Source organism: Condylostylus longicornis, unplaced genomic scaffold (assembly GCF_029603195.1).
Source record: "Condylostylus longicornis isolate FDR11 unplaced genomic scaffold, ASM2960319v2 ptg000026l, whole genome shotgun sequence".
In the NCBI taxonomy this organism is placed as follows: Eukaryota; Metazoa; Arthropoda; class Insecta; order Diptera; family Dolichopodidae; genus Condylostylus; species Condylostylus longicornis.
Window position 1 is genome coordinate 1,563,181 of NW_026577995.1, and position 144,179 is coordinate 1,707,359.

Here is a 144,179-nt window from a genome sequence, read left to right on the forward strand (position 1 = left end):
GTTTTATATTCTAATTTTCGGAAAAAAAAAAGTTCAACAAGAAAACGAAAATAAAAAAAAATCCTAAACCAAATGCTTTCATTGGTCCATTCAGTGGTTTTAGCTACTAAAATATTCATTAATATTTTTTACATGTTTGAAAATTCTTAATGGCAAAAAAAAAAAAAACGAGAACACAACCTCATCACCATAAGACACACACAATTTATGTATGTACTCTCGAATTCTCAACAAAACATAAGTATAACGTATATTAATCAAATATATGTATAAATTGTTATTGTTATTATAATTATAATGTTCACAATATAGACCTACTCTTATACATACATTTTATAATAATTATTTGTAAATATATTTCATGAAAATTAACCATAAATAAAAGACTTACATTAAAATCTCATTATAAGTTGTGTATATTTTTTTTTGTTGTGTTTTCTAAACACATCAACACACAATTCATATATACATATTAAATATATATATATATAAGTTTTTCTCATCTATATTCTTACATATTTGCATATATAATGTGTATATGCATCATAATATAGATTTAAAATCCATAATATTTTAATTTATAAAATGCTGTTATGAGCAAACATATACAGAAAACATATGCACATGCATACTCAAAAAAAAAAAAATGTATGTACATATAGATTGCTTTGATGTACGGACTACATTGTTTTTAGGAAATTGAAAATCTACTTATGCAAATCAGTTTATAATTTTTTGTATTCTTTTTTTTTTTTTTTTGTTATTACGTAAAGGAAACAAAAACAAAATCTATGAGCACAAAATCTTTAGTCACCAACCAATACCAACGTTATTTAATTTTTTTTTTTTGCAATTTTTACTAAACACTTGGAACAATGTATAACAACAACAAGAAGAGCAACAAAAAACAAGAAGTTGAGAAAAACATCATGCAACAAAATTTGAAAAAGAAGCAACAAAAAAAAAAAGCAAATTTGCAAGAAATTCTGTGAACAGTTTTTCCTTTTTACTATAAAAAAAAAAAATAATAATAATTTTGCAATTTTTACTTGAAGGAGGGGTTTGTAAAAAAATATAATAAAAACTCCGCCTTAATTTCATATTTTTTTTGCAGTATTGCTGTTGTACTTTCTATTTTATTGCACGAAAAAAAACCACACAGCCTGAGTTGTTTTTTTATTTCTATACCATTTGGTTAAAATTTTTTACTTCCCTATACTTTTTGAACATATGCAGCATTCTCATTTGTAGGATACTTAAAAAAAAAAAAAAAAACAAAAATCCCTAAACATAAAAAATAAATTTTTTTTTTTTATTAGAAAAATTGCATATAAGAATAATGTAGAAAGGGAAAAAAATCAGGTAACGGTACCAACTAACGGTATATGTACACTTACAATTTGTTGGATTTCTTGTTTTTTTTTTGTGTTTTTGTTCTTTTTCCATTTTTTTTCTATTTAAAATTAGTTTCAATACGTTATTTTCTATAATATTTTTTATGTATACCTACTTGTAAATAAAATGAATATAAAATTTCATATATGTACGTATGTATGAATGAATATACAATGTTAGAATATGGTTTATACATTTACATACAGAAATTAGGTTCCTACCTATAATAAAATATTCTATCTAAATAAAAACTTTTATTTTGTAGAAAAATGCAACACATTCTGAGCTTATAAATTCGTATATATGCATAATATATCCTTGTATGTATAGATGTATATATAGGGTACTAATAATTTAAAAAATATGATATTATATCCTTCAGATCAGGGATGTATGTATCACCATCTCTTGATCACCAGGCCGTCATTCAACTTACGATTGCTGGTGGCAATTCGACTCTCTTGAGGAATCTATCCTAATTCCCAATCCACCTTCTTGTTCTTTTCCCAGCGGGTGCGACACGTCCTATTGAAGGACAATCCATGTTGTATTGAAGGACACGTTGTTGACATTGGTCCCCCAAGATATGGCTAGGAGCTGATCCGATTTCGTAAGGTCGACTATATTTTTCTTGCCACCTCACATGTAAACAGAATTTTTTATTTACGGTCGGCGCATCATAGATGTCTATATACACACATTTATTTTCAATTGGAGCCATTGGTGAATGAAACCACCTGAAAATCACTGAAAGAAAACCACTGACATTGGCCGTTCCATATAGCATAAATTTAGTTAAGAACAATTTAATAAATTAAGGAGATCTAATAAAGTGCACAGTAAAAACTAGTACGGTTATAAAATATAACTTAAAAACATGATTTATAAATCTCTATTAATAATTTTGGAAACTCTAAAAGGGAAAAAGGAAAACTTTTGAAAATGTAATTCTTAAGGTTAGAGCTGCTAAGTATTTAAAACTAAATGTATAAAATGGACAGCTTAACGTAACAGTCACAACCTTTAAAACTGCATTTCTAAAAATAAAAAATATCTAACACCAGTAACATATTGAATTGCAAAAAAATTGTGTCAATCAAGTAAATTTTGGCAATGAAAGCATTAACTTAGTCAAAAAATAAAAAGAATCTTAAATTCATTTATATAAGTGATGAATTTACTATAGGATGAGATGAATTACCGGGAAATCTCCTAATAAAAAATTGTTTATACAAAAAATTAAAACAAATTCTGGACTAAAAAAAATTTTTTCTATACAAAATGTAAGTTTATTGAGTTTTCTTAAATTTCGCTAAAAAAATTATTCAAATATTATTGCTGTATGACATTGAAATTTAATAATTTATCCCAAAAGTATGCAAATAATTTTGTACATATTATTTTATCATTACAAAATTCTCAATAAAAATTTTTACTATTTACTCTTCCTTCATAGTTGAAGAGCCAACTCTGATTAAAACTAAGTCTGCATATACTCACGTACCAGCATGCATGAAATTCTAAATACCGATTTGCCATATTATGCATAAAATATTCACATACTTGTACATTCATCTATATGTATATGCTTATACATATTTACAATCATATACATATGCATGTGCATCACACGTACATTGTACATAAAGCACCTATTTTTTTATTTTTTATATTTATAACTGTGCATCTATATGTAAATAAGTATATGTAGAAAAAAAAAAAAATTTTATGAATGTGTGTTTCAAAGAATTTTTAATTAATTAATTTTTTTTTAATATTTGATTTTTTTACACAATTTCAGTGTACCAACATATACGTATGTCTGTATATCATTACATAAAATATGCTTCTGATAGGTCGTTATTGAATAGGAAAAAATCCTATGCTTTTCTTTTTTTTTAAATTAAAATCAAATATAATTTTTTTCCAGGTGTGCATAACCTCTAAAAGAAAAATCGCAGATAATCATAACAATTTTTTATTTACAAAATTTGTAAAAAATTACTTCTATTTTGCCGAAATTTATATTTTCAAATTCTAGCTTAGAGATCCGCAACTTTAATTTCGAAACCCTCTTAAATTTCAATTCGAAACTTACTAAATAAGAAATTTCATAATTCCGTTTAGTTATAGGATCCCCTTGTAAAGATTTCAACTTGAATCAAAATAAAACTTAAATTTTTGACCTTCCGAACTATTTAAAGTCAGAACTTATTGGCGACACGAAATTTTCCGTAAATTTAAGCTGAATTTATGAATTCTATTAGAAGCGTCACATTTGTCACTATCACATTTTTTTGTCACATTGCATTTTGTTTTTTTGGTATTCTTACTAGACACAAAATGTGAAAAAGGTTAGAAAATTGTTTTTAAATGAACTGGTGACAAAGTATAAATGGTAAATTAAAGAAAGAAAGAATTTTTCGAACTTTTTTTGGTTTTTGGCAGAAGCAGATATAAAAATGATGAAGAAAATTAATAAAATTATTGTTTTTAAACTTCTTCATAAAATTTTGTTTTTCAACAACTTTTATATCTCTGTCGACAACAAAATATATGCGACTAAATGTGACAAAAAAAAAAATGTGACAATTTTCAAAAATACGTGTAGCCCAACGGCCAGTCTCCCCGTGTAAATATTGGCCCTCCAAGATATGGCTAGGAGCCAATCCAATTTCCTAATGAGTGAGACTCCGCTAACACATTTTTGCATGCGACGCGTCTAGTATAAATAAGGCTGAATATACAATAATGTTAAGTGCAGCGTTTTCTCTTGCACTGGAAAAGCTCGAATTGAATTTTTATTAGTACGAATCTATTTCGAATCGTACTGAGCACATCATGTAATTTTGAATTTAATAATTTCGTAAGTTAATTTTACTAATTAATTTTCCGCATTCGTCCATTTTAGTAAAAAATAATTGCAGCCATTTTAAAATTAGCTTGTTTTAATTATTCCATAATGCCATAGTCAAATAAAACCAAAACAGTATTATTCTACCAAGTTCTACTACTCTAAGTCTAGAAAAAATATAATTTAATCAAATATTACAAACATATTATCGATTTTACTAAAAAAAAAAAATTTTTTATTATTTTACATTTTTATTTTTAATTTCTCGCATCATTCGCCATTACGAGCTTTTAATATTCATTGATGCTTTTTTTTTGTTTCATACACCGTTATTATCTTGCGTTTTTTTTTAATTTTTTTTTAATTTTAATAATTTTTTTTTATATTTTTTATTGATGCGTAATTGAATTAAAAAAAAAAACGCTACCATAACAATGGTAGCGTTTCAATAATTTCGCTCGTTCGAATTGTAGTCAAGGTTGGATCAAATAAAAATTGCAAGGCGAAAAATAAATAAAAAGAATTTAAACAAAAAATCTAAAAAAAGACTTAAAAAAATTAATTTCAAAAGGTAAAAAATCTTTTAATTAGAATTTTAGTTTTTCTTTCTTTCTCTCTTTTTTTTTATAATTTAATTCAATTAGATTTGGTATTATAATTGAATTAGAATGTATAATAGATTTTAATACAATATTAAATTGAGGTTATGTATTTTAAAAATAAACAAAATGAATTTATTTATTAAAAAATAAAATTATTTATAGAATTAAAAATAAAAATGAAAATCCTAACAAAAAAAAATTTTAGATATTTTTAACTATTATACAATAATTTTCATAACTTTAAGTTTTATTGAAGAATATTTTATGTGAGTAGGAGTTATTTTATAGGAAAGAATGTCAACATAATTATTCTTTTTCTTGAAATATTTTTCTGACAGTCTGACTATTTCATTATGCGTTCAAACTTAAATATTACGATTTAGGAACAAAAATAGTTCAAATCAAAAAGATAAGGCAAAAGAATTAAATAAATATTTAATTACATATCGCTTCCATAATAGAAACGGACGCGCAGTGCTTACATATCAAATCAATGATCTTCCGCTTTCCCTGCCCTCTATACATATATTACTAAAACTAGAGAAATAAGACGCTCGTCATCTACTAGGTAAAATTAGTTTTTTAATTGTATTTCGTTTTTTTTCTTTTTTGCTATATTAAGATTATTGTTCCTCTTTCAGTTCATCGATATAGAAATTTTTGATATATAATCGATATATCAGCTGAGTGATATAAGCAATTTGAGTCTAAATAAGAAACTACATTATAATGATTCCGAGAGATATTTTACAAATATTTTCTTAAAAGACTTACAGGTTTATAGAGGTCATATATGTAGAGTATATCTACATATCAATGTAGAGTATATCTATATATCTTTGATATATAGAGTATATCTATATATCAAAGACTGAAATTTCTGTTCCAAAATATCTGCTTATCGAAATTTTATTTTAAATAAATTTTTAAAAATTCCAACTTAATTTACGGAAAAAAATAGCAAAATTTTATAGACAATCAGAAAATAAACAAAACATTTTATGATATAACAGCCCCTTAATGTATGCAATATTCTAATTATCAATTTAATAAAATACATATTTAAAAAAAATATGAGCAGCCTCCTTTTTCATTGTACATTATTATAAAACTCAAATAGTTTCGTTCAAATTAGATTTCGGAAAACTCAAAATGGAGAAAATACAAATGAGTTCGAACTAAAAAAAAATTTAAAATGAAAAAGGTTCGAGCAAAAAGAGTTAGCCTGTGTTGCATTATTATAACAAAAAATTTATTGAAAAATAAAATAAATACAACAAAGATTTATGAAATATTTTATATACAACATTATACAATAATCAGAATTCATTCTATGCAATATAAACATAAATACAATTTTCATCAAAATCACTAATATTATTGAGAGGTTAAGTGAAATGTATACACTCATGTAAAGTGAATTTGAAAATTACATTTGCAAAAATCCACATAATTTTTAAGAAATAATTTTATTTTATATAGTTTAATAATTTTAATTAGCCGCCGTAATTATTAAAAATAATATTATCATGAATACTTGAGGGTATTCTTGAAAACCTTAAAAATATTCTCAAATTGTAATGTGCTTGTCAATATTTTATTAAGTATAAAATTCATGAAAAAAATATAAAAGATGAAATAACAATTATTAACCTAAATTTTAGAGTAAATTACGAGTGCTTTAGGATCAATTTTATGTTAAAATTATTACCATTAAAATTTTGGGAAAGAAAAATATTTCTTATAATTTAAAAAATTATAAATTACAATAAAAATACCTTCGTTCTCTTGAATACTTTAAAACTACATCCATAATTAAAATAATTAATTTATTTTAATTACAATTTTTGATGAGGAAAGGAGTAAAGCCGCAAATAGCCTTACGAAAAATTGTTAAAAAAAAAAATTTTTAAAATTAAAAATAATAAAATTTCGAAATTAAAATAAAATTTTATTTTGTATTTAAATTTTTTAGCATCCAAAAACTTTGACAAATTTATTGCTGGTATTGTTCGAACCAATTTAGATTTTTTTATTGCTCATACATCGAATTTTGAATTCTAAAATAATTATACATTAATCATTAAGAGCCAGGGTTTTAAATTTATATAGATAGAAATGATTATTATAGCAGAATTACGTTTAAATAAAAAGGATAACAAAAACTTTTAATAACATTCGTTTGGTCCTTCAGATATGACTATAGCAAATAACTTGATAATAACAAACAATAATTATAGAAAATATGAATAAAATCAATTGTAATTTTAACAATTTTTTTTTTTTTTTGAAGTTTATTCATGCAAATTCTACTTTATAAATTGTAAAAATAAAATATTAATTTGTTAATATTAAGGACGAGTTCTTACTCAAAATGTAATTGTAATCAATTATTGATTCATTTTTTTCCTTTTACAAACGACTAATGGTACTCATATTTTAATTTGAGCATTTCGAATTCATTATAATCATGCACGTCATATGCAAACCAATATTGTACTATAACAATTCATTATTACAAAATTTAATAAAGGTGTAAAATAATTATAATGTAGTTGCGTAGCTGCATTTAATTAAGTAAATTTAAAATGTACATTTACTTCTGATCAATATTATTATATAAGATCTAGAGACTAAAACTAACTTTGGTCATTAATAAATTAAAATTTCTTACAGAAAATATGGATTGGAAGGAATTCCCAATCTGGATACGCGAGCTCATCATAATCCAGCTCAATAAGGACCAAGATATTTCCACTGCTTTTAAAGTTATGTCACATCGTTCATCTATCACAAATATCGTTCTGCCAGCTTATATGTAAAATAATTCTTATAAATACTAAAATACTTATTCACTCATCAACGTCATTTACCCTAATACAACCATAAACATTGTGATCATATTGCTAGAAATGCAATTAATGAAAACGAAAAAATTGCTTTAATTTAAAAGAATTATCGCCTGAAAATTCAGGAAAACCCGAAAACTTTTAGTGCCCCACAATTCCGATATTTCGGCTTATTTTGAATCTGTTAATTCTAATTTATTCAATTTCAAAGAGGACATTGTTGATAACAATTAAAATTTATTCACATACAACTGAAATTTGATTAAAAATTAATATTGATTAGAGTTTATAGAAATAATAGTGTTAAAAATCATCGATAGACAAAGATAGACAAACCAAAACTATCATCGAACCTATGAATAGTGGGGGATTTTAACCCAACCTAAAACGCCTGAATGGATTACGCGCATACCAGGAAGAATCCACCACAGTACAAAGGACCTTGTTCTGGAAAGCTTGTATTTGTTTAATGTGTGTTTGCTTGGTGCAACCTTATAGCTGCAAACTATACATCTATATAGGCTTCATTATTTGGTTATATATCAACACCTTATTGTATGCTGACAATTCAGACCTACGACCTAGACCTACGAGTTTTCTCCATATTTCTTTTTTAATTCTATTCATTTCTTCTTTACATGTTCCTTCCATCTGAGCTTGACATCCAAAGCCATACCTAGGTATTTCACTGTGTTTTGGATGGATTGTTTAACACCATTTAACCTTAATTGTGGCGGGTTTATTAAATTTTTGTTTGTGAAATTTACATGTACAGTTTTACTTTTATTTAGCTTTATTTTCCATGCATCTTTCCATTTACTTACATTGTTACTTACTCAATGTAATTTTTCGTCGATTCTTCAACATTAGATCCCACTGATGCATTCTATAACGTTCAATTCAACATTATAGTTTCGCAGATTATACTAAAATTTTGCAAAGCTATACCCATAGATTGTAGACTGGCATTATAATTAACACAATTTATTATATAATTAAGTGTGTTAGTTTATGTATATATACATGCATGTACATGTTATAAGCGAAAATTCAATAGTATTATCTTAAGAATTAGTTGTTCTTTTTGTCTACATCATGCAAAAGTTTTTCGACAATAAATTCGCTATTCACCAAACCATAAATGTGATACAAAACTTTTCTCAATATTATATAGAATACGGTTGAAATCATTAATTAAAAGGAGCTTAGGTGAAAACTTATATGTAACTTTACTTTTGTTTTGATTTCTAGGACGAAATTTCTTATTGAACTTAGAGAAAAAGAGTTGTTCTTTTTGTTGGTAAAATTAATTGTACCATATATAAAAAATTTATATAAAAAAGTTTAATTGTAAATTTCATCGCTAAATAATCTTAAGAAATAGATAATTTGCGAATATAGAGTATATACATATATCGGAAATAATTAATTGAATTCCCAAACTTTCATGGTCTATTTTTCAAATACATAAAGTACTTAATTAGTTTTCAGTTAATTTATAGAGAGAAGTTATACGCATTGAAGAAGAATTTATAGAAAAAGAAAGTTTTAATTATTCTGTAAAAATTTAAAGAGTTATGCTGTGCATTATGCACAACTGTGATGCGGAGTTAGTACATAATATACAATTATTTCACTATGTCTAGAATAGAAGTGCTTGATTTCATGAAAACTATAATGAGTGACCTAATATAATATTAAACATTTACATTGCTTTACTGAAGTTTGTTTGAAATTAACGAAAATAAGTTTTGAAAATTTTGAAATTGAGACATCTTTGGGGTACATCTGTAGGGTACCAGGAATAGAAGCGGGTTCGATTGACTTCAAAATATTGTGATACAATGCACTTTTATCACATGTAGCGTTATGTTAGCCGAATATAATATAAACGCAGCTGATCATACATTTAAAGGACAACTAAAATTAAATTCAATAATAAAAATATATTTGATATTTTAAATGTAACACTTGTCAAAAAACCAATTTATAAAAATCTAAAAATATCTTGTCAGTCTGTATGGTGTTGTAAATCTAATAATCCAATTACAATTTTATATTACAGTTTGGAAATTTTGTAAAAAATTTCAAATGTAAAATTTTTCCAAAAAAAATTCATTTTCGTTTCGGACTTGTTTAAAAAAACCATTTCTGAAATGAATGATTGACGGTCTTGAATTGGTTGCAATCTACCACACTACCACATTTTTTTTAACATTTTTTTTTTATTAATATTTTTACAATCCTTTTTTTTTGGTAATTTACGTGTCTGTTAATTTTTATGTTTTTTGTTAATGTTACTGAGAATCTATAAAAATTTTGTTTCGGGTTGGAATTGAAATCTTGAAAGTCAATTGCCTATTTGCAATAAATACTTTATGACTATTTTGATTTTTTTGAGAAATCTTGAAATTCTTGATAACATATAGATCTATATGAAGGGGATTTTGCATTTTAACGGCGGCACTTTTTAACCCTCACAATATTTAGCTTATAAAACCCAACATAAAAAATTAGAAGGCTAAATTTAAGTCGCTAAATTTGAGCACATTGTTGTATATTAACTTTATTAGTCGCTAACCGCAAATTCTTTAACGTCAAAATTTTGTTTTCAGTTTGCAAACTGTCTGACGTATAAAACTTTTACTGACAGAAATATAGTAAACTTTTTACCCGTAATTGACTTTAAATTTTGATCATCCGTAAACGTCAAAACAAAAAAAAAATTTTTTTTTAGATTTAAAATAATTTTATACTTACATATTAAAAATTAACAAAAAAAAATATTTTTTATATTATTTTTAACGTAATGATAGTCACTCAATACATCAAATTTATTTACTGAATTACTACGTCAGACTGTCCGCATGTAAAAAAAAAAATCTACAATTTTAACGATTAATCGACTTTTTTTTAAACGTTTAAGAATTTAAACTTTGACTGAAAGTAAAAACGCAGTAGAGTATTCGTGAACTCAGACAACTCAGATTTTGTAAAATTTGACATTTAAGAATTTACCATAAGTTTATGTCACTTATGTCAAACTTAAAATATTTTCAAGAAAGCTTAAATAATGCTCAAGTAATTTTTGAAATGTAAACTAAATAAAACCATGTAAACTAAATAAAATTATTATGAAAACATTTACACTCTCTATTGCAAAATTTTGAAAATGAGAAGAAAATTTGAAACGTCCTTGTTTTCTAAATGCAGTAAACTTTTGAATTACTTCAACATCAACTTTATAAATAGGGTAATGCGAATTTATTAATTAAATGATCGTAGATATCGCACTTTACTCTTTTTTTGCAAAATACAATTTTTTATATTTTGTGATACGTTTCACAAACGTGTTATTCAAATTTCTCGAAATTACTTAAAATTTTTAATTTTTATGTCCTAAATTTCCAATATCGTTCAAAAGATATGTGCTATCCTTGGGACCGTAAGTTTAAATCTAACTTGTCATTTATTACCTTAATTATAACATAGCAATTTCATTACTATATAACGGTACCAGTAAACAAAAAAAAATTTGTAACAATTCAATTTTTAAAAATTTTAAATTGTTCAAACATGAAAAATATTTAAAAATTTTCCCTTATTTTTTACATCCTTTGCTACTAAGCTTTAAACTTGTAATAAGAATTCCAATTTTTGTTTTTGGGGTCCGTGGAAAACAAAATTAATAGGATTATAAAAATTGTAAAGTTGTAGCCTGTTTTCATTGCATAAAATTTGAAAAATAAAAATAAAAGAATTTTATGTTTTCGTGATATTTTCATCGTTTATTTTACTAAGTGTAATCATTTTATGGAGACTCTACTTTCAGAAAAACCCATTAAAATTGAAAATATAATAAAGCTGTGGTGAATAATATTCAAAATGTGGAATACAATATCATACAAATGGCCTCCACGATATCATATAATGCCACAGCCCGAGGTGCACCTTGATCTGTTGTACAGTACACAATCCTCCAAAGATTTGTCTGTCGGCTGCACAGAGTCTCTAGTTGGTAACGCCAACTTTTCTCAAGTCCTATTCTATATTATCGTTCCATCTGAACTTAGGCCTGCCTCTGTTGCGCGTACGAGTATTCATTGGTGTAGACCTCATTATTAATTAGATTTTGGCAGAATTTCTTCTGGCATTCTATAAACATTCCCGTCCTACGTGATTCTTTGACTTTTGACAAAGCGTACAATATCGTCACTCCTAATTTTCAGATTAAGTAGTTCTGCGTTTGGCCTTAGAAGTTTCCATCATCATCCTGTTTGAATGAATTTTCCTTAGAATTTTTCAACACCATAGGTTGCGACCGGCCTAATCAACGTTTTAGATCTTTGGAATTTGCAGATTCTGGTAAGTAGCTAACTAAAAAAACTTAGTGTCGTTAAATAACAGCTTTTTATAGTGACCAACTGCAAGGTGAATTTACTGGTGAATTCACAAAAATTTGCACTCAATATAGTGATTAATTGAATAAGTGTATGGCGCACTCATCTTGTTATAACCAAATATTGATTAAGTGTATACGATTTAAGTGTATAATAACGGTTGGTATAGACCTACAACGCTTTACAATACCTTTTATAAAATATAATGTTTACGATCATTTTAAATAAGAAAAAATAAAGAATTTGTTCTTGTAAACCTACCCACTAAATTGCTATTAAAATTTGTTCTTGGTATATAAATAGAGATTAACATCCTAATCGTTGCAAATTTTGTTTATGGTACATATAACAAATGAGAGGTATTCAGTCGAATTAAGTCCATAGTTTGTGGGTCAGAAGAAAGCCTGATAACTAAAATTTATTTGAAATCTCTTGACAATCAATTTTTAAACTAAAAAACTTCTTGAAATAATCAATAAATTATCAACAATGAACAGATGGGGAGAACAAAATTTTATCAGGACACTATACGTAAAAATATGAAGCGGAACAACTATTTACTTATTAATTTACTCCTTACAATTATTTTAGCTGATTATTTGCTACCTCAAACTTTATTGTTGTAGATTTTTCATCTTCTTGTTTCTTAAGCTATTCAAACTCGGTCATTGCTATTTCTTTATTGTTTTTTTCATTTAATATTTTTTATAATATTTTTTTTACATAAGTTGCGACCAAATTACCTTTATCTTTCTTGAAAAGACAAAGAATTTTCTTTCTAATAACATCAATTGTTTTATTCCTTTACCGTTCCTTAAAACTTATGGTTCGTTACTTTTTCTTGTGTTCATTATAAAAACAAAAAATTATTAGAAAAAAAATAAAAAGAAACTTTTAACGCAATCTGTTGACTTCGCAGATAAAATATAAAATTTACAAAGGAGGTGTTCAAAATCATGTATCCTTAAAAAAGTGAAAATAGTAATTATTATTGTGAATAGCAGGTAATCCTTACAATGGTATTTCATTTTGAAAATTGTCGTAGGAAGTTAAATTTCCGGCTATAATACGAAAAATGTCATACAAAGAAGGAAAAATGTTATATGCAAATATTTAAGAAAGGAAGGAAGTACAAGGAAGATAATAATATAAAATATTTACTGAAATCTGCAAATTGTGAAAATTTGAAACTCCCTGAAGCTGTCCGAAAGGAGAAAAGTAAAACTCTAAAAATTTAATCAAAACTGGTTTAGTATAACAGTTAATTTATTTTAGCCAATGGTTAATATTGTAAATGGGAAAAATAAATCGTCTCCTTTCTGTGTTTGTTGGGTTTCAGATTTGACGACGGGCACAGTAACAAAACGAGTAATTCTGAAATTTCTGAATCGAATAATTTTTGCTCTAAAACACGGAGTATGAAAATTAGCGGATCACAACTTGTTTATGCGACATATTCACAATCGAAATGCTATAAAAAAAATGACCTCTCTAGATCCGTAGCAAAGGATGAGTTTCATTTAGATAAAAACCGAAGCTTTCATTAAAGATCCATGCGTTAGACTACCTTCTCTTGTAGTAATAGAATGCTTTAAAAACATTTCAACATTTCTTTGGGTAGCATTAAAAAAAAAAATTCCCCGTAGATTCACAGTTAAGATAGATTTCAAGTATGGAATACAATACTTTATATTTTCAGAAAAAGTTTATAATAAAATAATACAAGAAAATTAAACTTTAAAATTTCCACAAAAAAAAATTTTTTTTCTATGTTACTTTGTTTGTATAAGAGCGTGTACAATTAAGAAATTGTAAAATCTGTTTTTCTTCTCTTACTTGCTAACGTTTTATTTTCTTGTTAACTATTCAACTTTTGGTCGCGGTTCCTTTCTTTTTGATGTCTCCATAAACTGTATGAAAACTTTTAATTGGCCAAGGTGAAAGGATGGTACATATCCTTGTTAATAATTAAACTGGAACTTTATAAAACTCTCTATACGAGTATAAACGGAAACGGAACTAGAAGTTGTTAATTTAAGAAAACAATTTTATAGTTAAAACTTTATTATGCTCCTATGTACAAGAACAATGCATAGTAGAACTAAAATAAATCCTTTCCTCTTTTACACTTTTTGCCAGGGTTCATATACATTCACACTTTATATTTTATAATGAGGTAGAATTATACACAAGAAATGCATTATCCGCAATGTACACCAAAGTTTATTATAGTGCGAAGAAAAAAATTTTTTTTCAATTTTTTTATTTGAACCTATAAGTACCTTGTTCTACTATCAAAGTGAAGCAAATGCGTACATAAAACACGAAATCAATTTGTCACAATATCTTTTCTGCAAAGCACGCTAGAAAAATATACGCCAGTGATAAAAATGATTACGGTCATTAATATCATAACTACACATAAATTTTTGCGTTATTTTGAAAAATATTTAAGCATTAATAATTTTTGAAGAATTTTATTGTAAACCACAATGCTTCCGTCAGCGGTGGTTGGGCGGTGTTGGACGCACTGAGAGCATTTTGCGACATGTTCAGGGTGGCCGTTTGCTAAGAGAAAATGAGGTGATGGGTGCTTTGCAAAGGCTAGATCATTTGGGGGTGGTGATCTAGTGGATGGATTGGTGCGTCTGCCGTTGAAGGAATTCATTAGCATCATTGACAAGAAAACTATAAGGACGGGCGAGGTCTTGAGGGTGGGGGGCTCACACGTGCAAGGCGGCCAGAAAACTGTCGTGTAGTAAAGATGAGAAGAAGATGAAAGCGTTGTTGAGATACGGTAGCGCTGTTCTCAGTGGGGTAGGTAACGGGTATTGCTTCTCGGGGAAAATGTCGGAGAGGCTTGAAGTCGCTACGATTCGTGTCTGTTAGTAATGTCAGATTATTGCGAAGGTGCAGGATGTGGAATGTGTTCTTTATGCCTGTCCGTCTCTGATATGGAAAAGGAAGCGCATCCATGGGGCTTCCTCGTGTTCGCCTAGTGCATAAACTTCACGTGGCCAGGCGAGGTTTCCCTTTCTTGCTACTATTTACTTTAAAAATTTACATATGTTATATACTATTAATTTATTTCGGGAAATCAGATTTTAGCATACAAAGTTAAACCATCAATTAGCATAATTATCACTGATAATTAAATATAAAAATTAAAAGAAGTTACATTTTTTTTTTCATAAAGGAAAACAAACAGCAATCTCATGATTCTAAAATGCAATCATATATAGGTAGGTAATCAGTATTTACGCATAACAATATTTAACGAACAGTATGTGTATGAAATCTAAAATGTATTTTCATCTCTGTAAAATTATTCGGGTACCAAAAATTAGGCAGTAATTAGTACAGAAAACCATAAACTAAGTAACTATTTAAGTTAGTGTATGCAATACTTCTCATTTTAGTAATATAGAAATGAAATTTCCGTTCTTAAAAAGTAAAGGCAATATTTCAAGTTATTTATTGACACAATTTATTAATATTGACCTGGTAAGTAACATTCGGACTATTGAAATGATAAAATAAATTCCAAATATAAAAAAAATACGAAACGAATGAATACAAGTAAAAGAATTTGTTCTCAATTCTGAATGCATATATATGAGTTTCTAATGCCTATTGATTTAGAATTCAAATATATAATTACATTAAGTATAGGGTATATTTATAGTATTTTGGATTCAAAAGAAGGTCAACAATCTGAGAACAACATAATCATATTTAATATGTTTTGGGTTTTCCAATTTCAGTTTTTAAATAAAGGAACTGAAATGTGATTAGAAAAGCTAAAATACTTTTTAATTTTTTAAATCATTTTAAAAGAACATGTTCTAAAAGAAAAGTTAAAATTAATCATTAAATAATTTTTGCGTGTAAGTGCTCAACATTAATTTTGTTCTAAACCTAATACACACACATGATAACATACAGCAACCTTTCAATATAATTTATAAAAATCTTTTTTTCTAAAATTTTTTTAATTTCTGATTATTTTCTTTTTAAACTGGACAAAACCTCATACAGCTATATTGTACCAATAAACACCAATAAACACACTTTTCATTCTTTGTTCTTTTGTTGATCCTTTATAGTACTAAGCAAAAACAATATTAAATTTCATAGGAAACATGAAATTTCCTATATTTTATAGTGACGGATTTCTCTTTATAAAGTTTAATGGTTGGTTAATTTTTAAATTCTAATATAGATGAAAAATCTATATAGAGAAAGAGAATGTTTTTTTTTTCCTTATTCCTTGTTTTTAGCCTTACTCTTATTAAGTATGTATATATAGAAGACTGTAAATTGTTAATTCATCCGTATAAAAATTTCCTGATGATTTTGCTAAAAAATATACAAGAAAACAAAGAAGAAAAAAAAGGAGGAAAATATGGGAAAAGAATATTGCATTGGACTCTTTTTTTTTTTTAAAAAATAAAATAAAATAAAAATAAGGCAAATTCGAATAGGAAAATAAACTTTTATAGATCGTTTATTAAAAGTCACATATGTACAATGTATTTACATACATACATAAGTCACAAAACCGCATATTGAAAGTATGTACTCGGAACAGAAGGATAAAAAGAAGATTTAAGAGTTCAAAAGTTTAAAATAGAAAAAGAAAAAGCAAAATAATGAAAGAAAGGTAATTTTTTTTTTGTTTCTATACTGAACGCTTAAACAAATTTCACATATTGTCAATCTCACGAAATATTGCAAACGTTTTAAGAATTATAGATGCTCATTTGGTCAAAGTAAAGTTGAAAACAAAAAAAAAAAAGAATAAAACAAAAAAATTAATTTTCAATTTAGCCCTTGTCAACCATTCCTGTACAGTATATACAATAAAGTTGAAGTTTTTCTCTTTAAGTCAGCAAAACTCTAATAACTTTTCAGAAAAAAAATTCTTTTTCATATATGAAACATTTTATAGTTTAGGAAGGACATTAATATTAGAAAAGTTATTTAATTTTATAATAAGACTAATTTGTAAAAGTTTTCAAATATATTACTCGTATGTACCTACACAGCATTAACAAGCAATTTTATGATTTTAAATATTTCAGATAACACTATGCGTCTGTGCGAAAATCTTCAGTAAAATACTTTGAATGCAACAACACTTTTGAAGATGATAGAACTGAAGCAGTTCGGGAGAAAATTACTAGAACTTGGTGCACCACCATTGTTAGAATTTGATGCTCCACGATTGTTACAGTTTGATTTACATTAAAACTGCAGTATCCATTGCTTCTGTATAGGGTCTATACAAGTAGGCAGGTAAAAACCCATATTTTTTAGAATATTCATAAAAGATACAAATGGTAAATGTATACTAAGTAATAAAATAAATAAACCAAACATGCACACGCAAACCGGTCACTTTGTGATGGTTTAACCTTTGGCATAAGCGTTGTGTTGACACCTGATTTTTTCTGTAAAAAGTTGGATGATTTGTTGTATTGACGGTTAAAGCCTATAAATAATAAGATTATATTATCATCTTATTATTTTATTTAAAATAGTCAAAAACGTAGAAACAGCCAGTTATAAAGATTTATATTGAAGAGACTTAAAATATCCCTGAAAAAGCTGATCAAACTTCCTCAACCTCAAAGTAAACTCAGATATAAATTTTTGTGAGAATCAGTTTAGCCGAACTTGATATACTGATTTGCACACACAGGCTGGGGAAATCCTTACTTAAGCTTCACTGTCATAAAGCGTACTCGGCAATGCCGAGTCGGCATGTAAAATTTAGTGTCATCACATAAAATCCCCTATTGTTTACAATGTGATCGCTAAAAACAGAACTGGGGTTTATTGTATAAAGAAAATAATTAAATTATTTACATATGTACATATGTATGTATATAGTACAGGAATATAAGGTAATTAAAATTTTCAAGTTTCACTTACCAAAAAAATTCTTTCTTCCAAATGATCCGATCATCATCCATTCTCAATGTTGTATTAATCAGATTGGGAGATACCAACACAAATTATTTTATTACAATTTCATAATTCTTATAAAATATGTACGCTTTATAAGTTTTTTTTTCCAATTTTAACTTGTAATTCAAAATAAACTGAATTAAATTTTAAAATCTTCCAAAAATTCATATGAAAACTTTTCTAATATAAAAGCAAATTTTTAACACCCTTATAATTTAATTTGAAAATTTTATTTTTATCTCTCAACTTTTATTAATATTAATTTTTCTTTCCTCATTTTTTTTTCACTTTTCCTTTCTATTTGAAATTTTTAAATAGCTACTAGCTAGCAAAAACTATATTTAACACTTATTCCAATGTTTACTTTGAAATTTTGAATTTATAAAAAGAAAAAATACTTTGGAGAACTATTTGAACAAATTTTGAAATTTACTGCAAGAAGATAACAATGCTTGAAAGTTAACGACAATAGTTATAAAATACTCTAATCCATTTACATAATATAAAATAAAAGCATTCAAAAATTGTTAGGCAAGATTTATTTTACTTTTGTTTTCTCATCAAAAACGATAATTTATTTTAAAACTTACTCCAACGCAAGATGTTGATGATGAAACTTAGTTCGACGCAAAACTGATGATAATGAAACTTAGTTCTTAGTTGTTGGCGTCCTGAAAGTAATATAGTTTAGCGTTCCTTTTCAAAATGGAAGCTAAGAAATAAGCGTCATTATGTAATCATAACCGTTGCATTCTTCGTATAAAAATTGAAAGCTTGTCAAATACTTTATTTCAAACTTGTTGAAATCTTGAACTTTCGAAAACTTTCGAAAACTAATAAATTAAAATATAATTTGTACCAGATTATTTGAATTGAATAATTAATCGTTTCATAAATATCACAAATAGCAATTTATGTATGTATGTACATATGTATATTACAGTTACTAATCAAAGCAAATTAGATTAGCAAAAATATTACAAATTAGAAGAAGATGGTACATAATATGGTACAAATATGCCAAACCTAAATATTCAGCTTCTGCAAATTTGTAACAAGTATGTGTGAAAAGGTTTTTAAGATTTGATTTAGAACTTTCAGTACATGTCTGACTTATCGAAAATCGTTAAACTTACAGAAAAACAATTTGACCAAAACATTTTATTAGAAAACCAAAGATTCGAAATTTTGTTTTTAGTTTTAATTTTCAAATATCTTTGAAAATACAGAAAGATTTGTCGAAATTTTTTTTAGTATATTAAGATTTTTCATGTAAAAATTAATAAAATTTAATATTTGAGAAATTTTTTAAAATACATACATACATACATATCTAATTTATAGCAGTCTTATTTAAAACTAATTAAAAATAGTTTAATTGAAGTATACATATTTACGAGTATGTATAATTAAATTAGTAGGATGAAAAATTAAATTCGAGATAATAAGCGAAAAATTATTGCAAATTAGACCTTTTGAGAGAAATATTTAAAAGAAATTCAAAGAATGCTATTTTTTACAAAAATTTAAAAGATTTTTATGAAGTTGATTTGACATTTACTTTCGAATATTAATTAAATGACAGGATTTGCAGAAAATGAACATTGGACATTAGCAAACTAATTATAAAAACATAACCAAGGCGGTAAATGGTAACTGCGGACATTTTTCGTTGTTAACCTAGAACAACAATGGAACGGCAAAATTAACTATACAAAAAGGTAATGTCAAAAAAAAACTACGCTAGACAAAATATGGAATTATAAATTTAGGATATTTAATAGTCGGCGACTAAATTCGCGGTAGTAATTTCACTTGATTCTGGACAGCGAATTTAAATTTCTTCATTCTATATCCCCAACACAATTTTGCTGAAAAAAACTCACATTTTCTTGTACACAAACTCAATTTTTCCTAAAAAGTTTCTACGCAGAAACTTTTCCGCAATCAAAGCAATATCGTTCATGCTTCCACTTCTTTTCTTCAAGGTCAGGTTCTTAAACGTTTTCTTTGATCTTTTATTTACTTTCATTTATTTACTTAAAATTTTTTAAATTAAGTTTTATTTTAAACATTAAGCTTGATTTATTTATTTAAAAATTAAAATAAATTTTTCGAAATTCATTGCCATTCTACCATAAAACATTTTGAGTACGAGCCTGTAAGCGATCTCAAAACTTACAAATATTTTATTATGTTAAAAATCTATTGACAAAACCTCATTTATATAACCAAATAATATAAACTGGATAAATAAATATAAAAAATATATATGTAATTCTATAATATAATTTAACATAATTTAAAAATTATTCTTTATATCGTTTTAATCCTTTTCATAACGAATACAAAATTCTTAGTAACTTAATATAAGAAAATATAAATAAAAGTCTGCACTAGCACACTCTACATTTTGTTTAAAGAATCTTTTCATTTGCACTGCATTATCTTGGAAAATTCAATTTAACTAATTTTATTAACATTGGCAGCATTGTTTTTGTCTTTTTTAAAATTGACATTTCTGACATTTAAATGTCAATGTCACTTCCTGGTTTGTCGAGTGTAAAAAAAAACCGTACAGTGATTTTTGTATTTTCGGGGTGATTTGTTGAATTTAAAGTAAAAAAAATAATATTAAAAGTAATCAATTAAATTATTTGAAGTCATTTTGCAATTAAATTATTTATTACGTATAAATAAATCAATAAATTTCGCAAATAATTAAATTGCAAATAAGTTAAAAACTCTTTCGAAATTCGTCATCATCAACCAATTTCAGCAATTAAACTTTCAAGTTCATTAAATTGGAAAATTAGGAAAAGCAAAGAAAAAAAAATTAGTAATTTTAGATATTAAGAAAAGTATACAATAGAGAAACTTTAAAAAAGAAAAAAATTTGCAAGAGAAAACAAGACAATTTGTATTTCATAATCAGAAGAAACCTTACCCTTACTGGATAAAAAAATTTTAATTGATTTTGAAGGAGCTATTGGATTTTTCATTTTTCTTGTAACATTTTCCTTTTTTTTTTGGTTTTATTATTTTCGGTGACAGAAGATTTACAATTATTACACTTGGAAAATATTGTTCAAGAAAATAAAGGATAGTCTTAAAAACAGGTTTGTATTTTTTTTTTACTTATTTCAAAAATTTAATCTGTATAATATAATAATCAAATGTATGTACATATATTACACACATACATATATACATATATACTTTTAATTTAAATATACATACTAATTAATATTGCAATTTATTTTTGAAAAATCTATAAAATGTGAAAACCGACAAAAACAGCACAAATATTAAAAAACAAAATAAAATGAAATAAGCATAAAGTTATGTAATTTGAGGTTAATTTCATTTTACTAGATACTGGCCAATAAATTACAGCAGCATAGTAGGTCCTACTTATGTATGTATGTATGAAGGTATACCTATGTATCTATCTATTTAAAATCGGCAAAAAGAAAATTACAATTCACTTTTTGACTTATTTTCTGTTTTTGTTTTTTTGTTTCTTTTATTATTATTATTTTTATCTAACAATCTTTACATAAAATTTTCTATTATTTTAGAACAATATACTACTAAACCTAAAAAAAAATGAGCTATAAATAATTAAAGGCGGAAGAAGTAAAGAGGTGTAAATATTGCAAAAAAAAAAAAAAATTAGAAGAATTGAATGAAGAAAAGAAACTGACGTTTTCTATTTTTCTTTTTGTTTTTTTATTTTTATTTTAATATTTAATCAAGATTAAAATAGGAAAAATATATCTATGTTAAAAGTATACTAGTATAGGTATATATCTATACCTAGATATTTAGTAGATAGTTTTTCTTGTTTGTTTGTTTGCGCTATAGAAAAATTGTACTTACCAACATATACTTGTATCTATACTTATGTATATACATATATATTTACATTCACAACATACAAAAAAGAGAAAAGCTTGCACATTTTAGCTATACATATTATAGGTATAAGTAGTCTAAATTTTGTTGCACCGTCTCACATCATTGTTTTTTTTTTGTTCATTTTTTTTTTACATAGAATAAAGAACAAAAAAAATAATAACTAAAATAGATAGAGGAGAAAAATACAAAAAAAAAGTCAATTGGAAGACGACCGTTTTCTTAAACTAAAATATAAATAGTAAATAAAAAGAACATGATGAAAAATGAAAATTAAAAATACAGAAATTTAAATACATAGTCTTATAGTTGGATGATTATTAGTGCATTTTTTAATTTTCTCATCTTTTCAAAGAACATTTTAATACAAAATAATAGTAGTAATAAAAAATTGCCAATAATTTATTGTCGCTCCTTTTGATTTTAATTATACGAGTAGGAGAAGATTTTATTACAAATTTTGAATTTTACATTATTGAAAGGTAAGATTTGCTTCTTTTTTAACTAGTTGTATTTATTTACCTATTGTTTCTCTATTGATATTCCTCCTTATGTAAGTTGTAATTTTGAGAAAAATCAATAAAATATTAAAATAAGAAGTCAAATAAGAATTCGATTGTAATAGTCTATTAAAATATATTTCATTTTCAAAAGTTTTGTTCAATTTTCTGAAAAACAAAATATATAATTAATTACCGGTGATGTAAGCAAGCAATAATTTCATGTTTTTATAAATATTTTGTTAGTAGATATTACGTAAATAAAATTAGATAAATAGGTACTTACCACTTACCTTATTAGGGTTTGCATATTGTAATAATTAAGTAACCTAGGTAGTATTCAATATTTTCCAATAATTAATTAGATATAGTAAAAAAGGCTTATTTCAAAATTGATAATTAAGATGAATGAACCTTTTTATTTCATTAATAATTTTATATTCAGTTATTCAACAAAAAAAAAAAAATCAGAAAAGAATTTTTCACAAATAAAAGAATAAAATTAATAAATTTCTATATTTTTATATTTAAGGAAGAATACTTTTTTAAAATCCTTTATTTAAATACTTTTATCTTTCCATCTATACTTACTTGTTTTGTAATTTTAATGTGAAAAAAAAAGGAAAAAATAAATAAATTTCGCCCATTTAATTTTCTTGATATATGCACATTTTTTTTATTGTTATTGTTATTAAAAACAAGACCTTTTGTTTCGTGATTAATGGTGCATGCACGTACCTATTTATTGACTTCTCAAGTTTATTTCATATTATAATTTGTAAGAATAATAATTGTAACTATAATAATCTGAAGATATAACAATTTGTTATAGACACTTTTGTATATAAGTTTTTATTTTATATAATACAGAGATAGGTATGTAGGTATAAAAATTTGTGCATAACAAACATATTTACATATTTTGTTGAACTATAATATATGTATATATAGATAGTATACACACAAATTATTGCATCTATAAATTGTTATACATAAATATTTTTTATTTAATTTTTTCAGTTGCGCATAGAGTTGGATTTTTTTTTTCTTGTAATTTGTTCGTTATCTATTATTTTTAGCATTGATCATGATTTTCATTTTATATGACTATATTTGTATCGAAATAGTTGGGAAGTACAATTTATTCAGAAATTCTATTGTGTAAACATAAAATCTTAATCCTTATGATATACTTAAAATATAATTTATTATCATTACTTTTGTAATAAAAAATATAAATTAATTAGGTAGAAAAGAAAAGTGAAACTCTATTTTAAGTTTATTTTTTCGGCTGCATTATCCATGCTTTCTTGATTACGTTACGCAATAGTTAAGTTATATACTTATATTCCGCCATACTTAGTACGTTAAAGATATATTTTAGTTTGACATAAATTTTACTATTCAATGAAATTCTATGTAATTACTACTTTATTATATTTATTTCAAAATAATTAAATATTTTGTAAGTTCAATCCAATATGGGTTATTTTTATAAATTTTGTCTATATGGAATTGTGTCTGTAAACTCATGCACATTATACAATGATTTTATATCTACAAATTTGAGTACTTAATGATTTTTCTACAAAATATTATTAACAAGAAATTAATTAAATGTTTGTTGTATAACAATATTAATATTCGATTGTATTCGAAATTTCAAATATGAAAAAGCCAACATAAAGCATATAAAGAAACGTCATCTCTTTACTGCATTATAAAATTTTTAAAATTAAAAATTACTACCATAAAGTAATTTCTGTTAAAAATAAAAATATAATTTGGCTCTATCCTGTACAATACTTTAACTGAAATCAATAAATTTGTCTGATTTTTTTTAAATAAGTAATGAGCTTATGTCCGAATGCGAATCATTTAGGCATAAGAAAGTAAAAAAAAATATAAAAGAAAACTTACTTAAAATTTTCAGAATGCAGATATTTTTTTTTTATTTTTTTACGTTTGAATGCTTATTTTGCATTCTGGTAGATATTATGTAAGTAATTACTAGTTGTTCACGTTCTTTTTTTTTTTTTTTGTAAATCGATATACCCTATTTATAAATTAATATACCCTACACTATTTTGTTTTTACTCACTGTTGTTGCCGACAGTCAGTTTAAAAATTGATGTTTGCAAAAAAACACCAAAAAACAATTTTATTTAATTTTTTTCCTATTTTATATTGAAATTATGTCGGGTATAAGTTGCGATAATGTAAAAAGGAATAATGTAAACTGCTAAAGTACAATTCGACATTGATTAGGTCGTGTTCTAATTAGAAAGTTATACTAGTAGGAGCTAAAAATTAATATACTTAAACTTTTCCAAATAGGATCTCATGAGAATTCAGTAAAATTACATTCGATTGTCGATTAGTTGTCATAATAAGTTTCCATTAAAAAATATACTTTCATATTGAAACGTGTTAAAAAATCAAAAATTCCAAAACTGAAAGAAAAATTAATAGAAAAAGCAAATAAATCAACATTACTTTCCGGTTTTACTATTGATAGATGCATGTTTTACTTAATATACTTATGTTACATCACAAACAACTTATTCGCGTTCATAGTGTATTTTAAGAAATATACTTAAAATCTAAAACGTTTTTTTTTATTATAACATAATGTGAATAAGTATTAATTTGCGTTAGACCGCAAAAATATTTATCAAATCAGTTTAACGAAAAAATGTGCAAGAAGCAAGAATGCATGTGTATTTATAAAGATGTATACATGTACATATGCATATATGTAGAAACATATACCTAAGTATGGCTACGCAGGGCGTATAATGTTTATTTTATTCGCAATTTTTCTGCTATTTCATATTTTCTTCATGCATTCATTAAAATCCTAATAAACATAACTACATACACATAAGTATAATGTACGTATATAATAAAAAACAGAAAATATAAGGATAGTTGGATGCCCTATATGAGTGTTTGTACCCCCGCGTACATCATTATTATATGGACAAAATCAATGTGACTTGTTGAATTAAAATGTTTGTAACAAAATGGTAAAAGAAAAATCGAAAAAAATAACTTTTTCTTTTACTTTTTCTTTATTTTAATATTTTTGCGTTAAACCATTTCAATTTCTGTTCACTTATTTTATTTTTCATTTCAAATACTTAATTTGATGAATTTTTTTTTTATTATTTTTATGAAATGTTAAAAATACACATGTGCACGTACATATGTGTAAACCTGCAGTTTTGCGATATAAATTTTTTCTTTTTCCCCGGTAAATTAACAGAAAATGCGAAAAAATGGAAAAAAAAATAAATTTGAGTTCAGTGCCCTTTTATTTTGGTCATTTTTTTATAATATGCATGCGTACCTTTTATTTGAGTATACCATATGCAGAGTAAACATAATTTTTTATTTTATAAGTAAGTAAATTTTTTGTCTTGTTTTTGATGTCAGAGTCGAATGGTAAAGGAAGGTGTAAATACATTGAGTATAGCAGGTATTTTGTTCGGTATGCACGTATGTGTATAACGTACATATGTACGAGCTCTGCTTTAGGAATTTTATTTTGTTAAATAAATAAAGAATTTAAGTACTTAGTTAATTTAGAATAAAATATATTCAATGCTACAACAAATTACTGTTGCAACAGTAACTTATAATATGTTATAATTGTCTAGTCAAAGTTATTATGCCAATGTATTTCAATACTATTGATTGCCCGTAATTGGAAACATTATTATTGACAATCAACTAAAAATTCGTATGTTAGTTGCATTTAATATTATGCCGCATTTATAACAAACTTACTTACGACATTTCCGATTACGGGCATTTAGTTCACCTTCAGCTCCAATAATGGTTTTAATCCCATATGGTCAATTTAAATTTAATGTACTTTTAAATACAGTTGACAATAAATAAATTTTAAATTTGTAACTAATTTTATTAAAATTTTTAATTTTCAATTTGAAATAAATTTTCTCATATAAAAATAAGTAGTATACAAACTATATGAACGCAAGGTTCGCGTGTACATAGAAGTTTGTATTACTCAATTTAATTTTTGTATGTTTATCATCACAATGACCTTATAAAATTTTATTTTAGTTTTATGGTAGTTTGTTCAAGTTTTTTCGTCTCAAATCCATTTTGACTGTTTTTTGAACTACGGTTCAATATTTTGTTGTTCAATTGTTTGGTAATTTTTTGTCCATATGGAATTTTTTTATGTTTTAAACATAGTTGTTTGGCTTAAATGGTTAAATATTTAAAATTATAGGTACATAATTAGATTTTGAGTAATAAACCCAGTTTTACCATCTTTTTGAATATTACCATAAGATTCTTTATACACTTGTTGCATAATGGCTATTATAGCAATCAAGTAAAACTCGTTATATGTTAAATTGCAATTAACATTACCACAAATCATTTAAGACTCACTAATTATAAAAATATCTATTTGTATTTAAACAATATACAATGTTTCATACAATTAAATTATTACATTGTATTTAAAAATTACATCTGCAACAATTTAATCAATATTAAATTTCTACAAGATTTTATATAAGCTAGGAAAACAAAATTTGAGAACTAAGTTATTACGATATTCTAATACACATATGAATGTATATTGTGTGCGTTATTCAATTTATTGCAAAAATCATATTAAATTTCATATACTTACATATATAAATTTTTATTGCAAATTGAATTCCTCTTACTTAATGTACATAACATGTAAATATAAGTATGTATTCACATTATGTGCCTCGATACATAATATGCTTTAATGTGTTTGTACATATGAGCAGTTTTTGTACTTTTTGCTTATTTCTTTTAATTTTTTCATTAAATTTGTGGTCTATAGGAGATTTATGAAATCCTTAATCAATAAATTATAAATATAAGCATAAATGTTTGTTCATATATGTGAGTATTTTTTAAGATGTTTTCGCACTTATATTTTATTTCATGTTTTTTGAACACAAGGTGTTGTGTTGATCTATGTTTCTAGTTAATTTTTACCGACCGTATTGTGTAAACAATAGGTAGGTTATGTGATGGCAACAAATTTTGCATATCGAGTTTTCGGTGGGAACGTAGTTCTCCATAGTAGGGAAGTGTAAATAAAGTAGTCGGTCTGTCGGTCTGTCGGTCTGTCGGTCTGTCGGTCTGTCGGTCTGTCCGTCTGTCGGTCTGTCGGTCTGTCGGTCTGTGTGTGCACGCGTGTATCTCAAGTTCTGCTGAACCGATTTTGATGAAATTTTATATGTAAGTTTGTTTCCACCATGGCACGGATCGATCAACTTTTGGTATATATCAGGCCTCGGGAACTGCACTTTTTAGCGGACCTGTTTTACATTTTTGAACATTTTGAAGAAAATATTCAACCGATTTACTTGAAATTTTATATATAAGCTCAGCTCGACCGTCCGCAAAAATTCGTATGTTTTGGAAGAAATCAGGCATCGGCAACTAGAGGTTTACTACGGGCCAAATATACATTTTTGTGTATATAAAGAGAAATAATCAACCGATTTCATTGAAATTTAATATATGAACTCCCCGTATTAAAACAATGAACATATAAATTTTTTGGAAAGATCAGGGCTCGAAAACGGATTTGCGGGCCGATTTTACATTTTTCTCCATTTTGAAGAAAGTATTCAACCGATTTATTTGAAATTTCATATATAAGCTGTACTCGATCATACGCAAAAATTCCTAACTTTTTTAAGAAGTCAGGCTTCAGCAACTGGGCGTTTACTACGGGCCAAATATACATTTTTGTGTATATAAAGAGAAATAATCAACCGATTTCATTGAAATTTACTATATGAATTCCTCATATTAAAGCAATGAACATATAACTTTTTTGGAAAGATCAGGGCTCGAGAACTAATTTGCGGGCCGATTTTACATTTTTCACCATATCCACAGAACAAATTGATGGAATTTCTTGAAATTTGATATTTGAGTTCTGGTTGTTACCGAAACTAACTGGCGAGCATTTCAGGGAATTCGGGTAGCACAAAGCGAAACTCTACTAAGAATCAAATTTACATTTTTCTAAGTATGTTAACTATAAGCTTACTAATGTCCTAAAAATTGGAAAGAAGTATTTAACAGACATTTTTATAATATTCTGTAACACTTTCATTTAACTAGACAATACACAATGCGGTCGGTTATGTGCTGACCACATCAGATTTTTTTTTTTGTTAAATTTTTAATTAAGGGCGATAAAATTTATAAAAAATTAATTTGAATTGTTTAAAAATATTGTCAATAATTCTTAAATCGCATTAATTTTGAATAATCATAAAAAAATTAATTAAAAATTAAAATTTATTTTGAAAAAAAAAATTTGAATTTTATTATGGGAAAATTTTAGATTTCATGTGTACTATGGGATATTTTCTTGTCGAATTTATTCAGAATTCAATTCTATATAGTTTTAAGAAAAAAATGTACTTGTTCCTAGGAGAATCAAAGTTAAAAATGAAAAATTAGTTTTTAACAAAAAATAAACATTGTTATGCAATTGTGGATAACTTTGATTTGCTTAGTTTTAGTGTGTATGATAAGTTAATTAAGTTTTCAGTTTAAAGATGAATTCAATTTTAAAATAATTACTGAAAAAAGCGTTATACTCGTACATGGCTTATTAAATTGGTACTGATATTGAGATTTTAGTTTTAAAAAACGTTTGTAAACTTTGCCTATATAATTTCGGAACTGTGTTTGAACTCAGAATAAAATTGGGAATCACCAAATTCACTTATCCCGAATATTGTATTCTGAGATTCCTTCAATTATTAGATCTACTGAGAATATTAAATTTACATTAGAAATGTTCGTTTATATTACGTAAATTCTCAACCTTAAAGTAAAATTATCTGAAATCAGAAAATTATTCATACTAAAACGTAAAGAAATTAAATTTAATTGGAGACTGCTAGGAGCTCTTGTGGTATACTAATAAAAAATTTAAATTATTTAAGTGTACGTTTCATTACGTTACCTATGTAAACTAATATTTAAACGAATTTATGAAATGTTTTAATACGTAGAACAATTTTCGGCAATAGGATCAAAAGATCCGTTGCTCTTATTTGTAAGTATACTTTTGCTGAGATACCTTATAAAAACTTTAATATGAATTGTGTACATAATATTGATTTCGCACTTGTGTATCAAAATGTAAATGCAAATATACAGCGTACTGTAAGAGGTATGTATGTACATATATCTAAGTACAATGTTACAATAAATATAAATAAACATTTTTTTTTTGTTGGTTTTCATTTTCTTATCGTTTCTATATAATATTATAAAGAAAGCGACAAGAATAGTCAACAGCAGAAAAGTGATAATTTGGTTTTTCGTTTTCTGCTTTCAATTTAATAAGAAATCCATTGCGAAAAAAATAAAAATAAAAATTAAAAATTAAAAAACAATACAAGACCACAGTTCGCTTGCAATCCAACTGAGATAACAAAAATATACAAAAACAACATAATAATACAAATAAAAGAGAGAAGCAAATATACTGCCGGTGTCGTTGACATTTTACGTTACATAGTGACGGTCGGCGGACAATTTACGTTACGCTATACATTTAATGGTGTTACATTAAAATTACATGACTGTCTGTTAAAAATAAATTAAATAAAAAAAAATTGTTTTTTTTTTTTTCTTTTGTTTGTAGTATAGGTAAGTATCTCTGTTGCCTACCTTATTTAAAAAGAGAAAACGTCTGAGAAGGTGGTATAAAACACACGTTTTCAAACTCTTTAAAGAAAGATATTCAAAAAAAAAAAAGTAAACGAAAAGAGCAAGTAAAAATAACTCAAGAATGTCGACTAAAAAGCATTGAAAATAAACGAGACGTGATAGAAATAATTTCAAAGGAAAATTATTTTAAAATTTTGCATAAATTTTTTTCATTTTTGTTTCTTTACTTGATTTTCTGATGCCTTTCAATTATTTGTAGTGTTCGGTACAAATCGACTACTGTAAAATATAATGAATGTAGTTAGTATTGTGGTAGCATTATAGCAAAATTAAAAGTTTCCTTTTAAAACTGAAATTATTTCTTTTGGATTTTATGGAATCTCTATAAACCTTTTGCTAGTAGATACAATAAGTACTAAAAATTTTTGTTAAAAATTAAATGTTAGGGCATCGTTAGCGTTTAAAGCAGGCAACAGACGATGTTTCAACTATTTCACATACCTACTATGTACAATACAAGTTCGCCATAACAAATTGCCAATCGGCATACCAACGTATAATGAAAATATATATCTATAAGTATTGCGAATAACTTGCTTGGTATCGGCAGTAGCATTTTAAGTAGCACTGGCACTGGTTTCGGTTTTAACTCTATGTTATGACGTACATTTGTGTCCGTATGAGGAACAATATACTTATATGATATTTTGGATGTATTTTCGTGTAAATTTCATTATCTAGAAGCTTTATTATTTTAATATTAACATTAAAATTTGTCAACTTTTTAAAAATTATGCTACTAATTTGCAGTAGAATGGAATTTTTTTTTAAATATCGCACCATAACTGTGAAAATCGATTACCCCTCTACCGGCTTTTATAATGTTCATACAAAGCACAAGAGGAATGAATTTTTTAAAAATATTTTTTTATTAAATTTGAATTTGCTTTGAAATTTTTGAAAATGATTAAAGCATTAAAAATGTTAAAATTATGTCAAAATTTATTTATATGTAAAAAAATAAAGAATAAAAAAAAATTTTTTTAATAGCAAGTAAATTCTTATGATAATGATGACTTTGACGTTAAATGGTGATGATTATCATAATGGAATAGTCATAATATTGTGGGAGTTTTATTCATTTTTTTTTCTTCTTTATTCCCCAATAATTTTATTTATTTTTAAATAGATTTTTTAATATACGCGTATAAAAAATGTATTTTTAGTACAAAAAATAATTGATAAAGTATAGGTACTTTTTTGTCAGAATGTTATAATTTTTGAGTCGACTTTCTTAGACGTAAGCATTAGTATGTACATATGTATGTATGTATGAGTTAATCGAACATAGAAAAATTTTAATATCAACAACACTGGTTGGTGGCAGTTAACAATAATAATTTATTAAAAATAGATTTAATTAGTAATAATTTTTTTTTTTTATTTATGCAAAAAAATTTCAAAAATTTAAATATTAAAAAGAAAGTTCATGCATGTTAAAAATTAATATATATATTATGTATGTATGTATGTAGAATTGATGAATTTTCGAAATTAGGTATGACAATGAGTAATTTCAATATTTAGTAATTATTTAAGCGTACCATCTTCTTTCTTTATTTATTAGCGATCTTTAATTTATTATGTAATGTTAATTTAGATATTTTAATTAGGCATTTTAAAAATATGCAAGTTGTGCTGAGACAGACAATTTAGAAATTTTATAAATGTTTCTCATCGGGTATTCATATGCGCATGCATCAGTTTTTGTTTTTCAACAATTTCTAAAAATCAATGGTAATGTTGAAATATTTAGCCTTATCGACAATTGAACAATTTATTTTTCTTTCTCATTTATTTATTAATTTGCAATTTTACTGCCCAAGTTAAAGAAAAACTATCCAATTTCAGGAAACGTCCTTCAAGAGTTAATTAAATTCAAAATAAAAATTAACTTTTTTACTTCAATTATAAAGAATTTGTTCAATGGAATGGTAACAAGTGAGACACATAAATTTGAAGCCAATTCCGAACACTGTTCAACTTAACTTAACCAATTGAATTTCGAAGTTATTATTTTAACCATAAATAAAATAAAACAAAATAAATTTTTGAATTAAATTTTTGTTAACCTCATAACATTCTTTTTAACTTTAAGATTACGTGACACAAACTAAGAAAAATGTGTCAAATTAGGTCAAACTTTGAAGAACTTAAATTTTTAATGAGGCAGTAATTATTTGTTATCACAATACCTTTTATTATTATTCAAAGATTTTAATTATCAGACATAGAAATGTAATTGAATTTACGGTAGACTCGTCAACTAGCCTACTAGTAAAGTCAATGACTTAAGAAACTGAATCATGGTTATCTACAATATATCATGTACCAGCCCTATGACCCTCTTTGGAGCGAAGTAGGATAAAAAAAATTTAATTGAGTTAACCTTTAAGATTTTTAAAATTTTAAGAAATTTTATTTTACTTCTAATAAAAACAGAATTAAGTTTAAAGTGTTTATAGCAAAATTCATTGGAAATTTATTTAATACAACGTCTGCTGTAGGTACATACATATGTAGCATGCGTTTTAATATTTGTGAACAAACACTTGTCTTTCTAGAATTTAAATGAATAATTTTTTTATATTGAAAGCAATTCAAGAAGCTTGTACATCAAGTAAATTCCATTAGATATGGAAATTATTAAGATATTGATTAAGAGGTTCAAAGAAGTTCTTTTTAATTCTTAGATTTTCTTTATTGAATTTATTTTTTTTTTAAATTAATTAAAAAATTTCGATAATAATTTATAATTAAAAATTTATTTTTTTTTTTATATTTTCTCTTTTCATTGTTTATTATTTGATAATTTTTTCTAAAAAAAAATTTAATCGAAAAACAAAAACAGAAACAAAAGAAATCGTTGAAATGTCAATAAGTTTAATATTGTGAATTGCTAATCTTGAAATATAAAGGTTTTGTCCTTGACCTTCTCTTTTATAAAAATTACACACATACACACATAATGTAAACATAATATTCAAAAATTTCGATTTTACGGAAATTAGGTTTATTGAACTTTTGACTTTTATATTAATAGAGAATGGTATTTTGTGATAATCTATCTCTTTTTTTTGTTCTTAATTTAAATTTAGAATATTAAATAAAAATATTAAAATTAGTGTATGTATATATGTGTAGGTACCTAAATTATATATTTAGAAAAATGAGAACAAAGAAATTTGAACCTCGAATGCAATTTTGTTATAGGGTTATCAATGTTCCCATATAATATTAAACGTATTAAATAATGTGATAAAGTAAAATGAATTTTTTTGAAAGTGAATCGGAAATATTCGTTAATATTCGTTACTTTCATATGTATCGGTTTTAATATAATTTTCAAATATTTAATTTCAAAATTTGTTTGAAATTATAATTAGTAAATTTGATTTCAAATTTATATAATTTTGACTTGTAAAATTCGAAACTGCATAATATATTTAATATAGAATACAAATACGATAAAATTTAAGATTAAATCTATGTTAAAGTCTGATGATTATTTATAAATATCACACTAAAATTGGATTTTATAACTCGGATTTTATATCAAAAATTGTAACCAAAAAATCAGTTGATCGTTGTTGAAAAGTCTCACAAAAAATCAATTGTCTTCATTTTAATTTTAAAACTCTGGCAATAGATCTGATAAGAATGGAGTAATTTATATTATTTGCCGTTTGTCAATAAACATAAACATACAAATTTAACAGGTTCAAATTAAATCTTATATCACATATGTTAACATAGTAATATTTTGCCCAATATTATGTAAACTGTAACTTACATTCACATTTGATGACACATTTTTTGAATAGAATGTTAAAAGAGAGAACTTAATACTAAATGAATTATATTCATATGGTAGTATGAGGTAGCATTCATACATTCATAAGATAAATCTCAACATTACATATGTGTAATTGCTATACTGCTGGCAGTTCTCAACATAATAATAGAAGTAACAAGTATTTACCCCTTCTGCAATTAGCATAATATTTATTAAATTCATTTCTTACTTTATACTCGTAGGACATACAAAATATTATTTCCATTAGGAATCCTGAGAGTTAAAATTATCAAATGAGAGTCAATATTTGCAAACTTAATTATGACCTAAAAATAATATTTATAGATTTCAATAATTTACACATTGCTCCCAATTTTATACGTTTTAGGTGAAAGAATAAAATATTTTTTTTTGTTTTTTGGAATTCCATTGATGACGTTTCTATTTTTTTTTTGCGTTAATAATTTTACTAACAATAATTTCTAAATTTAAAACAGCATATAGCAGACAAGATAAAGATCTTTAATTTACGTCAATATAATTCAAAATGTATAGACATAAAGCTTTAGTTATGAATATTTAATTTAATTAGCATAAAAATCAATTAATACGTGACGGAAAGCGTTTTAGAAACACAATAATTTTGTGTGCTTTATACCTATAGCAAGCGAAGAGTAACAAGAAGCAAAAAGTAGAATATTTATCGAGCTTTCTAATATCGATAGCAACTTTAATGAAATTATAAATTCTAGAATCTTTTTACAGGGATATTTTAAAAATAATTGTTTTTTTTTTTTTTTTTGCCAATAAATTATTAAATTTGAAAATATAATGAAGATAAATGACTGAAAATGACTCATTAGCATTATGAAATAATTCAAAGTTTAATTAGTAATTAAATTGCTAATTAAACAGTCGAAATTTATAATTAAAAAAAAAACCACATGGGTCAAAATAAGTGAGTACTTAAAAAAATCACGGTTGTAATGTTAAAATTTTCCACTTTTTTTTTTTTTGAGTAAATAAAATTATAAAGCATTAAATTAATTTTTTTTTTGTTTTCGTTGTTTACAAAGTTAATTAACGTGAAAAAACAATAGTACAGTTTAACTAGCAAGGAAAATTTTAAAATCAATGATTGTACACGTAACATATGTATGTATGTGCGTTTACATGTATCATACCATAACTCTGTTTTAAATAATAGTTGAGATGAAAATTTTAGTCAAAACAACTGACTGATGAAATTTCCTAATTCAGAATTTTTAAAATTGTTTTGATTTTCACCTTCATTGGTGAAAATGTAAACAAAAATACCTTGCATACTTTTGTTTTTATTTGTATGTTTTGTTTTTTTTTTTTTGCTCATGTTTTTATTTTGCAATCCAACCATAATTCGTAATATTTGCTTTAACAAAAAGTATTCATCAGGTTTAACAAATTTCCTGTGTCGTGAAATTTTATACAGTTACTGTTGCATTATGTCAATCGGAAAGATTAAACAGCAGTTACTATGCATGGAAAACTGTCACTCCTTAGCAAGTGTAGGGTAAGGACTGTCAAAATTTTCTACATAAATTGTCAAAAGAGAAAATTTAAACTCTTTGAAAGGTTTTAAATGTTTTGAGTTAGGCAAACTTAAAGACAGTTATTCTATTAACAGCAGATTTGACACTTCATTCGCAAATTTCAGTTCTTTATCGCGCAAGTTAAAATTGCTTTTTTTTTTAGGTTTTAGAACAAATTCTTGAATATTTTTGGAACTGATGTACAATTAAATGGAAACACTCATTAATTATTTCAATTTTGACATTATTTGACATTCCTTCCTTTTTGGAATTTTAGTACAATCTGCAAAAAGTATACTTGATTTTAGTATTGCTTGCAGAAATGTCAAATTAATAATAAATGAAAGGTCATAATTACTGAAATTGTTGGCTTGTTTACAAAACCCAAAGCAAAAAAAGGTTGAAAATCTCTGTTCATAAAAACAAATTTGAAATATAAAATAATTATGAAGATAAAAAAAAATTGAAATTATATTTAGTTATTTTTATTTAGTTTTTTATTGCTTTCAATAGAAAACGTGGTTGAATGAAAAGAAAATTCGCGAAATAATAACATAAAAACAAAAAACAAGCAAACTAAAAAACTAAAATGAGTCAAATTTTAAAGGTCATTAGTGTAAAAGTTAGAATTACTCATTTGATTTTAACACTTTTCTGAAAGAGGTTATGGTCTTTCAAGCATTTTTTATAGTTTAAAATTATTAATTTCGTGTTTTTTTTTCAATTATTTATTTGTAATATTTTTTAATTAAAATAAATATTAGATAAGTTATAAGAGAAAATATACTTAGAGTGTAATGTAATAAGGCCAAATGACATAACATCGAAACAATTTTGCAATATGATCTAAAATCGATTTTGTTAGAAATTTATTTTCTCATAATAAAAGTTAATAATTATTTAACAAAATAATAAAAGAATCTTTATAGACTATTTAGAATTTGAATTTCTTTATATTATTAAAATTATTTTTAGAATTTATTAATAAAAAATAACAATTTTTAATAAAAATTGGAATTATTCAACCGTATTTTATGAATTTATTTTAAGTGTCTATTCATTTAAAAAAAAAGAAAAGAAAATTCTTTTCAAAAATTAAGTGTTTATTTGACAAATGGAGAAAGACAATGAAGAGTTAAGAAAGCTCGTGCCACAAATTAACTGCAAATTTCTTTCAAATTTATAATTTTGGAAATTTATAATATTTTTTTTTTTTATTTCTCATAAATTTATTTTTATAGGTTTTTAAAATTTTATATCTCAAATAAAAATTTATTTTTTTTTTCTAAAATAAAAATTTATCGGTTGTTTGATTTTAAAGAGAAAAATTTTAATCCAACTAAATAAAAAATCAGTCGATCGAATCTATTAGTTTGTAAAACAGTACATTTTTCTTTATCAATTTGCTTCTACTAAAATAGCTAATAATAAGATAACACTGACTTTTTGGTTGGACCATTGAGCTGATACTCTTGTAATCATTTAGTGAATTTAATTATTTAAATTAATACTATTATATTATTCTCCCTTTCGTTAAGAAGTTTCATAGAGATTGTGGTTTATAGTATAGGAAATTGGGGATAGTGTTGTAGAAGTTTTTTTAAACAAATCAGCAGACGACCTCACGGACATTCAGAGCGAAATTAATAAGATCTTTTTTTTAGCAATTTTATTGAATTTGTGCTAAAAAGGGTAACTTTTAATTGTACAAACATACAACTATACATACATTTTTGCATGTGTATATACGCATGTATATAAAAAATTTTTCAAGGTTCATAGTTTCTTTGAAAATTTCAATTAGCCATTAAATAAAAAATTAAACGCATTTTAAATATTTGTGATTTTTTGTTGATTTTTTATGTCATTTTTTCTTATTTTTATAATTATATGTACATACATACATACACACATATAATTTTTCTTATTTATTGATTTTCTGAAAATAACTTTATTTTTTTAATAATTTTTGACTTTTTTTTCTATTATCATTAATAATTTCCAATTCTTTTATTCTCGTTTTTTAGCACTTTTCCAAAAAATTTTTTGAAAAAAGTGCTTATTAGTTTCACTCTGTCCGTCCGTCCGTCCGTCCGTCCGTCCGTCCGTGGACACTTTTTTTGTTTACAAAACTTCTACGCCCTTTAAGATAGAAAGCTGAAATTTCATACGTACATAGATCTTCACTAGAAACTTATTTCCGTAGAACAAAATTTTTACCTATCTCCCCCCCTCTAGAAGTTATACCTCCCCAAAACCCTAAAAATGGCCTTTTTTAAATATTTGTTGCAATGAAACCATAAGCATTTTTGAAATTTTGCAAACGCAGAAAGGCAGTGTCTTGCTTCCCCTAGCGCGATATACTATAGTTAAACTTTAGAAAAACAAAATGGCCGTTCAAATTTACCGTTATCTAAATTCCTTTTTTTCCAAATTTTTGATGTCATTTTTCTTCTAGACCCCAGCCTGTAGAAGCTTGAAATTTTAGGAGCTTTTAGACATTAACAAATAGTTTATTTCGTTAGAAGAAAATTTTTTTCCATCTCCACCCCCTCTCAAGTTATCACCTCTTGAAATTTGTAAAATTTGAATTTTTGACACCTTATATTTCCGAAACCGCAAGCTTTTCCAAATTTTTATAAACGCAAAAAGCTAACGGTAAATTCCATGAAATTAAAAACTATAATTATTTTTCTTAACTCACACAATTAACCCTTAGAATCGAGCATTATGTTAACCCCTTTTTATATTAATTTTTGCTTTATTTCAAAGACTCCATATATGCGTCATCCTAAATATATGCAATTCTGGAAATAGTTTTGTATATGAATGAAAATAATTTTAATAGAGTGATAGGTATACATAGACTGTATTTAAAAGCAAAATTTTCACTTGTTGAAGGGAAAAGTGCTACAATACAAACCATTGGTTTGACCCAACTTTATTTATAACAATTCCGCAACACATTTCATTTGTTCATTTTCAAATATTTTTTTTGTTTATTTTAAATGAAATTTATATAATTATATGTATATATGTGTAAATGTATATGTATACTTACATATAAAATTATTTTATCTTAATATTTATTAAATTCTTTTAAATATTTAAAATAGGTATAATATTCTTGCGATAAATAATTATGATTTTTAAAAAATTAATGGTTACACATACATATATGTACATACAAACAAAACAAAATTTAATTAAAACAATTTAAATATACAATTATACAAATATAACAATTATCTTGAATTATACAAGTTCAAATGCTTATTTTTTTTTTAAAACTAATATTTTTTTTTAATTAAAGACGTAACATATGTATTCTAATGGTTAATACCTATCGTACATGCACATATACCTTAGGTGGCATTGGTATTAGTAACGTTCACTTGTTTATCGACATTAATTAACGATACATTTTGTGAGAAGTATCGATAAAATAAATTGACCCATTCGATACAGCCTACCAGTCCTTTCTTATCACCAACATGTATTCAAATAGATTTTTTTTTTGTTGTGGAAGAAATGTTCCAAGAAACTTCTTCATGTTTTGCACATTTATAAGAATTAAAGAAATATAATGTAATAAATATATTACAGTGAAACTCCTATAACATGAACTGGCGTAAGACACGATAACTAATTTTGTTAGGTACATGTATGGCGTTTCAAATGTATACACTTTCATATTATTATTGTATGCTATTATCCACTATTGATTTTAATTTAACGAGATATCGATATTCAATTTATCGACACTTTTTATCGTCATACATAATATCGATATGTGTGAACACACATACAATACATACGTACCTCTCGATATAAATTTATATTAAATCGATGCTTTGACAGTAACAGTTGTATTCCTTCAATGTAACGCAATTGTATTCCTTCAATGTAACAGTTGTATTCCTTCAATGTAACGCAATATGCTTTTACGTTTTGTATGCTACATACATATGTACCTACATACACATGTACATTCAACATTCAAAATGCTAAAAAACTAAGAAATTGAATATAAAAGAAAATATTAATTTTTGAAAATTATTACAACATTTTAAGCGCCGCGTGATTAATTTTATTATAAGAAAGAAAAAAATCAATAATTAATCATACAAAAAAAAATTTATGGTTTTTATAACTTTTACTTTAATTCGTTATTATTTGTGAACATGTTTATTATTATTTTTCTTTCTCTTCTTGCTTTCTGCTTTCTTTTTTATTGATTTTTATTAAAAAATTCTTTGGTTATCAACATCATAAGTTCATTAAATTACAAGAAATTCATAAATCATAATATGAAAAATGAAATTGAAAGTTATTGAACCTATATTTTTGATTTTCTTTTGTTTTTTAGTGAAAATTCAAAAATTACTTTCAAAATTTACTCAAAATTATACAAATGTAATAGATATTTACATAATGTATGTATGTATGTATGTATGAATGCGTGTATTTCTATAAAATACCTTGTGTAATAAGCCGCAGATAGGTGAACATGCTTATACCTACTTACATACATACATTGTGTAGTAACCCATCTACATACATAAATTATACCACCTATAATCATTATCATCGTAGCCACATATCATCATCATTATCATCGTCATCATGCTGAAAAATCCATAAATCAATATTACATCATTTTCATTGAAGCGCCAAAAATACAATACATACGTTTTTTTTTCTTTACTTTTTCTTTTATGTTATTTCCTTTATTTTTTTTTTTTTCGTATTCGACCCAATTTCATGACATAAGTTGAATGAACTTATATTAGCAAAAAAAAAAAAAAACTAAAAGAGAAAATAACAAAAGGAATAATAACAACAATAACAAAAACAAAAAACCAAAACTCAAATCTCCAACACCTAAAATCCTAATTTTCTAATTTTAGCGGAAAAAAAGTAAAAATATGAAAGTATTTTTACAAAATACAAAAACCAAAATGAAAAAAACAAAACTGATTGGATACAAAATGAGTTCACATGTACCTACTTACCCACACTTCATTCAAAATTTTCTTCAATATTGATTTATTCTTTCTATTTTACAACACGCAAGCTACAAGTAAGGGTGATTGTGAATTTGTGACATGAATGACAACAAATACAACAATAACAATTAAAAAGTCTTTTACTTTACATTATTCAAAAAACTTTGTACGTCTATGAATGTGTGGAAAACACAGAAAAATATTAAATACAGGAATTTTTACCGAACCCCAACCCAACCCAATTATTACAATGTCTAATTTACCTTCTTTCTCTCTAAAACTTTATTTATTTTTCAATCGGTATTTTATTGTGTACGTACAATAATTATTGTTTTATTATTAATTTGACATAATATTTTATGTTTTTTTGTGTGTGGATTTACATGCGTACCTACACATTCACACACGCATCATACATACTTGTGTACCTATGTATGGATGGATGTATTTTACACTTTTAATTCTGTTTTAACGTTCATGTTTGCCAACAAAATTACTTTACTAGGTGACTAAGTACATATATGTATGTAACGCATGTATGAATATGTAGGTGAAATTTTCGAATTTTAGGAAAAATTTTTATTAAAAACACGAGTAAGTTTTTAGAATATTCTCGTTGTAATAAAAAGCAAAAATCATTTAATATACATACATACATATGTACATATGTATGTATGTTATTTAATTTTTAATTAAGTAGAAATAAATTGAAATTATTTTATAAAAAACTATTTATGTATGCATGTATATCGGCACTTACTACCGTTTATACGCATATACATACGTACATATAATATAGTTGAGAATCATTATACATACTTGCATACAAAAAAATGCTAGTAAATTATAATAAACTTATTGTTGTATAATTATAAAAAAAAAAAAACTTAAACTATGTTTAGACGTAGACATTACACATGTCATTTTTGTCAGTATTTTTGAATTTTTTATTTTTGTTTTTCTTCCATTTTTTTTTCTATATACATACATACATACATACCTATGTATAATATTTTTTAATTTGACCTCGGAAGTAACATTAAAATAAAAAAAAAACTTAATATAATGAGGTATAAAAGTCATTATATTTTATTATATTTGTTTTTATTTGTATGTATGTGTGTATATTCTGCATGTGTTTGTACTTAATGTCAATTTTTAGGGTGTTTAGTATTCATAATATCGCTATGTAGTTATTAGAATTTCCGTTTAATATTGATAATTTTGTAGTAGATTAGATTAGATTTTCAAGGGAACCGAGTGGTGCAGGCGCCGGACAGTCGCAAAGGATGTGCACGGCGGTCTCGTCACCACCCCCACAAAATCTTTGTTGAAATAGTTTTGTAGTTCAATCTTATTATTTTTAAACCACATTCATTACAGTTTTGAAATTCTTGTACGATTTATAACATAACCCATATGTGAGAAATTTGTGAGATAAAATTGATGGTGTAGTAAAATAAAGTTGCGTATATTTGAAAAGTCTAAACATTTAACAGCAAAGAGAAGAGAAATAGATTACTAGCATTAAGAACCTTAATTATTTTAATTAATTTGCGTTCTTATATTAGACTCTTATAGTTTAGATGAAATATTCCTCCTACAGTCCTATGAATTAGTTAATTAAGCAACTATTAACCCTTGAAAATTAAATCAAAATTTAATGAATAATTTTCAAAACTTGCCTAAAGTAAAATGACTCCGAATAAAATCATTCAGCCAACTTTGCCCATATAAACATATGTACATACAATGTGTATAGCGTCATGGATTATCTATTGCAATAAAAATCAAAAAGCTTAAAAAAATATTTCGGTCGGTAAATTCGCGAATTTTCAATTTTTTTTTTTTTTTGAACATTTCGTGTTTTTTCTTTTAATTTTTTATTTTATTTTTTTTAACCGTGAAATATTTGGGAGGTAGAAGAGCTTTTTTTTTTTTATTAAAATTTAAAAAAAATTTCGCGTTTTCTGCTTTTAATTTTATAATTTTTGGATTCTATATATAGAATTATATAGTTCTATGTATAAAGCCGAGCAAATATACACACATGTGTATATATGCATATGTATGTATGCTATACATATGTAAATAAAAATACTACATGTTTTTTTGGTGAAATATTTCTTAGAAAAACAAGTATTGTTCGAGATTTCTGCAAAATATCCAAACTCACCCAGCACATGCTTTTATTGTACAACACACAAATACATACATACATATATAAATATATTAAATCTAGTTTTCCAAATATTATGAAATAAGTTCCAAGTAAATTAAATTTTACCTGGTTTTTTTTTTTCAATGGAAAGGATAAAAAAAAGTTTTTTGACCTGATTTGACTTTTAAGGTAGATTCTAAGAGGCGAACATTTTTTTTTTAGATTTTAATTGTGAAATATTTTTAAACATTGTCAATTAGTAATATTAACACGGCATATGCGTATATGCTATATTGAGGCGTACACAAAATCTGTTTTAATAATGTATACATACATATTTTGAAAACAGTACATTTACGTTTGTTTAGTACATTTGCACCAGAAGTTTTATAATACATTTACGCTCGAAGGTACGTCACAAGAAATGAAACAACAATTTGAAATATTGTGTATGAAAAAATTAGGAAACAGATCGAAAAAAATTTTCCATTTTTAAAATATTAGCACAATTAGAATTGGTTAGAACGATTATTAGAAATTCTTGTTTAAGTTTGGTTGATCATTGACGAGATAATGTTATAATTGACTGAAATTATACTATTTTTAGGTGGCGAATGCTAATCTTGTTATTTTATTAATCTATCTAAGAAAAATATTTGAGTATGTATAAGTGGTGGTAAATTTTGGAATATTTTAAATTTAGAAATTTAGTTTTGGTAAGTAATGAAATTTAAAAAAAGAAAATTAAAGGTTATTACTAATAGTTAAAGTTCGGTGTTACCGTCTTGGAACAAACTACTTTAAAAATTAGCAGCAAATTGATTCAGATCGAATAATTCCTTTATGGAAATGTGCTTAAAATCGATCAAAAAGCTGAAAAGCTCATATTATACTGGTGACCTTATAACCTTAAAATTTTTAAATAAGTACACAGATTAGATTTCCATTGACTGCTATTATTAAACAGGTGAATGTCATTTTGCCTTTATGAAAGTAAATATGCAAAATTCTTTTGAAAAATGAATCAATTTTGAAAATATGTAATTTTTTTTTTTTTGGTTTGTCATGATATTTTATTTAATTGTGAAATACATACGATTGACACGGTTAATGTGTAATAAGAAACCATAATGCAATAAAGATTTGGTACAAGGTTTTTATTGTTAATTGTTAGAAATTTAATGCTTTTGTAAAAATTTTTGAAATTTATTTTTTTATTTTTTTTTAATTAAATAATAAATAGAATTTTGTTACCCACAGTAAAAGGAAATGTGTAAATTGAAAATTTTGTTTTTAAAATTTTTGTCTTTTGGGGTTGAGTGAGATCAGACCCCATCCGTGGATCAGACCATAGATGATCACTGATTATCTGATTACTCTTTTATACCCATAGATTGAATCGGTGGGCCTCCTTTTTTTATTCGGCGACTTACACTGTTATTTATTATTTCACGCATTTCTTTGTTCTAGTGATATTAAATTCTAATTTGACGTTTTGTTGAATATTTGCGAATTTGAATCCCTATGAATAGTATACTATTTCTCACTTACCAGGGCGCCTTAACTATGTAACGTAAGACCTTGTTTTGAATGATTTGTATAGATTGGTAATATGTTTCGCACAACCTGAGAGCTGTATTCCGTAAGTCCAGATCGGTTTTATAATTTGTTTATAAATCAGTAATTTGCTGTGAACATTTATTTCCGAATATCTTCTTATTAGTCAATTTCGATTTTTAATTGTATTGTTAAGCTGTTCCTTTTTTCTTTTTTCTTTGATGTGCTGTTTTCCAGTGTCCAAGCCATTGAATTGTCATTGAAGCTTTGCGTACAAAGTCAAATGAATTTTTATACAATTAGTTTGAATATAATGTACTCGTAATCCCACAATTGAAATGACCCCATTTCCATAACTAAAGTTGCAAATGTACCCCGATTTTAAATAAACGTGTGTCGACTAAACTTTGAATATGCAAGTTATGTGCAATTTTAATTGAACGTTCTTTTAAATGAGGTTTTCGAATAGTGGCTTAAATAAAAATAAAATGAAATTCTATGTAATTAATAAATAAAATTTTAGTATAAGCTTCAGCAATTCATAATAATGACGCTTAATTTTAAAAATTACAATATTATTTTTGAAAAAAACATAATTTAAATTAATAATGCCCATAATATTTGAAATTTCTCAAGTCGATCTAGGTATATGCGTTTTTAATTTCATTATATTTAAAAAATTACTATCATTTAAAAATATAATTTTTATACAAACGTAATTAATAATTATGCATATGTGTAATATGTAGATGTATAAACATAATAATATACATAAGTATGTACGCTTGACCTTAGAGTTTTTATGCAAAATAATTAAAAAAAAAACAAAATGAGCAAATAAACCAAAATAGGTTTTTGCTTCTTTAATCTCAGTGTATAAAATATTAATAAACTTATGTATGTACAAATGTATTGTACATGAAGTATTTAAAAAATGTAAACGATGCAAAATAAGTGTTGGCATTCATTATTCTTCCTATTTTTATAAATGTAAATTTTTTTTTTTGTTTTACAAAATATTTTTAATTCATTGTCAAAAAAAAAAAACGAACAAAAGAAAACTGACAGACAAGTGCAAAAATTGCGAAAATAAAAATTACAAATAAAAAATAAAATTTTTTTTTTTAATTTTTGCCAGCTTTGTCAAGCGCCATTAAAACGTTTTTGTTTTATTATCATTAATATTATTTTCAGAACTCTTATTTTACTGAGTTGTGCGAAATTATTAAATTTATAAAAATGATTTTACATATTGAATACTAAATTCGATCAGTTGAAAGTTTTAATAAGTAATTATAGAGCAAGCGAATTATGAGTCACATTAGGTCATAAGTGGAATTTCAATAAATAATTGATTTAAAATTAACTTATAAGATTAGCTTATTTCATACAATTTTTCGAAATTCCTGAACGTCTGTTTTTTAAATAATTAAAATTTTCTATAAAAATCCAATTGAAAAATATATTCTATTTCGAAATTTCTAATATCGAATCAATCACAATAAGAATTAAAACTTTTTGCCCAAACTACGTCCATGTTATACGAAATTTACTTCCCAAATAGCAAAATGGGGAAAATTTAATTTTTGGCGGCGAACTAGCCAGAAAAGGAAAGAAATTCTTTAATTAATTTTTTGCATTGTAAAAATAAATGTTAATACGAGTATGTGTTCGAATATTGAAAGGAACCGTTTCTAGTTACAAAGATAATCTGTTACGGAGACTTGTACATGACGAATTACAACAAAAGAAAAATTTTTTTCCGAGTGGGTTAACCACTGTGGTTTTGAGTCCTTCATATGTATTTGCATGCCGCACTATATTTTTTGTATTACAATAATTTTATTTTGCTTTCCAGAAATACTGACATTAGCACCATTTTCGGAAATCACATTACCCTTTCATCTCGAAACCTATTTTGATTAAAATCATATTCCGCCAAATTTGACTGTATATGGGAAAATTTTGAAAGTATTTTGAAAATTGGATATTTTTACATATCGGTTCAAACTAAACTCACACCCCTCGTCAAAATTTCGATACAAGCTTGAAAAAGTTACAATTTGTTATTTCGTTTTAAATATCTGGTTATTAATTAAACTCTGGAATTTTTGTTTCGGAAACATTTGCAACATCTATCTTAGAAATGCTCATATTTCACCAACTTCTCACTTGTTTTCAAGAATCGCAGTAGTTTTTTCGTCTTTGCTGATAAAATCTTAAAAATTTGTACACTACCTACGTAATACGAGTACTTATACTTTCTTTTCTCTTTCTAATTTAATTGGTATCAATTGCTGCGCCATTAGAAATTTTATTTTATAAAATTCTCATATATTATAATCAATAAATTATTGTATGTTTTATCATTTTCTATTAATAGAAAAATACTATACACAACTTAAAAATGTACATCTAATTTAATTTAATTTGTTCCTATATAATTTCAAATGTTATTTCAATTTGTACAATATTATAATTATATATGTACATATGTATGTATACAGTATTATCTATTATAAAATATGCATATGCATATTTTTAGTTTATGTGTATGGAACATATGCATTTAATTACATATATAGTAAATTTTTGTTTGTATATTGTTTAATTACTTAAGAAAAATACTTAAGTAAGTAGATTACTTTACAAAAATGATAATTAAAATTCGAAAAATTTATTTGCCTTAAGTAATTTTTTATTTTCTGTTTGTTTTTTTTTCTCTCCTACTGTTGTCATATTAACACATTTTTAAATAATTATAAAGTAAGAAGAGAAAATTATAATATAATTATGTAAATTTCTAAAATGAGTACGTTTTGGGTAAATAATAGCTCTGGTCATTATAAGGCGCTTAATTTGAACTTCGTATAAGTGAAAATGTAATGCCGCATTTTTTATGATTCAATGCAAAAACCAGTGATGTAAACATTTTAATACTATTCGGAACCTGATTACGTACTTTAATCTTTCAATTACTTCGGTTCGAATACAAATAACTAAGCACCATGCACTCGTATAATTTCGAATGATGGAAGGTCCTATTTTTTTAAAAACGAATTCATATTCTCACCATCATTTAATTTAACACCAAACTCATCTACTATTTTTTTACAGTTGAATACGTTTCACTCGATAATATCTCTTTGACTCGATGACTCGATTTTGTTGTTTGAGAATTTCAAAAAGGATTTTGTTTCTTTCATTCTGCTGTAACTGCTGTGATATTTTAATATATTCATCTTTCCGGATTGTGTTTTCCTCTACTAGTGAATCTAATACTTCCTTAACTTCACTTATCTTCCTTATAATTTCATTTAACGTACAAATGCTCATGTGAAGCCTAGCGATGATTAACGCTAGCACTCAATAATTTTCTTTTGCTTCGCTTTTTTTTGCACACTGTGCAGACCATGAAATCTCAGGATTCCTGCGGAGATTTTCTAATTCTTTATCATCAACTTCGGAATAGAAGGAATAAAACTATTTTTTGCATTCTCCATCATTTATATTACATTTAGAGCAAATATTTTGTGTAGTCCATTTATCATTTATGAGAGCAATGATTTTACTTGAATGCTAATATCGAAAAATTAATTCTATAAATTTTGTTGCATATTTTCTTTTCTTCAAATAAATAATATTATGAACTTAAGATAATATTCATAATGGTAACTTTTGAATTATTTACATACCTACATACTTTAAATTTAAATCATCTATGAACACATGCAATGTTTGAAATGAAACAATGGAGAATATTAATATTGTATACTTGTATGCGTTTGTTGAATATTTTTATAGCATATACATATACATACATGTATACATATTATATAATATTGTTGTTACTTATGGAAAAGCTCATGTGATCTTAAATATTCTCAGCTAAGAGGTATCATTTCAATTAAAATTTATTTTTCTATTGGCACTCTTTAACACATACAAGTGTATTATAATAATATAAGTATTGTGTATATAAATATTTTATGAATGAAAATTTTTTCCATATGCGAACACACATGTAATATGCACTTCTCTAGAGGGGCAATTAAAACAAATAAAAAACAAAAACTATAAATAGTAAAATTGTGAGGTGTTAATTAAGTAGTTGATTGATATTGTATTTATAGATTATGCAACATTATTGTATAATTAAAAATAGAATTTTAAATATTTATTCAGGTCATTGTAATATATTGCATTTGTTTTTTTTTCTGCATTAATATAATTAAGTAAATATAATTTTAAAGCACCTATTAATTATTTCTAGAAATTGAAATTATTGCGAAGTTGTTTGTTTGTTTGTTTAATTTTTTCCAAATATAGCCATTTATTTACAAAGTAAATTGAATTTAGAATTGTGTTGAAAAAATCGGGAAATGTAATTGAACTAAGGGTTGTTTATGTAAAATTATATTATTAAGAGGAAACATTTTTGATGCAAAGCTTTTCTTTTTTAACTATTCCATGCCATAAGAAAGACGTACGTTCTTTAACCCTTTAAGAATTGACAATTATAAACAAAAAATTCTTCATACATTTACAAATCTTCAAGATAAAAAGCTAAAATTTCATATGGTATAAATAGACATCATTTAAATAGTTATTTCACTACAACAAACCTGTCAGCTATATCACTGCCCTCCTAAACTTGTACTGAGAACTGACTCTGCTCTAAAAAGTTCTCAGAACTGACAGTTTATCCCACTGAAACTATAATCAATTATTGAATTCTTCAAACGCATAGAATTTGGAAGTCACCTCTTTTATCTGAAAAATTTATTATGAAATATTAAGATGATAAAATAAATTTAAAATTAACCATTTTGTTTTAAAACGGGTTTTTGAATTTCGAATTATGTACTTAGTTTACGCTATCATATGGTTTCCTTGAGAGAAATTTATGAGAATTACATTTTAGTAGAACAGAATTTTTTTCATCTCTCTTTACTTTTCTTAACAATTATATTGAGTATTGGCCTGTGCATATTATTGGTGTTGGCGTTTATTAGAATCTTGAGTTCGTCTCAAGTTACTTTTCTAGCTCAATTTATAAAAAATTAAGTTCGCTATTTTACAAACCATTAACTTAAATGATTTTGTTTTTATATTTTATAATTGCACATAAAAATTTATTGTATAATAATTACAGTAATTATTATTATTCAATAATATTTTCCAAAAAATAATTATTTTTTATTAATTTTATCTATTAACTTTGAAAAAATCGTTTACTTAAATTATAATTTTTATTATTTAATAAATTTCATTTTTAAAATCATTGCTTCCATTTGAGAAAACAACTACCATGCATACTTATATACATGCTCATGTATATAAAGAGAAAAAGTTTTAAATTTAAATATTAATAATACTCGTATGCCACTGAATCACGATTTTATTATTATTTCACCAGCTTAGCACTTTCATAACAATTTTTTATAACAGTTGGAGATCGTGCAACAAGTGATAAATTATAAAAACACAAAATAAAATCTTATATTATACACATTCATGTACTTGTACTCACTTATTTGAAAAGAAACATACGAAAAAATTAATGTAAAGTAGGAAAAAAAAAACCAGAAAAATAACAAAATTTTCAAAAATTTTTCTTTCCTTTTCTACACATTCCATTATTATCAAGTTCTCTTTGAAAATACATCGGACTTAGTATTTTATTTTTCACGAATCAATACAATATATTATAAAAAACGCATATTGATTGTGGGCAGAGTTTTAAATAAAAAATTAAATACGTTTTTTCTTTTATTATTAAAGATTTTTCTCAATATGTATAAAATAATTTTAAGAAAAGCAGGACTGCAATCTCTCGGAAATTAAACGAAACTTTGATTTTGTACATTTGCTCCCTCTTTAAACCAATCAGGCAAAATTCTGAACAATCCATATTAAATAGTTTCGAGTTAATGAAGATTTACAATCATTTGAAGTGAAATTTGAGAGAAATTTGAGAAACTCAAATTGAAGTCGGTGTTTTGCTGAATTTATATTAAAATATTTGCAAATTTAAATGTGTATTAGTTTTGATTCTAAAAAAATAGTTTGGGAGAGCCAAATTTTTTGAAAACTTCTTCTAAATTACTGTGAATTTTCCGAATTAAATCAAATTTGAGCGATAACAGAATTGAGTACGCAAACTTTAAATTATGTACCTATACTACAATCACGATTTTGTTCTCTGTCCAATTTAACAGTTTTAAGGTTATTGGACAAAACATGCCCATATTAATTTTGTTAATATGTTAATTTTTACATTAATAAATTCGGAAAGACTAGCAATAATTTTCCAGTTTTTGCATTTTGCTTGAATCAATTATTTTTCCTTTCATTTTCTTATTTGGACTTTTTAATAAAGTGAAAATCATTTATCATTAATCGGGATGGTTATTTTTAGATTTTTCTTTCTTTAATTTTTTTTTGTTCATTCGCGTTTATTTGCTTTAATATTTAAGTCCAGACCCCCAGACAGATATGACTGCATTGCTATTTATTTTGTAAGGAAATTAAAATAAAAAGAAGAAATGAGAAAAATATAAGAAATGATTAAGAGAGAAAATAAAATAAAAAAAAAACTTGAAATGTAAAAATATTTTCCGTTATAAATGTAGTTTTTGCTTTTTAGTCATAAAAAAAAAAAATTAAAAAAAACAAAAAATTTATGTAAATTATTTTTTGTCTCTGCTTTTTTTTTTTGTAAATTGTCATTTTCTTATTTTTTAATCTTAAATTAAAAAGTAATTCCTCTTTATTTTTTATGGTTAATAAACGCAACTTTAATGTTTTTACTTTTTTTCTTACTTTACTAATTTAAATTAAGTGATTCTGTCAAATGCATTGTTGCATGCCATGCATGCATTTTTGTTTTTTTGCCACTAGACTGCATTTTTATAATTTTTATTTATTTATAGATAATTTGTTGTTTTGCAATATTATTTATTTAAATAAAATAATGGTAAATAATTTATGCAATCATATGCTGATGTGTGCAGCATATTTAGCAACAAACACATTTATGCATTAATGTACATATACTTATGCGTTTCATTTGCTCATTAAATTAAATACATTCATACATATGGAAGTGTGAGATTTAATTTTTTTTTGTGATGGAAAAGGTCAGTTAAGTTTAATGTGTTGAATATTTTTTTTCTTTTTGTACATACATAATTTACAATGAAAATTTGTATAGTAAGAAAGGCATAATTTTCGATAATTTATAGAAAGAAAACATTATGCACTTAGGAAACAGTCAGAGCAATCGAATGTAATTATGAATCAGATATGTAAGTTATAAATTTTTTTTTTGGAAAATTAATTATTAATTTAATAATTAAGTTAAAAATATTGGAAATTTTTAAATTTAATGTTTTAATGTAAATTTTTCCTCACTTTCTCCGATCGTCTTGCCGATCATTACTTTCAATATTATTCAAAATTAGTTAAGTAATCTATTACGCTTCAAAACTCAATAGAAATTATACTATATTATATTTTCGCAAATAAATATAAAAATAGTGTATACTATCTGTATAGTGTATAGGAATTAATCAAATATTCATAAGTTGTTATAGAAAAAAATTGGAGCATGCAAATGAGAAAAAATCCAAGAAATATTGTAATACTAGTTGTATATCAGTATTAGAACTTTAAGGCTGTTTAAGCATTAAATAGTTAAAATATAATTATTGTAAGGTAAATTTAATTTCGATTTGGGTATTGATTAAATCTAAGATTAATTAATTCAATTATATAACTAAAATGGTTGCAAACAATCTACAAACTCTTGTTATAGTCTAATACAGGAATTTTTTCTACTTCAAAGGTTCTTAATAAGGTAATTCTCTAAACCAAGAATAAAAAATGACTCAATTTACTATACCTGCTTGTGCCCTTTTGTTTGTTCTGTAAGTGTTTCCATTTAAAACACTTCCATTGTTAAAATTCGGTTGATATGGTTGGGCCATTTGTTATTTAAGCACTTGCTATAAACTTTCAACAATATTTTAAATATTCCTAAAATATAAAAATTTTCAAAAAAATCTAAAAAAAGATTTCCATTTACTGATTTCTATATTTATTTTCATTATATAAAAATATTAATATTTATATGTACGACCTCGAGTATATACTTGCAAAGAAAAATTGGCGATGATTTTATAGATCAACTTAAAAAAAAATACATTAATTTAAACAATTTAAAGATCGAACATATAAATAATTATTTCGGAAAGAAAAACTCATAAATCATTTCGATTGCAATTTTAATTGGTGATTAATTTTAATTTTTGGCTTTCATATGGTTAATATTTTAAAATGTTTTTTCTTTTTTCCCAATCTATGATGACGTACATATAACATTTATATTTATAAATGTTTAAAGAAATCAATCTTAAAAAATAAAAATTAAAAAAAAATTAATTTGGAAAGCATTTTGTATAATAAATTTGTTTCCTAATTGATAAGGAAAAGTTTGAATTGTACATCGACGTCTGTAAAATTTAAATTAAAAATTTTGATTTGATAGCTGTAAAGAATGCGAATTAAATGCATGTAATATTAAAAATATAAGGTAATATTTCGGTAATATTAGGCTCTTTGCCCTATCATTGCATGCCCGATATTGAAATACGAATGGGTTTCTAATGGGTTTTAAAAGCTCGGTGTTAGTGCTTACTTAATTACACAGTAAATAATAGATTTAACAATATCTAAGCTAAATTTGAATCCTTCTGACTAAGTCATCAATATTTGCCACACATGTTCTCACTAGCTACAAATTGTAACAGTCTAATGCGTGGCGCAAACTTAATCATCGCTTATCCACTTAATACCAAACACTTAGTTTTACGCTTTTATCAAATTTGAATGTAAACTTTGTTTTGAATGTAAAATTATGATTTGAATATAAAATTTGTTTTTAGAGACAAAATAAGAAAGATATTAGTTATAAACTCGAAAAGAGTTTGTAGAAAGTAGTGTTGAACAGTAAAAAATGGCAGAATAAAGAAGATTTTCTAGTAAAATTTTTTCCTAGAATATAAAAGCCATTATTTATTAAATCATAGATCGGTTAAACCGAATCATATTAAAAAAGTAAAATTATAGCTGTAAAACCTGATTCCGTTCAAAATAAAAAAACTTTAATTTTCTTTAATTACGCTTAAAAGTCTACAATTTAAAAGAAAAATTCTTCAATGAAACTTAATAATTTTTCTAAAATAAAAATTTTTTTTAGGCGTATGAAAAGAAAATTCTCTTTTATTTGAAATAAAATTCTTTTTATTTTTGCTAATATATTTCGTGCGCTATATACACGCTATATCAAAAGCTGATTTCCTTCTAATTAAGACAACAAACCATAAAATTAAAATCTATTAAAATTGGAAATATTTTACCTGACTTAATCTAAAATTTAATTTTTCTTTATTTTTTTTGTTTTATTATTAATTACAAACTAAAATTATACCTGTTTTAATCCTTAAAACTGGTCAAATAATTAATTTAAAGAGTTAAGTAACCGCGTTACCTTTGTCCGCCACGTTCAATAGGCAGTCTTTGTTTGATTTGTTTATCTGCATGTTTTCATGAACTTTTCTTCTGTGTTTGCTTTTCACTTCTTTTTATACCTACAATTCTTAATTTAAATCCAGCAATGTTCGTACAGACAATTTTGGCATTTTCATCATTCATAAATTTCATATTACAATAATTTTCAATGTAAATTTTTAGCTTTCTTTTGATTTTTAGCTCTTTTTCATTTATATTGGCAAAAGTGGCAATACTATAACTTAATTGTAATTGTAAATAAATAAAAAACATTTCTGTCATCATTATTTTAAGTCAAATTAATCTTATAAGATGTTATTAACGTCAAACGATGACAAAAAATAAATTCGAAAAAAAAAGCAAAAAAAAATTAAATGAAGGTGACAGAAACGGAAAATGTTAAAATGTTTTCTTTTTCTTTTGTTATTGTTGTGTTCTTCTTATGATGTTCTTAGAACAGGTGGAATAAAAGGCGCCATTTTTATCATTACGATTTCTTTACAATTTTTCAAAATTTCAAAAATATTTTTGTATATACAAAAATATCTTAATTGGTTTTTTTCTCTCTTTTTAAATTAATAAAATTTCAAAAATGAAAATTTTTAAAATTGAAGTAGACAACAGAAAAAAAAAAATTAAAATATAAAATCAAATAATGGAATTTTATTTATTTTTTTTTGTTTTTTTTTAAATCACAATTTATATTTTTAGAGTCAATAAAATTGATTTATAACATTTTGCGTCTAACAAAGTATTAAATTTTTTTTTCTAAATATTTCTAGAGAAATTGGATTTTCTATTCTTTAAAATGAAATTCTAACGATTTTATTAAAATTTATGAATACTTTCTTAATATGACGTCACAATAAATTTATTTTATTTTTTGACATTTTTTTTTATAAAAACAAAAAAAAATACAATTAATAAAATTTGAATTTATTTTAAAATATTCGAGAATGAAATTTTTTTCTTTTTCAGTCTGTTTGATCTCGCTGTATTCATTATGTGACAAATGACATTTTAAATGTCAAATTAATTTGTTTTCTTTATGATTTTGTTTATTATTATTAATTTTTAGTTAGTTATTATGTTATCAAAAATTTTTGATTGAAATTTCCATAATAATATTTTTATTATTATTTATTGCAACATCCGATAAAGTTAAATTTTTTTTTAGAAAATATAAAAAATGTTGTATTGTGATTGTGTGTGACAGGCAGACGTCCGTGTGCCCTAAAATTTTTAATGGTGTTTCGAAAGTTTTCTTTACAGTTTTGTTATAAATGACTGTCATACTTTGAAATTTGATCTATGGTGCTCAAATATTTTTGAAATTTTAATTGAAAATAATATAGAAATTAATAAATTGAAATTTAATACTAACAAAAACAAATCAATTTTCTTATTTTTTTTTATTAAAATTGACATTTTTAATTATCACTTTTTATTTATTATATAAGAATTTATGGTGCAATATTTATGTAGTTAATTTAAATTTATCTTGGATCAGAACCATGCTATGAGAGAAAGTGTTTCTTTTTTTCAGTTATAACATTTTATTATTATTATTGCTACTAATGTAAAAAGAAGTTGGGATCAGAGTTTTTATTTTTAGAATTTTCTTGATTTAAACCGTACAATTTAATAATGTAAATTTAAACCGGTGATTTTTTTATAAGAAAATTGTTTTAAAACTCGATTTTTAAGCATATGGAATAAAAATTTTAAAATTAATAATTAACTTTTAATAATTTCACATCATTCTCCTGAAATATTTGCAAAATACGACTTTGATAGAATAGCTCTTATGTAAGGAGATGTCATTATAGTATTCAAAAATGTTGGAAGCTCTTTATTCACTTTCGATCCTGTCATAGCTACCGCCGCCTCATTAATCAAATTAAATCAATAAAATTTTCTATATATGAATATGTTTAATATAAAATGAAGATGACCATTAGATTTTTTTAATTTATGAATATTCAAATTATTGTTCAAAAGAATTTTATGAAAATTTGAATAGAATTTTTTAAAATTACCACCAACACTTTATTTTACTATTATAATTCGATTTGAAAAATAAACAAGAGGTAAATATCCGTTCTTAAAATCTAAAATTAAATAATTTTATTTATTATTTTAATTTTTTTTGCAATAGTTACCTTGAAAATTTACTTCAAAGCAAATAAACGGTGCCTAATTGTTTATCTTTAATTTAAGCGTGTATATGTATGTGTTTGCCAAGCAAATAATATACATACATACGTACGTGTATATGATTACATATAAATATATTTTTACATACATTTTTACCGTATTTTTTTGAGTAAATATTTACATAAAAAAAACTATTATAAAAAATATAGTAAATTTGTCTATGTATAAAATGTACGAGTACAAGGACAAAATATCTTTTTCTCTAAATTATTATTATTATTTTTTTTTCCAAAAAAAAAAAAAAATTAATAGACAAACTATTTATGTATACACACTTGTATTCTAAATTTAATTTTTTTTTTTTGAAAATTAAAATTTTTTAACTTAAATTCCGTAATATTATTAAAGAATATTGCGTCGAATTTGAATAGACTAGACCACCAAAATATTTTTTTAATTCGCCTAATTATAATAACAATATTTTTAATAATTTTATATAGTTATAATAATTTTTAATACGCGCATTTTAAATAAAAAATTGTGAATAATTATAAAGTGAAGCTAATAGTTTTGCAAACTTATATATAAACATTCACAGTGTACATATATTTCCAGTAATATTAAAGTTATGTTCCAAAAATTAGTCATGTTTCATTGAACAAAATCAAAAACAGTAAAATGTTGCAAAACATGTACTTATTCTATTATGAGGCGCTCAGTGCATTAGTGGCCTATACAATATTTTTGCAAAAATGAGTTATTATGTTCAATAAAGCTGTAATGGGCCTAAAGAATTGTTCAATATTTTCAAAATACTTAGTTTACTTCTCTCTTCACTGCATTTTGACATAAGTAGTTTTTACCTCGATATGTAATTTTTGTAAGTAGACCACTAATACGCTGAGCGCCTCCATTTTTGTATGTAGATTTTTATTAAATATTGAATATTTCAATGGCATAAATTCTTTAGCATCATGATTTAAACATGAGATTCGGATTTTTAACAGATATTCAAACAGAATTTGCAAATAAAACACAAGTAATTGTAAACTTTGTGATGGGGGTATGAAAAGCATCACCTATGTTTTGTGGATTACCTTGTATTCGATACTGTCATACAGGCACATTGAACGCCTTGGTGAACGTTAATGTCTTGAATAACGTTGAATGAATTGTTGAACGTTAATGTTTTTCAAAGAATTCGATTTTGTGTACTAGCAATTAAACACAGAGTTACTGGTAGATTTATTGAATAGAGTTGAATTAAAAATAAAAAAAAAAACGCTTACATAACTTAAAATCTTAAGGGCTTTTTTTAGTTTTTGAAAGATTTTAATTAAACAAATATAAACAGTGTTTTTTTACTAGTTTGATCGATTCTGATTTTTAATTCTTTCTTAGTCACAGTTCCGCCATATATATATTCGCCCCTTCACAAGTTTATCACAAATTTAAAAAATTACGTCAAATTAATTTTGCATTTTATTAAAAAGACAAATTTTCTTTAACAACCTGATCGTGTATCTCGCCTTTTTTACTCACTTTTTATTTACTTTCAATTCGGAATTCTCAGTATTTTCTAATGGATATTTCCAATGGGATTGTTCATTTTTCCAATTTGTTTTTTGTATTTTTTCTCGAATTATCGACTGAACGCCTCAATTAAAAAAAAAAGTGTAATATGATAGTTTATATATCTCACTTTCTTCTCACTTTTCGAGTGAAATTGCGAGACGATCATGTCCTAAATTTTTTTTTTCAAATAAAATTTTCAAATAATTTTTATTTATTTGAAAATCTTTTTGTTTTATTTCTGGCACATAACACGATAAAATTATTAAAAAATTTTTATTTAATTAATTTTTATTATCTATGACAAGAATATTAATTTTTTAATCTAAAATACTTGCAATTATAATAAAATAAGATTTTGAAACGGCAATATTTTTGTATTATTTTGTGTATAATACTTAGTGAGCACCAGATAAATATAATTTTTATATTTTTCTTTATGTCACTTTATGATTAAATTAATAAAATCATAGTTTTATCAGATTTTATAAATAGAAACATAAAAATTTGTGTTTTCATTAATGAAATTCTCAAGTTCTAACACGTAATTTTAGCAAGTTAATTATTCAGTTTTCAAAAATATTAATTTTAGACCAATATAGTATTAAATTTATTGTATCTGAAATAGCGTATAAGTTTCTTAAATATTTAATTTCTGTTAATATTAGAAAATCACATTCTAAAATCTTATAGGTTAATTTTGGCGGTAAATATATTTTATCTTTAAGAGCTTCCATTTGTATTTCCAAAAATTAATTTATTCCAAAAATATACACTATCTCGTCATACCCAAAAATTTTTTCAAATAGAAAACAATTTTAATATTTATTTTATTATTTTTTAATTTGACATCAAATATTCGATGGATTTTTAATTAATTTCATTTTGAATACATACATTCGTACATATGTTCAAAGAATATTCGAAATATTACTAGTCAATATATGAAATTCTTTCATTTCATTAATAAATTAATTCAATAAATTTTTTTATTCAAAAAAATTAATATTAATAACGCCTTTGAAAAATTTTAATTTGTTTAACATATAATTTAATTAAATTATAAGCTTTTTACAAGCTAATTATAGAATCCTTACGTAAAACAAAAATTATCGATTATTAACAAAGATTTACCGGCACAATAACAACAATACATACATAACACATTATAGGAGTAATGAACAAAGATACGAGTATAAAAACTAAGGTGAATAGATCAGGTGGAAGCATGGGAAAAACGAAAACAAATTATGTTTTATAAATTTTTTTTAAAGTTTTTATTCTATAGCTTTATTTTTATTATTTTTTTTTTTTGTTATTCTCTAGATTCTATCTGCACGGTCATGTGGATGAAATCACGCGTTTCTATAATAAACAATATTCAAGAATAAATAGACAATCTTCTGTTACCATACAATGAAAATGCCGGAAAAAAATATTTATAATGCCAGTTTTTTTTTTATTCAATATTCACTCTTCGCGGTTGCCATCTGTTTTCTCATCTAAGGTAAATGTTAAAAAGTGAGCAAGAAAAAAATTAAAGAGCAAACCTGATTGAGAAAATATCATTTTTTAATAAATTCAATTCTAAGTTATAGTGAGTTATGTTGAAATTAAACACTGAAATATGATTCATCATCACTGATACTAACAAATTGTATATATTTATAATTTGTTTTTGTTATATACAGTGTCCGGTCGATTTGTTGAAAGTACATTATTTTAAAAAAACTTTCGTACATATGCTGAATCAAATTCTTATTAGAATATATTTTGGCGGGATCACCAATTGTCATTCTTGATCGATACCGAATGATCGATATAAACAAACATTTATATTACTCCTAATACATAACATAGACAGAGCCGACAAACTGCATAAAGTCAGTGGGTAACTGACAATTCCACAATAGAAACTCTAATTGCTAACTGAACGCATTCTTAATTTAACATATCATAATATATATTAATATTTTTGAAATGTTGCTCAGGCGCCAGTTTTTTCATATTGAGATGGTGAACTAAACGAAGTCGAATTGGAATGGTGAAAACTTTTGTTATAACATAACTTGTTAAAAAAATAGCATGTTTTTGTAAATTTGGTAAGATACTGTGCACTTGGTCATATCTATTCAAATGGTTTTTTAAATTTAATTCAACTTAAAAAAAAAGCTCCCGTGGTGTTTGAAGATTAGTTTTATTTTTTTATTTTTTTATCAAGTTTTAGTTTTAATGTTATACAATATGAATATAAATATAGCGTACATATAATATGTCTGATGTCTGTATTAACCACAAAATGACATACATTTACATGCATGTCATATAAAGATTATTATTGTCTGTGAGATATGGTTTTTAAAATTTTTTTTTCTTTGCTGTTCAATATGAATTTAGTTTTAAAGTGAACCAGTCTACAAGCTTTGAATATATAATATTGAAGTTCATTTAACTTGTTTATTTAAACCAATATTGTAATTAGATTAAAGATCAAGGACTAACTTTTCATAATGATATAATAACTAACCTGTATCAATCTAGATTAAAGTAGAAAAATTTAACGGAACGAAATTTTTACTAGAGGGCACAAGTATTTAAATAAGCAACTTCATTTTTTGAAATGTATTTAACGAATCAAATTAATCGGGGCTTATGTTCTGATCAGATATTGATGTGATCCTACTCTGATTTAAGTGATCCTATTGTATGTATTTTGGTTCTATTACAAAAATTTCTAATAAGCTCTACCTTGGTATCTAACAAAGTATTTTGGCATACAAAATAGGAAGAATATTAAATATTTAGAATTTTTCTGACCAAGTTTGTATGTACAATATACGAAATAATAAAGAAACAAAGATTCAATTAATTTTTTCTCTGTTCCGTTGCTTGTGTGCGTATGTATACGTATGTGTATGTATTTCCGTTTTAAATGTAAATATTTAATTGTCTTAATTGCACGTATAAGGAACACATTTTTCATATTGTGTATAACTACTTACACAATATAATCTGTTTACAAAATTTTAAATTTAATTTTGACCTTATCATTTATAAATTATTACGATATGTATGTATGGCTGTGTGTACTCAAATATACAAAGCAAACAAAATGTTTGTATTATTGTTCTCGAAATAACTGATATATTGTATAACTAACTGATATATTGTAATACATTTTATTTACCAAAAAGTTCAAGATAAAAATTCTATTTTTAGACACAAATAAAAGTTGTTTTTAATGTAATTATATATAGTTTACATTTTAGTGTTGAATTTACTTGAATATCTAAATTTAGAACTAGTAATAAAGTCTGATAATCATATCTTAAGTATGTTATTTTAAATGTGGTCACACAAGAAAACCAATAGAAATCAATGGAACTTATGTATGTATGCGGTTACAACATAAATTAAAAAAAAAATTATAGAAGTGCATATAGGCGAACATATAAATACACACAGTGCATGTGAAAATAATTATAAGGAATTCGAGTTTTCTAATTTTAGAAAAATTTTATATACTTTCTATTTCTATTTAAAATATCTTGTGAATTATAAAGCATGAATTATTTATTGAAGCATACCATCCAAAAATAATTTCAAAAATTCGATATTTTTTATGCTTTTATGCACGTTAGGCAGTGAAGCAACGCTTATATCATTTATATGATTTTTGATTGATCGTGAAATTGTAAAATTTCATTTTTAAAAAATCAGTACATTTTTCTTTTTATTCTGAAAATTTTTATTATTTTTCAATTTATTCAAAATAAATTTGATTATAGAAATTTAAAAATTATTTTAAATATTTAGTAGGTCTTTTGCTATTAAATCACGTTATAGGGTATGTTTGAGCACATTTATTAGTATATAGGACAATAGTAATTAGAAATGTTATTAATTTATTTTTAAGATAATCAGTATTTTTTTTATTTTAAATAAAGCCCTGAAGCTCTTTCTCTCACTCAAGAGTTTTGTGAATTATTTTCTTATAGAGTACTTATTAGATAATTTTCTTTTTTCCATAATTTTGTTTATACTTTTTCACAAAAATTAATAATAGCTCATTGTGGGATTAGTTTCAAATACGATTATGATTTCATTAAAATTTATTTAATTTGCAATATTAAGATGGTCATAAAAGAAATTTCTTTATTTGTTTATTAATTTTTTAATTATCCAAATTGTTATAATTTTATCGTACTAGTAAAAAGAATGGATTGAAATCTTTATATAAAATATAAATTAAATTAAAATTAAATTTTAATGATGTTCTGAATCATTTTCAAAAAAATCAATTTCAAAATATGAATCGTTCATACAACGCTCTTATAACCGTAAAAAGATGCTGAAAATTAGAAATCTGAAAGCGCAAATAGGAATCGCTCGTATTTTTGTTATTTTGTTAATTCTGTTTTTTGTAAATAGGAATCGCTCCTACTACCGCAATATCATTTTATTTTAGAAAAATTTTAAGTCCGGACGCGAATACAACCAAACTTTTTTCCATAATGTATGTAAGCAACAAAATTATATTTTCGAAAGATTTTGAGTCAAACCCTGTGATAAACACCATTTACACAATGTATGTATGTGCAAAAGTCTTATGGGAGCGGCTAGGTTACGCGAGAGTCATGTGTTTTTAAGTGATTCCGACCGTTTATTATATTTTATACCGTTAACGTTTTATGTTTTTCGTCGAAAAACTTATTCTTTGAATTTAACGAACCCTGTACTTAATATCTATATACTGATCGAGATGATCTTTGATAAAATTGAAACCTAATTAATTTGGAAAAGAATAACTTATTCAAATACAATAACGTAAATAACATAACATAACAAAACAACATGAAAATAACATAACATAACGTAACAGAAATAATATGAAAATGTAAAATAAATAGAAATAAGTAAAAAATAATAAAAATTAAAGCTTTTTCTATTATCAATACAAAAATAAGAAAATAACCAAAAAAAAAAAATGACGATATACACGTGAATTATATCACTAAATTTATCGCTCCACAACAAAAGAATAGCAAAAATAAAAATAAAAAAAAATTCCGAGTTTTTGCCCGACTTTTATTTTTTTTTTATTTTGTACTTTTGCTGTTTTTTTTTTTTTACTACATACGTACATTAACATATTTTATTTTTTATATTTATGGTTTATAAGTATATAAAAATGTATGTATAGTATATACATATAATCGCGTAATATTTTCTTGTTTTTTTTTTCTTTCTTATTTGCTTATTATTTTTATTTTTAAAGAGATAAACTTTAAGGCAGTCGTCGACAAGCAATTGAATTCAGTCAATTTGTTCAATTCGTTGTAGTAAGAGTAAAATATCGGCGCAAAATAATTAAAAAAAAAAAAAATTAAAATTTTAATATACTATTTTAATTTATTTATTTTGTAAAATAAAAAATATATTTTTGCAATATTTCTAATTTATTTAAAAAACAAAAAACGCATAAAAAATTATAAAATCAAAAAATTAATTTATTTTTATTTTTAAATTAAAAAAAAAACTTTAAATTTATTTTGACACATCAATTTTATTATTTATATACAATTATAATATTAATATCTATTTTGGTTACGTATACCGAAAATAATAAGTTCATACAAGAAATAATAAGTTCATGTAAAATTGTAAACAATTTGTAAACAATTATTTGTTAAAAAATTTTCTTGTGTAAACGCGGTGAATATATAACGACGGCGACGACGACTACTACTACGACAATAATTTACGGCGGAGCGGCGTGTGCAGTCGTAATAATTAAAAAAAATAAATAAATATAAAAATAACAAAAAATAAGTAAAAAAATAAAATAAATATAACCGTGCGCAAAGTTGATTTAGCGCCAGTCATTAAATTATAAATATACATATATAGTACAAAAACACATACATATATATACAGTATAATTATATATATTTATTACATTATGAATATTAGTCGCCGAATGTGTTGTTATTTAAGTGCTGCCACCTATTATATATTTTATAATATAGACAGAATATAATTATTTTATTTTCTTCATTTTCTCTCAATATAATTTTTACAATTTATTTATAACAAAAAAAAAAAATAATCAAAACAAAACAAATTTTTGTGATTTATTTTTAATATAATTTTATTTTTGTGGTATAATTTTGGGGTTAATTCTAAAAAACAAAGAAAAAGAAAAACGGAAACAAAAAAAAAACAATTGTGCAATTTTCTATTTTACCCCCCCACCCCTGTCATTTAGAAAATGAATACATACATAAATAATTATTTCTTATAATAAATACAAAAATTAAAAATAATTACAGAAACAAAAAGAAGAAAGAATTTAATTGTTATACTTACATACAAACATATTGTGTCATAATAATATTTATAAATTAAATAAAATAGAGTGAACTCTGTTAGCAGCTAACTGTAAAAACGAGTCACGTGATTAGTGCTTTATTGACTTGACATTTACAAAACAACAACAAAAAAAAAAAACGAAAGTAAATAAAAGAGGAAATTTAATAAATATACACAGAAAATTATAAAAGGATTTATTTTTGAAATAAACACAGAACGTGTTTTTTGTTTACGAAAAGGTGAATATAATTTTAATTTAGAAAAATGTTTATTGAACACCACACTTAAAAATTTTAATAATTTACTTACAAAATATTAAATAACTATTTACAATACTCGTAGTATATTTATGTATAAACAGAAAATAATATTAAGAGTTGAAAGAAATGAGTAAAATTTATTTTATAAGTTGTGGAGAACCACTGTGTGGTATTACGGATATATGTATGTACATAAATTTGTATTTGTTTATTGTAAAAATTCGTGAAATTCAAATCATAATAAAAAAAAAGCATTTCATTAATTTCATATTTCTGACTAAATAATCAATGAATGTAAAATATTTGTATCACATATCAGGGATCATGTATCCCTGACTTCAATCGTGCAGATATTTCGCAGTACATACTACAAAGTCTAGAGTTCAATATTTAATATGAACAAAAATTCACAGGTTCAAAGGTCAATGTAATTCGTTTTGCGCATAAAATGTACAGATAATAAATATTTCGAGCATAGGAAATTTTATACATGCTCAATTTTTGCTTTGTCACAGCTGATGCTTAACTTCTGCATTGTCACAGCTGATGTCACACTAGTGTAAATAGGTACCTATACGAAAATAAAAAAAAATCCGTGCAAAATATAATTTTTATTGATCATTTTGTTGTTGTGTCCATACTTCAGGAACTTTATCTGCAATGACAATAAATGCAGTACATATTGCAGTGTTAAATCTAGATTGTAGTTTTAAATCTAGATTGTGCATAAATCTGCACAATTGAAATTGAGGTTTATTTGCTGAATTTAAGTAGGCTAGAATCCTTTGACAAATCTGATGGAAGAATTTACAGAATTTGTAATACAAAAGTGTGATAGACTTTTAAAGTTAAAAAATAGATAGCATCTTCTAAAAGGGCATTCGGAATACAAGCAACCACAAAAAACATGATTTCGTATTCAAAATAATTTTATTGAAAATTAAAAGAATTTTTTTTTGTTTTTTCGTAGTTTAAAATTATCAGTCTAAATGTGTTATGAAGATTAGAGTACCTACGTATAGAAGAAATTTCGAAATTATTTCTAAAATCTTAAAATATTTTACTTACGCGTGGACGCAATAAAATTTTTTCAGTAAACACAACAAAAAAAAAAATATTTGATCAAATTTCTTTCGGACAGCATTCTTGTGGTAGAAACAAATTCTTTTTTTTTTTGTTTTTTAAGTTCCACACACTTTATTGAAACTTGATTATAAAGTTTTGATTTCATTATGTTGCCGATTTATTAAAATTAATAAAGAACACGAGCTCTTTTCTTGCTGATTATCTAATAATAATAATTTTGTTTTTTTGCTCATATTTTGCTAATTTTACTAATAAACATTTTCTAAAGACAATTATGAGTGTGTCTTTTGAAAAAAAAAACATTGTGTAAACATTTTAAATTTACGTGAATATGCAAAAAAAAAAAACAATAAGAAAAGATTTCTAAAATCAAGTTTGGAGAGCAACAAAAACAAGTACATATGTATGTAATATGAAAATTATAAAAAAAAAATGTGAAATGTGACAAGACACGTGCAAATTAACACCAAGCAATATTTTATTTACGCTTATTTTACTTATTAGAATTCCAATATAATAAGTACCTACATATATTGGTTTTTACCCGAAATAGCTACGTAATGTTCAAAAATTTACGTACATATATTCGATTTGTTATCAACATTCAAAAGTTTACATTTGTATTTAATACAAATTTTACTCACGTACATAACTTTATATTCGTACATAACATAATAATTCAACAATTTAAATAAAATTCACAGCTTACTTTGCCTTTATTAATCGAAAAAATTATTTGGATTCAAGAACATTTTAGCAATACGAAAAAAATAAAACAGAAAAATTTTGAGCCGCAGTTCTCGAAATAGTTTTAGTACTACTTATAATTCTTGCAATCCTTGTAGAAAACTTTGAAATTTGGGTCATCAATTAGTGATTGTGTGCTTAGTGTACATATATCTATCCCTTGTGATCAATCGTAATAGTACTGGTGGAGTAGATTGTATTGTTTGTCAACTCTGTTCTAGAGAATTTGAGACGGTTTTTTCAAACACCGTGAGTTTCAGACGGTTAAAGTATGTTAAACGTCTGAAACTCACGATTGTGAGTTTTGTTTTATACGATTGTTTTAAAGCTTGTGTTATACGATTGTTTTAGTGTTTTCTGTACATTGATCTTTTATTATAATTTTTATAACTTATAATTAAATATAAATTTCCATTACTCAATAATTTTATGTTACTTAGTTGACATAAAACCATAATAATTAATTATGTCAATATAATTTTAAACAATTTTAATTCATAATTTATTATGAGTCATTTTTTTTTAATTACAATTTAACTTTTCTTATTATTGCATACTTAAATGGAATTTTAAAGTCACTGTATGTAAGTATGTATATTTAAGTACTTTGTACAAGTACTTTTGCAAACATACTTAAGTACTTTGAACTCAAAAATTTTACTTTAATATCTTAACACGTCAAGTCTTAGAAAATCATCACCATAGATTAAAAATTCTAGTGCATATTCTTAGAATATTATTTCCGCGATATAAAAATGAATCAGTCGTCTTACAGTAAATATATGTACTTATATAGTATGTAAAATAAAATTATTTGATAATAAATTATTACAATTTACGTTCAAGTGTTAATATGAGGTTTCTGTTTCTTTGATTATCATTAATTCTTAATCTAGAAGAGAGTGAATTTCTAGAAATACACTTGAAATTCCAAACAGTTAGTAAACTTAATCGAATATGTACATTATTAATATTTAATTTCATTATCTTTTTCATTGGTTTTAAATCCTCTTTATATTTGTTATCAATCCGGGATACGTCATTTCGTAAGAATAAATTTTGTTCATTCATACATACATACGATAAAACATACTTATAGTTAAGAATAAAAGTATATTCATAGAAATGTGTAATGATGATCTTTGCAAAATCTACGATATAATGCAGTACAATTGAATATATTGCTGAATAAAAGTGATATTCAGTAGTATAAAGTAGATAAATTAGATGGGGTCCATAAGACGATTTGACAATTTAAAGCTTCGGCGATATTTTGCTATTACAATATATTTTACTTATGTACTTAAATATTATATTTCTGAATTTTGACGCATTGTAGAATTTATCTTATGTCAAAAATGTCAATTTTTTGACAAATGACAGTTAAAAAACTCAGTTAATTAAATTGGTTTTTCCTAAGGTTGGGATTGTGAATCAGTCCCAATCAAATAGTTCATATTCTACTAAATAAATAAAGTACTTGGATTTTAAAAATGCAGTAATTCAGCAATTCACGCCTATAGACCATATTACAGCATTTTGGAAGTCATGGGTATTTAATACATTTATGTATATTTCTAAGTAGTTTCGCTCAAAACTTTTTCATTGACTGCTCTGTACAAATTTATGTTTAGTTTTTTTATGATTTTTGTGTAATTTTTTTTTAGTACCCATTTTGAAACCATGGTCGATAACGGGTTAATTATTAACTTTATCATAGAATTAAAACGGTCAATCTTTTATTCCTATATCGTAAAATCTTATCTAACTCTTTAAATATTAGAAAAAATAAAAATATTCTTAAATGACCTAGTCACTGAGAAAAAAAATTATTTTTTTTTTTATTGATAAAATTCTAAATTTGTAGTGAAAGTTAAATATAGGTTGATAGGTTGATAACATATAATAATAAAGATATTGGCCACACTCACACATGCATAAACTCCAGAATATTTTACTCGCTGAAAAAAATTTAGAAAATTTATGATTAAGTTCAAAGTGAAACAAAAATATTTTAAAACGGAAAATAAATTTTTTTTAACTATTATTTTTTTTTTCATAGATAATTTACATGCTATGTGTTTGTGTATATGTGTTTATAAATACAACCATTTGCATAAAAATCACACAATATTTTAAGAGACAAAGTCGCAATATGCGATTCACAATATACAAAATTATTGGCAAAAAAACGAAAAAAATAAACTGTGGAATGGGCAAATGAAAGAAAAGTTTGCAAAATTTTCAAAAATCGTTTAGTAGAACGATGAACTCTTGTGTACCCTCATTATTTTATCTAAAAAAAAAAAAAAACTTTTATTCTTTTGTTTTTTTTTTTCGCCTTTTTCTTCGTTTTGAATGAAATCCAATATGGAAACGCAAAATAATTTTGGTGATATTCGTTTCTTTGAAATTTGCTCATTTTCGAGAAAGATTAAAATTTCGCAAATTTATTCGATAAAAATATTTTCACGATAATTAAAAAATTTTTGGTTTTAATTATAAAGACAGGGTGGTGCCGTTATGTTTTCTTGAAATAAAAATTTCTATTAATGTGAATAAGTATGTGTTTTTTGAATGAGTAAGTGGATAATTAGATTTTGTGCTATATTTCGATTTTTCATTCTCTTAATTTTAAATTTCAATGCTCACAATCTCTTTCTCTCTCTGAATGTTCTCATACCCGCATATTTTAAATCAAGTGAACTAAATGAGTTACGTGCCTATACAACGTATTGGAATTTTTGATTTTGACAACGCGTGGATACATGTTTTTTTTTTGTGTTTTCTTCTAATAACAAATTGAAAATAAAAAAATGTTACACTACGCAATGTGTTCAAAGCGGTTACCTTATGCGAATTCGCGTATCTACTTTATACTATGTATCCATTTAGGTCAATCCCTAATACTCACATTAATTGAAGTTATCTTATACTGTGAAAAAATTATAATAAAATTATACGAAAGTTCAAGTTAACTAACATACGAGAATAAATATTATATAAGGTAAGTGTAGCTAATACTGACAGTGGCGGTAATACTGACATACATGAGGTTTTTTATAATTATTAAGAGATTTTCTCTATACAACATATATATATTTTTTTATTTCTAGATTAATTCAAATTATCGCAATACTTCCTTTTATTTAGTTTTGAAATAACTCCAAAATATTGAACATAAATCAGTTTTGTTTCCATAGACATAGCAAAAGTGGGTTGCATTGGAGAATTTCTTATACTTTTTGCTTAATTTTTCCGATTTTGTTTTTATTGTTTTTTGACTTATTTGACGGTTAAAAATATATGTATTTATATTAAATTAAATATTTTGATTATTCTTTATCTTATTTTATAAGTTATTCGGAGTAAAAACGTTAAATAAATAAGAATTTTAAAAAATAATTCCTATCAGTATTAGGAACATCTAAAATTCGACCCTGCTTCTATTACTGACATATGTGTCAGTAATACGTCAAAAATCCGTATTTTTACAAATGTCGTCATTTTTAGAATATTTAAATTTTTATTTTCGTATTTATTTAATTAAAATCGAATTTGAATTTTCTTTCTAATGTCCGAATTCTGACACTAAGAATTTACTACAGGTTCGGAGTATTTTAGCTTTAAAAACGGGTGTCGGTAATACGATCTAAAGAGGGTCAATATTATGTACAAAATTATGTCAGTATAAAGTTTTAATTTTGATATTCATTTTAATTAATAAAAATAATTTCTTTATACTTTAAAATTGTTTAAACTATTTCTGTCGAATGAAAATCGATTACATTTGTGAAAACTTATATCTGACTGCGACCTTTTTACCTTTTTAATAGTGATATTCGTCTAACAAATTGTGTGTCAATATTGTATACAATACTGTCAATAAAACAGTACAATTCGCTTTCTAAAAAAATGCTTTGAAATTACTGTAAACGTTAACGTCATAACAAATATCACAACGGAAATGGTTCTTTTTAAATAAGAAAAGGAGTCCTTTTTAATAACCCGAAATGTTGTTCCAAAAATTAAGAATGGGTTGCTCTCGTTACGTACTTAATACATAAATAGTCTTTGTTAAAGCAAAAAGCAGCTTTAGAATAGGCTTATTAGCAGCTTTAGAATATATTGATATGATTTCTTATAATTTCGTGTGATCGGTACATCATATTTTAGGTATTATTTATAAGAATACATCTGTAGCAAATATTACTTATAATACTTTATAAAAAATTATATAATTTCGAATTAGATTTTCATAAATATCTTTTAAAAATTTTTATTTATTCATTGTTGCATATTAAGACTACTAGCAAAAGTACATTCTACAGTAATAATAAATTCAAATCAGCTGAATTTCACATATTTTTACCTTTAATTCAATAAAAAATATTTTTTTTATTTTTGTTTGAATTATAATATGATAAATTTTTAATTTTTTTTTTAAATAAAATGAAATATCCGTAGAAATCCAAATTATTATTCCATTTTTATTGAATATTATCATTTTAACCATTTTAAACCATTATTCATATATAGAATATGGATTACAGCATATAAAATTACATTGTCAGTATTAGGAACACAAACTGTCAGTAATAGACACAAACATTTGCGGTTATGTCAATATTAGGAACATTTTTTCTCTTCGTCTTTAATCGAAAAATTATGAATTAAAAAATATTTTGATTAAATAATTTTATAAAAAACATTATTCCCAATTATCCAAATTATTCAAAAAAATCGGAAATACGATCATTTATTGTGTCCCACATATAAAATATCTCACGCCAAAGTTGAATTTGTTGCGAAATATGTCAGTAATAGGGACACTTACCTTACATAAGTTATTAGAAGAGTACATGTAAAACAATTAAAAATTTTTAAGAACTGCCTACACAGAAGGCTCGTAAAATCAAATATTATTTCTGTTATATAGGCACTCTTTCAATACAAAGTTGCCATAATTTCAAATTCACTTCTTAATTTTCTTTGATTTATAAATTCATCTGTAACAAGCATTTAAGTATTTAAAATTAACATTCTAAATAATATTCTAACAGACTAAACTTGGAAACCAAATTAATTCAAAATTTAAATTAAAATTTATTCAAATTATTTTCTTATGAACAATTTCATTTAATATATTATTTATTGTTTCTATATAAAATTCATAAAATTCCTCAGAAATTCTACCGAATCTTATCTTTTGTGATATTTTCTTTTATATTTCTAGCTTGTATTTGTTCTATTATAATAAGTAATCATTCTGTAGAATTTAAAGCGGAATTAACGAGATATTCCTAGTTCCATATAATATATATATGATTAGCATAATTATTATAACAATTATAATTTTAATAATATAATAATTTACATAACATGAATTTTTAGTTTTTGATCAATGGATTGTTTTATACTTATATGTATAACAATTGATTATGCATAAGTTTTATAAGCTTTTGTGTTTGAAAATTCATTCATTAACATTTACCTCATGCTTTTACGTATTTTCTTTGGATTTGAAATTCATACGATCATCTAAATAATTTACTATTTACGTGATATAGGATATAAGTAATATAATTAAATTTTTTAATTTTTATTGAATGAATTCTTTTTTTTTTTTAAATATCATAATTAAGTAAATGAATTTAATTTTGATTTTGATTTACATACATTATTTCATTGATATTGTGTAATTTGTAGCTAAATTATTTAAATATAAATTATAAGTAACCGTGACGTCGGAATTACTTTAACAATGTACAGCTATATAAATCAGCTTTAAAATATTTGTTGCTGAATTATGTTGTAATGCTGTATTGTCGTCATTTGAATGACTAGTATAATCTTAAGTTCACGTAGTTGCGCACTCTAGGAGGAAGGGTTGGGTCCAATAAACCCAGTTGCACAAATTTACAAATCATCTTAAGTTCGTTTTGAAGCAAGAATTTTTAATATATTACATTTATTAACATTCTTCTATCATTATTAAGGATATTCGAAAAAATATATATTTTTTTTAATTTACGTCAAGTGTTTATCTTTAACAAACACCTAAACCTCATTAAATAAACACATAAAACAAAAACATAACAAAATAAAATGAATAAATAAACAATCGTTAAGTGTGTGGTTTTAAGATGACGGCAGCACTTTTTGCTTTTATTTAATTATACTAAACGTATTTTCCAATAATAAAATGTTCTAATTACGCCTTTTAATATTAAATCCATTTTTATTTTCAAGAAATAATACATTAAAAATTAAACATTATTAATAATATAATTTAATTTTCAAATAATTGGACAAATGAAGTACTTTTAGGAAAAATTTTAATGCATTTGAGAATTTTTTTTGAAATTTTCTGGAATTCAGCTTATTTTAATATAATTCAGCTTATAAATTGTTAAAAATTCCAATAATACAGTAATATTTTGTCAATTTTGAAGTGGAGGGTTTATTAAAAACTATGGGCTTAAACTAACCTTAATGTAAACTTATCTTTTGTGTGACTTACCGCGTTTATGAAAATTCACTTCTAGTAGTAAATACTTACATACAGTGTAAGTATTTACTACTATAGAAGTATTTTCGAAATTTAAGTAGTGACTTAGCAGCATTTTTAAAAAATACGGCGAAATAAACAAAATTGCCAATTGTTTTTTCTTTGCTACCAAGTATGGTTATTTTAAATAAACTTTTTTCTTAGAACTTTTCTAATTTTAAGACTGCACTTACTACTATTTAAGATTTTTCCTCAGTACTTGACGTAGAAAATTCTTCGTTTTTTTCTTAGAATTGTCAGTATTGAATTTTCAAAAACACCTTTATTTAGCAATAAAATTTGAATCGCTATCATATGTGAATTTTGTTTTAATAATTTAATCAGTGGCAACCTGAACAAAAACCCTATAGTTATTGACTTAATTTAAATTCTCGCCTTAATTGAATTATTTAATGTTAAATAACTATATATAAGTACTATCGAATTGATTTGGTTTGTTGAATTGTACAATAAAGTTTAAACTCTTGAGAGTATATCGGTTTGATGAATTTGTGGAGCTCTCAGGGGCACCCGTTAGTGATCTGCTGAAGTTTTTCAAGCGATTTGAATGAGTTTAGCTGGTAGAGTTGTGTTGTTGAGTGATACCGATGGGTCTTCTACTGATCTAGAACGTAAATATTGTTTTTTTTCAGTCTGTTGACGTTTTTATTACAGATCACTGTATCTACTTTTAAATGTTATACATATGCATACTCTATTATCATAATCAAGTTCATTATAACAGTTGTCACTTTATTGTTTTCTTTTTTTCACCGAAAACACATTCACACATGTAAATTTAAGTATAAATGTCATATTTAAATTGTCACTTTGTTTTTTTTTTATATTTTAATAAGAAAATAAATAATATTTATTTTTTTTTTTTGGTTGCTTTTATCATTTAATTAACTTATGTATAAAGTTTATACAAAATTTTGATATTTGATGAAAAATTCTTGTTCATTTTTTTCTGCGAAAAGTTCAATAAACACCTGTTTTTTGTACCTTATATTTGTTCGTATGTCGTATAGTTTACATATTTATATTTATAATATACGATTCTTTAGTATGAAAGTAGGTGTAAATAAATAACAAGTACAAGTCATCGCAGCTGTTATCATATTGTTGATAATATTTTTTGTGCAAATTTGCCGTTTACTTTTTAATGGCACGAAAGTGCAAATTTTTCTTAATTTCTTTGTTGTCGCAAGAATTGAAAATTTGAAATAAAAAAGCTTGGCCTTATAAAAACAAAAATCGAAAAGTATAATATGTATCTGATTTCGAAAAAATATTGTTAATTTAAGTTCAATACAATGAAGAATTTAGGTTCAATACAACACATAGATAACATATGTGTACAATATACTGTTATATATATTGTTACTAATTAAATCTGATTGACAGTTGCACAAGTATTAAATTAGTATATTGTTGTTGATTGTCATTTGATTTTAGCTAAAAACTAATGTCAAATGACAAAAAATCTAAAACTGATCTTAAAAAAGGAGTTACCGATTTTGATAATCATTGGCAATTATTGGTGATTGCGAACGATTAACGTGTGTCAGTTGCAACGCTGAAGACTTGATAACTGTCAAATGATAATCATTTCGACCATTATCCCCTCAAAGCAGGCATTTAATTCCAGTGATTGCCCCAATGATTAAAATATAATACTTTTTTAAAACACAAAGAATAAAACAAACTTTTCCATATTTTCCTCAGGTCATAATGAATTTAGATCAAATTGGTAGATGCTTTTATTTTTCATCCTAAGTATCAAACACATAAACATTTGAAAATTATTAGTGTGACAAAATTTCTTTTTCTATTATGATTCTCTTATATTTTTATTCTATGGTAATTAAACATAAAATGAATTGCTTCCTAATTAAAAATAATTGTTACTTATTTAAAATTTATTATCTCTATTATAATATCTATTGGAAAATTATTAAATGATGCTCGCTTAAAACATAGTAATTAACACTATAACACGTTTTAAATAATATTACATGATCACACTAAAATATATGTATGTACGTATAGTTAACATATAAAGGCAGTAGTGTAAGATCAAAATATAATTACAGTATTACTGTATCTATAAATTATATAGTAGGTTATGTTTGTTGAAGTAAATGATTTCCTGTTCCTATTAAGTATGTTATATCGAATCAAATTATATGTAATTAGGGAAAATGATTGTGTTTGGTGCAACATACTTTTCATATTAATGTGAGTTAGGTTTTGTTATTTTTAAAAACGGATTATTATTTCAATATTTTATTAGAAATAATTTCATTTTCAATTACGAATTGAAGAATTTTTATTTCTTACTTTATAATTATCGACCGCATTGCATACTATAAAGGAGACGATATTATGATAGCAGCAAATTTTTGATATCGAATTTTCGGTGGAAACACACTTATGCATAATAGGAAAGTATAAATGAAGTTTTTTAGATCTACTTAAAAAGATCGTTTTTTAAGATCGGCTGAACCGATTTTAAATATGAAATTTTAATTTATTTCGGCTATATCACGAATTGATCAACTTTTGGGATGTGGCAGGCCTCGGGAACTGAAACTTTTTGCGTGCCGATTTCAAATTTTTTGCGCATATAAAGGGATTATTTCCCTTAACAATAAATATTTAAATTTGGGTTGTTAAAACAATGAATCTATAAACTTTTTTTGAAAAGATCAGGACTCGGAAACCGAACTTGGCGCCGATTTTACATTTTTTATCATATCTACGGAACTGATTGATGAAATTTCTTGAAATTTAATATTTGAGTTCTAATTGTTTCCAACTGGCGAATTAACTGGAAAAACTTTTCAGCCAATTCAGATGGCACAAAACGAAACTCTACGAAGAGCTAAATTTACATTTTTCTAGATATGATAACTAAAAGCTTACTAATATCCTTAAAATAGATAATGTGTATTATATTGCAGCCGGCCATGTACTGGCACATCAGATTTTTCTTATAATGCCTGCACAATTCAGAGATTATAGTCTGCTAGTATTACCAGAGATCATGGATTACAACAATTTTTAAGTCATATAATTGATTTGTGTTGATAAAGTTCAATAAAAAAATTTATAATTTATAACAACTAGGTATTTTATGGAATTATCCTTGAAAACTTTATAAATGATTAATTACTTTTTTTTTATGAAACCATTCTTTTAGTAATATTTGTTAATCGATGATTTAATTTAATAAACAAGAAAAACCTATATACATATTTATCCACTCCAATTAACTTTTGACTACATGAATATTCCAATCAAATAATAGCGCACTTCAATTAATTTCTTTTGTATATATAAAGGGGGAAAAATGAAAGCTACCTAAAAATTTTATATTAAATTTTATCGATTTTAAATTGAATGAATTATTAAAATTAATACACACACACACATATATATATATATATATATAGAAATCATAAAGAAATATAATATATTTAAGTATTTCAAATCACTTAATATTTATTGATTTGCTTAATATATTGTTAGAATCAATATTGTATAGGGGAAAACAAAAGTTCCATAAAAATCTTATAGTAAAGTCCCTAATAAATTTCATTGGAAATTAAAATATAAATAGAAAGTATATATATCAAATGAATTTGATTTTATCACTTTATGAAAACATCCATACAATCACTAAGCACTTTAAAACAAAAAAGTCATTTTCGTTTTAAAATGTTTAAATAGAACGAACGAACGAACCAATGAACATCATTAAACTACTTTGATTGGCAACAAAACACTTTCTATTTTTTTTTTATGTTTTCTGTTTGTTATTTTTTCTTTATCAATATTTCCAATTAAATCACCAACGTGTGTATGATCAAATCACTTTAAATTTTTTATTTTTTCATTATTTCAATTGTTCATAAAGAATATAGTAAGATAACTTGCGTAGTATAATGTTATTGGTATGGGTATTGATCAACATTCTAAACGTATAAGAACTATACGAACTACACTAGCCTATTTAGATGAGAGAATTAATTACGTATATTTAATCCGATAGATGTCTATTTAATTATATAATGGGAGTAGGCGTCAAATAATTAACTTTTGTGGATAGAATCTTAATATCTCTTAGAAGCTAATTTGTTTTAATTAGTTATTACAATTTATCTTAATTAGTGTACTCCTGAATAAATAAAGTTGTGGCAAAATCTGAATTTAGGTATTCACCCTGTATGAGCTATGTAACAAGGTTTCAAAATGTTGCTTTCCATAAATGTGTTTACAAACTACTCTGGAGTAGTTGGTAATGTTACATAGCTTCAAATGGAACGTCGACAATTAGTACAATTGTGTAGGTCTCAAGAGAAATAAGTTTTAATGAAATAATAATGGATTATTATTATTTCTGATAGCAAAATTCTTTATCAATGAAAAAATTTTTTGCAAACTAATGAATTTTTTATTTTTCTTAAAATTAAGAATTTAAGTTTTCTTTTGCAAACATTATTTAAACAAAAGATCAAATTATCTAAAGTATTTCATTTAAGATTTATAGCAAGACTGGCTATCTTTGTATATTAAATACAATTTGAAAATAAAATAGATAACCAGAAATGAATCGTAATATGGTTACTTGTCTACCTTAAGTTACTTAATTTATAGTCTCTTAAACTTACCACTAAAAACTTCAATTCAATAGGTTTTCCAAGTATATTGTAGTTGACTATTATAAAAATCATGTACTTAACATAAATTTTGTGGATAACAATATTGTTTTTATGTCTTATAGATTATCATTTGGAGAGCTATTTTTCATAATTTACATATGAATGTATAAGTATTTCTGAGAGTTATATTAGAGATTACAAATACAATAAGAATAATAAACTAAATTACGTCTTACTTAATTCAGAATATTTTTAAAAATTTTCATTGTTACATTACAATGTTCGAATTTTCTAAAGTTTAATTTTCTAAGAAAGCAAAATACTCAATTCAAATAGTAATAATTTTAAAACTGAACGTGCCCAACAAATTGTTCATTTATTTGAAATCGGCAAAGTTTTGTGGGTTATGGGCAAAATATGTACTAAATGAGTAATGAGTATGGGCCACTTCTTATCCATTACCTACTTAAATGAACAAATTACTTTTTCTACAAAATTGATTAAACAATTTTTTTGAGGAAAGTGAACAATGAAGCAGTTTATGTGCATTCTCCTTATCCATAATTTTAATAAACAATGTTTTAATTATAATAATCTAGAATTATAACAGAAAATGCATTATGCCATTGTGTAAGCAAATATAATATGTAAGACCAAGAAAATATTATAAAATTTCTGAATGATTTTCAATTTTAAACACAATTAATAATTTACTATTAAATTTCCAGACATTTTTTTTTCTTTTCTTGTTTTAAATTAATGGCGACAATATCGGTTAATATCAATAAAAACTGAACACTTAGCTGTTAATTGTGAACCTAAGTTACTCAAATTTAATTCATTTAAAAAAATTTTTATATTGTTGTTGATAGGTTTTTCGAAATCAAATAAGGAAATATATTTTTTTAAATATAAGAAAGATTGAACGTATTTGCTATGCTCAAATTATTTTTTATTTTTATAGATAAAATAATAAGAAAAAAATTTTAAGATAAAAATCTTAAGTAATAAATCAAAATTGAGAAAAATTGAAATTTCTATTTTTTTATTATTTTAATAAATAACACCCATCAAATATATAAAATTAATTGGAAAAAATGTTATTTAACGTGTGCAGTGCGAACTCTCAAATTCTTTGCCTATTTTTTTACTATTTTTTTATAATATAAGTTATTCTTAATTCGAATTCAATAAAATGTTGGATTGAATAACTTCTCTTTTACTGTACATATCCTTAACATTTAGGATTAACATGTGTTCTATCTATAAATTTGCATTCTACGGAATTTTAAGAATGTTTAATTTCAACATTTCAGTAACACTATTAAAACAATTTTAAATAATATTGCAAAATTGTGTGTTACTGCAAGTTTAAAGTCAAAAATATTTGTAGCTTTTAATAAGAAATAAAGCAGATAATAAGAAATTTAGACTTGGAATTAAGAGAAATCTTTTAGGTATAACCGTATAACAGATATGAATATTATAAATTTACACGAATATAATTATTGCATATGTACAAAAACAAAATTCGCGCTACAAAAAATTTCTGCGACTTCGAAATAGCAATAATGCAGAATTTATAATTTCCAAATTTTAATTTTAATTCATAAATTCACAAATTAAAAATAATAAGCGAATTTCTCTTTAGTAAGATTTTCATATAAATTTAATAAACATTAGAAAAATAGCGTATTCTCCTAGATATATGCAAAATATTTTTAATAATGCATAACTAAAACGAAAAATTAAATGCATAAGCAAACTTTGTTTAATTTTAATAAATTGGCTGTATAACAGTTTTTTTTCTTCTTTGATCGTATTTTTTAAGCAGTTTACATGCATGAATCATGCATTTATTGTGCACAATGTTAAATAAATTTTAATTTTTATTTAAAAATAAATTAAATTCCGTATTTCTTTAGTAAAATTATTTTAATTTTAAAATTCAATTAAATTAATATTGAAAAAATAAAATTATAATAAAGAACGTATAAATCAAATTCACATGATTATTAACTATCATAAAAAGCATGTTTTGCCACATTATTAAATAAAAATTTATTTAAAAACTATATTTAATTCGGAACGGCTATAAAAACTGAATTTAAAGAACATTTTTTTAATTTTAAGATTTTTTATAATATGAAATTGTGGAGTGTTCTTTAGTTTTATATTTTTTTTTATACTAATATTTTACTCATTTCTTCAACTTTTATAATTTTAATTTATATTTGTATTTTTTCTTTGTTTTTCATTTCTTTGATTCTTATATTTAAAAAAAAACAATATTACTATAAACTACATTAAGATAATTTCGACTTAAAGAGGATTCTTCTCTAAAAATTCGTTTCAGAAAACCAAAATTTTTTAATCGGCAACTAAACAATCAACATCAAATAAATGTCACATCATCACATAAGAAAGACTGGTTTAAAATTTCGTAAGCTTTGAAGATTTTATCCTGGAATTGATTTGGAAACAATATACAATTGAAATCTAGATCTAAATAATAAAAAGAAAAAGCAAAAAAATAGAAAATATCTCAGAAAATAGTCCTTTTTTGCAATTTGATTTTATACAAGTAATCACTGCAGCACTCGAATAAATTTATTATTTTCCTACTTTTCACAATTCACAATTCAAATTTCAAATTGAATATAAAAATAAAAAAAATAAACGAAAAATTTTAAAAACAAATGAACAACAAAATGACAACGAATAATGCAACCACTTTATCATCACATTCATCTACTGGAGAATTAAAAACATCATGGCCAAATAAAAAGGATGATTATGAATTGCGTGATGTTATTGGAGTTGGTGCAACTGCTGTTGTTCATGCAGCTTTATGTATTCCAAGAAATGAAAAATGTGCCATTAAACGTATTAATCTTGAAAAATGGAATACATCAATGGATGAATTATTAAAAGAAATTCAAGCAATGTCAAGTTGTAATCATGAAAATGTTGTAACTTATCATACTAGTTTCGTTGTACGAGAAGAATTATGGTTAGTTTTACGTTTACTTGAAGGTGGAAGTTTATTGGATATTATAAAGCATAAAATGCGTACAACAAATTGTAAACATGGTGTTTTTGATGAACCAACAATTGCTACCGTTTTAAAAGAAGTGCTAAAAGGATTAGAGTATTTTCATAGTAATGGACAAATTCATAGAGATATTAAAGCTGGTAACATATTATTAGGTAATGATGGTACTGTTCAAATAGCTGATTTTGGTGTTAGTGCTTGGTTAGCAACTGGTAGAGATTTATCAAGACAAAAAGTACGTCATACTTTTGTTGGTACACCATGTTGGATGGCACCTGAAGTTATGGAACAGGATCATGGTTATGATTTTAAAGCTGATATATGGTCATTTGGTATAACAGCTATTGAAATGGCAACTGGAACGGCACCATATCATAAATATCCGCCAATGAAAGTTTTAATGTTAACTTTACAAAATGATCCACCTACATTAGATACGGGTGCTGAAGAAAAAGATCAATATAAGGCATATGGTAAAACGTTCCGCAAAATGATTGTCGAATGTTTACAAAAAGAACCAACAAAGCGTCCATCGGCAAGTGAATTATTAAAACATCAATTCTTTAAAAAAGCTAAAGATAGAAAATATTTAGCTTCAACTTTATTAACTACTGGTCCATCAATGGAAACCCGAGTACATAAAGCTGCACGACGACAACCAGGTGCATCGGGTCGATTACATCGTACCGTTACCGGTGAATGGGTTTGGTCTAGTGAAGAAGAAGATAAACGTTCATCGGATTCAGAAACAGATGAACGACCAATGAATAGATTAGAACGTACTGAATCATCTGATAGTGATCGTGAATATCCATCTGAGGTATCAGAACGTACATTTACTGGAACAGCAGAATCAGCAACAGCCCCAATAACAGATGGTCAAAAAATAATAACAGGTGGATCTGGTCAAGTTATTTCAACACCTGCTACTGCTATGGTTACTGCAGGCATAAATTCTAATATTATACCTAATACAAGTGGTTCATTAATTACTGCTTCTCCTTTAACTCAAGCTATGGGTAATGTTATTCCTTCAAATTCAACAGATGAATTGCCACCAGTTAATCTAGTCTTAAGAATGCGTAATGGAAGACGTGAACTTCATGATATACGATTTGAATTTGCTGTTGGTAAAGATTCAGCTGATGGTATATCAGGTGAATTAGTTGAAGCTGGTTTGGTTGATCCATTAGATACCTTACCAATGACAGCTAATTTACAAAAATTAATTCAAAATCGAATGCAAATGAAATCAATAACGTTCCAATTAAATTCTGGCTGTCAACCTGGTGAAGTGCCCGATGATAAATCACTGATCGGTTTTGCGCAAATATCAATAACAGATTAATAATATTTAATTAGAATTCTTATTATTATTATTATTAATTTTTAATTATTTAATAGATTTTTTTTTTTCTGTTCTTGTTTTTTTTTTTTTTGTAATAGAAAGCTGTAAGATTTATTAACTTCAATATTAAATAATAGTTCACATTAGAAAATAGGGAAAGTTTTTTTTTGTTTTGACTAGTTTTTCGATGCAAATGACTTATGCTAAGTTAACGTTCCGACTATTATTATTAAAAAATATATATATATATAAAAAGAAATAAAAATTAATATTATTAATTATTATAATTATTCTTATTTCTAATAAACTTATATTAAATATTAACATAATTAAATTTTAAGTACTTGGACATTAATTTATTATTAACACATAAAGAAAAGAGAAAATAAAAATTAAAAAAAAAAAAAAAAGAGTAATAAAATCATATTATAAAAATTTATCAATTATCTACTATTTAAAATCCGAAAATTTCTATTTATATCATAAAATTAATAAAATTAAACTTATACTTACGTTTTTATAAAAAAAAAAAAAGAAAATATATTAAAAAATTATGTAAAATATTTTAAAAAGTTTTATAAATAAATTTTTATTTAAAAATATTTTTGGGCAAAATTACCAAAATGTTAAAATCGCTTAAAAAAAAAAAAAAGATAAGTAGAAGATTTCAAATTTTCCCAATATTTATGTAGATATAAAGATGAAAAAACAAAAAAAAAATTTCGGACCTGCAGTAAGCTTGCAAAAAAGCCGGAAATGTGCCATTAAAATTAAGGGAATATTTTTTTTTTGTAATTATTGATAAATGCTTATATAAAGAAATTTTTAAAATTTTATACATTTTAAAATTTATAAAAATTCTAAAAAAAAAAAAAACAATTTGTAAAATAAATGTAAAATTTGAAATATTTTTATTTTCTAAATTTATAGAATGTGCTCAAATTCATAGAATCGGTTTTGAAAACAAAAAGTATATTTATTATGTATAACTATAATTGTACCATTTTTTTTTTTTCAAATAAGAATAATGTAAATTTAAATTATTCTTAACTATAATCACTTATTGTAAACCTTATAAACACATTACATATGTATTTAAAGCGGGAAGATAATAATAAGAATGTTAATTTTTTTTTAAATCTTATAATTAGTAGATGCACACGTTCTATTTTCTCCCATAATAAATTTTTTCCCCATATTGTAACTTTTAAACTCTAAACTATTGTTATCCGCCATACGATTGCAGAAAGCTCAGACAATATGTTCTTTTTTTTATTACTGATAACCGGTTGAGTTCTTTAAATAATTGTATGCCAAAGTGGCACACACAATCGCAAATTTAGAGTTTTCAATTCTCATGTTGGAGGAATTGATTCCTCCCGGAAATGCAAAAAAAAAAAGAACATATCTAGCAACAACGATTTTCTGTAATCATTATTATTTTGCCAATTAATATAAATAAGTGGCGTTATACTGCGGCTAACATTTTAATAGAAAATATTTTTAAAAATTTTACAATTTAAAATTTAATCGAAAAGGAAATTCAAAAAAAAAAATATTTAATTAATAAAATCAATTCAAATCAATTAAAATCTGTTTGGAATTTTAAAAATTTTTATAATATATATATATAACTTTACATGGACTCAGGATATTTTAATGTATCTGTTGAGATTTCTATCCTCTAATTTTTTTTTTTTTTTATCTCACTCATTGACGACTAATTTAAATACATATTATAAATTTTTTTTTTTGATTTCCTAAATTTTCTTAAATTAATTTTTTAATAAATGATATTTAATTTTCATAGATTCATACAAAATTAGAAAATTATTATTATAAAATTACATTAGTAAAAAATATTAAATTTTAAAATTTAAGTAATTTTTTATATTATATATGTATAGAGAATATATTATAAAATTTCAATTGGATTTTTGTGATAAATAGGCGCCCGCCACATTTAATAATTTTTTTTTTTTTTTTTACTATTTCATACTATTATTGAAATCTTACAAAAATTATCAGAAATTAAAACATATTCTATACAAGAATTAATTAAAAAAAAAATTATTCTTTTTTTTTTATAAAATTTTATTGTATGTATATGTGTAGGTACTATTTTACGAATTAATGCCAAACAAAAAATTATATCCTTAATATCCTTAAATTTTAACAGTTCAAATAATAATTTATTATATTGCATTATAAGCTGCCTACGACTTTAAAATTGCAATAATACAGTATTAATATTATTAATATTCAATACATTATTTTTTTAGCATATGAAATGCAATTGCTAAATTGCATTTGCATTCTATAATTATTGCAATTTTAAAGTGATTAGGATACATTCACTTTTTATTTTCTTTTTCGGAAAGTTTTTTAATTAAAGTTGAATTTGTGTGCATAAGTTTCTTGTATTTAGCTTGTTCTAAAATTTAATTTTAAAAATTTTGTAAATTTGAAAATTAGTTTTTGTATTTTATTTTTTGTCTATTATTTTCCATATTTATGCTCAATACTTATTATAATATTATGTATATTTTTATAAAAAAAAATTAAAATGCTTTAAATATGTAAAATGAATGTCATCAAATCAATTTTAATATGTAAAAAAAAAAAATTTTTTTTAGAAAGACAACTATAGTAGTATGTTCACTATAATCTGATCATTTTAAATAAATCTTTGTAAAATTTTATATTATATATTTTTCTTTAAATTAAATTTTTTTCTTTTTTAATATTATTTAAATTTTATTAATCTAAGAGACCAAATATCGATCATATTGATATATAATTTTTTTTTTTTTTTGTATATTTAAGAATTAATTATTATTATTATTATTATTTTTTCCTTTTTGAATGTTGATAATATCAAATTTTCATATTATTACTTATAAAATTATTATAAAATTGAAAGAAAAGAAGAGAAGAATAAAGAAAAAGAATTATATAGCTTTAAAATATGAAATAAGATATTAAATTAATTTTATATATAATAAATATAGAATAAATATGAAAAATAAATTTAAAATAATAAAGAAATATATAAATATATATATATAAATACATATATTATATAAAATAAAATGCAATAATCAAATAATTTTTAAGTATCTACATAATAATATACAATATTTTAATTTAAAAATTAAATAATTATATTAAAATTTTTAATTTACATCACTTTTTTTTTTTTTGTTTATTTTTTTTTTATCTAAACTATCAGAAGAGAAGTACATATTAAGTACATATAAGTTAATGTAAAGAAAAAAAGAAAACAATTAAGAAAATATTAAAAATAAAATGCAAGAAAATTCCTAGACCTGTACATAAAAAGAAGATGAAAAAAAGAAAAGTTTTCAGTTAAAAAAAAATTAAATTAAAAGAAGAAAAAAAAAAAAAGAAATGAAAAACTAAATAAAAGAAAAAAATTTATAATGCACTAAAATTTTGCGTAAAATTTTTACTTTTTTTTTTCTTTTATGTTAATATAAAATTTTTAATAAAATTAAAATAATCTTGACCATAATGTTGTAGAAAAAAAAGAAATTTTTTTTTTTGTTTTTGAAAACTCCTTTCGTTTACATTTAAATAGGGGATTTTCGATAATTCAGTTCTCAAAATTAGGGCTCAGATAGACATGCAATTTTTGGTTGGGCAACTGTTTGATTGCTTATTTGTATACCATAGGCTTAAATTCAAGTGGACACACATTCAACTGTATGGTCGTATGCAATTAAGCAATAAAGTAGATTGTATTTTTTTATAAAACTTATTACAATTTCTTTTTAAATGCATTCGATTTGTACTGACACCAGTAGTTTAATTGGTTAGATGTACGCGTAACGATTCTACAATCAGACAGCAATTACAAAACTAAAAATTGCATGTCTATCTGAAACCTTAAAATCTTAATATAAAAGCACGTTCAATATATTCAAACTGCAAATCTCCAAAAATAGTATGTTCGAAAGTAGCAGTTGTGCTTTAAGTTCTAAAAGAATTTTAATTTTTTTCGAAACTACTGTTTTAAAAATATTATACATTAGAAGGAGAGCTAGAAAAATGGTGGATATTGAAGAATAGGTGGTGGATATTGAATGTTTTTGAAAATGCAGTTTCCGCTTGGATTTCTAACTTGAAACTTAAGTAATTTTAACTGCTATAAGAAAAAGAATTGAAGCTGCAACGTTGTTACTTGCAGGAAAGGAAACTTCTGTAGTTGTTGAAAAACAATCAGTGTCAAATGTTTTTTATTCAATTCAAAAAATGGAAACCAAAACCAACAATTTAAAAAAGAAATTGTCTCTGGAAAATATAATTTTTCTAAATCTCTTAATATTTTATTTTTTTTACTTGCAGTAGTAAATTTTTTAAGATTTTAGTTTGCAGTGTTGTAAACAGTTTCAAAAAATACTGACAAAAAATTGCTGCATCTTTAAAAATACTTCTTTAAAAGCTCCTACTTCAAATTTAGCATTTGAAAAGAACTAAATTATCAAAAATATTCAATTACTCGAGTATGTTACAAATCTGCAAGAATAAAATATTTATTAATTTTCTGCAGATTTGTAAGTTTATGTGAAAAAACTTTCAAGACTTAATTTAGAACTTCCAATGCATGTGCGAATTATTGAAAATCTCCATACTTTAATATTTATTAAATTGATTTTAATTAACAATTCGAATTTTGCATTTGCTTCAAAGACAAATCCAAAATTTTATATATAGATTGAAAAAAAAATATACAAAACATAATCTTTATAATGACCTACTCGTCTACAAAGTTTTCATATTTAATGCTAAAAAACAAAAGCATTTCTATATACGCATGTACGACATTTTTTCATTAGATCTACAAAATATTCATTTATTTGAAAGACATACGCCTATTTAATAAATTAATTAAAAATTATCTATTTAATTCAAATTGTTTTTCAAAACTTTTCTATATTACAGGTTATTCTTTTTCAATTATACATATATATTTCAATTATATACATTTCAATTTCTTATTTTTCTAATTTCAAAATCTGGAGGCTCTGAGTTTCCAAGACCCTTAATGTAAAATTGTATTACAATTAGATAGAAGATATGAAAACGATATGATTATGAAAAATTATACTCGTAATTGCAATTTATGCAAATTTACGTATCACTAGATATAAATGTTTTAACTGAGGATGGTAATTTTAAATTTTCCTTAACACTAGAATATTTTCTAGTGTTCTAGTGTTAAGTTTAAAATAAGGAAATTTTATTAACGATACTAATTATGATATTGATTATGTATTGAAAAATTTTACGATAAATCTCAAAATTTCAAAGAACAATTAAGTGATACACTTTTAGTTTAAAGTAAGTATCAAAATCATAGGTTGTCTACCAAAATGCAGATCTAATGTCTGAAGTTGATTTTTTCAGGAGCCTCTGTACTTTACTTATTCAGAAGCCTTATTATGTAATTTGATTATCGTATTTGCGGAGATGGAAAAGTGGTACTTAACAAATTGATTGATGCTACTTTATCATTTTCCCGAACCCGAAAATCAAATGATTTTAAATACATCATATTCACCTTAGATCTGGACTTTGGTAAATGCCTTCACATATTTGATTTGATTTTGATTTAATTCAACATTAAATTACGATAAAAAACCAAAAAGGTGTGATACATTAAATATTCTAATCAAGAATTTTATACAAATAATTTTTAGTCAACAATTTTTCTAACAAGTATCTGAGAGAATAATGTGATTAATATTTTAATAAAATTAGAATTTTCATTTAATAAAATGAATTTATTTCGTAGATATTCTACAAAAAAAAAAATTCAATAAATCCAAAAAAAAAACTTGCTCAAATTCATGAATTTATGAATTTTTTAATAAGTTTAGACTGACTTATTCGGTAATAAAATCTGTATTACTGCACATAAGTCAAAATGACGTTAGATCTGCATTTTGACAGACACCCATAGACATTTTATTTAATTTAAAATAAACTATCCAAAATATCGATTAATTAATGTAATTAATTAAATTCCAGTTCTAAAAAAAATAACATTTAATTAAAATATTTTAAAAGCCCCTATAACGTAGGAGAGAAATTCACGATTATAAAAATTTTAAAAGACGATCAAAAATTATCATAAATTTGAACGAATCCTGTGATATGAATTTGAGAAATTAAGTAATATTTAAATTAAAACAAGGTAAAAAATATTTTTTTATAAGAATTGTAAAAGTGAGTATTGTGTTAAAATAAAAAAAAATTTAAACAATTTTACGATATGAACTATATATTGCATATAATATGAAAATTTATATCAAAAACGTATGTGGTAAGATAAGCAATCAAAATGTAATAAGAGAATTAAAAACGATAAAAGTTAAATTGATTTTCATCAAGAATGTATAAAAGGTATTTGAGTCTTCTGAGAAACATAATATTTTTAGGTACATTCACAATTCAATTTTCAGAGAATATGGCTGAAAGTAAGCTGCTCAATTAATATATAAATTTTGCATTATTAAATTTTAAATCAAAGCGTTTTGAAAAACTAAAAAATTTTACATTGTATGTGCGCTTATTCATAAAGTATTAAGTAGCATAATGCGTACAGGAAATATTTTAATTAATCGCATACAAAAACTTTGACATTATGTAGGTACATATTTTTGAATAAAAATTCAAAATGGAAATGAAAAATAATGTTGAACAATACAATGAAATAATGATAAAATTGAATTTTTTTTAATTTACAATGCGAAAGAGATGATATTTATTAAAATTAATAATTGAAATAATCTTATACCATCATTCAAACTGATGTTTTGTTGACATTCTATAAAAATAAAAAAATTCTATAAAAATTACATTCTATAAAAATTATGTGACTTTTTGACATTTCTCTTCAAGTGACATTCATAAATTTTCAAAAATACAATCGCTAACTAATTTCATCGTAAAAAGTCACTAATTATTAATTAATATAGTGACACAACATCTTGTCACCGCTCAAGTATGTATGTATATATATTTCACTTGTCATTAAGAAGACAATTTTTGTGTTTCATTATATTGGAATAGAGAGACTATATAAACATATTTTTCAATTGTATTAATTGGTAATGGTTTTTGATAAAGGAATAATTAATGAAAATTCATTCTAATATCTTGCCAAATGATTAAATATAAAAGAAAACAGCGACAACACAATTCAGACTTTCAATTTTAAACGTATGTTTATTTAATGTTTTTTAAATTGTAATGTCGTTATATAATCTGATTTCTTCATTCGTCCTGGTCCTATACTTTTCATTCTATTAACAAGCTGCTGTTTAATACAACATAATGACAACAATAGTATTTGTCACCGTATAAATAATTATTGTATATGTCATTTATTTTTCATAATGTCAAAATTCAATTCAAATTTGACATTACGATATCTATGGTACGTTCAACATTCTTTTCATTTTGTTTTCTATTATAGCTATTCTTGCAGATAAATCAATATAAATTCAGCCCTGAAAAAATTTTAAAAAGAAAATAAAAATAAAATACTGTACATTTGAAATAATTATTTTGATAATTTTGTCACAAAAATCAGAATAAAACAACTGAAATTTTAATAATAAAAAATTAGAAAAAAAAAATTACGGAACGTTAACAGTTTATAAATGATATTTAGATATTATACATATAAAGGATTTGTGCTTTACAAAAAAAAAAAAAATTAGTAAAATACAAAAATACAAAAAGGTCTAATGTAATAATTAAAGAAAAAAACAGAAAAAATAAATAACATTCTGCAATAAAAAAAATTAAATTTAGAAAATTTCTTTAATATTTTTTTTTTATTCTGACAATTTTTTCTAAAATAGTTTGCAATGATAAACGTAAGTCAATTAAAATTTAATTTACAATAAACACTTGGAAGCAACAACCAAAAAACAAAAATAGGAAAAGAAAAGTAATGATGAATAATTTTGACATAAATTTGACATTTAAATATTTAACATTTTTCTTGTTTGTGTTTCTGAAATAACTCTGTTAATTGCATTTATTTTTTTTTTTTGTTCTTTTTTTCATTTTTGTTTATATTAAATCAATTTACTGTTTAAGAATTCAATAATAATAGATGTTTTCATAAACGCAATATACTGCAAAATGCGCAAAATTTTAAAAATATGTAACATAATGAATGTACAATATATGGCCATTTTCCAGAATGTCAAAGATTTGATGATTATAAATTAATCACGTCATTCGCTTGATTTTGCAAATGAAAATCATTTGCAAATGATTAATTGATAATTAAGCAATTTTTGGAATTGAAATTTTCAAAAATTATTTCAATAAAGTGAAAAATTTAAAATTTCGAAAAAAAAATATGTTTTCTTCATGATTCGTTTTGTCATTTCATACAGGGAAACGGCCCATTTTTTTAACTATTCCATAAAATCAAAACAATTTGCTAAAAGTTAACGATGTTTATAGAAAAATTATGTGTTAGCAGCATATGCTTATGAATATATATATAGCGGATTTTTCACTATACTGCGTTTTCCGCAGTATAATTTTATTTAAATGTTAAGAAACACATGTATATTTTTGATTTGGCAAATAATATTGTTAACTTCAATATAATTTTAATATTTAAATTATTTAATTTTATTAGTTAAAATGTTTTTCTAACAATTTCAACAACAGTATGTAAATTGAATGAAAAAATAAAAATTATAATATCGTATTCTAATATAATGTTATAATAATTATATAATGTATAGAGTATTATAAAAATAAAATAGATGTAATTGAAATTAAAAAACCAAAATTATTGTAATTATTAATATCTCAAGTGCTTTTTTTTGTATAACGAAAATATCAAATATTATGCTTTATTTTATTATGTGGCTGCACACTTTTAATTTTTCAAGGATAATATGCAAGTAATATAAGTAAAATAAGTAAATTACCTAAATATATATATATACATATATGTATATATAGATATATATCTATATATATATTATGTATGTAGATATGAAGCGTTATTTTATTGATTGACTATATATGAATATAGTAAAAGATGAATAAAAATTGAATTCCGTTCTTAGTTCTGAAATTCGGAAAATTACGATTGAAATATATTCAGCTTTATCACGAATTCCGTTCGTAGCTCTGATATTCGGAAAATTACGAATGTCATATTGTATTACCGAATGTCAGTTCCGAATTACTAAAAATCTGCTCCGAATATTCGTAATAGAGTAATCATAAATTATGTTCGTAGTCAAAAGTCGTAATTTTTAGAATTCTATACGAATGGAATTTATGATATGACTGTTATATATTTGATGAAAATACAAAAATAAATTATATACAAAAATAAATAATGTGATTTTTATTCTCTATACTAATATTAATTTTGAGTTCTTAAACATTTTGTAGTAATAGACATATACTATATGGGCACTTATTTTACTATTGAAAAAAAAAAATAAAGTAACTTTTATGCTATAAGACATTTAATTTTTTGTTTTTATTAATTAGAATTGTTAAATTAACTATATTATATATAAAATAATAATCCATTAAAACAAATATTATATCTAAATATACTTAGAGTATTAATTTAAATATACATTATAGTAAGACCTTATTTGTATAACTAAATTATACATTTAATTATTATTAAATAATCTTAGAATATGTAAAAGAAAAATTAAAAATTAGATGATCCCTTTTAGAGCTTATATTTTATTTGTAATCCAATCCAGACTGTAAATTTTTATAATGATTATAAAATGAAAACGAGAATGATAACGAAAATGAAAAATGTGGTAGAATACAATTTTTTTGAGAAAAACAAAAAAAAAAAACCGAAAAAAAGAAGTTAATTGAAAAATATAAACATCAAAAACCTTAAAGAATAAAGAGTTTTTTGATTTACTTTTTGTTTTGTTAATTTTTTAAGTTTTCTTAAAACTTTTCAGGATATATAAGTCTTCTTTCAGATATTTTGAGCAATAAACTGTCCTTGACTTCCAAAATACAGTAATCCGGGATTAATATACAATTCAGCAATTCACACTCATAAGCTGAATTGCGTTTTAATATCATATTATTACACTTTAAGAAATTAATGTATATAAGATCTGAAATTTGCACCTGTTTAGACGTTTTAAATATTCTTTTATACATATTAAGCATTGAAATTACTCTTGACTTCAAAAATTCAGTATAAGACGATATTAATACACAATTCAGCAATTCACACTTATAAGCTGAATTGTGTTTTAACACTATATTATTGCATTTTGGAAGCTAGGTATATGATAGGTATATGGAAGCTATATTATATATTGGAAGCTAGGTAAAACTTAGACCAGTTTGGGCGTTTTGGGTTAGTACATTATAACCCCAACATATAAATGTTGGAACTTTTAAAATAAGGTAACTCATTTGCAGGACTTTAGAAAGATATTGAAAATCATTTATAATATCGAAAAAAGAGTTTAAAAAGACAATTTACATAACCTATAATTTAAACTTTTACTACTAGTCAATTCAGCAATTACAATATACAAGCTGATTTGTGTATTACACGCCACAATTAACCTATTGCGACATATTCTATAAATCTATTATTTGACTAAATCAATGAATGCGAAGCAAAGTGATGCGTTGGTTCATAAAATATCATCATAGATTATGTTAAACCATTGTTTAACATTAACTCATTTGCTCAAGAATTTGTAAATAATCAAAAGAGAATTATTCCTGGAGTCTAAATCGCGCCATCAATATATTATGAAATACAAAAAATATAAAAAATAGGTACACTTTCATTAAACACTTGATTTGCATATTTTATATTTTAAAATTATGTATATATACATACATATATATTTTAGTATACCAAATTAATTAAAGTATTTGTTTGGAAAATTTCAGTTGTACCCTTTAGACAATCTTAAATATGTCAGATTATTTTGAAGAATTGGGACATCAACCAACTGGACCAAATGGCCCTGAAGAGTATGTATATAATTTTATAATTGTATATACATTTATTTATTTATTTATAAATTTTTCCTATTAAAATTTACATAACTCGTACTCTCACACAGTTTTGATAAACATTTTAAAAGACTTCAAGTATTAGCTATAATGAATGGAATTGATATTGAAATAGAAGTACCAGAAGCATCAAAAAAAGCTATAGCAAAACTTCCAGTACATAATATAACAAAGGAAGAAGAATCACAAGAATTAGAATGTGCTGTATGTAAAATGCCAGGTGAAGAAGGTGATGTTTATAAAATTTTACCATGCAAACATGAGTTTCATAACGAATGCATACTTTTATGGCTTAAAAAGGTTGGTAAAGCAAAGGTTTTTTGGCGTGAACAAATATTTATAAAATTTTTATATTGGTTTTTGTTTTTACTTCTTTCTTTTAAATTGTATAGGCTAACAGTTGTCCTTTGTGCCGTCATGAACTCGAAACAGATGATCCAGATTATGAAGAATTAAGAAAATATCGACAACAGGAACCTGAAAGACGAGAACGTTTAAATGATTTAATGGATTCAATGTTTTCGTAAAATATTTATAGAAAAATTTTAAGGATTTTATTTTAATTGCAATTAGGGTCTCTGTTTCTCTCCCTTTCCGGTATGACTGAAAAATTTCCCGTATACGTTCATGGTTTTTTTTGGATTAATAACGTAGATTATAAATTATTTTCTTTCAATAAATTTTACTAACAAGAAATTTTTATTAATGGTTCGGCATAAGAAATAAAATTTTATGTATCAATTTTAAGCATAACTAATGTTGTTATTTATTGAGTAACTTATTTAATTTATTAAATTTTAACTATTTATAAAAATGAAATAGGAATGGAAAATTATTAAATGCAAAGGAGAAAAACGTAGAAATCACAAAAGATGATTTTTGAAAGTAAGTTATCTTCATTTAGCTTATCCTGAAAGTATGCAAAATTAATTGGTAAAAATCAGTTGACTTGTTTTTACTAAATATAAAAAAGTGTTGCCAGATTTTCAGAATTTTAAAATTGTTGAAAAATACGGCCTAATCAACCTCAAAATGTGGCTCGGATCGTTTTGCAAGAGAAAAAAATTTTTGATTACGACTATTAAAATTTCTCAAAAAAAATTAAGAATTCAATCATAGATAATTAGATATATGTAGGTACATAAGATTTCATACAAATTTCTGATTTGTCAAAACAAGATAATCCATAAAGTCAATTGGAAATGTCATTTCTTCTTGTAAGTAGGTAATGTAAGAAAGTTGAGTGGCCCATAGTCATACTCAAATAGTCACATATCCCACACTAACCTCACATATTTACTCAAACTTTTTTTATTTACATGAATTTTATTATTCAATTGATTAATTGTCAAAATTACAAAACATTTATGTTGTACGTAGGTCATTTTAAGTTCAAATGTTTATAGTAAATTTTTCCATTGCTACTGAAATTTTCATTATCTTATAATTTCCTATAAAATATAGAATATGAAATTAGTGTCGGTACGTAACAGTAAAAGAATTGTCATTTTATACGAGTTGTTTTTGCTTACGAAATTTTTTTGTAAATCTTCGTAAGAACAAGACTCAAGAAATTCATATTTTGTCAAAGAGGCATTGACAGTAAAATTACTGTTTTATTTCTCTCACTCTCTCTTATTTAAATTTTCATTTCTCTTTGGAATTTTTGCGAGAAAAGTAAACAAACAGATCAGACCTGTTAATCAAAATAATTAAAATCTCGTTTTTTTTTGTTGATCCTCTGATTCGACATCGCAAAATAACCTTTTAATTGGTGACGTAAGTACATTATTAAAAATATATATATTTTTTTTAAGAAATAATAAATTGAATAATAAATATTGGAAATAACTAATGGAAATTATAACCATTTGAATAAACTTTGAATTTTTTTGTTTGAATTGAATAATAAAAGAAAAAAAAAATACAATGTGAAAAATAAATTATATTTTTTTTTAAAAATGTGTACCTGTGTAGATATGTAAATGTGTAAGTATACTAGAATTTTTTAACCTTTAAGCACTTTTAATATTAAAACTAAATTCTTATACGTATATGGAAACAAGGGATCGATGTACGCCTATAATGTAAGTATAACTCTTTCCGACTTTATAATAAAAATTATGTAAAATTATGCCAAAATAAATAAAAAAAAAATTTAAACTTAAATATTATATATAAATAGAAAACGAATTATTTTATTGCCTTAATTTATATTTAGTATTGCCATGTATGTATTAAATTCATTAGGTTTTCAATTTTAATAATTTGAAAAAATATAATTGAATACGTTTAAAAAAAATTATCATCATCGAAAGTAAGCTTTGTTACTATAAAGCTAATTGTTTCAGGATGTTCCACTACATGCCATTGCTCGTGTTCCAATTTATTATTATAATTAACTTCTACTCTATAATTAAGTGGTTCCCCTTGGACAGCAAATATCTAAAATCAAAAATTATTTCGTAAAATTAAGAAACTTTAGTGATTTCAGTATATAAAATTCTATATTAGAAAATGTAAAGCTAATTGTATAGTAGCTGATACGCTTATATTTTTATAAATACAAATACATATAATAATGAATAAATTTCAAACCAGATGGCGTATATTTAAACTTTGAAATGTCAAATCTATAATGTAATATCAATTTGTGATAATTCATACATTTAAGTAGATATTAAAAGCTATTCTAAATAAAATTGCGCACAAAATAACTATTAAAATTTTAGGTTCATTACGTTATTAACACTTATTCACTCCCATTTGAAATTAGGCTGCTTTTTGCAATTGACTTCCAAATGGAAAACCTTATTACAATAAACAGGCACCTTTTAATACAAAAAATTAAAATTTATATCGAATTATTAAGTAAGTAAGTACAACTTATTCGCTACATATAATTTTTTTTAACTGTATTATTTGTTCGAAAGAAGTTACGAAGAGCAGTCGTGACTATGAAAATATTTTGAAATTTAAATTTAAGTTAACGTGACTATTATAAAAATTGTGTTAAGTTAGACGAAGTGTCACTATCCATATAGTTTATGTGAAAATTTCAGCTAACCATTTGAAGGCGTAGAAAAAAGATAAGAGCACGTCAAAAAAATTGAATTTGAAATTGGTTCCAAAATGTCAACATAATTCTCGTAAACATAACATAATCCAAAATTCAATGAAAGTTTCCCTACAATTTAACTGCAGTAGTGAAACTTGTAAAACGACTGCATTGTAGTCTCGATTTTTTCATTACGCTCTTTGCTTACTCTATAGCTTAAACAAAATTTTAGCATTAATAATGTATAAATTTAGTATAAATTTTTTATTCTACAATATGAATCACAGATAAAATATAGTACTACATAAAAATACTGCATTTTGGATGTCAGGGTTACTATAAATTTTTCTATCAAACGCCCGTTTAATTTTTACATTAAAATCTTTTCATCTCTTCAATTCTTAATAAGTTTTTGCACATTTCTTGCTGACATTTTTTTTCAAAAAATTTCATGGTTCAATTTTGAACATTCACTATTTTTCACATATCTTGACACATTCAATTCAAATTTTGTAATGACCACTTTTATGTTTTTACAAAATTAAATTTTCTATACCATTTAATATAAGAGTCAAATGTAAATTATTTATGTGTGTCAACTTACAACGAAACACGTTAATAGAATTGCTATAATAATAGCTTTCATCTCGACAAGCTTAGCACAAAAACACTTCTAGTAGGATAACAAAATTTTTTTTTCTTTTTAAAAAATTCTTATTTTTTAATAAATATTTTATTGGTTTCACAAATGAAAAATTTAAAAGAAATTAAAAAAAAACAAAAAAGAACAGCCGTTTTTATTAAATTAAATAACATTTGTTTAAATAAAAATCAAGTAACAATATAATAATAATAAAAATAATAATGACAACACTTTGATGACAAAAGTTCAAATGACAAAAAAAATATTTTGATATTGTGCTATGAAAACAACAAAATATTTTTTTACCCAATTAGAAAATTATAAAATTAAAAATATGAAAGATGGAACTACACAATAGTTTACTTAATTTTATTATTTATGAGGTCAAAAAAATACTTACCACTTAAAGCACGGGACACACTTTATTAATATTCATTAGTTTTCACCCACACAACATAAAGATGTCAAAATCTAATATGTACTTCACTTATTCACCCTAAATATGCTATTCCATTAACAGAAAACCGTATATTGTAACTGAGTTTACATTTAAAATATATTCCTTTGATTTTAGTGGTATAAATATTCAATTCAGCAATTTCGATTTATAAGCTGAATTCGAATTTATAAGTTAGTGTATATGTTATATACTGCAATATTAAAGTCAATAATTCAAATAACTAGATTTAAAGTTACATTTGATACGATCTTAACCTGAGCTGTAGAAGAAGGAAACAAATCAAATCTTATGAAATTCATAATTTAATTAGTGCAATAGGCACAATCCTATAAATATATATGTTCTTGTTATTGTGTGTTTCAATAGTAGATTGTAGTTAGCAATCAATGTAAACAAAACAAATACTTAGTAATCATGTGAATTACAGTATAAGCAATGTAGAGAACATTTCGTCGGCAATTTCTTCATGCCTCTGTAGCTCAGTTGGTAGAGCGTCCGCCTAGAAAGCGGTAGGTCACTGGTTCGAGTCCAGTTCGAGGAGAAAAATTTTTTTTAATTAATTTTTCTGCCTTTAACTCGTTCCTTTGATTACGTCATCCATCTGTTCTGCAGTTGCATGAAGAAATTTCCATTAAGATAAATCAAATCTTCTTTTTCTAGGACTACCATATTTTATCAAATATAGTCAAATTTCTAGGACTACTATATTTTAAAACTCAATTCAGCTTATAAAAGTAAATTGCTGAATTGTACAGTGATTAATTGAGATTTTATCAAAATGTATTAATGCTGTATTACCATGGTTTAGCCATGGTATATTATTTATAACAACTTCAAATATGATTAATTTGTGAAATTTGTTTGTAGGAATCTTGCTCATGTTAAGTAATACAATAGTGATCTAACTTAAATAGATATATACCATTTAAACATTAGAAATTGTTTATAGCTACTAATATTTCTAATATTACGGCAAAAAATTTATAAAGAAAATGTTTGTGTTTTTTTTAAATTTTTTTAACACGAGGAAAATACTTTACAAAAGCCTTTATTTACACAATTGGGATTTTAAAATCAAAAAAAAAAAATCGGGACACCAAATCTTAATTGAAAATATTTATGAATGCTGAAATTATTTTATTTTGTGCTTTAATAACCATCAGCATGGTGTGCAAATTAAGCTCTTTTTTTAATTAATTTCTTTTTTCTTCTTGTGACTTAATTACTTTCTTATATGTTTATTTATTAAGTAATGATTAAATGATAGTCTACGTTGACAAGAATGGTATAAAACACATTACATTTTAATAATTCTCTACTATTTTCAAATATGAGACATATACGAATTCGATTTTTACAATCTATATTATAATACCGGATTGTGTACTAATAGAGCCACTTACATAATATAAATGTTATAAAAGAATGTATCTATCTTTAAAATTTTAATAAAACTGTAATTTTACACAATTCAGCAATAACAATTCATACGCTGAATCGATTACTAATACCCTATTGCTGGAATTTTGTAATATTCTAATGTAATTTTAAGGTTAGAAGGAACTCCGATGCAAATAAATGAACATATTCTTTAGTTAAAAAAGTTAAAAGTTTTGTTTTGCCACATTAAAAATAAATCACAGTCATTTTACGAAATTTTAAATAAAATGTTCATTTGACTAATGTTAATTGCTGAATACCGAGCCAATATTTTTTTAATCGAAATTTTGAATATGACGTCAATTTAACTTATTCAGCAATATAATATTAATTTCTGAATAACGCACCAACATTCCTTTTATTGAAATTCAGGTGTAATATCAAATTGTTTTATTCAGCAAATAATATTTTAGTTGCTGAATAAAATAAATAACAAGTAAGTTTGCATTGAGGTGAAAATAGATTCGAGAAATTGAGATTTTCCAATTATAAATATTTAAATTCAGAAATATTACGTTTATAGCAGACATTTAATTATTATTTTTTAGAATAATTGAATTTGGGTTACCTCAAATTGCAGTAATATGGTATTAATTCATAATTCAGCAATTAAAAATCATAAGCTGAATTCTGTATAAAATACCTTATTACTGTTAGTTGAAAGACTCTTTACAATTTATTTTTACTAAACGTATGCATTAATTATATTTTCTTCAGTACAAGAACCAAGACTTCATATGTTCTCTCCAATAAATATGCAATTTTTTCTTTGTTCCTAAAGCAAAAAAAAACAGTATGACATGTCTGCTGCGTGACTATTAATTACTTTAATAACATTTAGCAAATTTTGTTATTGCAAAAATTTTATTCTAATTAATCAAATATGAGATATATTTGGTATACGAAATTAAGTTTTAACAGTATTTTTCCTTTAAAGCCAAAAAGCGATATAATTTTTGACAATGAATATAAGTAATCCGCCATGATTGTAAGCCATTCCCTATATGATTAATTAAAGTAAAAATAGAATATAGACAAAACTGTATAGTATATACAGGGTGTTTCGTATCAAAATGCACTGCTATATGCCATTGTATAGGCATTAATGAGTAGACAAAACTTTTACATGCAGACTATGTTCGCAGCTTAATGTTTTACAGGAGCTTAAAGTCGAAAAATTATTGAAATCAAAGTTGACTTACAGAGCTGTATCAACGAGAGACCCAATATGTTCTGTAACTTCGACCCTGTTAAGCTATGAAGATGTTCTTTATACGAAACTTTTGTCTACTCATGAGGTAGACAAAGTAAGGTACTAAGAGGATGAGGTACTAAGTAATACAAGAACAGGTTCTACATATTTTAAATAACTACACTGTCAATTTCAAACAACTTCTTAATTGTGTTAATAATTAGTATATAGGCAATAATAACTTATAAATTATTTTTTAGGACGGGCGGAACAATATTCCCCCAAAATTTGACAACAATCTTATTCCAATTATTATTTAATTTTTATCAAAATTTTTTCACTATAACTGACCTCTACATCTTACATTTTCCACCATCATCAAATTTAAAAATTTATAGTCGTAGACTGAATGCCAGAATTGTCAGAAATCAATAAAAATGCTAATTTAAAAGATTCAAAGCAGCTGTTTACATAAGAGCCACACATTTTTCTAAAATCCACTCAAAAAAAAAATTTGGATCAGCACAATTTTAATTATTTGCAAGATTATTGTACTCTTTAAAATTATTATGTGTCGTAAAACGAGTTTATGGTTTCATTCTTAAATGAAAATTTTAGTTATTATTTTTATTTTAATTTAGACAAATAAATAATACGTCGTGTTTTTATTTAAGAAATAAATATTTATATTAAACGATTATTTCCATTAATTGAATAGAAAACCTACAAATGTCTACATAATATTTCGATACGATGTCATACTATATATAAATATGTTTTATAATTTAACTAATTTACACCTACAATAGACACATATCGTAATTATGTTTCTTCAACGGACAATGTTTGATTTCAGTGTCTAAACTTATAAATACTGGTCATATGGTAGTTAACACATAATTCAGCAATTCATACTTATAAGCTGAATTTTGCATTAATGCCATATTTAAGTAGATTTCAGAAGTCAAGGAATATTTACGATTTCTAAATGTCGCAAACATAGGAGTATATTAAAATATTACTTTAACTTCTTGGTCCACTGGTTTAGTTATGTTAGTTGGCTAGTATTTCAACATTTCAGTTAAGTAATATGACAAATTTTCCTTGTACCTTGCTGTTGCTTAATGTCTTACTGTAATAGAGAGATTAATAAGCATTTACTACCAAATCCGAAATCAAAACTCATTAGACTATTCTAATTTATCATATAATTTACATTGCTATATGGTGCGGCTCAATATAAAAGTTAAAGTAAAATTGTAAAATTTTTATTATTTTATTTAACACATACAATCAATATAAACTTATTTAAATATACATGTATTTATACATAGAATCTACATAGAATCTACAATCTACCCTAAATCACGTAATTCAATATATGTATACATAAACAACAATATTATATACGCATATAAAACAAGAGAGAAACTTAATAGAACAATTTTAAAGCAATTTTATTTTTGCATTTAAAAATTTATTTGAAATTTTATTTATTGTCCATAAATTATAAAGAAATTATCATATTTTTATTTTATGGAAAAGTGGTAGGTTCCGGTGGTGGAGGTGGATAATAAACATAAGCATCACTATCTGGAAAATTAAGTCCACAAGTATCACATTGAACTTGATTTACGATAAATGAAAATATATCAGGATTTGGAACTGGATTCGCCCCTACAGCAAATATCTTAAAAAGAAAAAAAAATTTATTAATTAATATTATATTTCCATATATATATATATATATACATATATGTATATACATATATATATATATATATATATTAGTGGTTTAATAAATTTGTATAACACTTACGATTGTAAAAACTACAAATATTATTAATGATAATTTCATTTTGAATTTTTTTTTTATCTTTTTTTAATTTCGAAGTTCAATTAACGTTTCTATTGAACAACTAAAGTGTTTCCAAAAAAATTTTTTAATTTATATATTATGCTTTACATTATTTTATCCAAAAAATATTAAATATATTAACAGAAAATTATATTTAAACAGCTGAAATTAAATATTAAATGTTGGAGCTAAAAGAAATGATTTTTGATAAGAAGACTTTGCAATTCAAAAATTTTGTTATACTATGAAGTTGAACTAAGTTAGTAAGTTGAAATTTAACCCTATCGCTACGGCTGGTACAAATGGGTATCACAACCTTTTGAAATTTATGTTAAATCAAATATTGTGTTGCAAAAAAGCTTCAAAATGTAGGAAACCGTGTATTTTCTGTATATGACTATTAAAAAATAAAGGTAATTCCCCATTTAGCAAAGGAGAAGTGTCTTGCCTCGTATAAGTTGTAGTGCAAATCTTGAACGTCTCTCATTTCAAAATAATTTGTGAACGTGGTTTCATTAGTGGTTAATTTTTTTTGTATATTCTATTCAGATAGTAATTATAAAAATTAAAGAGGGGCTGCATTTCTTCCAAATTCCAAATTGTACATACTAAACTAAAATGCAAGTTTTTTGAACACATTTAGCTCATTTTACTTACAAAAGTATAAGAGATAGAGGAAATTATTATATGGATTAACTTTTAGAACTCATTGTAGCGCATCGAAAAAAACAAAAAAAAAAAATAATAAAAAAAGTTTTTAAGAAATTTTGAGTTTTGTAAAAAGAATTTCAAAACTAAATATTCTGATTTTAACAAGCTGCATCCCGAAAATTATGGCTCAAATCAAATTAATTGTCAGACTTATATTATTCGAAAATTATAAGCATTTATTTATATGCTGGAAAAGTCCGGTACCTTTTTTTGTTCAACAGGCTGTAGCTCGAAAATGAGTATATCTGCACCATCCCCCCTCAATCGTACCATTTTTTGCTGGAAATTGATCAAAGAATCATCTATATAGGTAGCATTAGGTTTATTAGGTTTATAATTTCATATATATTTCTTTATATAAAAATTCTTGTATTAAAAATGTGAACGAATTGAGAGATTTGTATGAGCCGCCGAAACTTACTGATGAGTAATTAATTATTAGGAAAATAATAAAGACTTTCTTTGATTTTTTTGTTCAATAGGGAATTTGTTGCACAATTAATTTTCAATTTCGATAAGCACTGCAATGGGGTACACATGTACCATATAAAATCCACATAATATAAGTATCAGGGTCCCAACCCTATAATTCCTTATTTCAGAGCTGAAATATCTTACCATTATTTTGTTTTATCTTGTATCCCTTTAAATAAATCAGTTCAAATTTGAATCAGAAATCACCTATTAGAAAGCAGTATCGAAAGGGTTAATTAGTTCAAATAAATTTCTCTGGTAAGTCGAAACGTTTCTATTTTAAACTTTTGAAAGTAGTCCGAAAAATTGCTCAAAATACTAACACTAACTGTTAATGCTCGAAATACTAAAATAATTGAAAATTGCTCGAAAAACTAACTATGCGACTAACAGTTAGTCTTGTAACAGACTGTCAATATATGGTAGAGAACCAGGCTGCGGTTTTTTAATTCAAAGATCATCTAAATTATTCTTTGAAACTGCTGTACAAGTTTATAGCGAAATAACTCGCTTGTGATGTTACTATAAAATGCTTCGCTTTGAAATTTCATGATGCATTAACGTGTAAGGAACTCTTGCACCACTCAGATGTAGATTCTTATGTCAAATTTAATATTAAAGTTATAATATTACACAAAACGATTTCGAATTTTATTTGAACATAAAATGTATGGTAATTGATCCAACACTTATAAATTATAACAATGTTTAAAAATATTAAACAGACTAACCAAATATTAAATACACCCTATACATAATGAATATATGTATGTATATATTATATATATTTCAAATTCAATTACAAATCATAATTTACAAACCAATTTTTGTGGAATATTGGAAAATTCGATTTTTAAAATATGAAGATCTTATAATTTTTAATAATGTGATGATATTGGGGCATTATTGCAAGTGTGGCCCTATTTGCATCTTAAATACGTCATTGTCGTTATGTGGATTCCCAAAAAAGTTAAAGACATCCGGTTGAGGAACTGGTAATGTCACAATAGTATTTACCTATAAAAATAAAAATATTTTTAATTGATTTTTCACAAATTAGAAAATAAATGATCGAATTGCTTACAATAACAAAAAGTATAAAGAAAAATATTAAAAAATTCATTTTTAAGATCTAGATCTTCTTTGAGTTTAATCAATTTTCGCAATCACTCGAGAATGGTTTTCGTTTTTATATAATTAAGAATGTTAGGTTTATTAATTATTATTTTTAATATATGAAAATCAATCTAAACATATCTATACCATAATTGAATACGAAAATTTGAACAGGTGAAATTGAAATTGAATTGTTAATGAAAATTTTAATTTTTCTATTCTCTAGGATGTTTTCTATATGATATATGGGACCAAAAACAGTTTGTTTATAGATAGGAACTAAAAACAATTGCGTGTATGTTCTACTTGTATGAATGTTCTATTTTGAAATCTAATCCTTATATCGCAATGTCTCAGTAGCCCGAATTAACAGAGTTGCGGTAATACTGTTTTGCAACAATAGTTTCTGTTTCCAGACAGTAAGTGTGTGTGTGTTTAACCTGATTTACCCGTACGTTATTTGTCCGCACGTTCTTTATTTATTTTTAAAGAATTATTTTAGAATTTCGTGTTGATTTGATTCTGAAAAAAAAATCATCTAGAATCCCATCCAAAATTAAAACTTGGAAATTTGAAATTCTAAGTTGAAAACCAAAATGGTTTCTTAATTATATTCCATCACGTTCAAAAATTTTTCACGTTTTATTCTCCAATATGAAAATATGTGCTCCGAAATTTTTTTGATTTTGAGTGTATGTTGATAAAACTCTCTTTGAAGCAAAAATACATTTAAAACTGATTTATAGTGGAAATGAGGCTCAATAACAAAATCATTAAAATTAATGTCATGAGTGCTTTAAAGAATCCAGGCAAGTATTTCCATCTAATGAAAGAGTTAAATGTCAGTTACGTAATCTCGTTGAGATTAAGTAACTGTCGTAAACTGTCGTAAACGAGTCGTAATCTCAATGAGATTTATAAAATATTTTGTATTATGCACATATTTTTCTCCATAATTATGCCATGAAAAAAAAATTGTGATTTAAATCAGAGGAGGCCACGGACGTAAATTTATTTTTTTTTGAAGTGTCACGAGTAAAAAATGTTCAGAACCCCTAATCCTTAATAACCCACTATTTAATTTTGTTCTAAATCTAAAATAATTATTAAAATCATTTACTGTTAAAGAAAAATATCATATTAGTTTCGCCTTGCTTTATGCAATCGATTTGAAGCTTCTTCTTGTACTAAAATTTAAATTTTTGGAACAAAAATATTTTCAACTCCTAAAACTATGTGTAACGGGATAAGATATTACAGTAATAGCAATAACTACAAAAATATTCAAAGCCTTGATATTTATTAAGTAGAAGAATTTTTCTTGAGCTGGAATTAAAGAAAGTTGTCTATTATAAATTTTAAGATTTTCGTCCAAATTGTTAAATTTGTTGATTTGCATTTTTAGAAGGTTCTTTATGAACCAGATTCAATTAATTTTTAGAATTTTAACAGCTGAGAAAGTTTAAGCAATTTGCCTACAAATTAAGACTTTGTTTTTGTCTACTCATAAACAATAGTCTCTTCAAAGTTGTTAATGAGAAAATTCAGAAATTCGAGTTAACAATATACAGGAACCTGTAACAATATGACAATTATTTTTTGCTCTGTCAAAATGTGGAACTTAACGTCTACCAAAATATAAATCTAGCGCAAGCTTAAAATGTTGACGTTAGATTTGCATATTTGATTACCAATTAAATTACATTGATGTTTGATTTAGTTTAAGTTTTTGCGGTGTGTGGCACACTCCTTTTGCAAAATGAAAATTTTACGGCGACTTGATTTATTTAGCAATGTAATTATAATTGCTGAATAAATTGAGCTCCGCTGAATAAAAAAGTTTGCATTTAGATAAATAGCAAGTAGGAGACTTCGATTTAAATTTTACATAATCCACATTTGCTCGAGATATACAAGCTCCATTTCCTGTAGAACATGTAGATAAATTTCCTAAATTTAATCAGATGTTTTTCTATAAAACAATATTTTATACTCGTATTGTTGTTTCTTTGATACTTTTGTTTATATTTTATTTATATAAAAAAATAAAGAAAAAATAAATTTATAAAAAAAATATAAAAACAATTGGCACACTTTTTTATTAATGTTTTTTTTTTTTTGTGTAATTCTTTATAAAATACAGCACAATTGAAATTCACAGCATCGTTTCTTTACACTTGTTTCAGATCCCACTTATTCGGCATTTATAACAAAATTTTTTTATTTTTGACTCCAGAAATAATATCGTGGATATTAGAAATAAATTGCGCAGAACATGCGCTTGAATTATTTAGGAATGAGTGATATACGAAGAAAGCTCGTCAGATCGAAGCGGGCGAGATAAGATTTTAAGCAGGAAATTAGACTGGCAAGGCTCACCAGTCTGTGTTTTCTTTTTATGGCACATAAAAGCACAGCACAGGTGTTGGTGTCTACATAAGCGGCTTATGCCTTATACGGAATCTATATGCCTTTTAGTGTGGCTACTAAAAACTTAATCAGTGCCATGAGCTAAAATAGAATAACTCTATAGTCTAAAAGGTATGTCGGTTGCGGTTCATTGGCGATAATGCAGGTGGTGTTTGAAATGTTTGTTTTAGAAAACACCTTACAAGAATTGCCACATTGTTATTTGTAAATTATAGACTAGTTTTTAAGGACTAGTATTAAAGCACTAATACCATCATGACCTGTTGTAATAACCATATGTTCCTATGGTACCGGAAAACGTTACACAATACGTAAGAACAAGGTGTAGAGCGCTTTTCTCAGCATACAAAAAATATGTTGTAATTGGAAAGATATTTGTTCACTGAAACGTCCCGCAACACAAAATTTGTTATTGAACGGACCCTTTTCTTACATACACGTAGTAATTTTGAAGAAAATCTCTTTGAATACAACACTTAGAACAATTTGATCTGAGTATAGGGATGAGAACCGTGACACACTGCTAAGAATTTGTTGGAGATCAACCTGTGTTCCGAGCTCTAATGTAATATCCATAACGGGTTTGTTCACAATTCTTGAATATTTCGTTTTAAGTTTAAAATTTTTTTTCCATCGGCCTTCCATTAATCTAAAATAATTAAATTATTTTTTAAATTTGTTCTATCACTTTTATACGTACAACTTCTTCTGGTAGATGTGAATTTTTTTGCCCTTCATCCTAAAATATTTTTCCATAGTAGAAATCCTTCCTTTAATTTGAATATATTTATTTATTTTAACAGTTGTATTGAGTTATTTTATTATTTTAAATATTATAAAATCGTTGTATAAAATAAAATGACGGAGGTTTCAAATAACATTTATTCTAAATATTATAATTTATTAAAGTAAATATTTTGTTAACAGAAGTTTCATGATAACTGGGGAAATTTTTTTCTTTCTCATTGTGAATAACAGCCTGCTGCTTAAAAAAAAGAAGGAAAAGCTGTAAGCATTCTTTTTGATAGCATAAGGGCGTTAATGGTTTTTAAATAACCTTAACACAAAAAAATATTAAGTTGTAAATAAAGATGAGCAGTAACAAATTTATATAAAGCGAAAAAAATATGATACTCAAGAGTCAGCTACTCTAACGGCAGCCCAAATTAAACAGGATTTGTGACGTTAGTTAATGCATAAATAATTTTTAAAAATTTTATTAGCTAGGGCGTAACGTGTGTTGAGCTATCGTTAGCACAAGCACTACTTAATTTACTCAGAATTCTACACTGCTTAATTAACACTGTCGACTGTAAAAACTGACGTAATGGACTGAAAATTTGTGACAGCCTTCGAAAATTCGTCCGTACTAGTGCAATTACTGAAAACCTATAGGTAAAAAAATATTTCTTCTTTGTACTCGTATGGCATAGGATTTTCTCGGAATAGCTTTTCAATAACTCGATTTCATAAAGTTTATTTTCGATTGTTATGACATGGAATCCATTCGATATAACATTTTTTTTTAAACCATTTTTATCGGAATAATATTTTAGTATTGTCCGACCATTTGCTCTTAATCATGTCCATAAAATTACGGATCGCACTATAAAGAAAGAACAATAAGAAAATTGTGCGCAAAATTTTGAGTTACAATGTTTATATATCTGCAAAATTTGAGTTACCATTTTGTTTTGCTATCTGTTTGTCTGTTATATCCCAGCTCTCTGCAACTGGATTTTTACATTTTTGAGCTTTATAGAGTAAGGTCCTTGACACTATTAAAATTTTTTTAAATTTTGTATAAAAACTTTTCTGGATAATGGTCGACTCTCATTTCTTCATAACGCTTCTGCGGGGCCAAGAACTGTGAATTCATTACGGAGTAATTTTACTTTTTTGATTAATATTAGGAAAATTCTAGAATTTTAATGTGGAATATAAAATGTGTCACTAAATTATTTGTTTGACAAAGCGGCGAGCCAGCCAACTTTTCGGAACAAATAAATTTTTCGGCGTTTTCGTAATTTTGGGCTTACCTTTTGTCAAATTAATAAAAATAAATTAATGGGGATTTCTAAATATACATTGCGATCGGTTATGTGCTGACCACATCACAATTTTATTTTTGTACAAAAAAAAATATTAAAAAGGCAAAATCTTGTGCTCATCTTATACTCTTCACTCATATTTGTCTTTGTTATTCTGTTTTCTTTTTATAAAAAACAATCGCGTTGGCTATAAATAATTTGAAAATATTTTCTAATTTATACATTTACACTTTTACGATCAATAAAATAACAACAAGTCATAAGAAATATGAAGTATTTTTCGATATTTTCTTTTTTTGCTATGGTAAAAATACGACATTTGTGATGTTTAGTTAATACTTTCTTATAAAATATTTTCATTACTTAGATTTGCCTTGCATTAGCTAGGCCTAGTCCAGATTACGATAATTTCCAAATTATTGTTAATCAGGGTGGTTGTTGTGAAAGTAGTGAAGAATCAACAACAATTTGTACAACAACGACATGGCCTTCAGAAACTTGGTCAACCCAAACACCACCTGGATTATCGCCAACATCAACATGGCAAACCCCGCCTGGATTATCACCAACAGAAACATGGCAAACACCACCTGGAACATCTACAACAGAAACATGGCCAACCCAAACACCACCTGGATTATCGCCAACAACAACATGGCAAACACCACCTGGAACATCTACAACAGAAACATGGCCAACCCAAACACCACCTGGATTATCGCCAACAACAACATGGCAAACACCACCTGGAACATCTTCAACAGGATCTTGGACAAGTTCAACTTCAACGTCATCATTTTACACAACATACACATCTTCCTCTTCCACATCATCTTATACCACGACACCATAATACTATAGTTGGGCGCCATCAACTGTTTAAAGACACTGATAAACAAAATATAACAAAAATTTGCAAACTAAAATTTTTGTTCTATCTTCATTTTTATTTTTGTTTTTTGTATGCAATGAAGAAAGTCCTGATATTTCAATTATCCTTATCATTTAGATCCGAATTGGAATCTTAGAGGGTATTACATGTTGAGAAATATATCTTAATTTGTTCATCTACCACATACAAATTTTCACCAATCACTGACCGTTGTTGTTAGAAGTACCCTATTAAATTTAGATTAAACCAAATCAGTGATTCGAGCAAATGCAATACAACTCTAAAAATCATAATCTTAGTCATATTTCGAGAATTTTAAAGGTATTTGGAAATTTGAAATTTCGCATAAAAGAATGAATGTTATACCACTAATCCATTAAAATTTGGCTGGGTTTGTATAATTTTTTGCAATAGCTGCCATACAACTGTATATAAATAAATTGATCATATCTTGGATTCTATAAAGCATAAAGTATTAATACGGCAATTATTTCAGATAAATAATTTCTAAAAATAATTTGGTCATATATCGGAAACTATATAAAGAATACAGTATTTAAACTTTGTATAAACGAGTTTGAATATTGACTCCTAACACAATATCGAGTCATAAAATATTTACTGAAAATTATGTTGCTGTGGAATATCTACGGGAAGAGGAAGGAGGACGTTTATATCTTGTATTTGTCTGTAATGTCTGCAAACATATGTATTTGAGTGCATTAACAAAATTGAGCTTTTGTTTTTTAAATGAACAAAAAAATTCGTATTGCAGAAAAATTCTTTCAATCTCCTAAATATATGCAAATTAATTCTACATTTAAATTAATACGAAAATCTATGATATGATTTTTATTATCTATATTCTATAATTATATTATACAAGCCAAACCCGATAGCGCAACCATCGTGTATTTTCGCTTATATTCTATATCTTCGTAAAAATATCATACAAAAAGAAAACAAAAAAATAAAGAAAAAAAATTTATTCTGAATTTTCCCAACATTTCAGATTTATCTAAATCTGTATATCATATAAATTGCATACAGATTTTCTGCAGAACTTACTAATTTCAGTGTTATGTTATGTTAGTGTCCTTAAATTAGAAGTTCAATAAGCATACGATTTAAAGTATCGTTTTAATTTATAATATTGTTATAAAATTTCTGCAAAATCAGCAAAGACACATAATTCGGGTAAGTTAAGAAAAGAAAAAGAATTCTTGCAGCATTTTCAGTGTGAATAACAATTTTATAATTTCTTCATGCTTAAACATAATCAATTTCAAATGCTATATTAGCAACTTTCAAGTGATCAGAAATTAATATCGTACTAACGATATAATATAGATCGATACAGCCGGCATAATCTAAGTATGAACTAAATAAAACAAAACGATAGAAAACAACATTCTCACTTGTTTGCAGATGAAAGACATTTATAATTTTATACTACTACACGAACAGAACTCTTGTATATTGTAAAATGTACGCAGTACCTACATAAATTGGAGCTTATTGTGAGTATCGAATCACATTATTGCCCGTTGTTAGATAATAACAAATAGTACTATCGAAGAAACACCATGTGATACCTACTTCTCGAGTTATGAATCTTCGAAATTGGCTAATCTTGAAACCGCCCAATTTTTATATTTTAACTTGTAACTGCGGAAATATGACATGCAAAGTCAACTTAGTCAATTCACTCTAAAGCTCTTCCAGAGGTAAGTCAATCAATAAGTTAGGAATGTCTAATTATGAGTAAATGACGACTAAAGAAAGATTCATTTGAAATAATTCTTAAAAATTTGATTTTACACTTAAAACAGCTCTGAAATTAAAAAGGACTTTGACATCAACGATGTAAAAAATTATTTGACGCAAATCACGTTTTTGATTCGTGTGGATCCATTATATCACGCTGCTTTAGAGTAAAATCAAGTCTCTAACACTCTGTATATATTTTGAATACGAAAAATCAAAAGCGTGTTATATGCCAAAATAACGAAGATCTCCTTTCAAGAAATCGCTTGAATTTTTTATATTTACAAAATACAAAATTGTTTAAACAATTTTTTTTTATTTTCTATAAATAAATATAATTTAAATATGCTATATAATAAACATTACGCAACAAAAGAATAATATGATATTGTGGTCCACACTTTTAGAACTTATACAATTTAGGTCAACATTAAAATTTCAATATTTAATTTAAAACAAATGTGATAACATGAATTATACGATAATAATTGAACGGAATATTAGAAAAATTCTATAAATTTATTGATCCGTTTGTAACGCTAAAAAATATAGACCTAGACATGTGTAAGGTATGTGTAAGCATATATTCTTAATTAATGTCGATTTCTAAGTTAATCTACAAATGAGCCATATAAATATATCTGTATACTCATTCACCTGTCCCAGCGATCACACAAAAATTTTTCATAATTTCTTCCGAGTACTTATTAGTAGATCCCTATTTAACATTTTGGATTGGGTTGATGCCCTCATTCGATTTACGCTGATTTGAACAGCTGCCATCCAAAAAAAATTATTTATATTTCGAAAGCTTTCGGGCTTATACATAGTTCTTTCAATGACTGCCATTCAAATTTAAAAATAATACAACGGATATTGTGATCCGAAAAACTACAACGGAAATCGGTCTTGTGTTAAAATTTTCTTTAAATCTCTGAAAATCTTTATAGTCTTGAAAAATAATTTGATTACAAATCAAGATATTGGCAGACAAACGGAGATTAAATAATGCCGAAAGCTTCACCTCCCCGATAAATCGGATCAATTAATCTTATTACCATAAATAAACTCAAATTTTACACTAAAATTGTCACCGGAAAAAAAGACTTCAGTTCGTCCCACGTTGGTCATTATTTTCTGTTATGAGCTATAATCTCAGGAAACTTAAAATGAACTATTAATGAGTTGGTATAAAGCTTACGGACGCTTTTGTCATCTATTATGTTTCGTTCCTGAAAAGTATTTGCAAGAGAATCATAGAGCTGACACGATCAATTCTTTGTTTTCCTGGTTTTTCCTTAATTTTAAATTTTATGAAAATACACACTTCTCAAAAGACGTAGATTCGAAAGCTGTTCTACAAAAAAAAAAAATATTTATGTTTATATTTACAAATTGTTTATAATAAAAATAAAAACTTGTATAAAATTTTGTTATAAATGTCAATATAATGTTAGACTATTTATTTTTAGATCTTTAGTTATTTGTTCAAAAACACGTTTTTCAAATATTAAAAAAAAAAAAACAACTAAAGTACTTGGCCATCTTTAAATCGTGAGTACTTTACATTTTTACAGTAACTTTAGGACAAAATCCTTACAACTCTTATCTTTTCCAAACCTATTGTTCCTAGCCTATATTACTGTAGGTCAAATGTAGTAAATTTTATGTAAACGTCATTGAACGAATTTTCAAAACAAAGTTTATATTTTATTCAAAGTTGGTACAGTTACGATCAAAATATTTTGATTGTGGCTGTACAATTACAAAAATTGAAGAATTATAAAAAATTTTACCTTTCTTTTATACTTACCATTAGCCAAATAGATCTGATACAGGAACAGAGTTATATTTATAGTTTCAAAAAGTAAAAAACACAGTAAAGAATGATTTTAAGTCCCTGTAACTGAGAACTACTCATGAGAACATACAATGGTACAATGGTATATAGCAGAATAGGCATAGCTGTAAGCAATTGCAGTGTACATTTCAGATTATCCAACATTGTCGTGTTATCCGCTTTATATAAGTATTAAGCAACAATTTATATTCAAATCTGTCGATTCCTAGCCTTCTCACCCTCTTTGGTAAGTGTTTCGTTTGATCGATGCAAAATTTGTCATAACCCTTGAATTTTTTTCAGTATATTCCGAATCTGTTTTTGTCTTTTTAGTTTATCCTTTACAGAATTTTAAAGGCTCCTTAACTGGTATTTCCTTATAGTTTCTGATGTTCGCACGTTGTATTTTCTAAAATATGTTAATTACTAATCAAAAGAGTTGTATAATAATCATAAATAAACAATGTCAAAGTTTGTCCTTGTGATTGATTTGTTCTTGTCCTTCCATAGTGAGCTCCTTTTTTTCCGTTCCAGCTTTGATGACACGTTGCTTCTGAAATCCATGATTTTTCTTCTGTGAATCATGGAGTTGAACATCGCCACCGTATATTTTATGGTTCGATCCTATGAGGTACATCTTTGTGTACTGGTTTCTTTCTAAACATCACGTAAGTTCAATTTTGAACGTTGCTCTTCAAACCTCGCAAAATGTTACCGACATTTCGACGCGAAAATGCATACCGTATTCAAACTCTCGGCACTTAACATACTTGGGCCATTTTCTTTTTTAATTCCGACATAAATAAATCATAAATAAAAGGCGAAATTGAGTTGCCCAATCATACTCCTAATATTGTTCTCGTAGTTTATTTAGATTCGGAAAGTTATTAATTTTGTTTAAATTTTGAGTTTATTTTTATATGAAATATATTTACGATTTTTCGCACTTTTAGAAAAGCAATCACAAACAGCTGTTTGTTATTCAAATACAAAAGGAATTTGTGTGATAAATAAATATCTTTCTGTTTTAAGATCAACAATGAAGCCAAATAACATAGAATTTTCGAAATACTGCGATACGTACACATAATTAATAAGTTCATCAGGATATATAAGGCCTCAAAGTGGAGTATGGAAAATCAGTTATTTCTCAACTTCTAAGAAATCAAGAATCAAAAAAATAAACCAAAATGAAACTCTTAGCAATTTTTGCTTTCCTTGCTTTAGTAAATTTATAAAAAAATTGATTTTTCAAATAACAGTAATTTTAATAAAAAAAATATTTTTTAATTCAGGTATGTGTCGCATTATCTGAACCTGAAGCAGATTTCGATAATTTCCAAATTATTGTGAACCAAGGTGGATGTTGTGAAAGCAGTGAAGAAACATATTGGCCAGTACCTCCACCACCACCACCACCAGCACCACCAACTTGGCCAGGTTCTTCTACTTGGACTTACTAATTAATGAATTGTTTGATATATGTATAATATATAATTGGTATTGAATTAAAGACGTTTGTTCCTATTGAATTAGAAAAAAAAAATTTATTTTTTCTTTTTATGTTGAAATTTGTATCTTTTATATAGGATCAATTTCATTTTCATACCTTCATTTGGCTTCCACGCCAATTAAGAATATTGAGAATTAGTTCACTATTTTCAAACTTTTTCAACCGTATTTTGATTGTATCATTGAGCCTAAATGTTGCAAGCTTCTTTTCGTTAAAAGTTTCCAATATTTCTACAGCTTCTTTCATAATATAGAAATTATGAAAAATGAAGGGAGATTATTAAGTTATTTAAAGAAATTATTAAGTTATGTCCTAAAATAGAAAGGTAATTTCATGGACTTTTATTTAAAATCTAGTATAATCTCTGATCTGATCATCTGATCATCTAAAATCTAGTATTGCTCTGATCAAAGAGCAATTTATTACCTTTGTTACAAATTTAAAAATTTAGATTTCAAAAATAATTTAAAAATAAATCTATTGTACAAAATATTTGTAATAATAAGTAGAAACGTTTCAGTCGGTACCTTGACCACCTGAGCTTAAAAATTTGTTTTAGAAATATTTAAAATTGGCATTTATTGTCGTATGGTCTCTACTCGAACTCGAAAATTGATGGATATATCTGACCTATAATTCACGACACACGACTGTCAAGTTTCATGAATTTAACTTTATTATCTTTTCAAATATTTAAAATTAGCTTTTGAAGTTGTATGTCAGCCATTTCTTCATTTGTATGTCAGTCAAAATTTGATATTGTCATCTCAATTAGTTTTTGAAATATTTAAAATAACATCTTGTATGGAAAATATCCGAACAAGTGGTCCAACTTAATCTAATTACAATAGCAACCGTCCTTGGCAGAAAATAAACAACTTATGAAATTTTAGTGTCAAATTGCATTATTCGTTTTTGAGTTATCGTGCGATCAGGCGGTCAGACGGACGAACAGTTCTAAATCAACGCACAATTTTGTACTGAGCAAGAATATACGTTATACACATGTCCATACCACAGAAAACTCCTTCAAGAGGTTACAAATTCCATACCAAAGTTAAAATACCTTTCACAAAGATGCAGGGTAAAAAAAAATACAAAATTATTACTAAGATTATTTTTATTATTTTTACGTTTTTTAATCACCTGCCTTATCGCATATGTTTCAAATATGTTAATTTACTGTTAATATGGTTCACTCACAATATTTGAATATTTTCTCGATACAAATAAATTTAACATTATTTTCAATTGGATTTCGGATTATGAATAAAATTTTGCATATTATTTAAAACTCACAAAATTTTGCAATTCATTTACGGTATTTACAGCAAAGAAAATATTGGGGCACATGGAAACGGAAATTTTGGTCTGTTATGAATATAACGAAATCGTGTTTGTTATAAAGTTACAGATAAAATATGAACTGAAAATTGTTTAAAATATTCAGAGCCAGTTATATTTCATAAAGAGTTTCTTCAAACTTTATGCGCCGTCGATTTAGATTCGATCAACTTCGAGATTAAGACATTAAATAAAAATTTTTCAATTTTGTTAATTTAATTTTTTAAGATGAAAAATTAAATTCTGTCAATTATTTATATTACTGTGATTGTTCCCTTTTCCAATTTTTATGAAGTCAATAGAAAAAATCTTTTGACTGATAATCGTAGACGTTAATATAGCGGAACAACGGATCAAAATTTGAATTATGGAATATTACCAATTTCGAAAATATTTAGCTTTTCCAAATAACTAGATATATTTACACGAAATTTGTCCCACTATTTTTTCGTCTACGGTGATCATGAGTGTATTCTTCATGAATATATTCTATGGAAACTGAGGCGGGTGTGTACACCTAAGAACTATGAGACGGGATATCGAACCAGAACTGTTCTTCGTATTATTTGTTCTTCTGTTCTTATGTTTTAATTCTGCATCTAGCTAGCCATCGTTCTTGCTTTGTACTATCTCTAATGAAATGTAGTAGTAGGATCCCATTTATCACTTGTCTACGATACGTTTTCGTTACGATAATCACTCGTATTCCGACGATTTTCTCTGGTGAGATATTTGATACTGTGTTTTTCAAATCTCTCCATTTTGATTCTTCTATGTTACACTCTAATGTCTTAATTACACTCCAATATTATCTATGTCTTCCTTCCTTTTTTTTTTGGCACTTGTCTTTTGATATTCTGCCATCGATTATTATTTTAGTTATTACATCTCGACATCCAAGACTATTGTGTGAGAGCGCATAGTCCCTAAAGTTCATGTTGTACACCCGTTGTACTGACGTTAAACCCGTGTTTTTAGTATTTTAAGAAAAAAATCTATTTATTACTCCGCCCTACACAAGATTATTTTCTGGATCACAATAAGAAAGGATGTCTCACATGGAATAAATAAACGTATCTCTTGAAAGAAGTAGAAGTATCTATATAAAGACTAAACATAGCCTAAACATTTTAAAAAACCAAAGCAAACCCAAAAAATTTATTGCAGGCATAAGCTTATATATACTACCTTTTATTAAATATACTGCCTTCTAGTTGATTAATATTTAAATTAGTGAAATAAAATTAGTAAAACTTAGTTATGTAAAATTCCTTTCCAATTGGAAATTAAAACAGCCACGTAAAATTTATAGTTTTTATAAAATTAATTGTGGCAAAAAAAAATTCTTACAAATCATATAAAAAATTGGTACAGTCATGATCAATTTATTGAAAGCAAAAATGAAATAAAACAAAGAATTAAAAACTAAAATTCATAAGCTTCTCGAATTAGATTATCGAAACTGAAGGTAAACCATTGGGCTTTAAGAGTTTGTTAATGAAATTTTCAACAATTCGTTGTCCATTAAGCAGAAATTATTGTGTAAAATTATTAATCGTAAATTGAAATTGCTTTGATCATGTGAAATTATAAAGGTTCAACCATACTATCACTTGCGGACGCAAAACTATTTCAAAATAATTAAAAAATAATTAAGATTATTTCAAAACAGTTAGAACAAATCAAAAAAAAAGCAGTACAAATTATTGTTTTATTAAAAAGAAGCGTAGTTTACCGTTTAGAATTTATTTTAGTAATAACAGCTGTATATTTGGCAAATATACATAAATTCTATTGACGTATTAAAATCATAAATATTTGCCTATTAAAATATTTTTCAAATTTAAATAAATCAATTAAAATATAGGTAAAATAAATAAGACTTTCTAACTACTGTTTCAACATAAACTATGCCACATTATTAATAAACACAGGATAACAGGATATATAAACTCGAGATTAATGAATTGAAAATCAGTTATTTCTCAACTTCTAAGAAATTAAGAATCAAAATACAAAATCAAAATGAAGCTCTTAGCAATTTTTGCTTTCCTTGCTTTAGTAAATTTATAAAAAATTGATTTTTCACATAACAGTAATTTTAATAAAAAAACATTTTTTAATTCAGGTATGTGTCGCATTATCTGAACCCGAAGCAGATTATGATAATTTCCAAATTATTGTAAATCAAGGTGGATGTTGTGAAAGCAGTGAAGAAACATATTGGCCAGTACCTCCACCACCACCACCACCAGCACCACCAGGCTGGCCAGGTTCTACTTGGACATATTATTAATTAAAAAATTAATTAATAATGTATATAAATAATTTATCATGAATTTAAAGCACAAATTCCCAATAAATCAAAAAAAAAAAAAATAATAATTGTTTTTTTATTTTTGTAAACTCTACTGTCTCTGGATAATCGATCTGACATTGATTTTTTGGGTTTCTCAAAACTCTTTGGTATACCAATGAGTCTGGAATTGATTCTTCTAAAAGATTTTTATTTGACAAAAAGGTACCAATTGACATTTTGAAGTATGAAAAACAGCAACTTAATTAAGTTGTTTACGACTCTTGTAATTAAATATGTTATTTGCAAGTTGGTTATACAAATCGACGAAATTAGGGGTTAATACAGATTTAAATAAATTTTAAAATTTTTTCGCGCAATTTTAGTCCATAATATCTATGAAAATTAAGCATTCAGTTACAGGCACCCTTCATTCATTTGCAACGGAAAATTTCTTCCAATAAAATATTATTGGATATGGCAATCGTTCCATATACGCTACAAGAAAATTTGAGTGAGATAAAAAATAAAATTTTTTTTAATCTTTCAGAATCTGATCAAACAGAAATATGTAAAGTTTTGAATAACAAATGATAATCAGTCTGATCGTAAAGAATATCTATTTTTCTGCCGGTCTGTATGTCAGTCTGTCTGTGCAGATCTGTATCTCAATTTCGATTGAACCGATTTTGATGAAAATTTATATCTTATCTTACTTCAGTTATGTTAAGACTTGGTCAACTTTTAGGATATATCAGGTTTTAGGTACGGGATTTTTAATAAGGGCCAAATTAAAATTTTTTTTGCATATTTGCCGAATTTACATTTTTGCGTAAGGGACATTTTCCAAAATTAAGAATATTTTAATTAATTTATTAATTAGGAATAAGCAAGATTTAGCAATTAAATTTCGAAACGGTCACGATTTTACACAAAAGAAAAAATTAGAAAATCAACTTCTTTGTGTAGAAAATCAGTTGAAGTAGCGCTAAGGCGTCATAATGATTTTAAAAGGCTTAAATATTTAAAATTTAAGTTTATCTGGTTTTTTTTTTAATTATTATTTTACTAATATTACTTTATTGTTTTTATCATAAAGAAAAAAAAGTGATTATTTCAAGAGGAGCGAGGTTCTGCAGACAAAGGCTCGTACGTCCCAGAACAAGAGCAGCAAGAAGACAAAAAGGAAAACCTGAATAACATATAATGGAGCGAGTCTCTGCATATGAGTAGGTAGTCACTCTTACTGGGACTACCTACAATATTCAATCAGGATATTGCAATGACGGATCACGTAGAAAATTTGCTTTGGCTATCCATGAAGTGAAACGCTTCTTGAATGGTTCTTTTTATAACAAATAGAAAAATATCTCTGGCGCATCTTTTCAGGTTTCCTAGATATGGTGATTGATGGAGGTGTTATCTATTTTTAATATGAAAAAAACAGAAAGTCGTTCTTGTTAGCTTTATACTAGACATCGTATGGGAGGCCAGGTGGGGCTCCATTCTCTATTTATAATAAATTTCAAAAGAAATTTTTTACAATGAAAATTTTTTTATTACAAAATCTTTCGAAATGTTTTTTTTTAAAGCTTAGTTTCACGAAATTATTATTTAGTGAAACTAAGCTTCAAAAACATTATTACTCAAATATTCAATATAAAGTTTTAAGATTACAATATAGTGAATATGGCGCAAATAAAATTCATCCTATTTATACTCGAATTATACAAATGCAATTCTGAATTTCAATATTAATTTGATTTTTATTTATCTTCTATTAGGCGGTACTGTAGTAGTTGTAGTTGTGGTTGTAGTAGTAGTATCTTCTTCATCACAACAACCACCTTGGTTAACAACGATCTGAAAATTTTGATAATCATAGTCTGGTTCAGGTACAGCCATAGTTACAAATATCTGAAATAAATATATTTGTATTGTTATTGTTTTGGTTTTCATGGTATTTCACTATAATTATATTGTATTATATTATAAGCAAAGCGTGCTCTATGTTGGCGTAATTAACCTGTTGGTCTAAGTCAGAGGTTCCCAAACCTATTCCCCTCGTAGACCCCTTGACGTGTTTTTGAATTTTTGATAGACCCCCTTAATACTTAATTAATTAAATTCATATTTTTTTGTAGACCCCTAGCAGGTTTTCATGCACCCCTGGGGATCTATATAGACCACTTTGGGAATCACTGATCTAAATAGTGTTTCTTCTTCTTTACGATAAAGAATATGTTTCACATGTATGGTCGTCCTATACCCACTACAGTACTTATGTAAACCGGATTGAGTCTGTTAAAAAAATTTTTTTTGAGGTTTGCATATAAAAAATTTACTTAATCTCTTCTAGCATTTTAAATAAAATTGTTACCAATTCTAACTACATGTTTCGTTTTGTCGATTCTTTTATAGTTCCATTTTATATATAATTTTTTGCCGAAAAAAACGTTTCGTTAAACGCGCAAAAATTACAACAAATAAGGTGTGAAAAATAAGATCTACATAAATTGAAATATTTGTAGTAAGAGGTGGCGTTATAGGAGGGATTCCTGTAGTTATTAAATATTGTTTATCTTAAGTTTTATCGTTTTTTCATTGTATTCCATAGTGTTTGTCTAGTAACAATTATTTAAAAAAAAAAACTTGTATTTTGTTATAATTTTTGTCGATTCTCGCAATTTGATATTGAAATTAATTGCTTACCAATGCAAATAGAATGAAAAAGAATAAATTTCTCATTGTGATTTTATGTAAAAATTTTTATTGTTATCGCCAAGACTTAGATAAAAGTACTGAATTCTATAAAATAATTTTCAATCTTATATAATAATTGATGAATGGCATATGCTATTCTTAAACAGATTTATTGTACTTTTAATATTTAATTATTAAAATATGTTTTTAATCTAAAAACAAAAAATATTTGTGTTGTAAGAATTACACACACACATTCTTATTTTACTGTTAGGTTTCTATGTATATTTTTTTATATACATATATAATATTGTAAATCATATACCATTCATATGTATGGAGCTGAAGCATTTTTCCCTCTACTGAAGGAAATATTTAATATCTACATGTATAAATTTTTTAAGAAATGTAAATTTCTCATACAGGTCATCTCATACACAAAGAAATGTGAAATTTTCCATCAATCCTTTAAAAAATACTTAGGTAGTAGCTGTTTATCGAAAAATTGAATTATTGCTGCTACTTAAAAAATTTATTATTGATATACATTTACATACATACTCGTATATGTATAACACTTGTATGCGTAAATAGATTTTTGTATTAAATAATAAATTTAGTAGCAAATAAACTTCACATTTAATAAGAAGTAAAAAAAAAAATTTTTATAAAAATGAAGTATGCCACATTTGCTCTCTTATTTGTTTTAGTAAGTAAATTTGTATAAAAAAACATAAATAAATTTTTTTTTTTGTTAGAAATTTTAATAATTTTATAATTTTCAGATATATTTTGCATTAGCTAGACCTATACCATATTACAATAATTTCCAAATAATTGTCAATCAAAATGTTTGTTGTGAAGAAAGTACAGAAACATGGGCAATAATAACCACTGAACCAACATTTCATTTCTCAATATAAAATTATTGTATATGTATGTATTTAATATAATCCTGGGACCATACAACTTATTTAAAAAAAAAAAATAATAAACAAATAAAATTTTCCAACTCATTACAATTTTTTTTCCTAATGAATTTCTGTTTCTGTATAGTATTAAATAACAACAAAATAATTGAAACAAAGAATGTCGGATATTTGGCGAATAGATGAGTACAAATGAGTTTCAATATGGCTTCGATGGAAGAGCATACAGACTTATTTCAAATTTTCTCTTGACAGTAAGATTTTTCTTTTTGTTCCTTCTTCACTCTTCGGAGGAGCATAGGACTAGTGCAAGTTATCATACTCTAGTTTCATAGGTGACTAACCTGCCGTAGTTTAATTATTGACAGTGTGATACTCACTCATAAAATAATATTGTCTTGCAATTCGTAATTGTCTTTTTTCAATACGAACATAATTTCTTCTTGAATTCAAACAAAAAACTCTAATAAATTTGTAAATTCGCAATTGTACCAAATCCCTAATGGTAGTGAGTGAGTATGAGGCGTGATAAGTTTGAAATATACTGTATTTCATACTTGTACCAATAAGTTTGATAACAAAATGAATTTGTATGAAATAAAGTTTTTATTTTCAAATACAACTACAGTGTATTAACCTCACTATTGAAAAATATTCTTAATTATTTAATTAATTCATATTTCGTATTTTAAAGCAATACAAGAGAATAATTTATTTTAAATTTTGCTTTATAAAACTGTAAATTATTATCAATATTATTTCCGAAATGTTTCAAAAAAAAAAAAAATGTTACTTATTCGCCTGTTCAACTGTTAATAAAACTCATACAAAATTCTTATTTGTTCGTCACTAGAAGTCTCATCGAACTTCTTTCAATGCAACAACGATATCGTCCTCCTAAAATTCAATCCTTATGCGAATATAAATTTCCGCCCAGATCTTGATCAGCGAAACGAACCCAATGAACTTGTCAACTAAAAATATTTCAAATCATAATTGGTGAATAATTCAATGTGCGCCGCAAGTGCAAAATGTTTTCGCCAAGCTTGCAGACTTTGCCGTAACTATTGTTTTCATTCGCCAAGATTGTAAAACAGAATCCTCGTTAAACCGTTTTGGCAGATTATTCACATGAAATTCAAGTGAATTCGCCGTTTATACTACTAAAAATTCATAGATGCCAAAAATTTCTTTCGTTCCTCCAATCATGGTAAATACAGTCACTTTAAAATTTCTCTTATTGTGCGATGTTACATGGCAATAAGGAAATTACTTCAATAGATCGTTTTCAGGAAAATGTGCTATTTTATAAACCATGGTTTTGATCGGTTATAAAAAATTAATTCATATGAATTTTCTATAAAATAATAAAACAGATCTAATAAATATTTAAATAAAATATGTGAATTCTATTTACTTTATTATTATTTTTCAATTTATTTTTTTAAAATGTTATTAAATACTATATAGAACTGCAGACTAGTATTCTTGAATAACAAAAAAATAATTAAACAGAATTTTATTTTTCTTTGCCTAGAGCGAAAAAAATATTAAAAAATTTTAATTTTCTATATATAAAACGTGTATAGGCGAGTCTACTCCAGTGTTAATGCACTCTCTTTGTACTTTGTAACTTGAATTCCAATTTCATATTCAAATAGTTCAAATCATAGTTCAGGAAATTTTTATTCAAAAGGTTACCCCAATGATATTAAATCAGTTAAATAAATATTCTAAAATAATATTGTTTCTTCTGAATTGTTTAAACATACATTTGAGCAAAGGGCTTGCTTGCCATTTTACTTATTCTTATTGGAACATAAAATGATTAATTATTTCTAAGCCTGGTATGGTTTCATGAGTATCATATGTGAGTTGCATTACTACATAGCGCAATGCATTGCTTTAATCACGTAACGTAATTTTTTAAAAGTTTAGCCTTCTATAGATGTGGTCAGCACATTACCAAACGCAAAATACATTTTTTTGTTTGGGGAAAGGGTTGCCCTTTTGAAAAAATGCCTCTTGCACAAAAATCTAAAGTCGGCCAGTAATATAAAGATCCCGTACCTGTAACCTGACATATCCCACTATTTTATCAAACCGTAACATAACGAAAGTAAGTCCTGACATAAATTTTTATGAAAGTCGATTCAGACAGACATCTCTATAGAAAAAAGTTTCTTTGCGACCCCCTACAACCAAAAAATGCGTTTCCGTCGAAAAGTCCAGATGTGAAATTTGGTGTCGTCGCATAACATCCCTTATTGTATGCAATGCGTTCGCTAAGAAAAAAAATAATTTACCTTAACCGCAAAGCGGTTTAACCGGCTAATTTTTATGCCACTATATGTGTCAGAATATCACCAATTGTAATTCAATATTATTTTCTAATGAAAAAAATGGGTAATTTAATGCTATGTACTTTACAGGCCAGTAAAAGAAATAATCGAGATACCTTATACTTCAGTATCTCAATAATGTAATTTAATAGGTTCGGATCGGATAAAATTAATTTCTTACTTAGATAGTAATAATTTGAAAGCGGTTTTCACCGACGTCAGTGTCATCACTGTGATATTAGTTAAACAAAAACTTAAACAGACAAACACGAAACACCCTGACTTAAGTCAGGTTAGCCAAATTTAAGTTTGGTATTTTTTTTGGAATGGCTTCTAAATTTCATCTAAAATATGAAATTCCAAACTGTTGAAATTTAATGAAATTATAAAATATTTTGTTTCATCACCTTTTAGTGATAATAAATTAGGAGAAAGAGGCAGTAACAATGAAAATATAAATTTCTGTAAATTATTGGTACGAAATTTTTTATTTCAAATAATTTCAATAAAAAAAATGACTGCTACAAAATTTTTTATTCTGGAAGATATCTTGCAGGACTCAATGTAATTACAGTTTCGTCAGCAACTGATTCAGCACAACATCCGCCTTGATTAATAATAATCTGTATATCACCATAATCTGGTAGAGGCGCTGACAATGCGTGACATAACTGAAATTTAATTATTTTTTGAAAAATTATTTAAACTTTTATTTGAACTTTATTAAAAATTGGTACCAAAGCCAATAAAACAAAAAGCGCTAAATATCTCCTCATTTTAGTTTAAATTTTTTTTTAGTAAATGCTCCAATTTCCAGTTATTGCTCCAATTTTTGTCTGAAAATTGGAGCTCACTTTGATTTATTAACGCTTTATATATCATAGAAATTTTCGGTTATTGAAACTAATAAACGTTGTATTGACACAAGAAAAAACAAAAGATTAATAAATTTATTTTTAATTAAATTACACTAATTTAAAACAAATAAGCCTTAAATTAAGAGGTTCATCAAAAAGCAAATCTCCGTCTACTATAAAATTTATTATAGACAATTAAACGACAATACGAAGGAATTGATAATTAATTTTTATTTTGTACCGACTTGAATGCCCACAATTTCTTGTAAATAGGATTACGACAAGCATTTAATCCTTGAATTCTGATTGAAAAATTTGTGATGAGCAAAATTTTATAATTTACTAAACAGTATTCAATGCATTCATTCCAATATTGCAGTATCGTCAGCAAAAATGGCTATCGTAACATTTTCTATTTGTGGCAAATCACTCGTGTAAAACAGGTACAACGTTGGGTCCAATATACTGCCTTGAGTAGCACCTGCCTTTATTTCTCTTAGCGTGGAGTATTCAACATCTTGTTTAATTTTAAAAAATCTATCAGCTAAGTAAGATTTTTGAAAATTTCTAGAAATGACGATGGTAACATTTGCCCTAACTTAAGTAAAAGACCCCTGTGCCATATCTTGTCGAATGCCTGTGCTACGTCTAGAAACATAGAAGAGCAGATTTCCTTATTTTCCAAGCTTTTTTCTATAATATTCGTTATTCTATGGACCTGGTCTATTGTAGAATAATTTTTTCTAAAACCAAATTGATAGTTCGGTATTACGCCCCTATTTTCTATTATTGGCTTTAATCTCCTTAATAGCAGCTTTTCAAAAAGCTTAGACATCATTGGTAACAGTGAAATGGACCTGTAAAACTTTTTTTCCCTCAAGGATCCGGGTTTGGACACCATAATTACCTCCGCGACTTTCCAATCACAAGGAACATACCCAAAATCCATAGCTGCATTTATGGTTGCCGTCAGATGTTCCAATGCCTCGTGTGGTAGCTCTCTCAGTACTTCCGTAGTAATAAGATCAAAACCTGGCGATTTTTTTAACTTCAGGGATCTTATCTTTTCCGCAATTTCTAATTGAGCAAGTGGTCCTATGCTGCCTGCTTCATTTGCGATAGATTTTACCAAACTTACATCTGAAGTTATTCCGTTTGGCGCGAGTATGCTTTCCAAGTGATCAGCAAACAATTCGGCCTTCTCTATATTGCTCCTCGCCCAACTGCCATTTGCTTTCATCAGTGGTGGAGCGTGCCTAATCGGTCTCTTTTTGCTCTTTGCCGCCTTCCATAAGGAATAATTCGTTTCCTTCGTAGCTGACAAGTTCTTTATATAATTTTCGTATGTTGTCGACTTAAATTCTTGGATTTTTCTTTTAAGCACCTGTGTATTTTAAGAAAGTCTGTTTAAAACAGTTTTATCATCAGGGTGACGCAAACGTTGCCATCTACGTCTGGCCCTTCTCTTTTCACCCACTAAATCAGTTATTTCTCCAGGATAGCTATTTGCTGTCGGTTTGTACTTTGACATTTTTGTATTGTTCCATGCAGCTTTTTGAATGATTTTAATAAATCCTTCTAACTCTACATCTAATTGTTCTCTTGATTGTATATTATAATCAATATTGTTTATTATTTCGTATTTAAAGCTCGCCCAATCTGTAGTACTATTTGTCAAACTGGGCCTAAATAATCTTTAAGTTATTTTTTCACTGAGTTTTAATATGACAGCAGAGTGATCCGAATTAAAATCATAATTATCTTCGAGGCTTAAAAAGTTTTCTGATATTTTTTTGGTTATAAAAAAGTCAATAACATCAGGAATCTTGTTAGTGTCAGTAGGCCAATAAGTAGGAGTGCCAGTGGAGTGATAGCAACAACCTAGTTCTTGAATAGCTTTTCTTAGCTCTCTTCCTCTAGTTGAGGTGATTCTAGAACCTTAATCTGTATGTTTGGCATTATAGTCAACTCCTATTAGATTGTGTCCATGCTTGTACAGGAGATCGTTAAAAGTGTTTTTCTTAATGCTGCAATTTGGAGGACAGTATACAGCACCAACACTAAAGTCCTGTTTAGTCGATTTAATTTTTATCGAAATAAGCTGAATTTCAGCCGTTTCTGTCTTGAATTCTTCATTATGTTCTATACTTTCTTTTATTAGTATTGCACTATCTCCTCTTGGCTGATTGCTGGGATGTACCGCTTTATAGCAATTATAGCCTTTTATTTTAAGGCTCGTATAATATGTCAAGTGAGCCTCCGACAGCAAACAAATATCTATATTTCTCGTTTTGAGAAAGACCTCCAATTCTTGTTTCCTATTAAGAACACCATTAGCATTCCAAGTTACTATACATACCTCATTTACGTACATCTTTTCCTAATTTCTTTGGTGTCCCATTTACACCTCAGTGCATGCATTTTCTATTTTTAATAATCTTTTAGAGATCTCGTCAATTCTAATCAACAAACTATGCATCATTTGCATAATGTCTGCGTCAGTTCTTTTTATTTGTGGGGTTTTTCTCTCAGGTTCCTTCTTTTTCCCGTTTTGTGGGGTTTTGCTTTGAAGCGCTTGTGAATACGATACTCCCTTTAACACCTTGCTAGTTGTCGTTATTCTGGATATTTTGGAGGTTTTTGTCTATTAAATTTAAATTGATATTGGTTGGTTTTTCTTTTTCAATCTTCTTTTAAAACAACCTCGATAGCTAGCAGGGTGTGCCTCATTCCAGTTTGCATATTTAGGCTGAAAATTATCCTTCTTGTTGTACTCTGCTGTCATATGATTACCAGCACATTTTACACGTCTAGCCTCTCTTTGGCAAAATTTTTGTGTGTGTCCAAATCTCCGGTATCTCTTGCATTGCGGAATGGATTTGCTGCTTCTAAGAGCTTCAATTTTTACTCTCATGTGATCTATCATGCGCTCTATTTTATAGATCTTGGTTATCTCTTCCGAATGGTCAAAATATAAAATAAAGAGCGGAAGTTTTACTGAAACATATTTTCCATTTTCTTTTTTCCTTTTGATTTTATTTACAACATTTAGACATTTAAAGCATTTGCTAATGGGCTCTTTTTTTATATCCTCTGGCTTACAAGACGGATGGAGATTTCTAGCCATAACTTTAACTGGCCTTGTCAGTTTTTTCTCATACGTGTGCCACTCCAGTCTAGCCTTATTTATAGCTTTTGTTAGTAATCTGTATTCATTTACATTTTCCACATTTATTTTTAATTGGTCATTATTCATCATATTGACCCTAACGTTTATTCTTTCTTCTTTCAATATATTAACTATGCGGGAGTAGTTTTTAATGTTACTCAATATAACCGGAGGAGACTTGCGGTTTTTTGGATTTTCAGTCTTCATTTTAGGGCTGGTTTCATTATTTTTTTTAACTGTCTTCCCTGAATTTATTTCAGGAGACTTTTCCATTTTTCGCTTCTTTGCATTATTCTATTTTAGGATCCAGTCAGTTTCTCTAGCCAGTTCTTGCTCATCGGTTTCATATACAATAACTTCCGCATCTTTGTTTTTCTTTTCTGTTGATGCAGATTTTATTTTTTAAATCTACATTCTCTGCTTGTAATTTACAGATCTCGTTTTGTAGCACCTTACAAAGACTCTTGAGTTAATCTCGAGTTCTGAGTATCCAATTTACTCTCCTGTATAAGATGCCTTTTCATATTACCCTCTTGGGTTTTCACTTTTTTGTCTTCCGCAAACTTATTAGACTTTTTCTCAGAGTTACGAGTATCATTCTTAACTCTGCCATTTTTCTCTGCAATCGCCAATGTGGGTGATCGCATGACCCAGTGTGGATTTTCCAGCATTACTGGATTACCACCTGGATTACTGGGTATTCAATCCTTGTGTTTTGTTAATTGCATTTGTTGGTTTTATTTCGGAGTTTTCTTCTCCTAGCCTTTGAGAATAATTCCCTCGCGCAAGGCAGCACATATAATTTTTGTCGTCCCTCAGGGATCAGGCGCAGACTAGAGAGCCGCTCATTGTGAATCCGTCGCGTCTGGATTTTCATTTGGATTTTAGTGGACTCTTACCACAAGCATACCTTACTGCGGATATTTCGTGGCCCAATCCGCCGGGCAAAGGATGGAAATGTCAAGTAGAAACCCTGTGCTTCTAAGTGGAGAACGGAAAAAAGTAATAATCTTTTAATTTAAATCTGATATTTGTTTTTAATATAAAAATTTTAAGTTAAAATAAATATGCGTCACTCACCTTTCTCAACTACTACTTTATATAGGGTGGTGCAGTTGACAATGCATATATAGTTTAGAATGCTCTACACTCTTATATTGAACGTAAACAAAAATCTTTTGCCACCTAAGAAAATTAAAAATATATTTTTTATTTTATACATTAAAAGGCAGACAGACCTACATTTAAAAAATTTAAGTTTAAACTTCAATAATGAGCACAATTAGAAATTATTTAATTGAAAGAATAATGAAAAATTCGCAAAAATTTTTGTTAATTTGTTTTGAACACTTGTTTTCTTAATTAATTTTAAAGTTTTTAAGAAATATTAATTAAATTTTTAAATTTCTTAAGAATTAAGATGATATATGCACAAACCCTTGTGAATTGCACAAAAGATTGAAAAACAAAAAATTATTGTTTATTATTTTACTTTAAAAATTTAACTCACCCTTAACTTGTATAGCACATAAACAATATATACGAAATACTTACTATAAGACATAAGAAGTTAATGGAAAATTGAGCAAGATACCTTATCTTCCATATAGGATGTGTTTCATATTTTTTAATTTATATTCCAAAATCTCGAAATTCAAACTATGAATAATTAGTGTAAACTAATTTTAGTGATTTAAGACACCTTTTATAGAGTTATACTTTGATTATTCACCACAATTAAATTTTTCAGCAACTGTCATTCAGAGATTGCAATTTATATCAATAATTTAAAGTTATTTTTAAAAATGCGATTTAAAAAAAAAATTATGTGACCAGCGCATAACCGACTTTGGATTAAAAATGTTGCACAAGTTAATGACAGGCTTTCTTTCTGTATAAATTCGTTGAAACAAACAAACATATCTCTAGATAGGGTTTATTCAAGCTTCCCTATCGCTGCGAAGTGCGTTTCTATCGAAAAGTCGAGATCCGAAATTCGATGCCATCACATCACATATAGCGGTAACAAAAAAATTTTCAAGCTTAGTTGGGCAATTTTTATTCCATTATACGCATGTCGGCAAGAATATCACCAACTATAATTCAATATTATTTTTTAAAGCGGCACTCGATGTCAAAATAGCGAATATAAAAAAGATGTTATATGTTTTTTTCAGACCCACAAAGGAAATCGGGGTGCGTTATATGGCAGATCTCAATAGTGCCATTTCACTAGTTCGGATAAAATTAATTGCTCACTTAAATAGAAATAATTTGGAAGCGTTTTTCTTCACTTTCACAACTTTAAAAAATCATGGGTCTATTAAAAGCACCCATTAATATTAAATTTGGATTTTTTTGGAATAATTTTTAAATTTCAATTTAGATACAAACTTTTCTTTATCTATTTTTTTGTTTGGCATTGGCATACTACAACAAATATTGGGGGCTAAAAATACATATAATTAACACTTTAATCAATTAATTATTTATTTTTCATGGATGAAATTCCAAACTGTTCAAATTTAATGAAATTACAAAATATTTTGTTTCATCACCTTGTTTGGTATATAAATGCAGAGACTTTTCTAAAAGACTATAGTCCTTTCAAAAAACCATTTAGATACAATACAAAGATTGAGAAGGTATAAAAATGAAATATTTATTGATCCTAGTTTGTTTTTGGGCTTTGCAAGTATAAAAATAATTATTTGATTCGAGATTATTCAATTAAATTAAAATTTCTCTAGGATTATGTATAAATACCTTCGGTTATTATTGTCAATCTAAATTCTCTTATGAAAACGGGCAACTCAAATACATATATATATTAATGTACATCAAAGTTCTTGTTTAAAAAAAAAATTTAGTTATAAATTTAAATTAAAGGTAGAAAACACCCATGTGTTGTAGTCTGTTACGCCACTGAAATCCGACTTTCTTATATTATTTATTTTACTTTTACAACGGTGAAAAATTATTACCGTCAAATTTTATTATACTGTTGCAGTTTAAATCGCTAAAGCTAAATAATGTAGGATTGTTAAATGTCAATATTTTTGTATTTTTTACAATATTAATGGGTGCCAAGGCTCAAACTCCAATAACTATAGGTGGATATGTGAAGTTGCAGCATTAAACATATACTGCGAATCCGACTTGGAGAAATACAAAAATCATATAAAATAAAAGGATATCCGACACCATAATCTTATACAAATTTAAAATAAAATTTTCTTTGCAGAATCAGGATAATATAAAATTGTTATATTATTGAATTTCATAAATTTTCATTTAATGAATAAAGTTTAAGAAAAAACTGACTAATTTCATTCTTCTCATATATAATAAAATCTTACTTGGAACATGATTTCATCAAATTGAAAATAAATTTGAAACAAATTAAAACAAAAAGTTTTTCATTTAATGTTTATGGTTATTATTGTCACTATTTAGAATAGCTCTTCGTTCTATCACTCAACTGATGAGGTGGAAAAAAAATTATGTTAATGATAATGTCAAACATAATTCTTAAATAAAATTAAATATCTAGAAAACTGTACATAATATGTATAACAACTTAGAAATATCCTCAGAAACTAATATTAAAAAAGAATACTTAGCCTTTCAATTTCCAGAATTATAATTTAACACCCGAAGAATTAAGTTGAGCAAATTTTACCGACCGCATTGTATATAATAAGGTTGTTTCATGTATATTTGCAGTATTGCAGGGACACTGATCTTTTGAATCATGTTACAAAGTCAAATTACGTAAATAATTTAAAACTATCTATAATTCTATAGGAATATTGTTCCTATTACCATATTTATAATAATTTTGCATAAATTTAGGAGAAATATTAAAGTTATAATTTTCCAAAGAAATTATGTTGGCAAAAGCATAATAATGAAAATATTTCTGAAAAAAGAGAATTACTTCAAAATTATTACTTTTAAACGGTAATGGTATTAAAAAAAAGAAAAGGAATAACATTTTTCAAGTTTTAGATATAACAAATTAGGAGTAAGAGGCAGTAATAATGGAAATATGAAGATCTGTAAATTGGTAGGAATTTTTTATTTCAAATAATTTCAATAAAAAAAATTATTGCTAAAAATTTTTTTAGGCTATAGGAGTCATTGTAAGTGTTCCTGTTATAGTTCCGTTAGCTGTTGTAGTAACTTCTTCAGCACAACATCCGCCTTGATTAATTATAATCTGTATATCACCATAATCTGGTAGAGGCGCTGTCAATGCGATACATAACTGAAATTTAATTATTTTTTAAAAAATTATTTAAACTTTTATTTGAACTTTATTAAAAATTGGTACCAAAGCCAAAAAAACAAAAAGGCCTAAATATCTCCTCATTTTAGTTTGATTTTTTTTTTTAGTAAATCCCAGTTATTGCTCTAATTTTTGTCTGAAAATTGGAACTCATTTTGATTTATTAATGCTTTATATATCATGAAAATTTTCGGTTATTGAAACTAATAAACGCTTTATTGATACAAGAAAAAGCAAAAAATTAATAAATTTATTTTTAATTAAACTACACTAATTTAAAACAAATAAGCCTTAAATTAAGAGGTTCATCAAAAAGCAGATCTCCGTCTACTATAAAAGTTATAGTAGACTGACTATAGACAATTAAATGACAATATGATAGAATTGATAATTAATTTTTAGTCTAAAACCGACTTGAATTCTCACAATTTCTGTTCTTATAAATAAGATTACAACAATGAAAAACATTTAATCCTCTAAATTTTGATTAAAAAATTTGTAATTAGCAAAATTTTATAATTTACTAAATGCGTGCATTCTGTTTAAAAGTCCCCTCCCCCGCTGGCTGTTTAGAAATTTACTTATTTATGAAACGCTTCTTTTTGCAATTTAGGAAATTTTATTATTTGTGAAAAAAAAACTAATCAAGTGCGAACTCTTTGTAATGGCGCGAAACATATTGAAAAGCAGATTCAAGATACTGGAGGATTGATAAGAAGGGACTGTAAATGGATTAGGTACACTCTAAGAAAACCTTTAAACAACATAGGCGGGCCAGAATTCCCTAAAATTATTTGGTGTAGATTCGTAAGTTCAGAGCTTAAAATTTCGAACTTTTAATGGCATCAAGTCAAGAAAATATCCAAGAATAGAACAAGATAGAGAAGTCACGTAGAAGTCCTTTGCTCCCAAATGGAGTCCGGAAAAAAAAATTATAATAATCTTCTTATTTGAATTTGCCGTTTGTTTTTAAGTTAAAAATTTAAAGTTAAAATAAATGCGCGTAACTCACCCCTCTCAATTACTCCTTTATATAGGAGTTTAGAATGCTCTACATACTTATGTTGAACGTAAAGAAAAATGTTTTGTCACCTTAGAAAATTAAAGTTATATTTTTTATTTTATACATTAAAGAGCAGACAGACGTATTTTCAAAAAAAATTAAATTTAAACTACAATAATGAGCACAATTAGAAATTATTTAATTATTTTGTCCTTCAATAAAAAATTTGCAAAAATTTTTGTTTATTTGTTTTGAACACTTGTTCTCTTAATTAGTTTTAAAGTTTTGCAAATTTCTTAAGAATTAAGACGATATATGCACAAACCCTTATGAATTGCCCAAAAGATTGAAAAACAAAAAATTATTGTTTATTAGTTTACTCTAAAAATTTAACTCACTCTTAACTTGTATAGCACATAAACAATATATACGAAATACTTACTATATGACATAGGAAATTAATGGAAAATTGAACAAGACACCTTATCTTCCATATAGGGTGTGTTTCATTTTTTTTAATTTATATTCCAAAATCTCAAAATTCAAACTATGAATAATTAGTGTAAACTATTTTTAGTGATTTAAGACACCTTTTATATATATACTTTAATATTTACCAGAATTAAATTTTTCAGCAACTATCATTTAGAGATTGCAATTTATATCAATAATTTAAAGTTATTTTTAAAAATGCGATTTAAAAAAAAAATTATTTGACCTTTTGAACAAAAATGTTGCACAAGTTAATGACAGGCTTTCTTTCTGTGTAAATTTGTTGAAACAAACAAACATATCTCTAGATATAGGGTTTATTCAAGCTTCCCTATCGCTGCGAAGTGCGTTTCTGTCGAAAAGTCGAGATCCGAAATTTGATGCCATCACATCATATATAGCGGTAACAAAAAAAATTTCAAGCTTAGTTGGGCAATTTTTATTCCATTATACGCATATCGGCAAGAATATCACCAATTATAATTCAATATAATTTTTTGAAGCGGCACTCGATGTCAAAATAGCGAATATAAAAAATATGTTATATATTTTATGCAGACCCACAAAGTAAATTGGGGTGCGTTATGTGGCACGATCTCAATAGTGTCACTTCACTAGTTCGGATAAAATTAATTGCTCACTTAAATAGTAATAATTTGGAAGCGTTTTTCGCTGATGTCAGTCTTCTTGACTTTCACAACTATTCGAAATCATGGGTCTATTAAAAGCACCCATTAATATTAAATTTGGATTTTTTTGGAATAGTTTTTAAATTTCAATTTAGATACAATTTTTCTTTATCTATTTTTTTGTTTTGCATTGGCATACTACAACAAATATTGGAGGCTAAAAATACATATAATTAACACTTTAATCAATTAATTATTTATTTTTCATGGATGAAATTCCAAACTGTTCAAATTTAATGAAATTACAAAATATTTTGTTTCATCATCTTGTTTGGTATATAAATGCAGAGACTTTTCTAAAAGACTATAGCCCTTTCAAAAAAACCATTTAGATACAATACAAAGATTGAGAAGGTATAAAAATGAAATATTTATTGATCCTAGTTTGTTTTTGGGCTTTGCAAGTATAAAAATAATTATTTGATTCGAGATTATTCAATTAAATTAAAATTTCTCTAGGATTATGTATAAATACCTTCGGTTATTATTGTCAATCTAAATTCTCTTATGAAAACGGGCAACTCAAATATATATATTAATGTACATCAAAGTTCTTGTTTAAAAAAAAAATTTAGTTATAAATTTAAATTAAAGGTAGAAAACACCCATGTGCTGTAGTCTGTTACGCCACTGAAATCCGACTTTCTTATATTATTTATTTTACTTTTACAACGGTGAAAAATTATTACCGTCAAATTTTATTATACTGTTGCAGTTTAAATCGCTAAAGCTAAATAATGTAGGATTGTCAAATTTCAATATTTTTGTATTTTTTACAATAGGTGGCCAAGGCCACCATCCGCTCACACTCCAATAACTATAGGTGGATATGTGAAGTTGCAGCATTAAACATATACTGCGAATCCGACTTGGAGTAATACAAAAATCATATAAAATAAAAGGATATTCGACACCATAATCTTATACAAATTTAAAATAAAATTTTCTTCACAGAATTAGGATAATATAAAATTGTTATATTATTAAATTTCATAAATTTTCATTTAATGAATAAAGTTTAAGAAAAAACTGACTAATTTCATTCTTCTCATATATAATAAAATCTTACTTGGAACATGATTTCATCAAATTGAAAATAAATTTGAAACAAATTAAAACAAAAAGTTTTTCATTTAATGTTTATGGTTATTATTGTCACTATTTAGAATAGCTCTTCGTTCTATCACTCAACTGATGAGGTGGAAAAAAAATTATGTTAATGATAATGTCAAACATAATTCTTAAATAAAATTAAATATCTAGAAAACTGTACATAATATGTATAACAACTTAGAAATATCCTCAGAAACTAATATTAAAAAAGAATACTTAGCCTTTCAATTTCCAGAATTATAATTTAACACCCGAAGAATTAAGTTGAGCAAATTTTACCGACCGCATTGTATATAATAAGGTTGTTTCATGTATATTTGCAGTATTGCAGGGACACTGATCTTTTGAATCATGTTACAAAGTCAAATTACGTAAATAATTTAAAACTATCTATAATTCTATAGGAATATTGTTCCTATTACCATATTTATAATAATTTTGCATAAATTTAGGAGAAATATTAAAGTTATAATTTTCCAAAGAAATTATGTTGGCAAAAGCATAATAATGAAAATATTTCTGAAAAAAGAGAATTACTTCAAAATTATTACTTTTAAACGGTAATGGTATTAAAAAAAAGAAAAGGAATAACATTTTTCAAGTTTTAGATATAACAAATTAGGAGTAAGAGGCAGTAATAATGGAAATATGAAGATCTGTAAATTGGTAGGAATTTTTTATTTCAAATAATTTCAATAAAAAAAAATTATTGCTAAAAATTTTTTTATCCTGAAAAATATCTTGCAGGAGTTAATGTAATTGTTCCTGTTATAGTTCCGTCAGCTGTTGTAGTAACTTCTTCAGCACAACATCCGCCTTGATTAATAATAATCTGTATATCACCATAATCTGGTAGAGGCGCTGACAATGCGATGCATAACTGAAATTTAATTATTTTTTAAAAAATTATTTAAACTTTTATTTGAACCTTATTAAAAATTGGTACCAAAGCCAATAAAACAAAAAGCCCTAAATATCTCCTCATTTTAGTTTGATTTTTTTTTTTAGTAAATCCCAGTTATTACTCCAATTTTTGTTTGAAAACTGGAACTCATTTTGATTTATTAATGCTTTATATATCATGAAAATTTTCGGTTATTGAAACTAATAAACGCTTTATTGATACAAGAAAAAGTAAAAGATTAATAAATTTATTTTTAATTATATTATACTAATCTAAAACAAATAAGCCTTAAATTAAGTCGTTTATCAGAAAAACAGATCTAGCAGATCAACTATAACGGTAATTAAATTAAAACAATTAAACAGCAATACCAAAAGAATTAATAATTAATTTTTAATTGATACCGTCTTGAATGCCCAAAATTTCTTTTCTTATTAATAAGATTACGATAGTGAAAAATATTTAATCCTTTGAGTTTTGATGAGAAAATTTGTAATTAGCAAAATTTAATATTTATTAGATAGTCAATGCTGGCATTTTGTTTAAATGTCGTATATATACGAGTAGTCAGTAAGTGGCAGTTTGGACACTTGCTTACTTATAAAACGTTTATGTTTTATAATTATGCAAATTTTATTATATATAAATAAAAACAATAAATACTAATTTTGGGGAACTGTTGTTAATAACAGGCAAGAAACATATCGATAATTAGCAGATCCGAGATGTATAAATGGATTGATAAAGACGAACTTCAGATGGATTTGGTATACTTTAAGAAAACTCTTAAACAATATAGTCAGAATTAGTTTAGAGTTAAATCTACAAAATTAAAAAAAAGTAAAAAAACCGGAACACCCCAGAAATATTTGCAATGTACATTCGTATTCCAAGAATAAAATAAAATCAATATGTTAGGTGGAAGCCCTATGCTCCGAAATTGAGTACGATAAAAAAAACTTGTTTATATTTGCTATTGGTGTTTGTTTTCCAAATAAAAAATTTAGGTCAAAATAAATATTCATAACTTACCCATCTCAGATAATCTTTTATATTGGATAGTGTAGTTGACATATATATATATATATATATATATATGCATATATATAGTTTAAAATGTTCTACATGAAATTTCTAGTTGAACGTAAACAAAAATCATTGGTCACTTATGAAATTAATTAAAATTTCTTATTTTATACATTAAAAGACAGACAGACGTACATTTAAAAAAATTAAGTTTTAGCTACAATAAAAAACAAAATTAGAAATTATTTAATTATCTTGTCCTTAAATAAAAAATTCGCAAAAATATTTTTTTTTTTTTGTTGAACACTTGTTCTCTTAGTTAATTTTAAAATATTGCAAATTACGTTATTTATTAAGAATTTGAACGATATTGATAGAATTGCGCAAAAGATTGAACAATCAAAAATTATTGTTTACTATTTTACTTTAAAAATTTAACTCATCCTTAAATTGTATAACACATACACAATATATACGAAATATTTGCTGTAATTTATGTACGCCATATATTAGAGATTTTCATAAACCCAATACTTCAAAACAATAATGTGATACATACGCAATATATTATTTTCAACAGTTGTATAAAAACTTTTGCTATTTTGAATTTGCAGTATTGTGTTCCTGAGCTATTTTTGTGAAAGGTTAGCAATGTTTATAAACAAACTTGATTAGCAACATTTGCTTATGAACACAAATATAGCGTAGTTCTCTCTATATATCGCGATATACTGAGTTTATGAAAAGGCCTATTATATACGGAAAACTTTACCTTACATCGTACTTTTATGGTGTGCTTCATATTTTTCATAACTTATTATGTATATATTTCAAAATATATAATTAATGTAAAGTAGTTGATTTTAGTGATTTAAGTATATCTTACACTTTAATAATTCACCAAAATTAATTTTAATCACAATTGAACATTAGCAGTTACCATGTATCAGCAGACTGCAATTTAGATGCGATTAACATAAGAAAAAAAAAATTAAATTATATCCACGAAGTTCTTGAAATTTCATACACTATTAAGCTTATTAAAACTTATCATAACATATGTAGTTATTCCCTTTGTTTTCATAAAACAGATCTAAAAAATATTTGGAAAACAGAAAATGTTTCTGAACTCTAAAACAATTATTATTTTATTTTTTTTAAATAATTATTTGAATTTTTATAATATTTTCGCGAATTTTTCAATATTTTTTTAATATTTTTTATTAAAATTAATTAATATAAGGTATTTAGAGTCGAGAATACAATATAGCTTATTCAATTTATTATATAGAAACTGTTATTTATATATGACTCATAGACTTTTTAAATAATATTAATTATGAACTTAAAATTATTGCATAAGACTTCTTATATCCTATATACCGAGCAACACAATGTGCTATTATATTTTTATATTTAAAACTTTAGAAAAGACATACGAGACTAGATTTAGAATTTATATTATCATTAAAAGTCTAACACTATATAGTGGAAAATCAAATATTGAAATAAAATTTTAAATAAAGAATTTTCGATATCAAAAATTTTACGCATAAATTTTGCCATTTCAGATTTTTTAATTGAAAAGTTTTTAAATAGCTAGTATACACATGAATGTATGTATGTATGTATTGAAATTTTTTTTAACAAATCAAATATTTTAAAATTTTTTTTAATAATTATATTTTATTTACCAATATGAATTCAAGCTGTTCAAATTTAATAATTATTATAAAATATTTAATTTTAATTCTTTAATTTTTATATAAATTCTGAAATGATCACCATAGTTTCAGTTCCTTTAAACAAATCATAAGGGTTATTAATAATTTATAATAAGAGAGAAACGAAAAATATTCATTGCAAAAATGAAATTATTAGCAATTTTATTATTTTGTGCTTTTGTAAGTCATAAAGATTTATTAAAATTTAATACATTGCTCTGGTTAGTAAACTAACAAGTGTTTATTCTAAATTAAATTTTCCTAAAATCAATCATAGAATATAGGAATTTATAATGATTGCGTACATTTTATTTTTAGATATGTATGGCATTTAGTAGACCAGTTGCAGATTATGACAATTTTCAAATAATTGTTAATCAAGATACCTGTTGTGATGATAATATTCTAATTGATCCACCAATTGCAACATTATATCCAGCACCAGGAAAATAATTTCAAATTTTTAATAATATATACCTATACATACATACATATACATAATTAAATTTTTAAAATGTTTTTAAGCCAATTATAAAATCTAATATAACTTTGTGATATGCAATAATATTCTATGTATAAAATATTTTCAAAAAAAAAAAATAAAGCTTAATAAAAATTTCAGAAATAAATTAGACAATATTTGAATTTAAAATATAAATTTTACATTTAGATCAAATATTCCAATAATTTTAATTATTGAGCATAGTTAAAGCACCTTAATTATTTTTTGAAAATGAAAATTAAATCTTTTCCCACCAAAAATTACATAATGTTCCTGCCAATTCAGTTGATTGTGTGCAATCTAAATAAAAAATTTTATTAAAAGACTACTGCCGACGTCTGTTATCATTAACCCAATGATAAAGTATGACGATTATTTAAAGGGTAAGTTGTTAGTCATTCATGACTCCATGCAAAACTCAATATTTTGTTTCATTATTAGAAAAACCCAATTCTCAATGCATGTGTGAAGCATCCTCCGGTTAGTTTTAATTAATAAGATTGGCTCAAAGAAAATTATTGCCAATAAAATTCTTAGTTCGAAAACGAGTACGAAAATTTCGGGCAGAAATAGCTCGAAATTTATTCTTTCCTATTTAAAATTTATTTAAATTTTTCAGTTCTCAACACATTTTTATTCATAATTATATCGTTTTAGATTTGACAATTTTCGCATTTCAATACTAAAGCTTTGTTTAAAATATACTTTTATTCTTTTAATACAATTTAATATAAAACTTTGATTACTTTTGCGAAACGTCGAAAATTTGATGTGGTCACTTCAAAACCCAAATCAGAATTTAATTTGATTAATTAATTCTACAGTATTTATGTGTTTCTAATTACTTATTAAGTAACTGATGTTTTATGATTTTGAAAAACACAAGAGTGAAACGTTACAATTAGTCTCTGTGACTTCAAATTTGCCGAATTCTGTTCAGTGAAAGTTTAATATTGGTCTGCAGGAATTTAAATTATAAAAACAAGAGTTTAGTGTTAAATTATTTTAATTGAATGAATAATATTATGTTAAATTTGCAGGAACGTGTAGATTTAAAGTTAGTTATTATAATTATGTTTTGGGAATTGATATAGGTAGTATATAATAGGTAGGTCGTTGAAAAGGTCTTTTTCGAACACTAAAACTTTTGTTCAAAAATTTTTTTTTTTGGGAGTTAGACCTTCATATATATTGAAACAGATCTCGGAAAGTGGCTTATGGCATGAGGTGTAAATATGGAATATGAGTTATTGGTGAAAAGTTCTGGAAGAGCTGTACAACACATTTTGTAAATATTGTAAGAAATTAAGTCCAGTATTCGTAAACTTGCATGGAGAATACAGGGAACTGAGAATACAGAGAACTTTTCAACTGAAAAAAGAAGTTCAAAATTAATTTACCACAACTTTATAATTTGTTTTTTATACGCACAAATTTTTTTTTTTTTGAAGAAAAAAATTTTTCGCAAAATAACAAAGAAATTCCAGCTGTTCAAATACAATATTGCTATATAAAATATTTAAATTTAATTTCTATATTTTTCTATATAAATTCCGAAATTTTTTTTTAAATATTTTAGTTCTTCTATGTTAACCATAAGGATTAAAACAAGAAAAATATCACAAAAATGAAATTTTTAGCCATTCTTCTATTTTGTTCTTTTGTAAGTCAAATGATTTTTTAATTCGTCAAATTCCTTCAATGTAGTATTATAGCTCGTTCCATTAAATAAAATATATATTTTCTTTTTAGATATGCTTAGCATTATGTAAACCAGCTGCGGATCATGATAATTTTCAAATAATAGTGAATGAAGGCTATGTTCCTATTTTTAACCCTGGCCCATTGACATTAACATTGCCTGCAACAGGAAAATAATACAATACTAAACATAAATAATTTTGACAACAGATTTTATTGGAAGATGAATTCAATAAAAGGAGAATAAAATAAAATTAGTTTTATATGGAAAAATTTTTCAAATAATAAAGCAAAATCCAAAATAAAAAATGTAAATTTTTTTATTGGTTTCAGTCTATTTTTGTAACAGAGTAACAGTAAACATACAAGTTCGTTCATCTTTTACTCCCTTTTACCTAAATACTCGTAATAGTTCTAATTGCAACGAAAAAGAAGTTCTAAAAGTGCGCTTTCTTACACGCAAAATAGTAAAGCCAAATAGCTTGTTTAGATAATCGTAGTTATTATCAAGTAACTTTAATTGATAAAATTTCAATTGTTGGACCGTACGAACTACTGTACCAGTTTTATTTTGTTCAAAATAAAAAAGGTTCGGCATAAAACCACGGATAAATTTGTTTTTCCAATGAAATAGACGAAAAACAAATTTCGAGCTATTAAGAGTGTCTTTTCGTCTATTTGTGATGAAAGGACACAATTGGACAGAGAGTTAAAGACAGGGCGTGATATTGTATGTCAATATATTAATAGTACGCGTCTATAATTATCGACCGAATTGCTTACAATAAAGATGGTGGCAGCAAATTTCAGATTTCGAGTTTTCGGTGAGAACGCACTTTCCATAAAGTATTGATGCGTAAATAAACTATATTTAGATTAATAGGAACTAGCCCTTTGCTTAAAATATAATAAACAAATCCTTAAAATTTAATATTTGTATTCTGATTGTTACCGGAACTATCTTTTCAGAAAGTTCTGATTGTTACCGGAACTAATATTTAACGGAATTCGGATGGTACAATTTTACATTGCTCAAGGTATGTAAAACCTTACTATACTCGTTAAAATTGGAAGGATGTATTTAAAAATCACTTTCATTATATTATGTAACACTTTATCTAAACTAGACAATAAAAATTGCAATTGGTTATGTACTGGCCACATCAGATTCTTTTTAATTGTCAAAAGTTTAATTCTACCACACATAACATCCAACAAGAAGTAGGCTAACACGCTTATATTTCCAAACACCTATTTTATACACTCATAAACAAAGATCTCAAAATCGTACATTCTCTAAAGTTTAAAGAAAGTTTTTGGTTAAATAATTTTTTCTTATATTGTGCTTGTCAAACTTTCGAAAGCCTTAAATATTTTAAATGTTGCATATGTTTAGGCGAAAATTAATTTAAAAAAAATATAATAATTTGGAATGAAAATCTTGGTTTGTTTTTCCTTCCATTTATTTAATAACAAACACACGTGTATTAATTAAGTGAAGTAATTGGAAATTTTAATATTTTAATTTTTGTTTTTTTTTAAATAATAAATTTAAATTACATTCCTCTTTAATTAACTTTTATATAATAAATAGTTTTCTTATGATATATTCTTTACATAGTATGTATTTGAAAAGCGAAACCAATTCCTTAGCATGCCAATTGAATAATTTAATAAAATTGCATATCTGAAACCTGCTGAAACTAAAGTGTTAAAATTTTACTGAGATTAATGGAGTCTTATTATAGTTTATGAACTGAAGCTTTTAGATAATTTTTATTAGGTTTGAAATTATAAAGGGTGTACCAAAATTCACGCAAGAAGTAATTCTGCTAGAAAACACAGGTTTATAATTAAAACTTATCTTTATTGATATATATAATACACAGTATGTATTGAATAGCATATCAGGTAAATGGCCCACACGACTTTGCTGGCACATACGCACTCTTTTGTTGCAAATTTTTCATGATTGTTTTGCATAAATGTGGCTGAATTTGGTTGATACAGCGCTCAATTTCTTTCCTCAAGGAATGGGTGGTTGTCATAACCTTAGACTTAAAAAAACCCTAAAGAAAAATTTAACGACGTTAAATCGCACCATCTTTGGCCAATTTTAATTACCAAAACGAGAAATTACACGACCAGGAAAGGACTCATGCAGTAATTGAATTGTTTCTTGAGCTTTATGGCATGTCGAAACCATATGCCCAAATCCATATCTTACTATTTTGGCCCAAAAATCTGAATTTTCATGTCACAATAGCAAGCATCATTAACCATTATTGTATGACCAGCTGTATTTTCGAAGAAGAATTATCTAATGGTGACTCCTACGCAAAATGCACACCAAACAGTGACACGTTGTGGATACATTTGTTTCTTAACAATCACTTGCGGATTTTCTGAACCCCAAATGCTACAATTTTATCGATTAACATCATTTGTTTTACAAAATATTGCTAAACAATAAAAATGCGTTGTTTTATTAGCAAAATCATTTTATTGATGGTTCAAGTATTTGGACTTTAAGAATCTTAATTTGTTAATTATATCTGAATATTTTGGATTCATCCATTTTAGATGATGGTAAAAATAGAATAGTAATAGAAGATAGTAGCTTAGGATGGTGTTGATTACATCCTAAATTATAAAAATATTCTGTTGTCATAGTAAAATAGCTGTTGCGTTAAAATCTTTTATAAAAATCAAGAATTTTTTGCGTTTAACCATTTTGCATTGACTCACTGTTGTCAAATATACCAAATTGTTTTTTTTTAGAGTCACTTTATTTA

At 25.3% G+C, this 144,179-nt stretch overlaps 2 protein-coding genes across 3 annotated transcripts; both read left to right on the forward strand.

Moving 5' to 3' along the window:
* The first annotated feature begins 21,051 nt into the window (after positions 1-21,051).
* LOC129607165 (E3 ubiquitin-protein ligase RNF181 homolog) lies at positions 21,052-93,601 on the forward strand. Its single transcript, XM_055517927.1, has 4 exons — positions 21,052-21,192; positions 92,729-92,812; positions 92,905-93,154; positions 93,247-93,601. The coding sequence occupies exons 2-4, from the start codon at positions 92,754-92,756 to the stop codon at positions 93,379-93,381; spliced, it is 444 nt and encodes a 147-aa protein (XP_055373902.1). The 5' UTR covers positions 21,052-21,192; positions 92,729-92,753; the 3' UTR covers positions 93,382-93,601.
* On the forward strand, positions 21,057-83,356 carry LOC129607164 (serine/threonine-protein kinase OSR1). 2 transcript variants are annotated; one of them, XM_055517925.1, is made up of 2 exons: positions 21,057-21,192; positions 79,711-83,356. In XM_055517925.1, exon 2 carries the CDS (start codon positions 80,054-80,056, stop codon positions 81,755-81,757), a length of 1,704 nt encoding a protein of 567 aa, XP_055373900.1. In that variant the 5' UTR covers positions 21,057-21,192; positions 79,711-80,053; the 3' UTR covers positions 81,758-83,356. The 2 variants fall into 2 exon arrangements, with proteins under 2 accessions (XP_055373900.1, XP_055373901.1); XM_055517926.1 differs by lacking the exon at positions 21,057-21,192 and adding an exon at positions 62,844-64,283.
* Positions 93,602-144,179: the final 50,578 nt, after the last annotated feature.

Coding starts and splice junctions, on each gene's coding strand:
- LOC129607164 (XM_055517925.1), top strand. CDS start 80,054: ATGAACAACAAAATGACAACGAATAATGCAACCACTTTATCATCACAT.
- LOC129607165 (XM_055517927.1), top strand. CDS start 92,754: ATGTCAGATTATTTTGAAGAATTGGGACATCAACCAACTGGACCAAAT. Junction 92,813..92,904: donor GGACCAAATGGCCCTGAAGA/GTATGTATATAA, acceptor ACTCTCACACAG/TTTTGATAAACATTTTAAAA. Junction 93,155..93,246: donor TACTTTTATGGCTTAAAAAG/GTTGGTAAAGCA, acceptor TAAATTGTATAG/GCTAACAGTTGTCCTTTGTG.